The sequence below is a fragment of the Aquarana catesbeiana genome, linkage group LG09 (genome assembly GCF_042186555.1).
Source record: "Aquarana catesbeiana isolate 2022-GZ linkage group LG09, ASM4218655v1, whole genome shotgun sequence".
Lineage (NCBI taxonomy): Eukaryota > Metazoa > Chordata > Amphibia > Anura > Ranidae > Aquarana > Aquarana catesbeiana.
In genome coordinates, this window is record NC_133332.1 from 63,434,602 (window position 1) to 63,578,780 (window position 144,179).

The following is a 144,179-nucleotide window of genomic DNA, read 5'->3' on the forward strand; positions in this document are numbered from 1 at the left end:
CCCAAAGGTTCAAGAAGGACTATGGGTTTCTGCCTTGCTGCTGTTCAGGATGGGATTATCCTAGTAGTAATGATAAGAAAAAGAGAGAGAGCGCACCAGCCTAGTGCATTATCCTTGATAAATTTATTAATTAAAAACAGAGATTAAAATCTACTCACAAAGGTAGGAGAAAAAATCGCATTGTATACAGGCACAGAAGCGATTGGTCCAATGGTGGCAGTTTTTCCAGGTCCTAGGAAGAGGACGTACAGACTACTGCTGGCTAACGCTTTTCGAAGGTGTCCCTTCTTCATCAGAGCCTGAAGGCTCTGCTGGCTAATGCGTTTCAAAGGTGTCCCTTCTTCATCAGAGCCTGAAGGCTCTGATGAAGAAGGGACACCTTTGAAACGAGTTAGCCAGCAGTAGTCCGTACGTCCTCTTCCTAGGACCTGGAAAAACTGCCACCATTGGACCAATCCAGGAGGCTTTGGCCAATTATGGCTCAGTGGGTTTAGTACACGCCCCACACTATATAAGGCAGCCTGCATGTCGGCCCTGTGTAGTGTGTTCTGGCTTGAGAGAGAGATAGATAGACAGAGAGAGAGACAGTGTCATTTGATTTAAGTTAGATACAGTAGGCAGGTTGAGTCAGTTAGCTGCACTTACAGTGTATTGTGTAAAATTATATATATACTGTATTCAGTTTAGCTAGATCCTGTTCCTCTCTTCCTAAATTACTGACAGGCAGGCGTTCTTACAGTATTTCCAGTTACCCTGCACAGTTGCACCTACAGTGTAGCTACCTGCAGCCAGGTGCTTGTGTAGGCTCTTTGAAGTATTTCCAGTTACTGTACTGTGTACCCCGCACAGTTGCACCTACAGTGTAGCTACCTGCAGCCAGGTGCTTGTGTAGGCTCTTTGAAGTATTTCCAGTTACTGCACTGTGTACCCCGCACAGTTGCACCTACAGTATAGCTACCTGCAGCCAGGTGCTTGTGTAGGCTCTTGAAGTATTTCCAGTTACTGTACTGTGTACCCCACACAGTTGCACCTACAGTATAGCTACCTGCAGCCAGGTGCTTCTGTAGGCTCTTGAAGTATTTCCAGTTACTGTACTGTGTACCCCGCACAGTTGCACCTACAGTATAGCTACCTGCAGCCAGGTGCTTGTGTAGGCTCTTTGAAGTATTTCCAGTTACTGTACTGTGTACCCTGCACAGTTGCACCTGCAGTATAGCTACCTGCAGCCAGGTGCTTGTGTAGGCTCTTTGAAGTATTTCCAGTTACTGTACTGTGTACCCCACACAGTTGCACCTACAGTATAGCTACCTGCAGCCAGGTGCTTCTGTAGGCTCTTGAAGTATTTCCAGTTACTGTACTGTGTACCCCACACAGTTGCACCTACAGTATAGCTACCTGCAGTCAGGTGCTTGTATAGGCTCTTTGACGTATTTCCAGTTACTGTACTGTGTACCCTGCACAGTTGCACCTACATTATAGCTACCTGCAGCCAGGTGCTTGTGTAGGCTTTATGAAGTATTTCCAGTTACTGTACTGTGTACCCCACACAGTTGCACCTACAGTATAGCTACCTGCAGCCAGGTGCTTGTGTAGGCTCTTGAAGTATTTCCAATTACTGTACTGTGTACCCTGCACAGTTGCACCTACAGTATAGCTAGCTGAAGACAAGTGCAGGTGTTATCATACTAATAATACTATAGGCAGGCAGTTGATTCTGCTAGCTGCAGTATAATCGGTATATATATATACATCCCAGTTTTGTGCAGCTCACTGCAGGCCAATAATATGTCTAAAAGGCCAACAAGGAGAGCCAGACAGTCACAAGCCAATAAAAGAGGGCAAGCAGGCTCTGTGTCTAGGGGCAACAGTGCTGGTCGTGGTGCATCCTCATCAGCACGTGGCCGTGGGACACGCTTGGCCTTTTTTTCTGCAGCTGTCCGTGTTGAGCCGCAACATGCGGAAGACTTGGTCAAGTGGATGACCAAGCCGTCCTCATCGTCCTCATCCTCTCTCACCCAGACTCAGGGTACTTTGTCTGGCAAAGCAGCTGCGAACGCAGCCTCTTCCCTTGGCTCAATGGCATCAGTGACTCCTTTCCTAGCCCCACCATGTCCTCCTGAGGAGTCCCTTGAACTGTTTGACCACAGTGTTGGGTACATGCTCCAGGAGGATGCCCAGCATTTTGAAGGCTCCGATGATGGTACTCAGCTAGAGGAAGGCAGTAACATGAGCCCAGACAGAGGGCGTGCCCAAGAAAAACAGCAAGCTGGCAGTCATGTTCCCTCTTCTGCAGCATACTGTCAGGTTTGCTCCAGTGATGAGGAGGGAGGGGATGATAAGGTCGCTGACTCCACGTGGGTGCCTGATAGGAGAGAGGAGGAGGCACATCACCAACGAGGCAGGATGCCCTCCAGGGGCCAGCCTAAGGGCAGCACACTGACTGCATCACACCGCAGAGCTCTGCATGTGCAGGGCGCTGCTGTCTCTGCGCGTTATTCCAAAAGTTCTTTGGTGTGGGCCTTTTTCGAGATGAGTGCATCAGATCCCACCACTGCTATTTGCAACATATGTCTCAAGCGTATCTCGCCAGGCCAAAATATCTCCCACTTGGGCACCACATGCTTGACCAGACATATGTTGACCTGCCATGCAGTTCATTGGTATACCTAAAAGACCCACACCAAAGAACAAAGAGGACCTCTCCTTGCTCCTCATCAGCTGGGATCTCCAACCCCACTATACCTTCAGTCCTCTCTGAGACCTGCACTGAGAGGAATGAAGGTGTAGAATTAGGTGTGTCACAGCCAAGTACTTGCGGGCAATCTACTATCGATATACCAACGTCAGATTGTACCAGGCCAATTTCTATGCCCCAGCTGCTACTATGCAGAAAGAAGTTCGCTCCCAGCCATCCACATGCACAGCGGTTGAATGCTAGCTTGGCAAATTTGCTAGCACTTCAACTGCTTCCTTTTCAGTTGGTAGACTCTGCCCCCTTCCGTGAGTTTGTGGAATGTGTGGTTGCTCAGTGGCAGGTTCCCAAACGCCACTTTTTCTCACGGAAGGCGATTCCGGCTCTCTACCGGCATGTGGAAGGCAATATCTTGGCATCGCTGGACAGGGCGGTCAGCGGTAAGGTGCATATTACCGCTGGCTCATGGTCCAGCAGGCATGGACAGGGACGTTACCTAAGTTTCACAGCGCATTGGGTGACTCTGCTGGCAGCTGGGAAGGATGCAGGACAAGGTGCAGTAGTGTTGGAGGTTGTTCCACCACCACGCCTCCAAAATGCCAGTACTGGTGATACACATCTCCCCCCTCCTCTTCTTCTTCCTCCATGGCCTCTTCCTGTGCTTTGTCCTCAGAACCAGCGGTGCTCCGTAGGCGTTCAAGGGGCTACGCAAGTACGCAGGCCAAAAGATGCCATGCGGTGCTTGAGCATGTGTGCTTGGGGGACAGGAGCCACACTGGGGCAGAGATTCTGTCAGCTCTGCAAGGGCAGGTTCAGAGGTGGTTGACGCCACGCCAACTTAAGGCAGGAATGGTGGTTTGCGACAATGGCACATCCTCTCCGGCCTCCGACAGGGACAACTGACCCATGTGCCCTGTTTGGCTCACGTCCTTAACTTGGTGGTGAAGTGGTTCTTGGGCAGGTACCCGGGCTTACAGGATGTCCTGAGGCAGGCCAGGAAAGTCTGTGTGCATTTCCGCCGGTCATATAATGCCAGTGCTCGGCTGGCAGAACTCCAAAAGGAATTTAACATGCCCAAGAACTACCTAATCTGTGACATGCCTACCAGGTGGAACTCAACATTGGCCATGCTGCAGCGGCTGCACATGCAGCAAAGGGCCATCAATGAGTACCTGTGCGACTATGGCACCAGGACAGGGTCAGAGGAGCTTGTTTTTCCCCACGTCAGTGGGCCATGATCAGGGATGCATGCACTGTCCTGTCACCATTTGAGGAGGCCACGAGGATGGTGGGCAGTGACAGTGCATGCATCAGTGACACTTTCCCCCTTGTCCACCTGTTGGAGCACATGCTGCGTGGAATAATGGGCAGGGCACTTGAGGCAGAACAGAGGCAGGAAGAGGAGGACATCCTTAGCTCTCAAGGCCCCCTTTATCCAGACAGTGTTTCTGCGTGCCCGCCAATCACACAGGAAGAGGATGAGGAGGAGGTGGAGGATTGTGTCAGCATCAGCATCAGTCTTTAAGGGATCATTTACAGTCCCAAGAAACCCATGGACTTGTACGTGGCTGGGAGGAGGTGGCTGCAGATCATGTCGTCCTTAGTGACCCAGAGGACTCCGGACCAAATGCCTCAGCAAACCTACACTGCATGGCCTCCCTGATCCTACAAAGCCTGCGGAAGGATCCTCGTATTCGTGGTATCAAGGAGAAGGATCAATACTGGCTGTCTCCGGTAGGCTTGGGGGAAGAATTGGCACTCAACACACAGGGTCACAGCAGGTTGCGGCGTAGTCGCTTCTTAATGAGGTTGGGACCCACTGAGACTACATCATACACTGAAGTTAGAGGGAAGGGCTGCTTCTCAACCCGATAGGGGGTGCACTCCAACTTGGGTTCCAGCTCACTACCTCTTTTACTTCTAGTGTTCTTCAACAATAGGGATGAGCCGAACGCCCCCCTGCTCGGTTCGCACCAGAACATGCGAACAGGCAAAAAATGTGTTCGAACACGAAGGGGGTTTTGGGGGGCTACCCCCAAAGCACCCTCCCAATGTTGAGGGCATGTGGCCTGTTACAGTTCAGGAGGGGGGCCGCTCTCTCGTCCCCCCTCTTTTCCTGCGGCCTGCCAGGTTGCGTGCTCGGATAAGGGTCTGGTATGGATTTTTGGGGGTACCCCACACCATTTTTGTTTTAATTTTGGCGCGGGGTTCCCCTTAAAATCCATACCAGACCTGAAGGGCCTGGTATGGAATTTAGGGGGACCCCCCACATCATTTTTTTTTTAATTTTGGTTCGGGGTCCCCTGTGGGGAAATCCCATGCAGTTTTTATCAATGAACTGTTATGTGTATTGTCAGACCGGCAATTCATTAATAGTCGCGACTCGCGGCTTAATAAATTGCTGGTCCAACAATACACATACCAGTTCATTGATAAAAACTGCATGGGATTTCCCCACAGGGGAACCCAGAACCAAAATTAAAAAAAACGTGGGGGTCCCCCTAAATTCCATACCAGGCCCTTCAGGTCTGGTATGGCTATTAAGGGGAACCCCGGCCAAAATAAAAAACAAAATGGCGTGGGGTCCCCCTCAAAATCTATACCAGACCCTTCAGGTCTGGCATGGATTTTAAGGGGAACCCCGCGCCAAAATAAAAAAAATGGCGTGGGGTACCCCCAAAAATTCATAACAGACCCTTATCCGAGCACGCAACCTGGCAGGCCGCAGGAAAAGAGGGGGGAAGAGAGAGCGCCCCCCCTCCTGAACCGTACCAGGCCACTGTAGTGATCTAGTATATTAATATTATATTGGGTGTATAGATAATTAATATTTAGGTATTATTATATAATGATGATGATATAAGTACTCTTCCGCAGCAACCCAATTCTTCCAGAGAGATGCACTTTATTGACTTCCAACACAGAACAAAGTCCAAAGTCCACAGATGACAAAGAAATCCGACAGAGGAAATATAATTCAGAGACCCATATTCCTAGGCCTGTGTGTCCCCAGCCATGCACAGACAAGCCTCCCCTACACACAGACAAGCCTAACTTCCAAACCTATAGACTGAATGCCGTGTTATATTCACCAGGCATTGAATGGCTGAGCAATTTGATTGGCCTTTCAATTTAGGACTTGAACAGCCGTGAACCACCCCAATTTGCACTCCCGCTTATCAACATCAACAAGTCCCCTTTAGATATATTAATTAGATAAACAGAACACCCTTTTGAGCCCTTGGAATACCTACATTCCCGCATATCAACATCAACAAGTCCTCTTTAGATATATGTAATTAGATTAGATTAACATACCACCTGAATACCCTTTGAAATGTTCAAATAGACTTGCATATGATTAACACATCAAAGAGTCTTCAGCTTGTTCCCTTGCTATGTTAAAATTCAGTTGGACAATGCAACTGAATTTCTGGTCAGCACTCCAATACAATATTATACATAAATTGGCCAACATATTACAACATATACCCCCACTTGGGTCGGTTCTAACTACTAGAACTGACCCATAAATATCAATACGCATTATGTAATATGTACAGATGTTATGAAAATTATTTTAGGTTAAAATGCTTCTCTTTGGTTTTAAGATAAAGTTCAAGAAATAAAACATAAAGAAAATAAAAAAATGAAAAGCAAAATATATCAGGAAAAGGGAGAAAAATTAAAAATTAGGGCGTTGAAGAAAAAAGAAAAAAAAGGTCCATTGCTTGATGAATTCCGAGAGAGTCCATGAATGCTTTATAATTCCATGTAGTCTATTCAGCATTTCTTCCACAATTCTTCCACACTGGCCAGCAATTTCAGACTGTGCTTCTGCTATTCACCGTCATTTAAATGTCAATATCTGAAAGACAAAAAAACTCTCCAACAAAACTCATTAGCGAGGTCCTTAAACATTGTTTGAAGTTAAAACAAAACACTATTTACACGTTTACAGTTTGGAGCTAATTCACCCCCACTGCTAGACAAGTGTCATCTGCATTCAAAAACAGATCTGGAGAATATACATCTTGTACATTCATGACACCCTGTACCCCCTTCAACTGCTCTAATAATGTATCACGCTCCTCTCTCATCTTGTCATACTCAATTTTCAGGTGGTCATATTTCTGTTTTAACTGAGAGAATGGTATCCAAGTCTTGGACCTTTTCTTATTATTATTTTGGTCAGCTCTGTTTTTCATATTAATATCACCTATGTTTGACCCGGAGTGTCCTCTCTGGGTGTTATCATAGGATATTATCTTCTGATCTTTATGTTCAGTATTTGTCCTAAACAATGTGGCTAAATCAATTTTGACAGCCTGCTCATTTGACTTTCTCCATAAATGGTCTGCTCTCAACAATATGTCTTTTAAATCATGAGGATTTGGGGTAACTAATAAAATATTTTGTTTGATATCTTCATGCAATGCATCTAGAAACATACTCATATGTATCAAGCCACCACGCTCAAATGCAAGATTATTACCGACCAATAATTCCATAATAGTTGCTATCCTGTGTGACAATTCATAGGGAGATTCATTTTGCATTTGTTGGATCTTCCCATGAATAGTAACATCAGAACGTACACCATACAAAACACATAATAATTCCAGTAATATGTCCCTTGTCCTCAGAGGCTGAATACAGATTTGTTTAATTCTCATCCAAATACCACTTCCTACAGAATGTTGCAAAACTCTTTCTAAGTCAGATGGGTTGAGATTGTACATATCTCTGACTTGCTGCACGTCACAAAACCATTTTAAAAATCTGTTTAAATCATGGTATGGAACCATTCCTATTTCTTTAAGAATTGCGTCTAATTCTTTTGGTTTTAACGGCTTCATTACAAGCTGAACTTCACCTGTATTATTATTATTGTTATAAACTGTGGTAGTCACAGTGGGGGCAGCTGGTAATGAATTATCAGATTTAATATGAGGTTCTGTTTGCTGCAGATTGCTGAATCCAAGATTTGATGCATATCTGCATTCCTGAGATCTCTTCTCTAATTCCACAATTCTTAATTTTAATCTCTCATTTTCCTCTGATAATTCATCACAACGTTTAGATTTCTCAATTAAGGCTTCACCAATGGTAACCGCATGCAACTTTAAATTTACTGTCTCAGTGTCTGATTGGTTTTGTAACCTCTCACAAACATTGTTGCTATTATCAACTGCCTTCTGTAACTGGGTAATTTCCTCAACCTTATAATTCAAAGAACTTTCCATTGTTAGACAGCAAGATAACAAGCCCTGTATAATACAACCTTTTCTTTTACTTTCTGAAATTTTGCTATCAAAAACATTTTTCTCTAAAAATTCCTTCATCATCGTCCATGTCTGCTTACATTTTTCTGGAATTTCATAAGGACCGCCATGGCGCTTAATACATTTTAATACCCATCTGTTAACTTTATCAGAACTGATACTGGCTTCACACTGAGTAAGCATTTTGACTATATTACTAATAATTAAAAAAAAGAAAATATTTTACTCACCGCATTAGTTACTCCTTTGGCTTCCACTTCAGGTCTTCTGGTACACAACATAGTCTTTTTTTTTGTTGTTGTTTCCAGTCTCCAGAGAATAATTCTGGGGTTCCCAACTTGTTAAATTTTGTAGATTAGACTCTCTTATGTCACAACCAGACATTAGAGTCACAGCACAGCTCTTGGTTCTTCATCAGACTTCTGTCCAACTCACAGGATTGTTGTCACCACTGACTTCTGTTACTAAGTCCGAAAATGCTCTTCTGGTCACATGAATGGCACCAGTGTAGTGATCTAGTATATTAATATTATATTGGGTGTATAGATAATTAATATTTAGGTATTATTATATAATGATGATATAAGTACTCTTCCGCAGCAACCCAATTCTTCCAGAGAGATGCACTTTATTGACTTCCAACACAGAACAAAGTCCAAAGTCCACAGATGACAAAGAAATCCGACAGAGGAAATATAATTCAGAGACCCATATTCCTAGGCCTGTGTGTCCCCAGCCATGCACAGACAAGCCTCCCCTACACACAGACAAGCCTAACTTCCAAACCTATAGACTGAATGCCGTGTTATATTCACCAGGCATTGAATGGCTGAGCAATTTGATTGGCCTTTCAATTTAGGACTTGAACAGCCGTGAACCACCCCAATTTGCACTCCCGCTTATCAACATCAACAAGTCCCCTTTAGATATATTAATTAGATAAACAGAACACCCTTTTGAGCCCTTGGAATACCTACATTCCCGCATATCAACATCAACAAGTCCTCTTTAGATATATGTAATTAGATTAGATTAACATACCACCTGAATACCCTTTGAAATGTTCAAATAGACTTGCATATGATTAACACATCAAAGAGTCTTCAGCTTGTTCCCTTGCTATGTTAAAATTCAGTTGGACAATGCAACTGAATTTCTGGTCAGCACTCCAATACAATATTATACATAAATTGGCCAACATATTACAACAGCCACATGCCCTCAACATTGGGAGGATGCTTTGGGGGTAGCCCCTCAAAACACCTTGTCCCCACAACCCTTGCCCGGTGGTTGTGGGAGTCTGCGGGCGGGGGGCTTATCGGAGTCTGGAAGCTCCCTTTAACAAGGGGACCCCCAGATCCCGGCCCTCCCCCCGTGTGAAATGGTAAGGGGGTACTTGACAAAAAAATGTCAAAAATTTTAAAAATGACAAGTGACAGTTTTTGACAATTCCTTTATTTAAATGCTTCTTCTTTCTTCTATCTTCTTTCTTCTATCTTCCTTCGGTTTCTTCCTCCATCTTCTTCTTCTGGTTCTTGTTCTTCTGGTTCTTCTTGTTCTTCTGGTTCTTCATCCAGTCTTCTCGTGCAGCACCTTCCTCAGCGGCACCTTCTTCACTTCATCTTCTTTCCTCAGGCCGCTCCGCATCCACGATTGGACGGGAGGCTCCACCTGTGTGACGCTTCTCCTCTTCTGACGGTTCTTAAATAAAGAAGGGCAGGTGACCCTGCCCCCCTCTGACATCACGGGGAATGCCACAGGGAAGTGGGGTCACCCGCCCCGTGCGTCAGAGGGGGGCGAGGTCACCCGCCCTCTGTTATTTAAGAACTGTCAGAAGAGAAGAAGCGTCACACAGCGGGAGCCTCCCGTCCAATCGTGGATGCGGAGCGGGCCGAGGAAAGAAGATGAAGTAAAGAAGGTGCCGCTGAGGAAGATGCCGGACAAGAAGACCGGATGAAGAACCAGAAGAACAAGAAGAACCAGAAGAACAAGAACCAGAAGAAGAAGAAGATGGAGGAAGAAACCGAAGGAAGATAGAAGACAGAAGAAAGAAGATAGAAGATAGAAGAAAGAAGAAGCATTTAAATAAAGGAATTGTCAAAAACTGTCTCTTGTCATTTTTAACATTTTTGACATTTTTTGACTTTTTTTTGTGAAATGGTAGGGGTACTTTTGTACCCCCTTACCATTTCACACAGGGGGGAGGGCCAGGATCTGGGGGTCCCCTTGTTAAAGGGGGCTTCCAGATTCTGATAATCCCGCAGACCCCCACAATCACCGGGCAAGGGTTGTGGGGATGAGGCCCTTGTCCCCATCAACATGGGGACAAGGTTTTTTGGGGGGCTACCCCCAAAGCACCCTCCCAATGTTGAGGGCATGTGGCCTGGTACGTTTCAGGAGGAGGGGGCGGTCTCTCGTCCCCCCCGTTTTTCCTGTGGCCTGCCAGGTTGCGTGCTCGGATAAGGGTCTGGTATGGATTTTTGGAGGTACCCCACGCCATTTTTTTTTTTTTTTGGCCCGGGGTTCCCCTTAATATCCATAGGAGACCTGAAGGGCCTGGTATGGAATTTAGGGGGACCCCCACGTCATTTTTTTTTTTAAATTTTGGTTCGGGGTTCCCCTGTGGAGAATCCCCATGCCGTTTTTATCAATGAACTTCTATGTGTATTGTTGGACTGGCAATGCATTAATAGCCGCGAGTAGTTTTAAATGACTTTTTTTCCTTTGAAATGTCATTTTGCTGTCAGACTGTTCTAAACATGGGAAACATGCGCCCCTTTACAGGCATACTATAGACACCCCCCAGGTACGAAATTTAAAGGGATATTACACTTTTATTGTTTCACTTTAAGCATTATTAAAATCACTGCTCCCGAAAAAACGTCAGTTTTTAAAACTTTTTTTTGCATTGATCCATGTCCCCTGGGGCAGGACCCAGGTCCCCAAACACTTTTTATGACAATACCATGCATATAAGCCTTTAAAATTAGCACTTTTGATTTCTCCCATAGACTTTTAAAGGGTGTTCCGCGGCATTCGAATTTGCCGCAAACACTCCAAATTGTTCGCTGTTCAGCGAACTGGCTCAAACTCGAAGCTCATCCCTAGAGTAAGGTTGTGGACCTTATCTTGCCATCGCAGAGGAAGCTGAGGATGAAACATCTTTGGGAGGCCTTGCAGAAAGGTATGTGCAATGTTTTCCCAGAGACTGGGAGGTTACAAACTCCTGTTCCTGGACAACGTGTTGCTGAGGCTTCGGTCAGTCAAAGAAGTAGCAGTGGAGAAGGTGGCCGTCTGACCGATGCGTTCAGACAATTTTTTAGTTCGCAGCCCCAAGGTATGATCAGTTCCAGCAACCATCGCCAGCGTCTGTTTTACATTGTGCATTAATACCTAGGGGCGAGATCTGACTTGGACACCTTTCCCACCGAAAATCCTCTGGGTTACTGGGTCTTGAGGATGGATCACTGGCCAGAGCTTGCACAGTATGCAATTGAGCTACTGGCCTGCCCTGCATCCAGCGTTCTTTTGGAACGCACATTCAGTGCTGTTGGAGGCTTTTTTTTTTTTCAAATATAAAGTTTATTACACTCCAAACATAGGCGGGGGACCCACCAATACAAATTGTTACATTTGAGGAACAAACCATGGTACATCTATTATTCGTAGAGGAGCGGTATACAGATTGGTATAATGTAGATATGCAAGTATAACGGTTATATACATATGCAATAGCTACCATTAGGTTATATTCTATGGCAGTCCTCCGTTCAAAGTGGGAGTTCCTGTTAGTGGTGGACCCCACCTAACTTTTCACTTTCCATTAAAAAAGGGGGGGAGGAGAAAAATAAAAAATAAAAAAATAAATAAAAATAAAATACTTATAGAGTATAGAAAAGATATGTAAGGAGGCAGGTGGAGAATGAGCGAAGTAAGGGGGGGGGGGGAAGAAGAGATTTGGGGGGGGGGGGAGGAGGACACGGCGGCTGATGGTAGCTTCCATTAATTCCAGTCAGGGGGGGTCGCCGCCAAAGGGGTCAGGTCAGAAGTTGTTGACCCTCATCCGAAAATATGAACATGTTCCAAATGTCCCATGTCTGCTTAAATAACTCTTGCTTATGTTGTGCTGTCAGTATCAAGTCCTCCATCTGTTTAATTTCCTCTACTCTCCGGAGCCAGGATTTTATAAGGGGGGGGTAGGTCTGCTTCCATAAAATGGGAATGCAACCCTTCGCTGTCTTAATGGGGACCGGAGAGAGGTGAAAAAGGAAGAATGCGGGGTCGTCTGGTACTACGTAGTCGGTGAATTTTTGTGTAATTCGCCTAACCTCGCTCCAGAAGGTTTGTATCTTGGGGCAGGTCCAGAAGATATGGATCAGGGTTCCCTCTCCCTCCTCGCAACGCCAGCACAAACCAGAGGAATTCGGGTAGCATTTTCTAAGTCTAGATGGCGTCATGTACCACCTAGTGAGCAGTTTAAAGTTGGATTCCTGTACTTTAGAGCAGAGCGAGGACTTGAGGGAGAGGGAGATGATCCGGGTCCTCTGTGAGGGGGAGAAGGTGCGTTTTAAATCCTCTTCCCACCTGGTTAGGCAAGTCAAGTGAGGTTGCGTCTTTGGTGTGTTTAGTAATATGTACATTTGTGATAAGATGTGGGCCAATGGAGAGTCCTCAGCACAGAGTACCTCAAATGGCGTTAATTCTCGAGCGAAATTGTGTGGTTCTGGGAGTGAGTGGAGGAAGTGGTGTAATTGTAGGGCTTTCCAGAAAGTTAGGCAGTACGGGCCTGCCGGGTTACCTAGATCCTCTAAGGTTGGCCACCTCCCTTCACAAAGAAACTTAATTGCACAGTCTTTGCCGTTTTCTCTGAGAGGCATGAATTCCGCCGCTTGCATACCCGGCTCGAATTTGGGGTTGCCCAAGATGGGGAGGAGGGGCGATGTGGAAGTGAGAGTTGCATGTACAACTGCCTGGTGGCTATTTCTCAGAGTGGTACCTATAAGGGGGTGGGTTTTTAGAGAACTTGGAAGGTCGCCAACACACCACAGTGCTCCTCCCAGAGGCACCGCCGACTGTGATTGCTCGAGTTGTACCCACAGTTTGGAGGCACCATTTCTCCTCCAATCGAGGATGCGTCCTAGGTGCGAGGCCATATAGTATAGACGAATATCAGGCATTGCCAGTCCTCCACAGTGTTTGGGTAGAATCAGTTGTGAGCGGCGTAAACGCTGTCTTTTGTGTGCCCAAATGAATCTGGTGAAGAGTGTGTGGGTCTGCCTGAAGAAGGAGGGTGGGATGTGGATCGGTAAGGCTTGGATCAGGTATAAGAATTTTGGTAGGATACTCATTTTGAGTAGGTTGCATCTCCCGAACCAGGAGTGAAAGCCTGTGTGCCATCTGTCTAGTAAAGTTCGGGTCTTTGTCAGTAATGGGGGGGAAGTTTAGGTCAAACGTCTGTGTCACGTCGGGGGGGGATAAGCGTGCCCAAGTATTTAAGAGCTGATGAGGTCCACTTAAATTTAAAGTTTGATTGAAGCTCCATTAGGATGTTATGGGGGACCGACACTCCCATTGCCTCAGACTTAGAAAAGTTTATTTTTAGGTTCGAGATCTCTCCATATATTTTGAATTCGCGCATTAGATTGGGGAGTGAGATTCTAGGGTTCGTTAGGGAGAACAGAAGATCATCAGCGTACGCTGAGATTTTGCAGTTCGTATTGCCCACTTGGAGACCTGCTATGTCTGGGTGTGACCTAATTTTACAGAGGAAGGGTTCGAGGGAAAGGGCAAAGAGTAGGGGGGACAAAGGGCACCCCTGTCTTGTGCCATTTCTGATGGGGAAAGGGTTAGACAGTATACCATTGGCCTTTACTTGTGCTGATGGGGTCGAGTAAATGCTGCCAATCCATTTCAGCATTCTGTCTCCCAGACCGACATGACGGAGGACCGAAAACATGTAGTTCCAGTGCACCCTGTCGAAGGCCTTCTTCGCATCTGTACTAACAAAGATGCTGGGGATTTTCTTAGATTTTGCTGTATGGACAAGGTTGAGGACTTTAATGGTATTATCCCTAGCTTCTCTGGATGGGATAAACCCCACTTGATCCAGATGGATCAGGGAGTTGAGATGAGCTGCTAACCTATTCGCTATGATTTTGGAAAATATTTTAAGGTCGACATTCAAAAGGGAGATGGGACGGTAGCTACCACATGAGCATGGGTCTTTCCCCTCCTTGTGGATTAAGGAGATATGAGCTTTGAGAGTTTCAGTTGGGAATGCGGATTTTACCCCTAGTGTGTTAAAGAATGTCACAAGTCTTGGGCCTAAAGTCGTGAGGAAAATCTTATAGTACTGGATTGTGTAACCGTCCGGCCCTGGTGCTTTACCTATTTTCATGGATTTTACTGCGGTTTGTAACTCTTCCAGTGTGATTGGTTCATCTAGCAGGGTCTTAGTTTCTACCGGCAGTTTGGGGATTTGGGCTGACGATACATATTTATCAATGTCCACTAAGCTAGTGGGGGGGGTGGGTAGATTGTATAAGTCAGAGTAGAAGGTTTCGAAACCCTTTGCAATTTGTTTCGGGATGGTGGCCTTCGTGCCGTCAGGTAATGTTATCTGTGGGATGTATGAGGCTGCTTTAGTTTCCTTTACCGATCTAGCTAACAGCTTACCACATTTCTCTCCCGACTCATAAGACAGCTTGCGGCAGAACTGCAAGGCAGCCTTTGCTTTATAAAGGAGTAAATCATTAATTTGAGCTCGTATATTCCCCAGCTTCGTCTCCAGGTTCTGGGAGGGCTGCTGTTTATGTTGGGATTCTATAATAGCCAGATCAGAGAGCAACCCGGTAAGCTGTAGATTTCTCTTCTTTTTAATGGCGGCTCCGTGTTTAATAAGTATGCCTCTCAATACACATTTGTGAGCCTCCCATAAAATGCCAGGGTCACAACCCTGGGTATCATTTTCCTGAAAGTATGCATCTATGGCATTGGACACGTCTCCCAGCACCTCCGGAATCTGCAACAGGCTCTCATTTAGTCGCCAGAAGAGAGACCTAGGTGAGGGTCTCTCAGTAAGGTTGTACGTGAGGTGGATTGGCGCGTGGTCCGACCATGTGATCTGACCAATTGTGGAAGCAACCACCAGATGTAACTGGTCGTGTGGCACCAGGAAGAGGTCTATTCTGGAGTATACCTTATGAGGGGGGGAAAAGAAGGTATAGTCCCTCTCTCCAGAGTGCTGGAGCCTCCAGATATCAAGTAGATGGGCGTTATGCATGGCTTGTCTAATGCATTTTCGATGTGACTGTGACAGGGAGGAGGTGCCCGAAGACGTGTCCACCGAGGGGTCTAGTGGTGCATTAAAATCACCTCCCAGGATTAGTTGGCCTTCTCTGTACTCCATAAGCCTCCTAATTGTGCATCTGATAAAGGTCGCCTGTTGCTCATTGGGGGCATACAGGGTGGCCAATGTAAATTGGGCTTCCCCTATCTGTCCCTTTAAGAACAAGAAGCGACCCTCTGGATCTGCCAGCATTTCCTGGAAATGCCAAGGCAACCTATTGGAGACCAGGATCGAAGCACCTCTCGATTTGGCGCCGCAGTGCGTGGAGTGGTAGGCATATGGGAAGGTTCTATTCTGGAGTGCAGGAGATTTATTCGTTTTAAAATGGGTCTCTTGCACAAATGCAATGTCTGTACGTGATTTTTTAAGATCATGCAGTAGCATGCGCCTTTTTTCCGGGGTGTTGAGCCCCTTAGCGTTGAGGGATGTCACCTTAATGGTATCCCCCGCCATGTCCTCCTGGGGAGTGGGGGGAAAAGATTAGCAAAAGTTATGGGGAAAAATAATAATAAAGGGAAGGGGGAGAAGGTGGGGGAATAGAAGGAAAGGGGGAAGAAGTAGAAGGTGTAAGAGCAGCAACTACTCACACTGTTGCCGTCTCACCTAGCAAGTCTAAGTCAGTAAGACAATGCTTACTTATAATGCATAACACCCTAAAGAACTAGGTGTATGCAAAGGCCTACGTGGGGTGTGGATGGATATTGCCCGTGGGTGAGGTCCCGGGACTCCCTCCCATCCTGGTCCATTGCAGAAGCACTATTAAACAGTTATAAAATATAATCAAACAAGGAAAACAAATGAGGAAAAGATAAATGCCCCGGCTAACTCTGGGGCTCAACTCTAAAAACCATAGAGATGGGTCTCCTCCCCTCCACCGCGGCCACTCTCTGTGGTTTGTCGGTGATCCGCCGGAGGCAGACTTCCCTCAACCAGTCTCCAATCTACGCGCCTAGCGGCAGGTCTGGACTGTCTCACTGGAGATTGTGAACACCGGCGGGGAGAGGAGAGGCATCCCCTCCAGAGTACCTTAGTATAACGTAGCCTAAGTGATCCCCCCACCCCCCCACAGTCAAGCATCTCCCCCAGTAGTTCAAATATCCCCTCGAGTGTACCCCCCACTTAGTGTATGCTAGACATACGTTTAGACTGATGAGTCCCCACAAGACCTCCTCTCCCCCCAAACACAGCTATAACCAACAGGAAAAAAGGTTTTAAAACTCATAACATAGGGAGAGAAAGGCTAGTGAGTGTGGGGCAGAGGTTAACTCACGACTGGCTCACAAGCCACGGCTCAGGGTAGACCCAAAGGAAGGAAGTTCTGAGCTAGTCCGGTTGAGTCATTCTCTAGTGCAACCCTATTTCGGGCAAGTTCTTCCAGGGAGAGTTGTGTTCATCAGCTGCAGACAGTTCCGTATCTGTGGTACTGGAGGGTATCATGCACCCCTTGGAGAATGAGGAGATGCAGGGGGACCACTGTGGCTGATGAATGGGTAAAAGTACCTCCAAGGCTGAGGGTCGAGACAAGCACAATCAGCCCGTTCCGGCCCCTGAGATGGATCTTGAGTTCGTGCCAGAGCCTGAGGGATCTGTGGTGCGGGGGGTTAAGGGGAGAAAGCTTAATCAGGGCCTGGTTCCTGATGGGATGGGGGCTAAGCGCAAGGTGTCTGTGAGGGTCTCTCAAGGGGGGATGACAACAGGGGCCATGGCAAGAAGGGGTCACCTAAGAACATCCGTGAAGCCAAGAAGTAACCGTTCCTGCGGTGTGGGGGAGAGGTGACAAGCAAGAGTGTACTCACGCTTCCCGCTGGCTCCCCTGGGAGAGAGATCGAGGGCGACGTCCACTTCTCTGTGTTCTCTGTGGTCTTGGTGCCTGGTGCCTCATTGTAGTAGGCCGACCGGGTGCTCTAGGTAGGTAGTCCAGCCAGTTGGGGATCTCGATCGGATCTGTGCCTAAGAAGTCAAACACAGCAGGCAGGGATTCAGGGGAGCGTAGGAGAAAGGATCTCTGTTCCTTGATGAAGGTGACAGACAGCGGGAAGCCCCAACGGTAAGTGGCGTTGCAGCGTCGGGCCAGATCCAGCAGAGGCTTTAGAATGGCTCGACGGATGAGTGTTGATCTAGAGATGTCAGGAAGTAGTTTCACGTGCGCGCCATCGAATTCCAAATCTCCCGCTTCCCAGGCTCCACGTGCAATGATCTCCTTGTGGGTGTAGTGATGTAGGCGGCAGATCACGTCTCTGGGTCTGGTCGGATCCGATGATCTGGGGCCCAGGGCCCTGTGGACGTGATCGATTTCGACCCGCTCCAGTAGGCGGTCTCCCGCCACCCTACGGAAGATGTCCGTCACTGTGGCTTGGAGATCTGCTTGCCCCATAGCTTCTGGGAGGCCTTGGAGCCGCAGATTGTTCCTACGGCTCCTATCCTCCATTTCCTCCATTCTGAGCTGTAACTCTATCGCCGAGGTGTTGTGGTCTGTTTGGCTCGATTCTAGAGAGGTCACTCTCTGTTCCAGGGCCGCTAGGGAGGTTTCGCCTGAAGAGAGCCGCGTGGAGAGAGAGTGAACCTCCTGCTTCACTGCATTCAGCTCTTTCCTGTGTGCCGCCTCGACCTTCCCAACGAGGGCCTCGATGTCCGCTCTGGTCGGTAATGCGCGGAGGAGAGCCTTCAGCTCGGCATCCGCTCCTATCATGAAGGGCTGGCGGGGGGTCTCCTCCCGGTTCGCTTCCGATAGGAAGGGGGAGCTGGAGTGGAGCATTGGGCTGCAGGGTCCCACCAGGAAGGCCGGGGACGCCATGAGGTCTGGGGTCTGCGAGCCGGAGGCATAGGGGTCCGCCATTTTAAGGTCTGGCGAGCCGGGGAGAGATCTGCCAAAGAGTCTCTGTAAGTCTGCTAGTGCGGGCGTCCCAGGTGCCTGGCTTGGTTTCTTTTTGTTCCTTCTATATGTACGCTTCTTAGCTGAGAGCATTTTCTGAAAAAAGAGCGAAGATAGCTAAGATGGGATAGGAGAAGCCGGGAGCTCTGTGTAAACGCGTCCTCACTCGGCCATGTCCGGACCACGCCCCTGTTGGAGGCTTTTTAACCGATCATAGGGTGCGTCTGTCCACCGACTCGGTCGATCGACTGACTTTCATAAAAATTAATCAGTCTTGGATCACCATCAGCTACCAAGCACCTGATGCTGATGTAACTGAATAATTTTTTATGAAATGTCAGATCCCTTCAAGACTGCCTATGCTAATGCTGAGTGACTATCCTGTTATGCTGAGTGATTATCCTCTTCCTCCTCAATGATCATGCTGATAGCTTGTAAGAACATTTTTGGTTCTGGGCACCACCACCAGTGGCTAAGGCCCAATTTTTCAGCCCCTGTTTAACAGGGGCATGTAATTACAATTTTTGATGCAATACTTTGCAGCAGGGCTTGTTCCTGCGCTCCAACTAGAGTATCTGTGAGGGGTTGCAGTGTTGTGGCACCAGCACCAGTGCCTAAGGCCCAATTTTTCAGCCCCTGTTTAACAGGGGCGTGTAATTACAATTTTTGATGCAATACTTTGCAGCAGGGCTCATTCCTGCGCTCCAACTCGGGTATCTGTGAGGGGTTGCAGTGTTGTGGCACCAGCACCACCACCAAAGGCCCGATTTTTTTGCCCCTGTTCAACAGGTGCATGTAATTACAATTCTTGATCTAATATTTCACAGCAGGGCCCGTTTCTGCACCCACCAAGATTAACTGTGAGGACTTACAGTGTTGTGGCACCAGCACCACCACCACCAAAGGCCCGATTTTTCTGCCCCTGTTCAACAGGTGCATGTAATTACAATTCTTGATCTAATATTTCACAGCAGGTCCTGTTCCAGCACCCACCAAGAGTAACTGTGAGGACTTACAGTGTTGTGGCACCAGCACCACCACCATCACCCAAGGCCCAATTTTTCTGCCCCTGTTCAACAGGGGCATGTAATTACAATTCTTGATCTAATACTTCACAGCAGGGCCCTGTGAGGGCTTACAGTGTTGTGGCAACACCAACACCTAAGGCCACAATTTCTGCAGAGTATATAGGGCAGGCCCCTACTTTCAAACATCCAACTTACAAAGGATTTCTACTTGCAAACGGAAGGAGACAACAGGAAGTGAGATGAAATCTACCCCTAGGAAAGGAAATTCTCTCCTGTAAGAGCTGCTTTATCACCAGTGAGTGATGCTTTATCACCAATCCTTGTTTCACTAAAAACCCCAAATTTTCTAAAAACATTTGTCATTGGGACAGAAAGTCAGGTGAAATCTTCTGAAGAGGAGCACAGACAGCAAAACAAATGTCACAGGGGTGATAACCCTTCCCTATGTTTTCCAAAAATCTTAAAATACATTTTTTGGCTGGAGCTAAACACGTTAAAAATGTACCAGTTCAAAATTACAAACAGATTCTACTTAAAGCGGAGCGCCGCCGAAATTTTTTTTTTTAAAAGTCAGCCGCTACAAATACTGCAGCTGCTGACTTTTAAAACATGGACACTTACCTGTCCAGGGCGCCCGCGATGTCGGCACCCAAGGCCGAACCGTCTCTCCGTCCTCGGGTGTTGCCACCTCCATCTTCGGTAAGGGAATCAGGAAGTGAAGCCGTGCGGCTTCACTTCCCGGTTCCTTACTGCGCATGCGCGAGTCGCGCAGCGCAATACGGATGGTCCCTGCTGCCTCTGGGACCCGTGTGTTTCCCAGCAGGCAGCGGGGAGGGAGCAGGAAGTGGCGTAAATAACCGCAGATTCTGCGGCTATCTATGCCGGAAGTGAGTACAGATACCTGTAATATACAGGTATCTGTACCCCCCTCCCCCCTGAAAGGTGCCAACTGTGTCACCGTTGGGGGGGGGGAATCTGATGAGTGGAAGTTCCACTTTTGTGTGGAACTCCACTTTAACAACAAACCTACAGTCCCTGTCTTGTTTGCACCGCCTGTATACTGCTGTTCAGAGTATATAGGGCCTGGTGGCCCCACACCTTTCCTTATTTTAATTTGGGTGCGGGGTTCCCCTTAATATCCATACAAGACCCAAAGGACCTGGTAATGGACTGGGGGGTACCCATGCCGTTTGTCTCACTGATTTTCATCCATATTGCCAGGACCCGACATTACATTAAAGCCGCAAGCAGTTTTAAATGACTTTTATTCCTTTAAAAATGTCATTTTGTACAGGGACTGTTCTAAACATGGGAAACATGCGCCACTTTACAGGCATACTATAGATACCCACCAGGTACGATATTTAAAGGAATATTTCACTTTTTTTTTTTCACTTTAAGCATCATTAAAATCAATGCTCCTGAAAAAACGGCCGTTTTTAAAACTTTTTTTTGCATTGATATATGTCCCCTGGGGCAGGACCCAGGTCCCCAAACCCTTTTTAGGAAAATACCATGCAAATTAGCCTTTAAAAATAGCACTTTTGATTTCCCACGTTCTATTGTTCGTGCAAATTTTCGGTCCGTTCCCAGGTTCTGGTACGAACCGAACCGGGGGGGGGGGTGTTCAGCTCATCCCTATTCCTTACATTAGAGACTATTTTGACAGGAGACAAATAATATGCCAGCATTTCTATGGATTGTGGTGAGAAACCCACACAGGGAGAACATATAAACTGCAGCACAAGCATTAGCAAGTTGGGGAATTAAATCAGCAACCCCAGTGCTGCTAGACAGAACTGCTACCCACTTAGTCACCAGGCATCCTCACACATGTTCTCTGCATCTCTGTGGTGTGAACCAGCCCTAAGTCCATAGCCATGCTCAGTGTCACAAGCGATATACATTATATTGGCCTAAGTATTGGGACGCCTGCCTTTAAACGCACATGAACTGTAATGGCATCCCAGTATTAGTCCATAGGGTTCAAAACTCATTTGGCCCACCCTTTGCAGCTATAACAACTTGAACTATTCTGGGAAGGCTGTCCACAAGGTTTAGGGGTGTGTCTATGGGAATGTTTGACCATTCTTCCAAGTGCATTTGTGAGGTCAGGCACTGATGTTGGACAAGGAGGCCTGGCCTACAGTCTCCACTCTAATTAATCCCCAAGGTGTTCTGCTGTGTTGAGGTCAGGACTCTGTCCGCGCCAGTCAAGTTCCTCCACCACAAACTCCTTCATCCATGTCTTTATGGACCATGCTTTGTGCACTGGTCCAAATCATTTGGTGGAGGGGGGATTATGGTGTGGGGTTGTTTTTCAGGGGTTGGGCTTGGCCTCTTAGTTCCAGTGAAGGGAACTCATAAGGCATCAGCATACCAAGACATTTTGGACAATTTCATGCTCCCAACTTTGTGGGAACAGTTTGGGGATGGCCTCTTCCTGTTCCAACATGACTGTGCACCAGTGCACAAAGCAAGGTCCATAAAGACATGGATGAGCGAGATTGGGGTGGATAAACTTGACTGGCCTGCACAGAGTCCTGACCTCAACCCGATAGAACAACCTTTGGCTGAATTAGAGCAGAGACTGCAAGCCAGGCCTTCTCATCCAACATCAGTGCCTGGCCTCACAAATGCACTTCTGGAAGAATCATCAAACATTCCCATAGACACACTAAACCTTGTGGACAGCCTTCCCAGAAGCTGTTCTAGCTGTAAAGGGTTGGCCAAATCAAATTTTAACCCTACGGACTAAGACTGGGCTGCCATTAAAGTTCATGTGTGTGTGTAAAGGCAGGCAGCCCAATACTTTTGGCTAAATAGTGTATCTGGCAAGATTTACAATGGTGGTGGAACCCTCCTACACATAAATACTACATTTAGACATAGTTATAGGACCTGGGAGATGAGACAACTTCTCTACATGAAGCAGCATGTTTGGGATTCAAACCCAGACACTCAGCAGCAGGGGCGTAACTAGAAATCACAGGGCCCCATAGCAAATTGTTGTATGGGGCCCCCCCTGCAAACAGCCCCCCCCCAAAAAAAAATAACTAATTCCATTGAACAACAGATTACCACACTCATGTGGCACAGTACCCAGGCAACAGCTTATATTAATTTCGAACAACAAAACAAAAATTTAAATAACCATATAATAAATTGCAAGATTCAAAGCATTGTGTGTACTACTCTTACTCTTTTATACTTACGTTTTGTAAAGGGCAAACAACGCAAACTGCACAGGTTTAAGAGGAAAATTAACAGGATGACAACCTTGTAAGGGAAGGAAGAAATTAGGTCTTACATTCTATGCACTTTAACTTGGCATAAAATTCTTAATTTTTGAGTTTACACCTACTTGATTTAGACCTTGAGGCTTAACGTGCATATTTTCAACATGTCTTTTAAAAATAACCAAAGGAAAATAAGCCATGGTTTCAACATCCAACAGCCAAAAAAGAGCCAAATGTAGGGCAACAGAACATTAGAAAAATGTGAATCTTGATCTAAAATATGAAGATACGATGATGATAAATTAACAATATCTTACCGTATATACTCGAGTATAAGTTGAGTTTTTCAGCACATTTTTTTGTGCTGAAAGTGCCCCCCTCGACTTATACTCGAGTCAAGCACTTTTCTGCAGCAAAAAATTTCATTTTCCGAACTGAATCTAGGGCCCCGTATCTCAGGGCCACTTGGTGCTAGGAACCCTAAATTTGGTGTACAAACCCAGTGGAACTGGTATCATAACATATCCAAAGCTGGAGTTCCTAGCACCAAGTGGCCCTGAGATACGGGGCCCCAAAATCAGTTCAGAAAATGTCATTCTCTGCTGCAGAAAAGTGCTTGACATTTTCTGAACCGACTTTGGGGCCCTGTATCTCGGGGGCCACTTGGTGCTAGAAATCCCAGCTGGATTTGGATATTTTATGGTGCTAGTTCCACTGGGTTTGCACACCAAATTTGGGGTTCCTAGCACTAAGTGGCCCCGAGATACGGGGCCCCAAAGTCGGTCAACTGTGTCCATCTGCAGCAATGTCATTTCGGGACACTTTGGGTTCAAAGACCCCAAATTTTGGCTGCAGCTAGGGGGCATCTAGTAACACTTAACTACCGAGTTTGAAGTTCGGGGGACCTATGGCTGCAAATGGGCACAGTGAGGCAAGCAAATGGGCACAGTGAGGCTGCAAATGGGTATTGTTGACCCTCTTTTCCACTTACAGTAGCTGTGCATTTCTCACCCTCGTCTTATACTCGGGTCAATAAGTTTTTCCCATTTTTTTGTGGTAAATTACGGCCTCGACTTATACTCGGAACGACTTATACTCGAGTATATACGGTACTATATTTCTTTTTTTTTATTCTATCCATTTCTCTCCAAAGCTGTTTTCCAGCCAAACAGGCAGTGCAGAAGCCAAAAACTTGCCATCCTTTAATTTAATTGACTAGAAAAGTGAATTTTGTCATCAAAAAGAAAGATTTAGATGTGTAAATGGGCAAGGTCTACACACACTTTACAAAAGAGTGTATGCAGAAAACTAATTTTGACTGGATTCAAAAAAAATTTTTGATTCACATAGGATGAAATTTTGCCTGATTTGCAATGCTTAAAGGGGGCACGTGGGGCAGCTGTGGACAGGTATGTAAAAAGAAATGTATCGGTTAACAAGCCAATTCAACAACTGAGGCTAGTTAAACGAGTAAAGTGGAACTCTAGTCAACACAACAAAGTACAAAGCTGACATACATATAAGCATTCAGACAAAATATTTGCCAAATACTTATAATTCAGTTCAGCCAGTTTTCAGTTTTACACATCAAAGCGATCTTAGAAAGCCAGTCAGGTTTGCACCATTGTACCTATACTGCACACTCAAACATAAGCTGCCAATTCTACCATGTATTTATTCAAATATTTGCCTAAAGTTCCACTTTATTTGCCAAACTGGAAACAAAGGGTTCTATTTATAACATATTTCCCATGCTCCTCAGCTTCATCTAATAGTCAAAATACAATATTACATTCTAGTGGCAAAAAAGAAATGTTTTGAAATTTTCAGAGGGTGAATGGCTCTGCGAATAGGTTATAAATAGACCCCATGGTTTAACCCAAAGAACAAAGGCTATGGCTGGCAACAAAACCAAACATGAACTTTGAAAACTCTTCCAACATGTATACTCACAAAACACCATATCTTAGAAAACACGTCTGCGTGCCTTCAATTCTGCAAAAGTGTCCACAATGTGGTTTAGGTCCAGCTGTTTTGCTCTAGCATTTTCAATGCTTAGGATAGCAAGCCCATGGAAAGCCTTTGCTCAGACATAGTGCTTCTGAGATAATTCTTTATTAGTTTTAGTTTTGAGAAGGAGCTTTCTGCTGAGGCCACAGTCACAGGTAGTGTTAGGAATAAAAGCAACGCTGTGCACACATCTGGCAGATTTGATGAAAGAGCACTATTCTCAACTAAGAGCAAATGTGCAAGATCCTTCACAGAGGATAATTTCTGAATGTCCTCTTTAAGTGCTGATCTAAAACTTAGAAGCTGACCAGCGAAAGTTGATGAGAGGTTTTTTTTTTTATACTTTTGTTGCAGATTTGATGCAGCTTTAAACAAATCATCATCCGATGCTGATACTAGAACTGCAGGTTGAATTATTTCAAACCGCTGAACAACACGATTAAGTCCCTGGAACCTGTTTGACAACTGGTTTACTATTATGTCTAAGCACCTATAGAAAACATTGATTTTGAAACGTTCTTCAAGGTCTTCTAATCTCTCATCAACACACAATTCATCAAAATGCTTTCTGACAGTGCAAATTCGTTTTGCTTCAAATCTGGTGGTAATATTCAATTTTTGTGCAAGCAATACAGCATTATTTCTGGCTTCCCCAAAACTGCTTCTGAAATTGGATAGCTCATCCAAGGCTGTCTTAATTAAATGAGAAGCTTTGGACAAGTCCATGCTCTCTGACTGGAGGAGTTTAGACAGAGAATTTATGCTTGAGAATATTTTGGTTTGTAGAACAATTAGAAATATAGGGGGTCATTTACTATAGCGCTATGGCGCTAATTCGCGCAAATTGCCGCAAATTAGCGCTAATTCGCGGCAATTTAGCGCGAATTAGCGCTAATTCGCGCTAAAACGGTATTCACTATAGCGCTGGTGAGAAAATTCTCCCAAAATCGAATTTACTATAGCTCCCTGAAACTAAATAGAGCCCAAACCCTTACTCTGCTAAAACCTAGAGAATTGCACATGGAAATAATATTTAGAGCATGATATAATTGCCTAAATGGTACTGAAATATGTGGTATATTATTTAAAGATAATCTGCTTTTAAACTGTGTGAAAAAGTGATTTCTACACTGAAATATCTTTAAAAGTCTGAAAAGTGAAAAATTCCCCGTTTTGGACAACTAGGTGCCAACACAACTGAGCATGCTCAGACCTAAAAATAACTCTCATTTTAACTCAAGTGTCTTTTTTACCTGGAGGTATAGTAAATACCAAAATGAGAGCTAATTAGAGAGCATTTTTTGGGAGTTAAAATCTGCTCTAATTTAGTCCAAATGAAGTTTCAGTCACTGATTCTAATGGAACAATTCTAACTTTCACAAAAAAACCTTTTAATGTTGAGATGAAATGTATCTTTCTGTGAAATAAATTTTCCTTTGCAACATTGTTGCTTCTACTTAAAATATTTTGATTTTAAGAATGTTACAATGTGGAATGTTTTGATGTTTTGGTAACATATATTTTTCTCTGTCACTTTCACTTGTTATTCTTCATCTCACAACAATCTTTACCCCAAACTCACACAGGTGTCTTTATAATCCACAAACAATACCATTGCTGATGAAAATTTAAAATGAATCACAATTTTTTGTGCTTTTTATTATTTCCAAATATTCATAATTTGAGCCCAAAAAATGTGATATGTGTACCAACATCAGAAATCAAAATGTAATTCCCAAAAATTTGAGGGTAATATTCTACTCTCACCCACAAAAAAACACCAAATATCACAGAATAAATCAAGAAGAATAACTCTTGAGTAATGTAATTCCATCACCTGTATGTCCACAGAAATGTAGTATTTATGTGTTTTTATGTGTATTTATGTGTAGTTATGTGTAGGAGGGTCTCATATGTGGCAGCTCTGTGGCTTAGAGGTTAGAACTTCTGCTTAGTATCTCTGAGGGTCTGGGTTCAAATCCCAACCATGTTACTCCATGTAGAGAAGTTGTCTCATCTCCCAGGTCCTATAACTATGTCTAATTGTAGTAGTTATGTGTAGGAGGGTTCCACCACCATTGTAAGTCTTTTCCAGATACACTATATAGCCAAAAGTATTGGGACACCTGCCTTTACACACACATGAACTTTAATGGCAGCCCAGTCTTAGTCCGTAGGGTTAAAATTTGATTTGGCCCACCCTTCGCAGCTAGAACAGCTTCTGGGAAGGCTGTCCACAAGGTTTAGTGTGTCTATGGGAATGTTTGATCATTCTTCCAGAAGTGCATTTATGAGGCCAGGCACTGATGTTGGATGAGAAGGCCTGGCTTGCAGTCTCTACTCTAATTCAGCCAAAGGGTGTTCTATCGGGTTGAGGCCAGGACTCTGTGCAGGCCAGTCAAGTTTCTCCACCCCAAACTTGCTCATCCATGTCTTTATGGACCTTGCTTTGTGTACTGGTGTGCAGTCATGTTGGAACAGGAAGGGGCTTTCCCCAAACTGTCCCCACAAAGTTGGGAGCATGAAATTGTCCAAAATGTCTTGGTATGCTGATGCCTTAAGAGTTCCCTTATCTGAAACTAAGAGGCCAAGCCCAACCCCTGAAAAACAACCCCGCACCATAATCCCCCTCCACCAAATCATTTGGACCAGTGCACAAAGCAAGGTCCATAAAGACATGGATGAGTGATTTTGGGGTGGAGGAACTTGACTGGCCTGCACAGAGTCCTGACCTCAACACAACAGAACACCTTGGGGATAAATTAGAGAGGAGACTGTAGGTCAGGCCTTCTTGTCCATCAGTGCCTGACCTCACAAATGCACTTGGAAGAATGGTCAAACATTCCCATAGACACACTCCTAAACCTTGTGGACAAGAAGAGTTGAAGCTGTTATAGCTGCAAAGGGTGGGCCAAATGAGTTTTGAACCCAATACTAATACTGGGATGCCATTACAGTCCATGTGTGTTTAAAGGCAGGCATCCCAATACTTAGGCCAATATACTGTATATTGCTTGTGACACTGCGCATGGCTATGGACTTAGGGCTGGTTCACACACAGAGATGCAGAGAACATGTGTGGGGCTGCCTGGTGGCTTAGTGGGTAGCAGTTCTGTCTAGCAGCACCTGGGATGTTGGTTCAATTCCCCAACATGCTAATGCTTGTGTTGAAGTTTATATGTTCTCCCTGTGTGGGTTTCTCACCACAATCCAAAGACATGCTGGCATTTTATTTGTCTCCTGTCGAAATAGGTTCTAATGTAAGAAAGTTAATTTTGGACTTTATATTGGAAGCTCATTGCAGCCAGGGACTGATGTTAATGTTTATTAGCACTAATCATGCCCAGAGACTTGGACATTTCAAATTTTAGGGTTTACACTGCACAGGTACATATGCTTAGAAAACTGTTGCTTTGTTTATGTGGATGCAAATGGACTTTGATCTTTGTCCTGTAGTTGGAGATTTGATGCACATAGCCTATGGCTAACACAGTTGCAAATACTATTATGTGTTCCTGCTCATCAGGTGCAATCACTTTAGACATACATGAAGAGACAGATTGAAAGATACTGGTGGGCGTGTACTTCTATTGGGTGTGTCAGTGTTCTAACAATAAAACCTCTCTTATATAAAGGCCTGCAGTAGGGGGGTTTGTTTGGCCTGAGAAGGTCAGGTTTTTTGTTGTGATGGAGAAGGAATGATATTGGGAGATTTGATGAAATTCTTGTGCATTTTTTTCAATCAAAAGTGGGTTTATGTGGCCATGCTGTCGATGTTGTGTGTGTATTGTTCCTGTCTGATCATGCAAACATCGTTTGGAAGCATCCGCTGACCTACTCTTTTTGATCTCGTTTAATCGTGTACACCGAAATGCAGCTTCCAGCAGAACATGGTCACCAATGTATGTATGTGTGGATTGTGGGCTGGTGGTGGGTGTTTTGAATAAGTCTTTTGCAATATTATGTTGGAATGCTTTGTAAGAATGACTGTTAAGTATGTTTCTATAATCTTTCAGATAATGTGATGTGTTGCCCATTATACACTGAAATTAAAGCTGTATCCACTCTAAGGTTTTGTCTAATTTTAGATTGCAAGCTCCTATGAGCAGGGCCCTTAAAATTCCGTTGCTAAATGTAGTACCATATATCCTGTCCAAATTTTTTTGAAGCTAGTAAATGTAAATTTATTTTTTTTCTGCTGGTAAAATAAAAGTACATTAAGCTTTTGTTGTGGTGTGTGTGGTGTTTTTTTGTTTTTTTTTTTCTTCTACTTTTCTTTCTTTTTAGTTTTTGTGGGTGGTGGTTTTGGGAAAGTGCAATATCTTTTATATTTTATTTCAATATGTATTTGTGCACCAAAAAACTAATCTCTTTGCCCTGGTTCACATGCTACTTTGAAATTGCGCTACTTCACTTGAAGTAGCACGATTTCAAAGTAGCAAGGTCAGCGTGATTTCAGGTGGTTTCATACACAAATGTCTATTGAAGTCGCACCTGAAATCGGCAAAAGTAGTGCAGGAACTAATTTAGCAAATTGATGCGGTGCCACAAAAAAAATGTTGCATCGATTGGAACAGTGCCATTGCCAATAGTCATGTGATTTGATATCTCAAATCGCATGACCAATCGCTCCAATGTAAACCTAGGCTTCTGCACAACTGCAAGTTCTATATAAAGATTCCACCTTTATCATTAACAGCTGTGGAGAATTGCAGGTAATAAATTCAGCTGGTGGATAGGCAGTGTTTGAATGTGTCAGCTCTGGTTCACATTGGTGTGATTTGACATGTCAAATCTGTGGCATTTGTATTGATATTGGTGCAGAAACCTGCACCGATGTCTCTGATGTTGCCCCCCACAGTCGGGACTGACATGCAGGAATTAAATTGTGGGAGTTCAGCTGAACGCTTTCCTCCCGCTGTCCGTGTGAACCAGGGCTCAAACTGGGCCTTTTGCCTTTGTAATTCACCTGCTGCTAACCCAGGGACACCATTTCTTATCAAACTCCCTTAAGTTTACCTTCAAATATATGTATAAATACAGATTTGCATATCTGAAAATAAAAAATACTAATCATGGTTGAGATCAAATATTCGCAGCTGCAATCAAAAGTGTGGTTTCACCTTCTGACCTGGAAATTAGTCATTGTATGCACCCGGAAGTTCCTGTGCTGGTCAGGATCTCCATCTAGGTGGACATGGCGAGGTCTCTTTAGCAGAGAGGAGGTGCTGCTCATTGGCCGGGGAAGTGTAGGATATGTACTTAATCAATGTGGGAGTAGATGTCATAGTTAGATTTGGTGTGGGTGGGGTTCATTGATTTGTTTGGCATCACCACACATTTGCTTCCGTCCCATGTGCACACATCACTTCCTGCATTTGTTCTGCTGATGTAAATCAGTAAGGACTATGCAAGTATAAATGAGAGCTCCTTTTATTAAAATATGACTTTTTTCACAGCTGGGCAAATTTTCCAGCAAATTTGGACCTCTGAGTTGCATGACAAGTTGTACCCCATGATTCTCAATGATAACCATTCATATCTGTGCTACTTTAAGTCGCACCAACTTCAAAGTAGTCCCTGTACTACTTTGGTGTGACTTGAGGTATATCGGGTACAATATTACACAGGCATTCCCAGAAGTTGGGGCCAAGTTGCAGCGGCAAAGTGGCAGCAAATAGTGTGACTTTCAGGTTGCAGCAGTGTGAATGAGATTCAAGGATAACACCTTTGAATTTGGCCCTATTGTCACTTGTGCATCCTGAAGGTGTAGCAAATTCGTCCCTGCACTACCTTGGTTTGACTTTGATGCAATTTGAGGTCCATACACCACAAGATTACACAGACATTACTTCAAGTCATGACAAAGCTGTGCAATTTTAAGGTCGCACAAGTGCAAATGGGGCCTTATTCAAAGGTGTTATCAATTAATCTCATTAGGTTACTTTCACACTTGGGTGACTTTTCATGGAGCTTTGGACCTCAGAGTCACATGAAAAGTTGTCCCCCTTGATTTCCATGCATATTTATTAGAGCTGCACGATTAATCGTCATTGTGATTTTTTTCCCCTTTACGATCTTGAAAAAAGAGTTTCACAATTCTTGCTATGTAAAGAACTCTCTCTGCTCTTCTGAAGCCACAGCCGAAAAACCAGGAAGTCTGCCAAGAATTAGAACATTCTTTATCAGTGAACTTAACTAGAAACCTTGTAACAATTTGTCAATGAAATAGAATTCTGTGTAAGTAAGGAAAGTTTAACCACTTAAACACTAAACGTTTTTCTGACATTTGTTGGTTTCAGGTTAAAATCATTTTTTTTTTGCTAGAAAATTACTTAAAACCTCCCAACATTATATATATATTTTTAGTAGAGACCCTAGAGAATAAAATGGTGGTTGTTACAATATTTTATGTCACACTGTATTTGCGCCTTTCAAATGCATTTTTTTTTGGAAAAAAGTACTTTAATGAATTAAAAAAAAAAAAAAGAAAAGTTAGCACAATTTTTTGTGGGATAATGTGAAAGTTTTTACGTCGCGAGAATCGTGATCTTTTTATTTTAAGCAAAAAAATTGTGATTCTCATTTTGGCCAGAACCGTGCAGCTCTAATATCTATGCAACTTCACCCATGTTCACATAGGTCTAAATTGACATGTCAAATTGTAGGCCAAATCGGCGCCTATTGATGGCCATTTGAACTGTCCGAATTGGTGCGACGCCACAATGATTCCCAAAAGTAGTTCCTGCACTACTTTGGGTGACTTCAGGGGACGATTTCTTACCTCCCAACTTTTTGAGATGGGAATAAGGGACACCTATTAGCAAAAGTAGGTAGGCATAGGACACCTTCTTAAAGGAGAACAGTTGGGACCTATGTGATTTCACTAGACATCTGTGCAGGAAAGTGCACTGATGTCTCTGAAATCGCTGACAAAGTCGGGCTGAGTCACACTTGTGCGACTTTGGACATCAGAGTCGTATGACAAGTCATACCCCATGATTTTTAATGTGTACCATTCATATCTGTGCAACTTCAAGTAACACTGACTTCAACGTAGTCCCTGTACTACTTTGGTCTGACTTTGATGCGAGTTGAGGTCCATAGACCTCAAGTTTACACAGGCATTCCCTGGAATTGTGGCAAAATTGCTGATGCAAAATCATGGGAAAGTTGCGTGTCTTTCCCTGCGACAAGTGTGAAAGGTGCCTAAGTCACTGTGCTGAGTACTATTTTATACCTAGAATATAAAGTAGTCCCACCATCAAACACTAGTAAACATATGTTCTCAATATAATTGTGCTCAAATGGCTGAAAATCACACAGATGGTATCGCCTACTGAAAGCTTGCATTGTACTCAGCAGCATATGCTGAAAAGAGGCAAATGCCTATTAGCCAATGCCACATCGGCACGAGCATGGTTGTTACTATAATATTAATGCCTGAAATGCAAAACATTATTGTATTGAATCAAACATTAGTAAATGTATTTTCTCTGTAGGTAAGTGCTCAGCTCTGTAGCATAGCCGTATACCCTGCTGCCCCCAAAAGTTCAAGCCATGAATTCAAATCCCACTGACAGCATCACCTCCTGGAAGTGTGCATTGTACTCAGAAGCATATTTAGCCAAAGCACATCAGCTTGCTTTATTCCATATTTTAACTCTTCAAATGCATGCAATGGTATGCACTTATTCAATAATATGGTATGGAATTCCAAAATTCAAGGAAAAAAATGTCGTAGGGTCCCCCCAGTACATACCAGGCCCTTCGGTATGGACTTTAAGGGGAACCCCACACCAAAATGTAAAATAAATTTGATGTGGGGCCCCCAAAATCCATACCAGACCCTTATCCAAGCATGCAGCCTGGAGGTCAGGATAGGGGGGGACGAGTGAGCACCCTCCCCTTCTGAACCTTACCAGGCCACATGCCCCAAAGCACCTTTTCCCCATGTTGATGGGGACAAGGGCCTCTTCCCGACAACACTGGTCGGTGGTTGTCGGTCTGCAGGCAGGGGGTTTATCAGAATCTGGAAGCCCCCTTTAACAAGGGGGCTCCCAGATCCTGCCCCCTATGTGAATAGGTATGGGGTACATTTTACCCCTACCCATTCACCAAAAAAAGCAGTGAAATGTAAAAAAATTAATAGCCGGTTTTTGACAAGTCCTTTATTGTAGAATAGCTCCGAGCTGTCTTCTTCCCTGAGCCATCTTCTTCAGATGCTGTCTCTCCCTCCTCCATCTTCTCCCCGAGCTGTATTCTCCCAGAGCCGTCTCTCCTGCCGCCGCCATCTGCTGTGTTCTTCCGCACCGCTGGTTACCCGCTAATAAAAAAAAGCTGCTCTTTTTCCATGGTGGTCTTCCTCCGCTGTGTTGTCACCCGCTGTGTGGCGTCTCTTACATAGCCATGGAGCGGACTCTCCGGGTGACATTATCGGTTGGCCACAGAAGACTGCCACAAGAAGAGTGGATTTTTTTTTATTAGTGGGTAACCGGCTGCGCTGAAGAACACATCAGCGGGAGAAGATGGTGGCAGCAGGAGAGACAGCTCGGGGAGAAGAAACATCAAACACTAGTGAATGTATTTTCTATGTATGACTGTGCTACACCCAATAGGCTAGCGGTCAGCACTTCTACCTTGAAGAACTCATGGGTTCAAATCCCACAGAGAAATACTAAAAGCTTGAATTGGTGAAAAAAAAGCAAATGACTTTTAGCCAATTAGCCAAAGCAGCATATGCTGAAAATAGGTGAATGCCAATTAGCCAATGCACTTTAAATTTGGCTGATTCTATTATATTAACTCTTCAAATGCATGCAATGATATGTAAGTATTCAATACTATTATGGTGTGAAATTCCAAACACCATACACTAACTAATGGGCAGATTATATTTTTTTGTTTGTTCATTTTAATTCTCTTGTGCACTGAAAAAATAAACACAGCTAGGGGATGGTAGGTTGGCTGGTATTTGAACTTGTACCATGAGTGCTGTGGAGACATCTGAGCAGACTACTAAGCCATTGTGCTAAGTATGAGACCTGCATAATAGTGTAGTATGATTAAAGAATGAATATAAATAATTACCGCTTTATAGTCACCTAGATTAAAAAATAAAAAACAACATACAACAAATAAGTAACCTAAATGTTTAATACATGTAACTTTACAGAATAGCAGACATTACTATGTAATAATCATTCATAACTGCATTAGTTAGCAAAAGAAGGAAAAAACTAGGAATACTTATTGCAACATACATCAATAGATGCACACGAGGTAGAGCACATCTCACATAAAATGTTTCTTTCACATACATGAATCATGATTACAGTGCAGTACTATATAACAACTTGGTAGGAATTGGCATTTGCATATACGCGGAAGCGCTAATTAGCGCCAGCTTAGAATTTACTAACATGTGTTTCTCACTAATAGCGCTAGTTTTTCATTCGCACATTCGCCTGTTGAAATTTTATTTGGCTAAAATGGGAGCTATTATTTGCCATAGTGCCCAGTACTTCCTGGCACTATAGTAAATGACTCCCATAGACTTTAACGGTGTTCGCGTGCTCGAACAAACTTTTTTCCTGTTCACATGTTCTGGTGCGAACCGAACAGGGGGGGTGGGTCTGCTCATCCCTACCTAGCAGTAAAAAGGGTCGCTGGTTCGTATTCCCAACCACACCACAAGACTACCTGCCTGGAGTTTGCATGTTTTCCCTGTGCCTGCGTGGGTTTCCTCTGGGTACTCCGGTTTCCTCCCACACTCCAAAGACATGCTGGCAGGTTAATTGGCTTCTGTCTAAATTGGCCCTAGTATATGAATGTGAGTTAGGGACCTTAGATTGTAAGCTCCTTGAGGGTAGGGGCCCATATTAGTGTATAATGTATATGTAAAGCACTGCGTAAATTGACGGCACTATAGAAGTACCTTAAATAAAAATAAATAAGCCTTCACTAATATTATGGTGTGAATCTCCAAAACACCATACACTAGCTAACAAGTAGTTTACATTTGATAAACTTTATTGTATGGTATATAAACCATCAAACACTAGTAAAAGTATTTTGTATATATAATTGTGCTCAGCCCAATAGGCTAGCAGTTGGCTCCTCTACCTTCAAATATTCAGGTATTGATAGACTCATGGGTTCAAATCCCACAGAAGAGTCCTAAAAGATTACTATTGGTGGAGTAAAGGAGAATTACAATTAGCCAAAGCAGCATACAGTGAATGCCAAGTAGCCAATACACTTTAATGTGGTTGATATTATTGTATTAAATCTTCAAATGCTTGCAATGGTATGTAAGTATTCACTAATATTATGGTGTGAATCTCCAAACACCACACACTAGCTAACAAGCAGTTTACATTTGATAAACTTTATTGTATAGTATATAACACATCAAACACTAGTAAAAGTATTTTGTACATATAATTGAGCTCAGCCCAATAGGATAGCGGTTAGCACCTCTACCTTCAAACATTCAGGTATTGAAAGACTCATGGGTTCAAATCCCACAGAAATATCCTAAAAGATTGCATTGGTGGGAAAAGGAGAATGCCAATTAGCCGAAGCAACACAAATATACGTGTATATATATATTTACTGAAAATAGGTGATTGCCAAGTAGCCAATGCATTTTAATGTGAAAGTTTTTATTGTATTAACTCTTTAAATGCATGCAATGGTATGTAAGTATTCAATTATATTATGATGTGACATTCCAAACACCACACACTAGCTAAAGGGCAGTTTACATTTCTTTGTTTGTTTATTTTAATTCACTTGTGCACTGAAAAAATAAACACAGCTGGTGGATGGTAGGTTGGCTGTTGTTTGAACTCATACCATGAGTGGTGTGGAGATATCCAAGCAGACCACTAAGCCATTGTGCTAAGTACAAGACCTGCATAATAGTGTAGTATTATTGAAGAATGAACATAAGTAATTACTGCTTTATAGTCAACTAAATTAATAAATAATAAATCAAAAACATGAAAAAAACAACATACAACAAATAGGTAACCTAAATGATTAATACATGTAACTTTACAGAATAGCAGACATTACTATGTAATAATCATTCAGAACTGCATTTCTTAGCAAAAGAAGGAAAAAAAACTAGGAATAATAATTGCAATATAAATCAATAGATGCACGGGAACTAGAGCATATCTCTGATAAAAAATGTTTCTTTCACATACATGGATCATGGCTACAGTACAGTGCTATATAACAACTTGATAAGAATTGGCATTTGTATATACGCGGAAGCACTAATTAGCGGCAATTTAGAATTTACAAACGTTTGTTCTCTGCTTATATCGCTGATTTTCATGCGCAAATTCGCCGTTTTGTTTCCATTTGGCTAAAATGGGCTCTATTATTTGCCATAGTGCCCAGTACTTCCTGGAGTTATAGTAAATGACCCCCATAGTTTGGAAGGACTCTATTTTTTTTTTCAGCCCCATTGCCTCTTCTCTTTCACTTTTTTTGGTAGCTACAAGGCTTATTTTTGATAGCGCTTTAAGTACATCTACAAAACGAAAACGCAAGGCAAGCTGCGACTCATAGCGAGATGACCAGCGTGTGGGACACAATTTCTTCAGTGTAACAGAGGATTCACTGGTAAATGAAGACAGGATCTCCCATCGCTTTCCACTGCAAAAAATTGTGTAAATGTTGAACCACACCCATGAAGTTTGAGATCTCTGTAATCTCTGCCACAGCATCTTGGAGGACCAAATTAAGATTGTGTGCTGCACAATGAACATAAAGTGTATTTTCCTCTCTCTGCAAAATTCGAGTCTGCACACCAGAATAGATTCCACTCATTGTGGCAGCACCATCATAGCCCTGACCATGGCACTTATCCAGAGAAATTCCTTTATCATCAATAAATGCAAGTATTTCTTTTTCTATACCTGCAGCACTTTGGTCATGAATAGCATTATATCCAAGAAATGCCTCATGTATGTTAATTTGTTTTGCTCTCATATTTGTATCTCTTTCAATAGAAACATATCAGAGCACCTGGCTTATTTGATCACATTTAGAGATATCCTGAGTAGTATCTATAATCAACGAGTAAAACTGTGCGTTTTGCACTTCAGACAAAATGTCATTCAGAACTTGCTTTGACAAAATATCTATGACTTCATTTTGAATTTTTGGACTAAGGTATTTGACTTTTCCCTGTGGTAACTGTAGCAATTGCTTTAATATGGGATCATACTCAGCTAGCAGTTCAATTATTGCTAGGAAGTTTCCACTGTTGACTTCTCCTATTTTTTCTCTGTGGCCACGGAAGGCCATGTTATTCATAGCCATAGTCAAGGTGACATTCACTATTCTATTTAAAACATCTCTCCAAAAGTTTTTTTTTTTTCTTAATTTTTTTTCGCTTTCCTCATCAATTGTTCCTTTTTACGCCACTGATCATAGATTATGCAAGAATCTATATGAGTTTGAGATGTTTCATGAACCTGTATTTTTGTTGACAAGCCTTTCTATTTTTGTATCCCCTTTGCCCATGCTGGTTCAGAGCCTAGTTTTTTACGGTCACCAAATAACCAGCATGGTTCACAGTATGCAACATTCAATTTAGGAGAATAACAGAGCCAGGTAATGGGGAGTTTAAGTCCTGTTTTTGTTGTTTTTTCATAATATTTTATTGAAAAACACCTCTGTTCCTCATCATTGTCTCTCTTAAAGGGCCCTGTAGGTCTGCAAGGACCATTTGTGATTATAAATCTCTTCACATGTGCATCTGTAATTGTAATTGGAAAGTTTGCCCTGTCTGTGACATATTTTGTAGATGCAATATCAGTTAACACAGCTATGTCACTACCAGTCAAGAGAACATCGGCTGCTGCAAATGGCTCAATTTCAGGATTATCTTTTTCAATATTGCCCTCAGTAACACCACCTAACTCCTGGCTTGTACTTGGTTCATTCAGGGGAAACTGGCTAAGTAGCAATTGCTCCTGTACTGGCATGTCAGTAATTGTGGGGTCAAGGCTTTCTGGGCTTGCCTCAGCAACTTTTTCAGCATCATGGTCTGCTGCAGAGCTCTGACCAACATTGGGCACATTTAAAAAATGTGTGCTTTTTGGAAGTTTCTCCGTTTTGTAGGTGTCTTCCCTTTTCTTTTTACGCTTGTGAGCGCCACTTTAATGATGGTAACTGGACATTATGGTTGAAACTGAAAAATACAGTACAAGGAAAGACCCTTATACTCCTCAATTACATAGATAACAACAAAACAAAAACACTGCCAATAAAATTTATTCATCAGTGACCGTGACCAGTAACATCATTCCTCAGTGACCGTGACCAGTAACATCATTCCTCAGTGACCGTGACCAGTAACATTATTCATCAGTGACCGTGACCAGTAACATCATTCATCAGTGACTGTGACTAGTGGCAGTACATTAATACAGCAGTTACTATGACCAGTACAGCCTGCAGGACATTAATACATCAGTTACTATGACCAGTGCAAGACATTTACCCCCCTCCCCCCGCCATGCTGCATATTAGAAAAATCACAGTCACAGTTCATAATCATCACCATCAGTGACCATGATCAGCAGTGGCAGTACAGTAATTCATCAAAGACCGAGACCAGTACATTCATTCATCAGTGACCGTTAGGGCTGGGGAAAAAAATCGATTTAAATCTTGAATTGAGTTGAGAGGTCAAATCGATTCAAAATTTAAGCAAATCGATTTTTTTTAGATTTTTATTTTTTTCACAGCACCGGTCCTGAGGAGCTGCGGGCAGGAGTTTTTAGGCGAGGCCGCGGCTTTGGCCTAGTCCGCGAGGCCGGATGCTGCGGACTAGGCCGAAGCAGCGGCCTTGCCTAAAAACTCCTGCCCGCAGCACCTCAGGACCGGTGCGGTGTCCAAAAAAATAAATAAATACATTTGAATCGTGAATCGAGTTTTATTTTTTTAAATCGCAGTTTTTGTTTTTTTTAGAAAATTGCCCAGCCCTAGTGACCGTGACCAGTAAATGCATTCATCAGTGACTGTGACCAGTAAAATCATTCCTCAGTGACCCTGAGGGGACCAGTACAATCATTCATCAGTGACCGTGAGGTGACCAGTACAATCATTCATCAGTGACCATGAGGTGACCAGTAAATCATTCATCAGTGACCATGAGGTGACCAGTAAATCATTCATCAGTGACCGTGAGATGACTGGTAAATCATTCATCAGTGACCGTGAGGTGACCAGTAAATCATTCATCAGTGACCATGAGGTGACCAATAAGTCATTCATCAGTGACCGTGAGGTGACCAGTAAATCATTCATCAGTGACCGTGAAATGACCAGTAAATCATTCATCAGTGACCATGAGGTGACCAGGAAATCATTCGTCAGTGACCATGAGGTGACCAGTACAATCATTCATCAGTGACTGTGACGTGACCAGTAAATCATTCATCAGTGACCGTGAGATGACCAGTAAATCATTCATCAGTGACCATGAGGTGACCAGTAAATCATTCATCAGTGACCATGAGGTGACCAGTAAATCATTCATCAGTGACCGTGAGGTGACCAGTAAATCATTCATCAGTGACCGTGAGATGACCAGTAAATCATTCATCAGTGACCATGAGATGACCAGTAAATCATTCATCAGTGACCGTGACCAGTAAAATCATTTCTCAGTGACCCTGAGGGGACCAGTAAATCATTCATCAGTGACCGTGAACAGTAAAATCATTCCTCAGTGACCCTGAGGGGACCAGTAAAGCATTCATCAGTGACCGTGACCAGTAAAATCATTCCTCAGTGACCCTGAGGGGACCAGTACAATCATTCATCAGTGACCCTGAGGGGACCAGTACAATCATTCATCAGTGACCAGGAGGTGACCAGTACAATCATTTCTCAGTGACCATGAGGTGACCAGTACAATCATTTCTCAGTGACCATGAGGTGACCAGTACAATCATTCATCAGTGACCGTGACGTGACCAGTACAATCATTTCTCAGTGACCATGAGGTGACCAGTACAATCATTTCTTCTGTGATCGTGAGGTGACCAGTACAATCATTTCTCAGTGACCATGAGGTGACCAGTGCAATCATTTCTCAGTGACCATGAGGTGACCAGTGCAGCCTGCAGGACATTAATACAGCAGTTACTTGACTCCAGTGTAGGACATTTACCCCCCCTCCCCCCGCCATGCTGCATATTAGAGAACAGACAGTTTATATTCCTCCGGCCGTATGGCATCACCACTGAATGCATCAGATTAATTTAGCTGTGTGTGGATGGTAGTGTACTGCTTGCTGCTTACTTACCTGTGAAATGTGAATGATCTCTCAGTCTGAATCTGTCTCTGGTGCTCTGCAATACAGTAGGTTCCACCTCCTCAGCGGCGCTGCCTGGCTCGGCTCCTCTTGGTTGCAGGCTCTGCAGTAGCTCTCGACGCTTCTCCCTCCTCCGGCCGAGTGACGTCACGCCGCTGGGATGGGGATGGCGTCGGGCCGGTGTTCTATCTTCTGTGCAGCAGCAGGACAGTCACAGAAGCTTGCCGATGCCACTCGGCAGCGGGCCCCCGGCTGAGGGCCCCACTCGGCAGCATGCCGGGGCCCCATAGCGACCGCGGGCCCCATAGCGACTGCATGTGTCGCTATGGCGGTAGTTCTGCCACTGCTCAGAAGAAGTTCTAACCTCTAAGCCACGGAGCTGACACGTGTGGAAACCTCCTACACATAAATACTGCATTTCTTTGGACATACAGGTGGTGGAATTACATTACTCAAGAGTTATTCTTCTTGACTTATGATATTTGGTGTTTTTTGTGGGTGAGTGTAGAATAGTGATATTACCCTCAAATTTTTGGGAATTACATTTTGATTTCGGATATTGGTACACATATCAAATTTTTTGGGCTCAAATTATGATTATTTGGAAATGATTAAAAGCACAAAAAATTGTGATTCATTTTAAATTTGCATCAGCAATGGTATTGTTTGTGCTTTGTAAAGACACCTGTGTAAATTTTGGGTTACAATTGTTGTGAGATGGAGAGTAACAAGTGAAAGTGACAGAGAAAAATATATTTTACCAAAAGTTCAAAACATTCCACATTCTAGCATTCTTAAAAACAACATACTTTATGTAGTAGCAACAATGTTGCAAAGGAAAATTTATTTCAGAATCAATGGCTAAAACTTGCATTGGACTATAATAGCGCCGATTTTCACTTCCAAAAAATGCTCTCTAATTTATTTATTTTTTTCAAAAAGTTTTTATTGTTTTCATACAAGTAAGTTTACAACAGGTTTTGAACATAAATATTGAATATGAACAGTATGAACATGAACAGGGAGAACAAGCATTCAAACATACAATTGTACATTGTTTTCACATATAATTGTATTTGTATTGTGTAATTTTAACCGACAGTTTGTTTATTCTAATTATTGGTTTACCAAGACTGTATGTCTGTAAGGGTTCCCATGTTATGTTTGTCCCATGGAAAGATCCTTAATTGGGGGTTTAGTAGGTTTGGATTAAGGTATGTATCTATGTATAACCCTTTAGGAATCATCAGTCGTCCTTTATCTTAATGCCCTGTACACACGACTGGTTTTCCCGTCGGAATAAACTCTGAAGGTTTTTCAGTCGGAAAAATTTAAAACATGTTCTCTATCTAAGCCCGTCTGAACTTCTGATGGAAAAAGTCCAATGGGGCATACACACGGTCGGAATATACGATGAAAAGCTCACATCTGACTCTTTCCATCCGAAATTCCTACCGTGTGTACAGAGCATAAGAGGGAGGTGCTATGATGTTCAGTCTGCATAGTAATAAGGACTTAGGATATGCTGTATGTGGGTTGTGTTGTCGGTGGCAACCTGTTCAGGTCATTAAACAAAAGGTTATTTATTTATCAAGGGGCGGCGGTGGGTTGGGAGGAAATGGGATAAGTTGTGGGGAGTGAGTATGGTATGAATGTATGTGAGGATGGGGGGGCTGATGCCATGAGTTTATGTAAGTGGGGAGTATGGTAGGGGAAGTAAGAGGTTGAGGGGGGGAGGAGGAATGATATCGGGAAGATTAAGATTTGGGGAGTACTCAGTGATGTGGGAGTAGCTGTGTATCTTTCTTGCTTCCCTCCCCAGTAGGGGGCTCTCATCAGACCCATGCCAGTTGATCAATGTCATGGGTATCTGGCAAGCCTATTTACATAGTCGTTTCGGAGTTTGAGTTAAAAGATAGTGAAGTTACGTGTTTATTTTCACTGGTGAGTGTTTGGATATTTGACTTCAATCTTTACTGGTTTGAAGAGAAAAGGAGGGAGTATTCTGGCGTTGATCGAAAATGTGTCCAACATGCCCATTTGATATTAACCCTTTCATGACTAAGTCTATTTCTGACATTTGGTGTTTACAAGTTAAAATCCGTATTTTTTGCTAGAAAATTACTTAGAACCCCCAAACATATATATTTTTTAGCAGAGAATCTAGAGAATAAAAGGGTGATTGTTGCAATATTTTCTATCACACGTTATTTGTGCAGCAGCGTTTTAAACTCAACTTTTTGGGAAAAAAGACACTTTCATGAATTTAAAAAAGATTTTAAAAAAAGTTAGCCCAATGTTTTTGTATAATGTGAAAGATGATGTTACGCCGAGTTAATAGATACCAAACATGTCATGCTTTATAATTGCACGCACTAGTGGAATTGCGACAAACTATGGTACCTAAAAATCTCCATCGGTGACGCTTTCAAATTGTTTTACAGTTACCAGGAAGGAGTTACAGAGGAGGTCTAGTGCTAGAATTATTGCTCTCGCTCTGACAATTGCGGCGATATCTCACATGTGTGATTTGAACATCGTTTACATATGCGGGCGTGACTTCCGTATGTGTTTCCTTTGCTGCGTGAGCTCGCGGGGACGGGGGCACTTTAAAAAAAAAATTTCCTTATTTATTTTATTTATTTTTACATTAATAAATTGTGTTTTTGAAAAAAAAAATGTGATCACTTTTATTGCTGTCACAAGGAATGTAAACATCCCTTGTGACAATAATAGGTGGTGACAGGTACTCTTTATGGAGGGATCGGGGGTCTAAAAGACCCCAAATCCCTTCTTTACACTTCAAAGTATTCAGATCGCTGAAAACGGTGATTCTGAATACTGTATATTTTTTTAAAATCCGGCGCCATTGGCAGCCGAGTAACCCGGAAGTGACGTTGTGACGTCGCTTCCGTGTTTACATTCAGAAGACTGGAAAAAAGCCATTTACAGCTTTGTTCCAGTCTGTTACTAGGGGCCGGAAATGCCAGATAGCGGATCGGGTCTCCCGGTGGGACGGGAGGCCCAGTCAGAGCGGTGTGAGGCGGCGGGAGGGGGGTGTCCCCTCCCGCTCCACCGGGATAACAATCGAGCGGCTTTTAGCTGCATCAGTTGTTTTGCCTGGAAAGCCAATCACCCGCTATAAAAAACGGTACTGGGATGATGCCTGCAGCTGCGGGCATCATCCCAGTATAGCCCCTGAAAGCCGAGGCAGCATATCATCGTACGCTTGGCGGGAAGGGGTTAAATTTGTGCGGGGAGTCTCTTGCTATATGTATCAATTCTTCCATTTCAGCAATTCTGTTGATTTTGTTGAACCATTCTTTGATGGAAGGGGGTGTTTGGGATTTCCAGTGTGTAGGAATGCAATGTTTTGCTGCGTTGATCATGTGCATCGCAAGCGATTTGTGATATGTCCGGTGTGGTAAGCTTAAGTGATGTAATAGAAATTGAGCGGTGGTTCTTTCCAGATTGTAGGTGGTGACATGTGTGATTATCCTGTGTACTTCTGTCCAGAACGTTTGGATATAGAGACAGTCCCAATATGTGAAGTAGGGTTCCTGGTTGGCCCATACATCTCCAGCATTCCTCTGAGATTGCAGGATTGATTTTATGTAGTAAGGCGGTTGTGCGGTACCAATGAGTTTGAATTTTGAATCCATCCTCTTGAGTAGTCACGTTGATAGATCCTTTATGGATGTTGAGGTAAATTTTCCCCCATTCTTCCGGCGAAAGGGATGTAGACAGATCTCTTTCCCAAGCGGTGCACATTGTTGAATTATTAGGTTTACAATCTATGAAGAGAAGGCAGTGTGTGACTGATATCAACCGTGTTTGCAGTGTTTTCTGGGAGCAGAGGTGCTCAAAGGGAGTCAATTGTCTGGAACAGGAAGATTTCCTGTCTAGGTTTCGTAAGAAATGAGTGATCATGAGATATGTCCATTCTGGTATATGAGGTTTGTCATGTCTAGAAGAGAGTTGAGATGCTGAAAGAATTTTCTCTTGGTTATAAAAGTTGTGTGCTAGGATCTTTCTGTCAGTCCAGTGTTGCGTTAAGAAGTTGGCGTGCATGCCTGGGGGAAAATCCGGGTTCAGTCTGAGTGAGGAAATTGGGCCTTGAATTGTCGAGATGGATGAGCGTTTGCAAGTCATGTGAAAGCTCTGTATTGTTGGTGTTATTAGAGGATGGAGCTTCAGTTTGGTGGGAAAGTGGCGTTCTAGGATCCAAGGCAACAATGCTAGTGAGAGATTCATGAAGGAGTCCTCCAGTCTAACCCAGTCTTTTAAGGATCCGTGGTGGTTCCAATCTAAGATTCTGGTCATATGTACAGCTTTGTAGTAGTTGGTAGGGTCAGGTAAACCTATGCCTCCTAGGTGTTTGGGTAAGGCTAATTGTGCATATTTAATCCTAGGTTTGTGCCCCCCCCAAAGAAAGGTGGAGCTGATGTGTCTGTAGGATTTGAAGAAGGTCAGTGGCACGTGGACCAGGACGGTCTGCATTATATAGAGGATTTGTGGTAGAGCATTCATTTTTAAAATTGCAGCCCTCCCGAACCACGAGAACTTTGGTCTGTTCCAATTTTTTAGGTCTTCTGTAAGTTTGTTTAGCATTGGCAGGTCATTTTTTGTATATAAGTTGGATAGTTTTGCGGGTAGTTGTATTCCTAAATAGGTGATCGCCTCTGGCTGCCACTGAAAGTGGAAGTTTGTTTTGCAGTGGTCCACAAGAGAGGAGGGCAAGGAGACATTAAGAGCAAAGGATTTAGCAAAGTTAATTTTGAGGTTGGATATCAGACCAAATTTTCGTAATTCTTCGAGTAGGATTGGGATTGTGATATTTGGATGGGTGAGAGATAGAAGAATATCGTCCATGTAGGTGGCTAATTTGTATTCTGTTTGGCCAGTGTATACTCCTCTTATGTCTAGGTTTTGATGTATGGAGCATAGGAGAGGTTCAAGCGTGAGGACAAAGAGGATGGGGGAAAGGGGACATCCTAGTCTCGTTCCGTTGTGGATGGGGAAGGCATTCGACAGGGTGTTATTTACTCTAAATCTGGCTGAAGGTTGGACATATAAAGAAAATATAAGATCGAGCATGTGCGGGCCTAATCCTAAGATTTTTAGGACAGCGGCCATATAATCCCAAGACACTGTTGAATGCCTTCTCCGCGATGAGAGAAAAAAAACCTGCCTGTTTTGAAGAGGTCATGAGGTGGTGTAGGTTGACAGCTTTTATAGTGTTGTCCCTGGCTTCTTTTCCAGGGACAAAACCAACTTGGTCTCGGGAAATGATTGATGGGAGTAGCGGAAGAAGTCTATTGGCTAAAATTTTGGAAAAGATCTTAACCACTTGCCGACCGCCTCACACCTATATACGTGAGCAGAATGGCACGGGCAGGCAAAATCACGTACCCATACGTGATCTGCCTCCCGCGGCTTGTGGCTTGTGGCTGGGAGCGATGAGAGGCGAGGGGGAGACCATCCGATCATGGACCCCCCCTCGTGATCGCTCCCAGCCAATGGGAAACATCCCCTGCCTGTGTATAGTACACACAGGCAGAGGATGTGATGTCATCTCTCCTCGGCTCGGCAGTTTCCGTTCCGGCGCCGAGGAGAGAAGACATGTAAGTGCACAACACACACACAGTAGAACATGCCAGGCACACAAAACCCCCCCGATCCCCCCCCGATCGCCCCCCGATCCCCCCTCCCTGTCACACTGACACCAAGCAGTATTTTTTTTCTGATTACTGCATGGTGTCAGTTTGTGACAGTTAGAAGTGGTAGGGCAGTGAGTGTTAGCCCCCTGTAGGTCTAGGATACCCCCCTAACCCCCCCTAATAAAGTTTTAACCCCTTGATCACCCCCCGTCACCAGTGTCGCTAAGCGATCATTTTTCTGATCGCTGTATTAGTGTCGCTGGTGACGCTAGTTAGGGATGTAAATATTTAGGTTCGCCGTCAGCGTTTTATAGCGACAGGGACCCCCATATACTATCTAATAAATGTTTTAACCCCTTGATTGCCCCCTAGTTAACCCTTTCACCACTGATCACCGTATAACCGTTACGGGTGACGCTGGTTAGTTCGTTTATTTTTTTATAGTGTCAGGGCACCCGCCGTTTATTACCGAATAAAGGTTTAGCCCCCTGATCGCCCGGCGGTAATATGCGTCGCCCCAGGCAGCGTCAGATTAGCGCCAGTACCGCTAACACCCACGCACGCAGCATACGCCTCCCTTAGTGGTATAGTATAGTATCCGATCTGATCTGATCCGATCAGATCTATACTAGCGTCCCCAGAAGTTTAGGGTTCCCAAAAACGCAGTGTTAGCGGGATCAGTCCAGATACCTGCTAGCACCTGCATTTTTCCCCTCCGCCCGGCCCAGCCCACCCAAGTGCAGTATCGATCGATCACTGTCACTTACAAAACACTAAACGCATAACTGCAGCGTTCGCAGAGTCAGGCCTGATCCCTGCGATCGCTAACAGTTTTCTTGGTAGCGTTTTGGTGAACTGGCAAGCACCAGCCCCAGGCAGTGTCAGGTTAGTGGCAGTACCGCTAACACCCACGCACGCACCGTACACCTCCCTTAGTGGTATAGTATCTGATTGGATCAATATCTGATCCGATCAGATCTATACTAGCGTCCCCAGCAGTTTAGGGTTCCCAAAAACGCAGTGTTAGCGGGATCAGCCCAGATACCTGCTAGCACCTGCGTTTTGCCCCTCCGCCTGGCCCAGCCCAGCCCACCCAAGTATCGATCGATCACTGACACTAATGCCCCGTACACACGGTCAGATTTTCCGATGGACAATGTCCGATCGGAGCGTGTTGTCGGAATTTCCGACCGTGTGTGGGCTCCATCGGACATTTTCCATCGTATTTTCCAACATACAAAGTTGGACATCAGGAGATAAAATTTTCCGACAACAAAATCCGATCGCGTCAATTCCGACCGTGTGTGGCCTGTTCCGACGCACAAAGTGCCATGCATGCTCAGAAGAAATTCCGACACGGGACAGCTCGTTCTGGTAAACTTAGCGTTCGCAATGGATACAGCACTTTCGTCACGCTGCAATGTTCAAAATGGTTTAATACAGCGCACTCTCTTCTTTATAATGTGACAAGAATTAAGTAGTTTTGCTGCTCATATTCACACACACTTCTCACAAACTTCTTTCGTTACTATTTATCGGGATTCCCTCAATATATTTTGATTTCTTACATCTGACAACATTTTTTTTTTTTTACTTTAATGTAGAATCTTTTTTTGTGTTTCTCTTTTTTAATTTTTTTTTTTTGGTGATTTTGATTTGTACTCCCAAAAATGTTTGTGTGTTTTTTGTGACAAGTTCCCACAACACCATTGATATGTTGTTCTATTTAATCTGTAGGAGATTGTTTGGTGTTGTTGTCCCTTGTTAATTTCACATTTTATGTTTTTAGAAATGTACCTGAATCGTCACCAACAAACGGTCCTTTTTGGATGAAAACACACACAGGAGAGTAGAATTTACCTAAAAAAAATTTATTAAGGGGTCACAACTATAAACAAAGAGGGAGGCAACGCTGGAGAAACTGCAGAAGTGGGCGAAGCCTGGGACCCCCGGGCAGACATCAATTATTTAAAAGCAAAATTGGTGGCCTGAGGAGTCCATATCTAAGGGAGGGCAGTCTGGTCCAGAAGTCCCAGAGATCCGGAAAGCAGCAGATGACATCTGTGTCCCCAGGCTGTGGTCATACGAGAGACTGCATCTTCTGTCAGACCAGACTGAACCCAGGGTCATCACTCTTTGGTCTTCCTTCCACGCTTCCTTCCAGCCTTTGGCTGTGGTGGTGGAGTTGTGACAGCAGGAGGAGGAGGAGGATCGTCCATCTCAATGACATCCGTCTTGTGTGTCAGTTCCCCACTCTCCCCCTTACGTAGGACTTTATAAATCAGGTCCTCAGAGATCTTGCGTTGGCCCTCCTGCATGCCCAGCAATTTGGTGGCAGCCATGCAGGCAAAGGCCTCTTCAGGGCTGGGGAAGGCTCTCAGGGACGCCGAAGCCTCCTGGATCAGCCTGTATGCTGAATCCTGCACAGGACTGGGAGTCGTCTTCCTGGCTCGTTTATGTGGCAGGCGGAGGGGAGGAACCTGAGACTCAGTCAGGCTGCGACTTGTCCCAGGCTTCTCTTGGCTGACACTTAGCCCCGCCTCCTCCTGGCTGCCACTAATCCCCGCATCCTCCTGGCTGACACTAATCCCCGCCCCCTCCTGACTGCCACATTCCACAGCCTCCTCCTGGCTGAGGTCTTCCTGTGTATGAAAAAGGGACATAGTTTTAGTATTTTTTACATCAATCACACACAATTTTCACCTCCTGACTGCTGCAAATTGAATGTTAACAAATATAACAGACTATCCTTCTGAGCCCAGCATTTTGCATTCTTGTCCCAATTTTGTGTGCCCACTACTGTCTATTGATATGTAAAACACTTTTTTTAATCAGCAATTAATGATCAATAATAACATCTAGTAAACATCATTTATTTATTGCCCAGAAATCAGTAGAACAATGCTATACCTGACTCCAGCTGGGCTCCTCCACTTCTTCCTGGCTGGAAGGCCCAGGTTGGACATCGGAAGCCTCAGCTGGTATGGAAGGAAGAGTGGAAGGAAGAGTAGAGAGGGATTCCCTGACTTCAGTGTGGTCTGACAGAAACCGCAGTCTCTCGTAGTACCACAGCCTGGGGACATAAACATCATCTGCTGCAGCTCCGGATCTCTGGGAATCTGTGACCTTCTTGCGCTCCCTAAGATACGTGCTCCTCAGGCCACCAATTTTAGCTTTTAAATAAGGGATGGTTGCTGTGGGGACCACCGGCTTCACCAACTCCAGCAGTTTCTCCAGCGCTGCCTGCCTCTTCTGTTTGTGATTATAGTGGGGGTGTCTCACTTGCCACAGACAGGGCAGCTCCCTGTACTTGTCAATAAACAGGGGCAGGAAATTGTGGTCGTTGAACCCATCCATTTTCTCTGCAAGACACAACACAAGACAAACCCTAATGTCAGGCCAAACTCCCCTAATCTTGTTACAATATAGGCTTCCATTTCGAAGCAGTATAGGCCCAAGTTTAGATCCTACCTTCGTTAGCACGATTGGCGTCTCCGATGCTCCTTCCTCCGCTCACAGATCGTACGTAAGACTCGCGCGTTACGATTTATACACACTGCGCATGCGTATAACTCCGCCCGCCCCTGACGTTCTTTCTATTCTATTCCCCGCCCCTTTTCGTTCGGCGCAGTGGAGGAAGAGCACATGGCGGATAGACAGCAGGATCGTGCTAATTACAGCAACGAGGAGGAGGAGGAGGAAAGGCCGGAGCCTGAAACGTCCCGATCGAGAAGGAGATTACAGGACTCAAATATGTCCTTTGGGGAGATGGTGGACATCCTGAAGAAGGCCGACTATGATGGAAAGTATGGGCCTTACCCCAACCACAATGTCCGAAAGGCCAAGATCATGGCGAAAGTGGTCAGGAGTCTGCACCGGAAATTCGGGGTATGACGATCGAAAGATCAGCTCAGGAAGCGGTGGTCGGACCTAAAATTACGAGAACATGAGCAGTACAGAAAGATCCGGAGAGTGCTGCAAAAAAGTAAGTAGTTGTGCTGTGTTCCTATTGTTCTTGTGTTTATTACGTTCGTGCTGCTCCATGTGCTTTTAGGAACTGTTGTACAGTTTAAAATGGCAACTTTCATGTTCATGGGCACATTATTCGTTCGGATCACACATTTTTTATTTCGGACGATAAAATACAATTGTTTAGGCCATATGCATTTGGCCACCATTTTGAGGCCCTATACTTGTCTTCAAAGAATTTGGTTGTGTAGATAGCTTTGTTACTAGAATGAAATGCCAACTAGATTCTGTGTAAGGAGAGGACACCGAGCAGCTGTTTTCACATCTGGACACTGGAGCACTAGTGTGGGACCCCAGAACACCATTTTTATTAGGGGGGCCACACAGGTGCTCCAGTGTATACTATAGGGGGGGGCTATATCTGTGAAGCTTGTACTAAACAGGTAAAGTATTGAAGCTTGACAAAGGACACTAAAAAAGCTACATCTTGGAACTCGGCTAAAATAGACAATTGTACCCCACTTCCAAGCAATGTTTCATCTTTATAGTTCTGACATTAAATATCTGTTTGCTAATTATACCATTTTTGTTTTACATAGGGGAGAAAAGACTCGGAGGACACCCCTCATCCGTGGAGACCAGAGCCCCCCCCTCTGGAAGAAGGGGAAATCCCCCCAACACAAGATGAGCAGGAGGAAGAAGACGTGGTGGAACTAGTCACCACAACAGGTGAGTGTCTGCAACCACAGGCTCAGATAAGAGATGGATGGCGGCATATTTTTTAGACCTAATTTATTTTTGTGTTTCCTCTCTTTTTAGGTGATCGTGAGGTTGTGTCCTTTCACATCCGAAAGTGCCCAGATCCTGATCGGGGAGATCATAGGGTGTAATTTACAATTGGAAAACATCAAGCAAAACATCAATGATGTTATTCCAAAATATAAAAACATCATTGATGTTTTGGGGCGAGTTTAAAACCCCTCCAAATCACTTTCTTCTTTTGTGTGCTACAATGTGCGAAATGTTTTTGTGATTTTTCCCAAAGCCAAATTTGGAGGATGCACACAGTGTGCCAACATGTGCTATCTGCCATCACGGGAGATCAATGGACGCGTTTTGGGGGTGCAACCCCTTCCTCAATAATAAAGTAGCGGTGAGGAAGGGCTTGCTCCCCCAAAACACGTCCCTTGATCCCCCGTGATGGCAGATAGCACATGTTGACATTGTGAAATTTGTGTGCATCTTCCAAATTTGGCTTTTCCTGGGGTGATTTCCCCCCATCTGAACGCAATATCAAACACAGTTCCTAAATACTCATGTCTGATATTGCCTTCCAGTTCTACCAAATGTGAACTTTGTAAGATCAAGATTTGTGTCTGTCTTGTGGGTTTTACACAGGCCTGTTTTCTATAAAATGCACATTTTGATTTTGGATAATGACACCACAAAAATTGTTATACAACAAACATGTTGGTTTGTCAGAAAAAACTTTGGTAAATGCACATGTGATTGTGCAGGTATTAAAAAGATTGCTCATCAAGAATGTGTGGATTATTGTCTCAACGCTACAACACTTTTGGGGTGATGTAATTGTTGTTTTAGGAGAAAATGGGGGTAATTTCCTAAGGGCAAATCCACTTTGCACTACAAGTGCAGTTTCAGTGCAGTTGCAAGTGCACTTGTAGTGAAAAGTGTCTTTGCATTTAGTAAATAACAGCCAACAGTGCTTTGTAAGGTTACACAATCACGACATTTTCTGCACTCCACACATTTCTGTCAGGGTCAGCTCAAATAAACACAAGCAGTAAATGTCCACAAAGAAGAGCCTGGGGGGAGATGCCTGTCGAGAACTTGAGGTCCTGCAGACTTCTCCCTGTGGCCAAATACCGCAAGGTAGCGACCAACCTCTGCTCCGGAGTGATGACTTGCCTCATGTAGGTATCCTGCCTGCTGATATAGGGGGTCAGCGAAGCCAACAAACGGTGAAACACGGGGTCCGTCATCCTGAGAAAGTTCCTGAAATCATCAGGATTATTATCACGGATCTCACAAGGCAAAGGCATATGACAGAACTGGTCACGCTGAAGCAACCAATTCTTGGTCCATGAACTCCTCCCCACCCTGTTCATGGACTGGACTTGTGTCAAGGTCAGGACCCCAACACCAAGCCCCCACACAGCACGAACTGTACGAGGAGTACGCATACGAAACATGGCTAGAAAACGGTCGGCTGTAGAAGTAACAGAACGCACTGAAGAACAGCAAGGCCTGTGAAGAGCGACCTGAAAAACAGCAACGAGCAGACAAGATCACACAGAAAACTCCGATACAAACTGACTGCACGCACTGAAGAGCAGATACAAACCCACAAGCACAAACTGAACGGCAGAAAACGATCTGAAAGCCACGAGTCTGAAAAAGCGCAAATCGTCTCTCACCAAACTTTTACTAACACGAGATTAGCAAAAGGAGCCCAAAGGGTGCCGCGCTTGGTTCTGAACCGGCCTTTTCTAGTCTCGTCATACGTGGTGTACGTGACCGCGTGGTTGTCGATCGGAAATTCCGACAACTTTGTGCGACCGTGTGTAGGCAAAACAAGTTTGAGCCAAAATCCTAGGATTTTGTTGTCGGAATGTCCGAACAAAGTCCGACCGTGTGTACGGGGCATTACAAAACACTAAACGCATAACTGCAGCGTTCGCAGAGTCAGGCCTGATCCCTGCGATCGCTAACAGTTTTTTTGGTAACGTTTTGGTGAACTGGCAAGCGCCAGCGGCCTAGTACACCCCGGTCGTAGTCAAACCAGCACTGCAGTAACACTTGGTGACATGGCGAGTCCCATAAGTGCAGTTCAAGCTGGCGAGGTGGCAAGCACAAGTAGTGTCCCGCTGCCACCAAAAAGACAAACAAAGGCCCGTCGTGCCCATAGTGCCCTTCCTGCTGCATTCGCCAATCCTAATTGGGAACCCACCGCTTCTGCAGCACCCGTACTTCCCCCATTCACATCCCCAACCAAATGCAGTCGGCTGCATGAGAGGCATTTTCTTTATGTCCTCCCGAGTACCCCTACCCAACAAACCCCCCCCCAAAAAAGATGTTGTGTCTGCAGCAAGCGCGGATATAAGCGTGACACCCGCTATTATTGTCCCTCCTGTCCAGACAATCCTGGTCTTTGCATTGGTGAATGTTTTGAACGCTACCATACACTAGTTGAGTATTAGCGTAGGGTACAGCATTGCACAGACTAGGCACACTTTCACAGGGTCTCCCAAGATGCCATCGCATTTTGAGAGACCCGAACCTGGAACCGGTTACAGTTATAAAAGTTAGTTACAAAAAAAGTGTAAAAAAAAAAAAAACACAAACAAAAATATAAAATAAAAAAAAATAGTTGTCGTTTTATTGTTCTCTCTCTCTCTATTCTCTCTCTATTGTTCTGCTCTTTTTTACTGTATTCTATTCTGCAATGTTTTATTGTTATTATGTTTTATTATGTTTGCTTTTCAGGTATGCAATTTTTTATACTTTACCGTTTACTGTGCTTTATTGTTAACCATTTTTTTGTCTTCAGGTACGCCATTCACGACTTTGAGTGGTTATACCAGAATGATGCCTGCAGGTTTAGGTATCATCTTGGTATCATTCTTTTCAGCCAGCGGTCGGCTTTCATGTAAAAGCAATCCTAGCGGCTAATTAGCCTCTAGACTGCTTTTACAAGCCGTGGGAGGGAATACCCCCCCACCATCTTCCGTGTTTTTCTCTGGCTCTCCTGTCTCAACAGGGAACCTGAGAATGCAGCCGGTGATTCAGCCAGCTGACCATAGAGCTGATCAGAGACCAGAGTGGCTCCAAACATCTCTATGGCCTAAGAAACCGGAAGCTACGAGCATTTTATGACTTTGATTTTGCCGGATGTAAACAGCGCCATTGGGAAATTGGGAAAGCATTTTATCACACCGATCTTGGTGTGGTCAGATGCTTTGAGGGCAGAGGAGAAATCTAGGGTCTAAAAGACCCCAATTTTTTCAAAAAAGAGTACCTGTCACTACCAATTGCTATGATAGGGGATATTTACATTCCCTGAGATAACAATAAAAATGATTTAAAAAAAAAAATTAAAGGAACAGTTTAAAAATAAGATAGAAAAGCAAAAAAAAATAAAGAAAAAAAAAAAGCACCCCTGTCCCCCCTGCTCTCGCGCTAAGGCGAACGCAAGCGTCGGTCTGGCGTCAAATGTAAACAGCAATTGCACCATGCATGTGAGGTATCACCGCGAAGGTCAGATCGAGGGCAGTAATTTTAGCAGTAGACCTCCTCTGTAAATCTAAAGTGGTAACCTGTAAAGGCTTTTAAAGGCTTTTAAAAATGTATTTAGTTTGTCACCACTGCACGTTTGTGCGCAATTTTAAAGCATGTCATGTTTGGTATCCATGTACTCAGCCTAAGATCATCTTTTTTATTTCATCAAACATTTGGGCAATATAGTGTGTTTTAGTGCATTAAAATTTAAAAAAGTGTGTTTTTTCCCCAAAAAATGTGTTTGAAAAATCGCTGCGCAAATACTGTGTGGAAAAAAAAATTAAACACCCACCATTTTAATCTGTAGGGCATTTGCTTTAAAAAAATATATAATGTGTGGTGGTTCAAAGTAATTTTCTTGCAAAAAAAAATATTTTTTTTATGTAATCAAAAAGTGTCAGAAAGGGCTTTGTCTTCAAGTGGTTAGAAGAGTGGGTGATGTGTGACATAAGCTTCTAAATGTTGTGCATAAAATGCCAGGACAGTTCAAAACCCTCCCAAATGACCCCATTTTGGAAAGCAGACACCCCAAGCTATTTGCTGAGAGGCATGTCGAGTCCATGGAATATTTTATATTGTGACACAAGTTGCGGGAAAGAGACAATTTTTTTTTTTTTTTTTTTTGCACAAAGTTGTCACTAAATGATATATTGCTCAAACATGCCATGGGAATATGTGAAATTACACCCCAAATTACATTCTGTTGCTTCTCCTGAGTACGGGGATACCACATGTATGGGACTTTTTGGGAGCCTAGCCGCGCACGGGACCCCGAAACCAAGCACCGCCTTCCAGATTTCTAAGGGCGTGAATTTTTGATTTCACTCTTCACTGCCTATCACAGTTTCGGAGGCCATGGAGTGCCCAGGTGGCAAACCCCCCACAAATGACCCCATTTTGGAAAGTAGACATCCCAAGCTATTTGCTGAGAGGTATAGTGAGTATTTTGCAGACCTCACTTTTTGTCACAAAGTTTTGAAAATTGAAAAAAGAAAAAAAAAAATTTTTTTCTTGTCTTTCTTTATTTTCAAAAACAAATGAGAGCTGCAAAATACTCACCGTGCCTCTCAGCAAATAGCTTGGGGTGTCTACTTTCCAAAATTTGGTCATTTGAGGGGGTTTTGTGCCACCTGGGCATTCCATGGCCTCCTAAACTGTGATAGGCAGTGAAGAGTGAAATCAAAAATTTACACCCTTAGAAATCCTGAAGGCAGTGATTGGTTCCCGTAACTTGTGTCAAAATATAAAACATTCCATGGACTCAACATGCCTCAAAGCAAATAGCTTGGGGTGTCTACTTTCCAAAATGGGGTGATTTGGGGGGGGTTTATGCCATCTGGGCATTTTATGGCCTTTAAAACTGTGATAGGTAATGAGGAGTAAAATCAAAAATGTACGCCCTTAGAAATCCTGAAGGCAGTGATTGGTTTTCGGGGCCCCGTACGCGGCTAGGCTCCCAAAAAGTCCCACACATGTGGTATCCCCATACTCAGGAGAAGCAGCTAAATGTATTTTGGGGTGCAATTCCACATATGCCCATGGCCTGTGTGAGCAATATATCATTTAGTGACAACTTTTTGTAATTTTTTTTTTTTTGTCATTATTGAATCACTTGGGACAAAAAAAATGAATATTCAATGGGCTCAACATGCCTCTCAGCAATTTCCTTGGGGTGTCTACTTTCCAAAATGGGGTCATTTGTGGGGGTTTTGTACTGCCCTGCCATTTTAGCACCTCAAGAAACGACATAGGCAGTCATAAATTAAAGGCTGTGTAAATTCCAGAAAATGTACCCTAGTTTGTAGGCGCTATAACTTTTGCGCAAACCAATAAATATACACTTATTGACATTTTTTTTACCAAAGACATGTGGCCGAATACATTTTGGCCTAAATGTATGACTAAAATTGAGTTTATTGGATTTTTTTTAGAACAAAAAGTAGAAAATATCATTTTTTTTCAAAATTTTCGGTCTGTATAGCGCAAAAAATAAAAACGGCAGAGGTGATCAAATACCATCAAAAGAAAGCTCTATTTGTGGGAAGAAAAGGACGCAAATTTCGTTTGGGTACAGCATTGCATGACCGCGCAATCAGCAGTTAAAGCGACGCAGTGCCAAATTGTAAAAAGTGCTCTGGTCAGGAAGGGGGTAAATCCTTCCGGGGCTGAAGTAGTTAATGTCCACATTAAGTAATGAAATAGGCCTATGGTTTGCCGGTTGTGTTGGATCTTTGTTGTCCTTAGGTATGACTGTAATGTGTGCTTGTATCATTCCTGGTGTGAGTGGTCTGGATGCTGAGCCTTTAAGAAGGGAGTACTAAGCGTGTCTACGAATGTTTTAAAAAAGACAGCAGTTAGGCCGTCAGGGCCTGGGCTTTTGCCGGTCTTCAGGCTTTTAACGGCTTCTTTAAGTTCCTGTGGAGTAATCAGGCTTTCTAATATGTTGGAGGATTCTGGAGAAATCCCTTTGGGGCAGTGCTGTTCTAAGAACTTTTTTATTTCAGTTTGGCGTTCCGCAGTGGAGGGTGTGGGTTTATTAGACTTATCGATATTGTACAGTTTTGTGTAAAATTTCTCAAATTCCTGGGCTATAGCAGTATTGCTTGTGTGTATTTGACCTGTTGGAGAGTGTATCTTATGTATCGTCGTCTTAGCTCTCTTCGATTGCAATGCTTGGGCAAGAAAGTGCCCACTCTTGTTTCCTGACTCGTAAAAAAGCTTGTGAGAAAGCATAAATTTTTTTTGACGTTGCAATTCATTTCTTCCTGTATTAGTTTGCGTGTGTCTGTGAGATCCTGGTAAGATTTTTGAGCCAAGGTCTGTTTGTGGAGGGTCTCTAATGTCTTGAGTTTACGGTATAGGTCTGCGAGATATCGTTGTCTTTCTTTTTTAATTGTCGCCGCCATTGAGATAAGTCTGCCTCTTATCACACATTTGTGTGCTTCCCATTGGGTTAGACTGGAGGTTTCTGGTGTGTAATTTTCTCAAAAGTATTTATCTAGACATTTGGTAAGTGTTGAGACTCTGGTTTTGTCTGTCAGTATCATAGGGTCTAGTCTCCAGATATTGGTATGTGTGATTTTGTCAGGGAAGGTCAGGGTTATCGTAATCGGGTGGTGGTCCGATATGGTCATGGGTTGTATCGTCACCTTAGATAAGAGAGGGAGATCTCTCTGAGTGAGAAACAAATAGTCCAGTCTGAAATATTTTTTGTGTGGTGCTGAAAAAAGGTAAAGCCTTTTTCCTGTGGTCTGAGGGTGCGCCATGTATCATGGAGAAGAAGCGACTGTATACTCAATTTTATTTGGCGTAGTTCCCTATAAGGTAGGCAGGATTTCCCTGTAGATGTGTCTAGGAGAGGATTGAGGGGGCATTGAGGTTTCCTCCTAGTATGAGTATGCCATTTTGGAAAGAGACGAGGGCCTGCAATGTTTTATGAATGAATGAGTCTTGGGAAACATTGGGGCAGTAGATATTTGCTAGCGTGATTGGTTTGTTTTGGATAGTCCCTTTTAGGAAGACAAATCTCCCCTGGTCATCTATTAGTGTGTCGGTTATTTTGAGAGAGGAGTTAATAGAAATGAGGATTGTGACTCCTTTAGTTTTGGAGTTTGGTGTAGAAGTGTGGTAGCTTGTCAGAAAGTCTTGGTTAGAGAATTTAGGGGTTGCTACTGAGGAGAAGTGAGTCTCCTGTAAGAACACATCTGCCTTGTTACTTCTCATGTATGTTAGTACCTGAGATCGTTTTTGGGGTATGTTGAGATCTTTGACATTAAGTGAGACTACTTTGAGGGAGACCTTTTCGGTTGTGGTTTTGGTGTCTGCCATAATGTCTCAGGGGGCCAGTTCACTAGGGGTAGGTCTTCTAGAGGAGAGAAGCAAGAGAGAGGCCAGGGTGGGGATGGAAAGTAGTGTGGGGGGGGTGGGAGGGAAGGTAATGGGCAGAGAAGGTGGAGGGAGGTGGAGGACTGTTTGAGAGCTGTTGGTAAAAGGTGTGAGTAGGGAGTAGGAAAAGATTTGTGGTCTTAAGCTGACTGGTGGTGATTAGGAACTTTTTCTCTAATCACTTTTATAGTGAATCCAGTAGAGGTCAGTCGGTACTCTTAGAGCCCGCTGTGAGTGGGTGTGGTTGGGTGAGGTTCCTAGATAGAGAGGCACTCTGGTTCCGGTGAGGTCATGGTGTTCAGTGTGGTTATCGCTTGGTCTGTGAGGGCAAATGATCCAGCGTATAAGCGGATTTGTTCTAAGTAATAAATGCATGTAGGGGGAATGTGGGGAGTGAACTTTTGTATGATAAGTTTGGTTTGAGATCTCAGGCTGAGTAGCTTTAAGCTGTGCATGTGCCATCTGGTGTGACATCTTTGGTGTTTTTGTGAGAAATACAGTGGCTTGCGAAAGTATTCGGCCCCCTTGAACTTTTCAACCTTTTGCCACATTTCAGGCTTCAAACATAAAGATATAAAATTTTTATTTTTTGTGAAGAATCACAAACAAGTGGGACACAATTGTGAAGTGGAACGAAATCTTTTGGAATTTTGAAACTTTAACTAAAAAAAAAATGAAAAGTGGGGCGTGCAAAATTATTCAGGCCCCCTAGCTTTAATACTTTGTAGAGCCACCTTTTGCTGCGATTACAGCTGCAAGTCGCTTGGGGTATGTCTCTATCAGTTTTGCACATCGAGAAACTGAAATTCTTGCCCATTCTTCCTTGTAAAACAGCTCGAGCTCAGTGAGGTTGGATGGAGAGCGTTTGTGAACAGCAGTTTTCAGCTCTTTCCACAGATTCTCGATTGGATTCAGGTCTGGACTTTGACTTGGCCATTCTAACACCTGGATACGGTTATTTGTGAACAATTCCTTTGTAGATTTTGCTGTATGTTTGGGATCATTGTCTTGTTGGAAGATAAATCTCCGTCCCAGTTTCAGGTCTTTTGCAGACTCCAACAGGTTTTCATCCAGAATGGTCCTGTATTTGGCTGCATCCATCTTCCCCTCAATTTTAACCATCTTCCCTGTCCCTGCTGAAGAAAAGCAGGCCCAAACCATGATGCTGCCACCACCATGTTTGACAGTGGGGATGGTGTGTTGAGTGTGATGAGCTTTGTTGCTTTTATGCCAAACGTTTTGCATTGTGGCCAAAAAGTTCGATTTTGGTTTCATCGGACCAGAGCACCTTCTTCCACATGTTTGGTGTGTCTCCCAGGTGGCTTGTGGCAAACTTTAGACGAGACTTTTTATGGATATCTTTGAGAAATGGCTTTCTTCTTGCCACTCTTCCATAAAGGCCAGATTTGTGCAGTGTATGACTGATTGTTGTCCTATGGACAGACTCTCCCACCTCAGCTGTAGTTCTCTGCAGTTCATTCAGGGTGATCATGGGCCTCTTGGCTGCATCTCTGATCAGTCTTCTCCTTGTCTGAGCTGAAAGTTTAGAGGGACAGCCAGGTCTTGGTAGATTTGCAGTGGTCTGATACTCCTTCCATTTCAAAATGATCGCTTGCACAGTGCTCCTTGGGATGTTTAAAGCTTGGGAAATCTTTTTGTATCCAAATCCGGCTTTAAACTTCTCCACAACAGTATTACGGACCTGCATGGTGTGTTCTTTGGTCTTCATGATGCTCTCAGCGCTTTCAACAGAACCCTGAGACTATCACAGAGCAGGTGCATTTATACAGAGACTTAATTACACACAGGTGGATTCTATTTATCACCATCAGTCATTTAGGACAACATTGGATCATTCAGAGATTCTCGCTGAACTTCTGGAGTGAGTTTGCTGCACTGAAAGTAAAGGGGCCGAATAATTTTGTACGCACCACTTCAGTTTTTTAATTGCTAAAAAAGTTTAAAATATCCAATAGATTTCGTTCCACTTCACAATTGTGTCCCACTTGTTGGTGATTCTTCACAAAAAATAAAAATTTTATATCTTTATGTTTGAAGCCTGAAATGTGGCAAAAGGTTGAAAAGTTCAAGGGGGCCGAATACTTTCGCAAGCCACTGTAAGTGTGTTCAACATTGTACACTAAAAAAAAAAAAAGTCATAAACGTATACATCAACATAGAATTATTACAGTATAATGGATGCATTAAACTTACAAAACCAATGCTCTCTAATTAGCTCTCATTTCGGTAGTTACTATAGCGCCAGGTAAAAAAGACACTTGAGTTAAAATGAGAGCTATTTGCAGGTCTGAGCATGCTCAGTTGTGCTGGCACCTAGTTGTCCAAAAACAGGGAATTTTTCACTTCTGAGACTTTTAAAGATATTTCAGTGTAGAAATCACTTTTTCACACAGTTTAAAAGCAGATTATCTTTAAATAATATACTGCATATTTCAGTACCATTTAGGCAATTATATCATGCTCTAAACATTATTTTCATGTGCAATTCTCCAGCTTTTAGCAGAGTAAGGATTTTGGGCGCTATTTGGATTCTGGGAATTAAAGTAAATTTGATTTTGGGAGTATTTTCTCTCCAGCACTATAGTGAATACCGTTTTAGCTCTAATCAGCGCTAATTCGCAGCAATTAGCGCTAATTAGCTCCGCGGTGCTATAGTAAATGACCGCCATTTTGTCCCACTGACAGCAAGAATGGGTCTAATTTTATCCCACTGATACAAATAATGGAACCAATTTTATCCTACTCTAATGCTATACTCCAAATGCACACGTTCCTGCACAAACGGCTGTATCTTAGATTGGGTGCTGAAATGACCAACGGCTGGTACCGACTGCAATCATGAGAAGGAAGTGCCACCAGCACACCAGGATCTCCAAAAACCAAGAGCGACATTTTGGAGCCACGCAGGACTCTTTCATTAGGCATGTGACAATTTTATCCTACTGACACCAATGATGGGGCTAATTTTAGTCCACTCACATCAACAAATGGGGCTAAATTCATCCCACTTACATTAACGATGGGGCTAATTGTATCCTTCTGACATTAACTATGGAACTTATTTTATACCTATTGCCAACAATAGGATTTATTTTACTCTCACTGACATGAAGCTCTTCTTACAAATGTGCAAGTCCACATCAGGATAACAATAAATAGGAAGTGGTTCTGGACAGCCGCACTCTGAAGAAATTGCCTTTTTGTTCAAAAATCAAATCAAAATCAAAGATACATGCCACAGCAGACAAAGAGCTGACGCGTTTCGCACTAACAGTAGTGCTTACTCATAGCCTGAGTAAGCACTACTGTTAGTGCGAAACGCATCAGATCTTTGTCTGCTGTGGCATGTATCTTTGATTTTGATTTGATTTTTGAATAAAAAGGCAATTTCTTCAGAGTGCGGCTTTCCAGAACCACTTCCTATTTATTGCTACCAGCAATTACCAGCACCTGGGGCTTCTAGGCTGGTGAAGAGGTTATCTACTTGTTTGTCCTCCTGGAGCGGTGACATCTTTCCTTCCCTATTCTGATTTCTGGACTTTGTCCACATCAGGATAACTTGTGCCAAGAAAAGAGCGAGGGAGAGACCTATGGGAAAGGTGATACTGTAATGATCACACAGTCAAATTTCCACTGAGCAGGTTTAGCCATGGACCATCAGCCATTTCTTGATCCAACTATAAAAGGCTGGAATGTAAAACACTCTCTAAAGTCTGAAGGTAATTTTAGGCTTTAAAGTTCTGGTAGAATCCATATGACAATGTGACAGATTCCTTATATCTGGTACATAAAGGGATGTCCATCATGAAATCATAAAGATCTTCACACCAAACCACATATTAATTTTTTTTTTTTTAATTTATCCAAGTCAGTTTTTCACTTTGATGTCTCAGACAAAATATATTTTCAGAAGGAAAGGCCAGCAAGGGTGGACATACCATCTGTGAATACTTTACAGCTAAACAAAGCACTTTGGGAGTTAGGCCCCTTTCACATGGTCAGTCACTGTCAGTTTTTTTGGCAGACCTGTTCAGATCATCTATTACCCTCTATGGAGGGGCAGAAGTAAATGGACATTTATCCGTTCACACCCAACGACAGCCGATCCTGTCTGCTATTAACAGACATATGGGGTTCTGTTCCACATCGATTTGGGTATCAGATCGGATGACAGTCAGAACTGCCCATAGAGGAAAGCGGGCTGTGTCCATGTCTACTCTGCATGGACACGGACCTGTCATCCGCCTGCTCAGTGAGAACAGCGGACAGATTCCCGACAGATTCCCCGCTGAGCAGGTGGATCCACTGGCGGAGTCTGTCAGTGTGAAAGAGCCCTTAGCAATCTACAGTATTTATATTTAATTTGGGTCTGGAAGATACTGAAACTCCTTTTGCAGCCACTTAGACTTGGACAGACTAGTTTGAAATAGTTAGATGGAGTCACTCGCACAGCATTTGTCATCTGATCGCCCTTGAGAAATACAGATTTCTTCTCACATTTCCTTATGAATCCATAGGGTGTTTGTCTATTCTATTATTTAGCTATCTGCTATTTATACACATTGAATACGTTTTTGTATTTGGGCAACAGTTGATTAAGGGACCAAAAAAATAGATCTTGCACAGGGACCCTTTGGTGATCTGTCCCCTTGTTTAAAAGATTATCTTGATGAAATATCATTTAGCATTCAGCACACTTAAGGTGTGTTAGGTGCATGTTTACGGATAGTGCAAGAATAGTCTGTTAGAGGTACATTTGCAAATATAACAAAGACATTTATGTTCCTTTATCTCTGAAGGTTTAACAGTATTTTACAAAGTTATCAGAAAGTCATATCTAGATAACAATAATCATGCAATTTATCTATTTACTCATCACATTCTATACATTTTTATAACCTTGTTGTCATTTACAGATTTTCACATCCTACTTTTTTAATGAATAACATTGGGAAATAAGGGGCGGATGTGTTCCTCTAGGTATATATAATGGGACAGCAGAAACTCATCAGTACAGAAGACCAGAGAGGCACCATGTCCACCTTCTTCATTCTTCTGCTCACCATCTGGCAGACTCAAGCAGTCACATTGGTAAGTCTTATCAGAGATTAAAGATTATTAACCACTGCTATTTTTTTAGGGAAAGGTTTGTTCTTTTATCTTTTGGAAATAAAAACCACAGTTCATATGCAGATAAAATAATTTGCAGACAATGGGGGTCATTTACTATAGCGCTATGGCGCTAATTCGCGCAAATTGCCGCAAATTAGCGCTAATTCGCTGCAATTTAGCGCGAATTAGCGCTAATAGCGCTAATTCGCGCTAAAACGGTATTCACTATAGCGCTGGTGAGAAAATACTCCCAAAATCGAATTTACTATAGCTCCCTGAAACTAAATAGAGCCCAAACCCTTACTCTGCTAAAACCTAGAGAATTGCACATGGAAATAATGTTTAGAGCATGATATAATTGCCTAAATGGTACTGAAATATGTGGTATATTATTTAAAGATTATCTGCTTTTAAACTGTGTGAAAAAGTGATTTCTACACTGAAATATCTTTAAAAGTCTGAAAAGTGAAAAATTCCCCGTTTTGGACAACTAGGTGCCAACACAACTGAGCATGCTCAGACCTGAAAATAACTCTCATTTTAACTCAAGTGTCTTTTTTACCTGGAGCTATAGTAAATACCAAAATGAGAGCTAATTAGAGAACACTTTTTGGGAGTTAAAATCTGCTCTAATTTAGTCCAAATGAAGTTTCAGTCATTGATTCTAATGGATCAATTCTAACTTTCACAAAAAAAACCTTTTAATGTTGAGATGAAATGTATCTTCTGTGAAATAAATTTTCCTTTGCAACATTGTTGCTTCTACTTAAAATATTTTGATTTTAAGAATGCTACAATGTGGAATGTTTTGATGTTTTGGTAAAATATATTTTTCTCTGTCACTTTCACTTTTTACTCTCCATCTCACAACCATCTTTACCCCAAACTCACACAGGAGTCTTTACAATCCACACACAATACCATTGCTGATGAAAATTTAAAATGAATCACAATTTTTTGTGCTTTTTATTATTTCCAAATATTCATAATTTGAGCCCCAAAAATGTGATATGTGTACCAACATCAGAAAACAAAATGTAATTCCACAAATTTGAGGGCAATTTTCTACTCTTACCCACAAAAAAACACCAAATATCACAGAATAAATCAAGAAGAATAACTCTTGAGTAATGTAATTTGCATCACCTGTATGTCCATAGAAATGCAGTATTTATGTGTAGTTATGTGTAGGAGGGTTTCACACGTGGCAGCTCCGTGGCTTAGAGGTTAGAACTTCTGCTTAGTATCTCTGAGGGTCTGGGTTCCAATCCCAACCATGTTACTTCATGCAGAGAAGTTGTTTCATCTCTTAGGTCCTATAACTATGTCTAAATGTAGTAGTTATGTGTAGGAGGGTTCCACCACCATTGTAAGTCTTTTCCAGATACACTATATAGCCAAAAGTATTGGGACGCCTGCCTTTACACACACATGAACTTTAATGGCAGCCCAGTCTTAGTCCTTAGGGTTAAAATTTGATTTGGCCCACCCTTTGCAGCTAGAACAGCTTCTGGGAAGGCTGTCCACAAAGTTTAGTGTGCCTATGGGAATGTTTGATCATTCTTCCAGAAGTGCATTTGTGAGGCCAGGCACTGATGTTGGACGAGAAGGCCTGGCTCGCAGTCTCTACTCTAATTCAGCCAAAGGGTGTTCTATCGGGTTGAGGCCAGGACTCTGTGCAGGCCAGTCAAGTTTCTCCACCCCAAACTTGCTCATCCATGTCTTTATGGACCTTGCTTTGTGTACTGGTGTGCAGTCATGTTGGAACAGGAAGGGGCCATCCCCAAACTGTTCCCACAAAGTTGGAAGCATGAAATTGTCCAAAATGTCTTGGTATGCTGACGCCTTAAGAGTTCCCTTATCTGAAACTAAGAGGCCAAGCCTAACCCCTGAAAAACAACTCGCACCATAATCCCCCTCCACCAAATCATTTGGACCAGTGCACAAAGCAAGGTCCATAAAGACATGGATGAGTGATTTTGGGGTGGAGGAACTTGACTGGCCTGCACAGAGTCCTGACCTCAACACAACAGAACACCTTGGGGATGAATTAGAGAGGAGACTGTAGATCAGGCCTTCTCGTCCAACATCAGTGCCTGACCTCACAAATGCATTTGGAAGAATGGTCAAACATTCCCATAGACACACTCCTAAACCTTGTGGACAAGAAGAGTTGAAGCTGTTATAGCTGCAAAGGGTAGGCCAAATGAGTTTTGAACCCAATACTAATATTGGGATGCCATTACAGTTCATGTGTGTTTAAAGGCAGGCATCCCAATACTTACGCCACTATACTGTATATTGCTTGTGACACTGAGCATGGCTATGGACTTAGGGTGGTTCACACCACAGAGATTCAGAGAACCTGCGTGGGACTGCCTGATGGCTAAGTGGGTAGCAGTTTTGTCTAGCAACACCTGGGATGTTGGTTCAATTCCCCAACATGCTAATGCTTGTGTTGAAGTTTATATGTTCTCCCTGTGTGGGTTTCTCACCACAATCCAAAGACATGCTGGCATCTTATTTGTCTCCTGTCGAAATAGCTTCTAATGTAAGAAAGTTAATTTTGGACTTTATATTGGAAGCTCATTGCAGCCAGGGACTGATGTTAATGTTTATTAGCACTAATCATGCCCAGAGACTTGGACATTTCAAATTGTAGGGTTTACACTGCACAGGTACATATGCTTAGAAAACTGTTGCTTTGTTTATGTGGATGCAAATGGACTTTGATCTTTGGCCTGTAGTTGGAGATTTGATGCACATAGCCAAGGCTAACACAGTTGTGAATACTATTATGTGTTCCTGCCCATCAGGTGCAATCACTTTAGACATACATGAAGAGACAGATTGAAAGGTACTGGTGGGCGTGTACTTCTATTGGGTGTGTCAGTGTGCTAACAATACAACCTTTCTTATATAAAGGCCTGCAGTAGGGGGGTTTCGTTTGGCCTGAGAAGGTCAGGTTTTTTGTTGTGAGGGAGAAGGAATGATATTGGGAGATTTGATGAAATTCTTGTGCATTTTTTCAATCAAAAGTGGGTTTATGTGGCCATGCTGTCAATGTTGTGTGTGTATTGTTCCTGTCTGATCATGCAAACATCATTTGGAAGCATCTGCTGACCTACTCTTTTTGATCTCGTTTATTCGTGTACACCGAAATGCAGCTTCCAGCAGAACATGGTCATCAATGTATGTATGTGTGGATTGTGGGCTGGTGGTGGGTGTTTTGAATAAGTCTTTTGCAATATTATGTTGGAATGCTTTGTAAGAATGACTGTTAAGTATGTTTCTATAATATTGCAGATAGTAATGTGATGTGTTGCCCATTATACACTGAAATTAAAGCTGTGTCCACTCTAAGGTTTTGTCTAATTTTAGATTGTAAGCTCCTATGAGCAGGGCTCTTAAAATTTCGTTGCTAAATGTAGTACCATATATCCTGTCCAAATTTTTTTGAAGCTAGTAAATGTAAATTTATTTTTTTTCTGCTGGTAAAATAAAAGTACATTATCGAGCCTTTGTTGTGGTGTGTGGGTTTTTTTTTTTTTTCTCCTATTTTTCTTTCTCTTTAGTTTTTGTGGGTGGTGGTTTTGGGAAAGTGCAATATGTATTTGTGCACCAAAAAACTAATCTCTTTGCCCTGGTTCACATGCTACTTTGAAATTGCGCTACTTCACTTGAAGTAGCACGATTTCAAAGTAGCAAGGTCAGCGTGATTTCAGGTGGCTTCATACACACATGTCTATTGAAGGCGCACCTGAAATCAGCAAAAGTAGTGCAGGAACTACTTTAGCAAATTGGTGCGGTGCCACAAAAAAAATGTTGCATCGATTGGAACAGTGCCATTGCCAATAGTAATGCGATTTGATCTCTCGAATCGCATGACCAATCGCTCCAATGTAAACCTAGGCTTCTGCACAACTGCAAGTTGTTATAAAGATTCCACCTTTATCATTAACAGCTGTGGAGAATTGCAGGTAATGAATTCGGCTGGTGGATAGGCAGTGTTTGAATGTGTCAGCTCTGGTTCACATTGGTGTGATTTGACATGTCAAATCTGTGGCAATTGCACTGTTCTAATTGGTGCGATTTGTATTGATATTGGTGCAGAAACCTGCACTGATGTCTCTGATGTTGCCCCCACAGTCAGGACTGACATGCAGGAATGAAATTGTGGAAGTTCAGCTGAACGATTTCCTCCTGCTGTCAGTGTGAACCAGGGCCCAAACTGGGACTTTTGCCTTTGTAATTCACCTGCAGGGACACCATTTCTTATCAAACTCCCTTAAGTTTACCTTCAAATATATGTAGAAATACAGATTTGCATATCTGAAAAAAAAAATGCTAATCATGGTTGAGATCAAATATTCGCAGCTGCAATCAAAAGCGTGGTTTCACCTTCTGACCCGGAAAGTATTCATTGTATGCACCCGGAAGTTCCTGTGCTGGTCAGGATCTCCATCTAGGTGGACATGGCGAGGTCTCTTTAGCAGAGAGGAGGTGCTGCTCATTGGCCGGGTAAGTGTAGGATATGTACTTGTACTTAATCAATGCGGAGGTGGATGTCATATTTAGATTTGGTGTGGGTGGGGTTCATTGATTTGTTTGGCATCACCACACATTTGCTTCCGTCCCATGTGCACACATCACTTCCTGCATTTGTTCTGCTGATGTAAATCAGTAAGGACTATGCAAGTATAAATGAGAGCTCCTTTTATTAAAATATATATGACTTGTTTCACAGCTGGGCGAATTTTCCAGCAAATTTGGACCTCTAAGTTGCATGACAAGTTGTACCCCATGATTCTCAATGACAACCATTCATATCTGTGCTACTTTAAGTCGCACCAACTTCAAAGTAGTCCCTGTACTACTTTGGTGTGACTTGAGGTATATCGGGTACAATATTACACAGGCATTCCCAGAAGTTGGGGCCAAGTTGCAGCGGCAAAGTGGCAGCAAAATAGTGTGGCTTTCAGGTCGCAGCAGTGTGAATGAGATTCAAGGATAACACCTTTGAATTTGGCCCTGCACTACCTTGGTTTGACTTTAATGCAATTTGAGGTCCATACACCACAAGATTACACAGACATTGCTTCAAGTCATGACAAAGCTGTGCAATTTTAAGGTCGCACAAGTGCAAATGGGGCCTTATTCAAAGGTGTTATCAATTAATCTCATTAGGTTACTTTCACACTTGGGTGACTTTTCATGGAGCTTTGGACCTCAAAGTCACATGAAAAGTTGTCCCCCTTGATTTCCATGCATATTTATTAGAGCTGCACGATTAATCGTCATCGTGATTTTTTTCCCCTTTACGATCTTGAAAAAAGAGTTTCACGATTCTTGCTATGCAAAGAATTCTCTCTGCTCTTCTGAAGCCACAGCCGAAAAACCAGGAAGTCTGCCAAGAATTAGAACATTCTTTATCAGTGAACTTAACTAGAAACCTTGTAACAATTTGTCAATTAAATAGAATTCTGTGTAAGTGAGGAAAGTTTAACTACTTAAACACTAAACATATTTCTGACATTTGTTGGTTTCAGGTTAAAATCATTTTTTTTTTTTTTGCTAGAAAATTACTTAAACCCCCCCAACATTATATATATTTTTTTAGTAGAGACCCTAGAGAATAAAATGGTGGTTGTTACAATATTTTATGTCACACTGTATTTGCGCCTTTCAAATGCAATTTTTTTGGAAAAAAGTACTTTAATGAATTAAAAAAAAAAAAAAAAGAAAAGTTAGCCCAATTTTTTGTGGGATAATGTGAAAGATTTTACGTCGCGAGAATCGTGATCTTTTTATTCTAAGCAAAAAAATTGTGATTCTCATTTTGGCTAGAACCGTGCAGGTCTAATATCTATGCAACTTCACCCATGTTCATTGTAGGCCAAATCGGCACCTATTGATGGCAATGGAACTGTCCGAATTGGTGCGACGCCACAACGATTCCCAAAAGTAGTTCCTGCACTACTTTGGGCGACTTGAGGGGGCGATTTCTTACCTCCCAACTTTTTGAGATGGGTATAAGGGACACCTATTAGCAAAAGTAGCTAGGCATAGGACACCTTCTTAAAGGAGAACAGTTGGGACCTATGTGATTTCACTAGACATCTGTGCAGGAAAGTGTGCGTCACACTTGTGCGACTTTGGACATCAGAGTCGTATGACAAGTCATACCCCATGATTTTCAATGTGTACCATTCATATCTTTGCGACTTCAAGTAATGCTGACTTCAACGTAGTCCCTGTACTACTTTGGTCTGACTTTGATGCGAGTTGAGGTCCATAGACCTCAAGTTTACACAGGCATTCCCTGGAATTGCGGCAAAATTGCTGATGCAAAATCATGGGAAAGTTGTGTGTCTTTCCCTGCGACTCCTGCGTCCATAGACCTCAAGATTACACAGGCATTGCTTAAAATCGCATTAAAATCTCGCAACTTTCAGGTCGCACAAGTGTGAAAGGTGCCTAAGTCACTGTGCTGAGTACTATTTTATACCTAGAATATAAAGTAGTCCCACCATCAAACACTAGTAAACATATGTTCTCAATATAATTGTGCTCAAATGGCTGAAAATCACACAGATGGTATCACCTACTGAAAGCTTGCATTGTACTCAGCAGCATATGCTGAAAAGAGGCAAATGCCTATCAGCCAATGTCACATTGGCACGAGCATGGTTGTTACTATAATATTAATGCCTGAAATGCAAAACATTATTGTATTGAATCAAACATTAGTAAATGTATTTTCTCTGTACGTAAGTGCTCAGCTCTGTAGCATAGCGGTATACCCTGCTGCCCCCAAAAGTTCAAGCCATGAATTCAAATCCCACTGACAGCATCACCTCCTGGAAGTGTGCATATTGTACTCAGAAGCATAATTAGCCAAAGCACATCAGCTTGCTTTATTCCATATTTTAACTCTTCAAATGCATGCAATGGTATGTACTTATTCAATAATATGGTATGGAATTCCAAATTTCAAGGAAAAAAACGTTGTAGGGTCCCCCCAGTACATACCAGGCCCTTCGGTATGGACTTTAAGGGGAACCCCACACCAAAATGTAAAATAAATTTGATGTGGGGCCCCCAAAATCCATACCAGACCCTTATCCGAGCATGCAGCTTGGAGGTTAGGATAGGGGGGGACGAGTGAGCACCCTCCCCTTCTGAACCTTACCAGGTCACATGCCCCAAAGCACCTTTTCCCCATGTTGATGGGGACAAGGGCCTCTTCCCGACAACACTGGTCGGTGGTTGTCGGTCTGCAGGCAGGGGGTTTATCAGAATCTGGAAGCCCCCTTTAACAAGGGGCTCCCAGATCCTGCCCCCTATGTGAATAGGTATGGGGTACATTATACCCCTACCCATTCACCAAAAAAAGCAGTGAAATGTAAAAAAAATTAGTAGCCGGTTTTTGACAAGTCCTTTATTGTAGAATAGCTCCGAGCTGTCTTCTTCCCTGAGCCATCTTCTCCAGACGCTGTCTCTCCCTCCTCCATCTTCTCCCCGAGCTGTATTCTCCCAGAGCCGTCTCTCCTGCTGCCGCCATCTGCTGTGTTCTTCCGCACCGCTGGTTACCCGCTAATAAAAAAAAAGCTGCTCTTCTTCCATGGTGGTCTTCCTCCGCTGTGTTGTCACCCACTGTGTGGCGTCTCTTACATAGCCATGGAGCGGACTCTCCGGGTGACATTATCGGATGGCCACAGAAGACCGCCACAAGAAGAGCGGCTTTTTTTTTTATTTGTGGGTAACCGGCTGCGCTGAAGAACACATCAGCGGGAGAAAATGGTGGCAGCAGGAGAGACAGCTCGGGGAGAAGAAACATCAAACACTAGTGAATGTATTTTCTATGTATGATTGAGCTACACCCAATAGGCTAGCGGTCAGCACTTCTACCTTGAAGAACTCATGGGTTCAAATCCCACGGAGAAATACTAAAAGATTGAATTGGTGAAAAAAAAGCAAATGACTATTAGCCAATTAGCCAAAGCAGCATATGCTGAAAATAGGTGAATGCCAATTAGCCAATGCACTTTAAATTTGGCTGATTCTATTATATTAACTCTTCAAATGCATGCAATGATATGTAAGTATTCAATACTATTATGGTGTAAAATTCCAAACACCACACACTAACTAATGGGCAGATTACATTTTTTTGTTTGTTCATTTTAATTCGCTTGTGCACTGAAAAAATAAACACAGCTGGGGGATGGTAGGTTGGCTGGTATTTGAACTTGTACCATGAGTGCTGTGGAGACATCTGAGCAGACTACTAAGCCATTGTGCTAAGTACAAGACCTGCATAGTGTAGTATGATTAAAGAATGAATATAAATAATTACCGCTTTATAGTCACCTAAATTAAAAAATAAAAAACAACATACAACAAATAGGTAACCTAAATGTTAAATACATGTAACTTTACAGAATAGCAGACATTACTATGTAATAATCATTCATAACTGCATTAGTTAGCAAAAGAAGGAAAAAACTAGGAATAATAATTGCAACATACATCAATAGATGCACACGAGGTAGAGCACATCTCACATAAAAAATGTTTCTTTCACATACATGGATCATGATTACAGTGCAGTACTATATAACAACTTGGTAGGAATTGGCATTTGCATATACGCGGAAGCGCTAATTAGCGCCAGCTTAGAATTTACTAACATGTGTTTCTCACTAATAGCGCTAGTTTTTCATTCGCACATTCGCCTGTTGAAAATTTTATTTGGCTAAAATGGGAGCTATTATTTGCCATAGTGCCCAGTACTTCCTGGCGCTATAGTAAATGACCCCCATAGACTTTAACGGTGTTCGTGTGCTCGAACAAACTTTTTTCCTGTTCACATGTTCTGGTGCGAACCGAACAGGGGGGGGGGGGTCTGCTCATCCCTATCTAGCAGTAAAAAGGGTCGCTGGTTCGTATTCCCAACCACACCACAAGACTACCTGCCTGGAGTTTGCATGTTCTCCCTGTGCCTGCGTGGGTTTCCTCCGGATACTCCGGTTTCCTCCCACACTCCAAAGACATGCTGGTAGGTTAATTGGCTTCTGTCTAAATTGGCCCTAGTATATGAATGTGAGTTAGGGACCTTAGATTGTAAGCTCCTTCAGGGTAGGGGCCCATATTAGTGTATAATGTATATGTAAAGCACTGCGTAAATTGATGGCACTATAGAAGTACCTTAAATAAAAATAAATAAGTCTTCACTGATATTATGGTGTGAATCTCCAAAACACCATACACTAGCTAACAAGCAGTTTACATTTGATAAACTTGATTGTATGGTATATAAATCATCAAACACTAGTAAAAGTATTTTGTATATATAATTGCACTCATGCCCAATAGGCTAGCAGTTAGCACCTCTACCTTCAAAATTCAGGTATTGAAAGACTCATGGGTTCAAATCCCACAGAAGAATCCTAAAAGATTACTATTGGTGGAGAAAAGGAGAATTACTGTTAGCCAATTAGCCAAAGCAGCATACAGTGAATGCCAAGTAGCCAATACACTTTAATGTGGTTGATATTATTGTATTAACTCTTCAAATGCTTGCAATGGTATGTAAGTATTCACTAATATTATGGCATGAATCTCCAAACACCACACACTAGCTAACAAGCAGTTTACATTTGATAAACTATATTGTATAGTATATAACACATCAAACACTAGTAAAAGTATTTTGTATGTCTAATTGTGCTCAGCCCAATAGGCTAGCAGTTAGCACCTCTACCTTCAAACATTCAGGTATTGAAAGACTCATGGGTTCAAATCCCACAGAAAAATCCTAAAAGATTGCATTGGTAGGAAAAGGAGAATGCCGATTAGCCAAAGCAACACAGATATACGTGTATATATATTTACTGAAAATAGGTGATTGCCAAGTAGCCAATGCAGTTTAATGTGAAAGTTTTTATTGTATTAACTCTTTAAATGCATGCAATGGTATGTAAGTATTCAATTATATTATGATGTGACATTCCAAACACCACACACTAGCTAAAGGGCAGTTTACATTTATTTGTTTATTTTAATTCACTTGTGTACTGAAAAAATAAACACAGCTGGTGGATGGTAGGTTGGCTGTTGTTTGAACTCATACCATGTGTGGTGTGAAGATATCCAAGCAGACCACTAAGCCATTGTGCTAAGTACAAGACCTGTATAATAGTGTAGTATTATTAAAGAATTAACATAAATAATTACTGCTTTATAGTCAACTAAATTAATAAATAATAAATCAAAAACATGAAAAAAACAACATACAACAAATAGGTAACCTAAATGATTAATACATGTAACTACAGAATAGCAGACATTACTATGTAATAATCATTCAGAACTGCATTTCTTAGCAAAAGAAGGAAAAAAAACTAGGAATACTAATTGCAATATAAATTAATAGATGCACGGAAACTAGAGCACATCTCTGATAAAAAAAATGTTTCTTTCACATACATGGATCATGGCTACAATACAGTGCTATATAACAACTTGATAAGAACTGGCATTTGTATATACGCGGAAGCGCTAATTAGCAGCAATTTAGAATTTACAAACGTTTATTCTCCGCTTATATCGCTGATTTTTCATGCGCAAATTCGCCGGTTTTGTTTCCATTTGGCTAAAATGGGCTCTATTATTTGCCATAGTGCCCAGTACTTCCTGGAGTTATAGTAAATGACCCCCAATGTCATTTAGTTTCATCTGTTGTTACTTTGTCAGTAAATATATTTAAAGCAGAATTATAGCCTTGCACTAAAAATGCTGCAATACTTAAAGCTGAACTCCAGGCAAACAGCTAAATGCAAAAATGGATTGACTTGGGTAAAATCAGTTTGCCTATACATGGACTGAATCTCAGCCGGTCCCTGCTGAACTGGCCGAGATTCGACCAACTATGGCTGGCTTGAGTCTAAACTCCCTTGCTACCAGATACATTCACTAATTATTGCAATAAAAAATATTTTATATTGACAGCATTAGAATGTCTTTCAAGATTAATTAAATAGGCCTTTGGTTTTGGCTATACTATCCAGCTGGTAACATACATTCTGTATCAGAACGTATGCAGCGTTTTCAGGTATTTTTCTCTTTAATGTCTTGTGTCATAATACGTTAAGGTTTTACCTGATTTTCACTTGGTAAGCCTTAGTACAAAGTCTATCTGTCTGTATATCTATTTCTGAGAATTTAGGTGGGTTTAAAATGCAGCACATTAACTTTTTAAGTTGAAACTCAGGGAAAATAAAGAAAACATCCTTGCAACGGGGCTCCTTCCATACGCTACAAGGGTTACGTTTTCTTAAAATATATGCCTGGGATACCAGTAAAAACTACTTTTACTTACCTTATCTATTGGTCCCTTGGCAGCTGTGATTTTTACAGGTATCCTAGGCAAAAATGAGCATTTAATCCTTGCAGTGAGAGGGGATAAGTATATTTTTCTTACTTCTCTAGAGTTCACCTTTAGCTTTAGTTGGAACAGGCTTTACTAAAACACATGGATTCTCTCATGTTTATTTTTTTGCGTTCACTGAAAATTTCAGTAAATACATGACAAAACATCAAGCATGAACTAAAAGGTAGTACCAGTGTATGCAACTTATTGTTGCAGAATATTTAGAGATACTTGTAATGATATTATTATATTTTATTACTTTATGTGTTTATCTGTTAGAACAATGTATAGGTTAGTAATGTGTAATGTTTTGTCTTGTATAAGACGCAGAGTTTGATCTCTGAATCTGGATCTGGATTCCTGGATGAAAATGGAGTCTGTTACTGCACCATCAACCTCCCAGATACCACCTTCCCGGCTGACCGCTTTGAGAAGCTAGAGATATCAAACCGCAACCTGACAATCACTGTGGAGAAGGAAATCACCAAGGTATAAATACTATATTACTTATATATAAGGAGGGAATATAGATTAACATATCTCCCAACTTTCTGAGATGCAAAAGAGGGACACATTTTTATTATAGGGTATGTAGGCAAAGGACGTACCGTTGCAATGCACCATGCCATGAAGACTTGATATGCCAAATATAATTGGTTAAAGCACAAGTGAATTTCCTATATATAAGTAGGGGTTATAACAAACATACCTCTCAACTTTTAGCATAGGGTATGTAGATAAAGGACAAACCCTTGCGATGCAAGATGTTATGTAGGTCATAAAGATTTGATATGTATAATGATTCAAAAGAGAATGTAGCACTAAAAAAGTCCATTCAAAGATAAAGTCCGCAATTCCCAGGGAGCACCTAAGGTGTGCAACGGAGATAAACCTGCAGGTGAAATAATAGTCCTTCACCAACACCACAACAAACCAGGCCTCTTACCCTTGGGTTTGGACACTCTCACTGTCAGAAAGTAATGTGAATTCCCTTTTTTTTTAGAAGAGATGTAAAGTCCTTGACAGTGAGAGCATCCGATCCGGGGTCTAGAGGTGTCTGCCCATTGTGTAGGGGACAACAGGAGTTGAATCATTTTTATGCAGTCTATGGTGAACAGGATCAAGGCTGAGTGTTTGAGTGCTACTAGACCACCTATAATTTAGTGGTCCACTCCCAAGGGTAAGAGGCCCGGTTTGCTGTGGTGTTGGTGGAGGACTATCATTTCATCTGCAGGTTTATCTCTGTTGCACACCTTAGGTGCTCTCTGGGATTTGAGGACTTTAACTTTGAATGGACATTTTTATCACTGCATTCTCTTTTAAATATTTTTGATTGTTACTGTTAATACAGGCTAGCTGCTGTCCTTTGTTACAAAAGCCCAAGCACAGTTAAGTTTTGTTTATATTATGCAAAAATGATTTGTTAAACACCCAAGTGATTTTCTTTACCACTACTTTTTCATTAAACAAACAAATAAACTTTGCACCTCAAAGATAACCCTTGTTCCATGAAAACTATTATAAATTCAGATCAACTGCCGTCACCTTAAAAAAATGCAAAAAGTGCCCTTATATCAAACTAGTATTTAAATACCAATTTGAGGAGGCACTGTGATCATTCAAAAACAAGTAAAATTGACCAACATTTATTAATATTGATAATATAAATCACCCAATGTCATCAAACTTGATAAAGCGATCCAATATAAAAAAAAGTCCCTAAATAATGTCCACGTTATTCACTTATTTAATCTCCACTTACACCAAGTGACATTTCAACTCTTCAGGTGTCTACTGTGCACATCCACACCCTTCTGGTAAGGCACTCACCAACTCAACATGCCTCTCATAACGATGTAATAAAACCACAAGATCTTATAAAACGCACCCCAAAATGGGACACTGCGCCACGGATAAAGCGATAATTCAAAGATGGAGAATTGGAATAAGCAGCCACTTACAAATGATAAAGTATACAAACAGGCTACCAAATTTATATGAGAACAGGTAAACAGTAGCGCTTAAAGGTAAATAATTACCAGCTAAAAATGTTGGAATAACAGACCAATAAGTGATAATGTGCATATTAAAAGTCCATTAATCACACTTGATAGGGTCAGACTATCTGTCGACAGTTGATAACTTCATCCAACACCACACCATGTGACCAAAACATGTCTCCACCCCCCAGTTTGGATGTAAACTCACCAGAAAGATTTGCCTCACACACCCGTGTTTTCGATCAATCAAGCAGTTAACCACCATAAGGTTCAGATGAGTTCCGTCAGTGCACGTTCCCCAGCTGGCAATATAGGAGAAATAAGACTCCAAATAGTGTGATATCATCAAATTAAATAAAACATTTAATAAAAAACATAGCCCGATGGTAATATACTCACAAACTGGCAAGGTAAAATCGCGTGCATATGATGGAGATGCCAAAGATACACTGACAAATGGGGATGGTGCTGCGCTAATCCTATAATAAATTATACTATCTAGGTGTACTGGGTATCAACTCTTGTCTTTACTGAGGTATAGGATGGTGATCTAAACCACCATGGGGAATATAGCACTATGTGGACGTGCAGGCAGTATGTGCATAATAGAAAAAAATATTAATAAATAAAGGGTGGAGCCCACCAAAAAAACTATACATATGTATCTCTCAGCTTAAATAAAAATAAAACCATGGTGAAATCTACAATAAAATTAAAAAAATTGAAAAATAATAAAATATTCTTTTTCAATAAGATAGTGATTGCCGCTGAGACATTAAATGGCAGTACAAAGTGTTGTGAATTAATATCTGGAAATTATTATAGTTCAGTGAACCATGATTCATATAAATAAATGGATGGCTAAAAACTAAATAACATAAAAGCAAAAATTGACAAATGATACAATGTTACATTGAATGTCCAAAGTGATCTTCATAGTTGTGCATCATGCAATATAGTGTCCAGCAGGGGGTGCTCAAACTTAAAATAATACAATCCAATAAAGGTGACTCAGTGCAACAAAAAACAGCTTCAATGCTTCCTTAGTGATGCCAGACAATTAAGTCGTGTGGATAGCAGCTGAGTTTAAAAATCATTTGTTCAGAAGAGTGGTGAATGTGAAGTGTGCAGCAGGATCTCCTCCATGCAACAATCCTCTAGTGGTAGATAATGGCCCAGGAAATTATTATAGTTCAATGAACCATGATTCATATAAATAAATAGATGGCTAAAAACTCAATAAAATAAAAGCATAAATTGCCAAATGATACAATGTTACATTGAATGTCCAGAGTGATCTTCATAGTTGTGCATGATGCAATATAGTGTCCAGCACCAACAGGGGGTGCTCAAACTTGAAATAATACAATCCAATAAAGGTGACTTAGTGCAACAAAAAACAGCTTCAATGCTTCCTTAGTGATAACAGACAATTAAGTCGTGTAGATAGCAGCTGAGTTTAAAAATCATTTGTTCAGAAGAGTGGTGAATGTGAAGTGTGCAGCAGGATCTCCTCTATGCAACAATCTTCTAGTGGTAGATAATGGCCCCTTACCTCACTATACTGAGGATACAGCATAGAGCTCCTGTGCAGGGGGGTCCTAGGTAATGGACTGTCATTTATCAGACCTCAGATCCATGGGGAGCATCATAGTAAATGGAGAGATGAAGATATCATATAGTGTAGTATTTCAAGCATGTATCACACTTTATTCAACATTAGCAGCATACAGGGTACTCGCACAGTAAAAAACGAAAGGTACAGTGTTTTCAGACGAGCGGCGAGCTCATACACTGCTGACAGTGGGCGGTGCCTGTCCCTACATGTGGCGTCACGTGGCTTCATCAGGGGATGAAGATCCAAAGATACACTGTCACCGTGGACATGAGGTATAGGTCATTCCTCCCCTGATCTGATCATTCAAAACACTCGGATTGTCACTTCCGGTGGTGCGTGAATGTCACTTCCGGTTGCCGTACAGCCACGTCCCGACACATTTCGTTGTTTTGAACCGAACCAGAACCGTTCGGTACTTTTGTTTCTGTCCCCCTGGCCAAATTAACCTTCAATGTAAAAGTTTGCACACTTGAAGCAAATTACTGACACATACACGAGTTCAGTAGATTGATACTTCTGCTTTTATTACTTCCTGGACCCCGGCTAATATACAGTGAGCCGGATATTTTGTTATCAAATCAAATATCAAATAAGACAAGCGTATGCAGACCACAAGATATACATATTCATTATTGTGACAAAGTATAAGCTTTTAGCTGGGTTATATCTATATAAGGGAATAGCAGACTATCATAGTTAAATAGGGTGTCTTGTTTCCAGTTCTTGAAAACAGACGCAATCTTCTTTTAACTTGTTCTTAACTCTTGCAATTCTGTTCCACAAAATGGAGGGGGGGGTAAGCTGGCATACATCTAATTGAATATGGTTAAGGCTGATAACTGAAAGAGAGAGATAAGCACTTATATCTATATGGTTATATTTGAAATAGGCATTTCACCATAACACTCATAATCACATCCATTACATCGTCATACCCGACTTCGTCCTGGGATTGGCTGTAAATACACCCACTTATGCAAATGACAGGAAATTGCTTATCCGTCCTCACAGTGTCCCCATGGCAATGATATCTCTAGCATCCACCGCAAACATAACACATTACAATCCATATAACTTAAAAGCGTCATCACAATCAGTTCACAATTAAATACTTTTCAAATAATCAACATACAATCAATATAGATGGACCGTATATAATATGTATCAGTTAAAACGATAATGTAAAGAATCTTGAGCAAACACTTATATAACGTCCAGAATTAAAATCATGTAATGATGTTAATTGGACACTTACTAAAAATTTCCAAATATGAAATCCATCAACATTGATTAACCCATAAATTACCTATTTAATTAAAAAATATTTATAAAACAATTTAGATCAAGTTCTATATTCATCCCATTAGGTGCTAGACACTTCATTAAAAATATTTAGTCTCCTGCTGGGAGAGGTCCCTCATCTGTTTAGAACCCCTCCAAGAGGGAAACACAGTCGATTCCACAAAATTGTAGCAATGTGGGGTCTCTGTTATGTTTCTCCCTAATATGTAAAGATATGCTATATTTTTTTAAACCGTTCTTTATATTAGTCCGATGTTCCGCTATACGTATCTTCAACAATCTTTTTGTCCTCCCTATATAGAATAGGCCACATGGACACCATAACAGATATACAACAGATATACAACATATGGCGTATTACATGTAACAAATTCATCTATTTGGATTTATTACATGTAATACTCCATATGTTGTATATCTGTTAAGGTGTCCATGTGGCCTATTCTATATAGGGAGGAAAAACGATTGTTGAAGATACGTATAGCGGAACATCGGACTAATATAAAGAACAGTTTTAAAAAACATAGCGTATCTTTACATTTTAAGGAGAAACAAAACAGAGACCCCACATTGCTACAATTTTGTGGAATCGACTGTGTGTTTTCCTCTTGGAGGGGTTCTAATCGGGTGAGTGACCTCTCCCAGTGGGAGAATAAATGGATATTTTTAATGAAGGGTCTAGCACCTAATGGGATGAATATAGAACTTGATCTAAATTGTTTTATAAATAATTTTTAAATAAATAGGTCATTTATGGGTTAATTAATGTTGATGGATTTCATATTTGGAATATTTAGTAAGAGTCCAAATAATATACATGATTTTAATTCTGGACTTTATATCCCAATCCCAGGATGAAGTCGGTATGATGAAACGCGTCGGGACATGGCTGTACGGCAACTGGAAGTGACATTCACGCATCACTGGAAGTGATCATCCGAGTGTTTTGAACGATCAGATCAGGGGAGGAATGACCTACCTATACCTCATGTCCGCCGTGACAGGGTATCTTTGGCATCTCCATTATATGAACGCGATTTTATCTTGCCTGCTTGTGAGTATATTACCATCGGGCTATGATTTTTAATAAATGCTTCTTTTAATTTGACAATATTACACTATTTGGAGTCTTATTTCTCCTATATTACCTTCTGGGGAACATGCACTGACTGACTCATCTGAACCCTATGGTGGTAAACTGCTTGATTGCCAAAACACAAGCACAAGAGTATCAAGTAAATAAGTGTAAATAATAATCATAATTGGGCTGTTGTCCTCACAGATAATCATTCTGTCAGGCTTTGCCCAGTAATGCACAATTAAGATTTAGCGCTACACTTATTTACTTGATACTTTTATCACAATTAGTCTGATTGTTGTGTTGGCAGCTCTTTTTAGTTCATTTCGGTTGGCGCATTATTATTTTCATTTCCTTACAAGCACAAGAGTGTAAGGCAAATCTTTCTGGTGAGTTTACATCCAAACTGGGGAGTGGAGACACGTTTTGGTCACATGGTGTGGTGTTGGATGAAGTTATCAACTGTCGACACATAGTCTGACCCTATTAAGTGTGATTTATGGACTTTTAATATTCTTTGCACATTATCACTCTCATAACGATGATAGGCATCCAGCGCTTTTGTTACTTTTGGATCCCCCAGTTTGCTTTAGATGCACAAACCTCCAATTCCTCTCCTCCTCTTATCGCTTTCCAGGACGACTCCCATTAGCGCCGGAGTCACTGAGATCATGGTTGCTCACAATACTACTTTTATCTCAAAGATCTTTAGTCCAGAAAGATTCAGTCATTTAAATGCAAAAGTCCCATTCCAGAGCAGACAAGATGCCTGATATGACATTGGCTTGTCAGTATTCCCTCCTCTTAAGCACTCTTTATTGTACAGGGGGAAACTGAAATCAAGTAAACTTAGCTTCCTAGAAGAGTTGATCTCTAAATTTAGGCTGTGTCCTGTTCCGACTGAATTTGATGCATTTCGATGTTCTGAACAGAATTCAAATTGTAGGAAAAATGTAGAAGGCTAGAGTGTCAGTGATTTACAGCAGTGGCCTACAGTGAGAAGTAGCACAGGCTAGGTTTGAAATTAGAAGTGGCTCATATTATTTCTTATGCTTATACTGCTTTTACTTATACTGCTTTGGGACGAAATAAAATTGGCATACGTTATTTTCAGGAATGCTATGAGCTGTTTTTTTTTTCATTTTTCAATTTCTGAACAATTTAGCATCATTTGCTACTCTGTATTGCACACTTTTGAAATCTGGTTCAAATGCCTAATGATTTCAATGCAACTTCTGCCTTCAAAATTTCAAATTTTACGAGCTTGCACGTTTTTTTTTTATTTCTCCTATATTACCTTCTGGGGAACATGCACTGACGGACTCATCTGAACCCTATGGTGGTAAACTGCTTGATTGCCAAAACACAAGCACAAGAGTATCAAGTAAATAAGTGTAGCGCTAAATCTTAATTGTGCATTACTGGGCAAAGCCTGACAGAATGATTATCTGTGAGGACAACAGCCCAATAATAATCATTATTGGGCTGTTGTCCTCACAGATAATCATTCTGTCAGGCTTTGCCCAGTAATGCACAATTAAGATTTAGCGCTACACTTATTTACTTGATACTTTTATCACAATTAGTCTGATTGTTGTGTTGGCAGCTCTTTTTAGTTCATTTCGGTTGGCGCATTATTATTTTCATTTCCTTACAAGCACAAGAGTGTAAGGCAAATCTTTCTGGTGAGTTTACATCCAAACTGGGGAGTGGAGACACGTTTTGGTCACATGGTGTGGTGTTGGATGAAGTTATCAACTGTCGACACATAGTCTGACCCTATTAAGTGTGATTTATGGACTTTTAATATTCTTTGCACATTATCACTCTCATAACGATGATAGGCATCCAGCGCTTTTGTTACTTTTGGATCCCCCAGTTTGCTTTAGATGCACAAACCTCCAATTCCTCTCCTCCTCTTATCGCTTTCCAGGACGACTCCCATTAGCGCCGGAGTCACTGAGATCATGGTTCCTCACAATACTACTTTTATCTCAAAGATCTTTAGTCCGGAAAGATTCAGTCATTTAAATGCAAAAGTCCCATTCCAGAGCAGACAAGATGCCTGATATGACATTGGCTTGTCAGTATTCCCTCCTCTTAAGCACTCTTTATTGTACAGGGGGAAACTGAAATCAAGTAAACTTAGCTTCCTAGAAGAGTTGATCTCTAAATTTAGGCTGTGTCCTGTTCCGACTGAATTTGATGCATTTCGATGTTCTGAACAGAATTCAAATTGTAGGAAAAATGTAGAAGGCTAGAGTGTCAGTGATTTACAGCAGTGGCCTACAGTGAGAAGTAGCACAGGCTAGGTTTGAAATTAGAAGTGGCTCATATTATTTCTTATGCTTATACTGCTTTTACTTATACTGCTTTGGGACGAAATAAAATTGGCATACGTTATTTTCAGGAATGCTATGAGCTGTTTTTTTTTTTCATTTTTCAATTTCTGAACAATTTAGCATCATTTGCTACTCTGTATTGCACACTTTTGAAATCTGGTTCAAATGCCTAATGATTTCAATGCAACTTCTGCCTTCAAAATTTCAAATTTTACGAGCTTGCACGTTTTTTTTTTATTTCTCCTATATTACCTTCTGGGGAACATGCACTGACGGACTCATCTGAACCCTATGGTGGTAAACTGCTTGATTGCCAAAACACAAGCACAAGAGTATCAAGTAAATAAGTGTAGCGCTAAATCTTAATTGTGCATTACTGGGCAAAGCCTGACAGAATGATTATCTGTGAGGACAACAGCCCAATAATAATCATTATTGGGCTGTTGTCCTCACAGATAATCATTCTGTCAGGCTTTGCCCAGTAATGCACAATTAAGATTTAGCGCTACACTTATTTACTTGATACTTTTATCACAATTAGTCTGATTGTTGTGTTGGCAGCTCTTTTTAGTTCATTTCGGTTGGCGCATTATTATTTTCATTTCCTTACAAGCACAAGAGTGTAAGGCAAATCTTTCTGGTGAGTTTACATCCAAACTGGGGAGTGGAGACACGTTTTGGTCACATGGTGTGGTGTTGGATGAAGTTATCAACTGTCGACACATAGTCTGACCCTATTAAGTGTGATTTATGGACTTTTAATATTCTTTGCACATTATCACTCTCATAACGATGATAGGCATCCAGCGCTTTTGTTACTTTTGGATCCCCCAGTTTGCTTTAGATGCACAAACCTCCAATTCCTCTCCTCCTCTTATCGCTTTCCAGGACGACTCCCATTAGCGCCGGAGTCACTGAGATCATGGTTCCTCACAATACTACTTTTATCTCAAAGATCTTTAGTCCGGAAAGATTCAGTCATTTAAATGCAAAAGTCCCATTCCAGAGCAGACAAGATGCCTGATATGACATTGGCTTGTCAGTATTCCCTCCTCTTAAGCACTCTTTATTGTACAGGGGGAAACTGAAATCAAGTAAACTTAGCTTCCTAGAAGAGTTGATCTCTAAATTTAGGCTGTGTCCTGTTCCGACTGAATTTGATGCATTTCGATGTTCTGAACAGAATTCAAATTGTAGGAAAAATGTAGAAGGCTAGAGTGTCAGTGATTTACAGCAGTGGCCTACAGTGAGAAGTAGCACAGGCTAGGTTTGAAATTAGAAGTGGCTCATATTATTTCTTATGCTTATACTGCTTTTACTTATACTGCTTTGGGACGAAATAAAATTGGCATACGTTATTTTCAGGAATGCTATGAGCTGTTTTTTTTTTTCATTTTTCAATTTCTGAACAATTTAGCATCATTTGCTACTCTGTATTGCACACTTTTGAAATCTGGTTCAAATGCCTAATGATTTCAATGCAACTTCTGCCTTCAAAATTTCAAATTTTACGAGCTTGCACGTTTTTAAAAAATTTGACCAAACCAAAAATTACCATAGTTCACTTATCTTTTTTCTAACCAAGGGAAAGAAGTTTCAGAGGCATACAGATGAGGGTTCACTTTACAACTTTTTAAAGTCATACATAGCAAAATGTAATTTATATTTATTGCTTTTTTATTTACTATACTGAATAAGTGAGAAGAATTCGATAAATAAGGTTTTACTGATTATAGAGACTTTTGTAAATATTAGGCAACAACAAAGTACAAAAATAAGATGGTCTCGCCATCTGGTAGGAACATTTTAATTACAATTTTGCACATTTCTCTGTTGGGTATGATTTAAAATAAGCAGGGGAGTTCTGGGCTGGGGAACAGGGAGAATTTGCTCCCGAGTTACTACTAACAAGATAAATTGTCTTGAGTAGAGATACTTTACTATTCAGTCAGAGTGGGACCTACAGTTGGACATTATTTACAGTAGCTACTTGTTCCCTGTTCAGAACTGTAATCACAGCATGTGTCAGAGGGAATTCTACCAACATTGAGGCTTTGAGATGTCATGTAACCAATTTCCCAAAATCGAGGAGGAAGCTGATCCTAAAAGATGTAGAAAGGTGGGTCAATAAAACTTTAGGAACATTAACCTTTCACCATGCCCACCATTCACTGATTCATACATTTTGACAGTCTTTATGATAAACTTTCTTTAGTCCACATTATTTTTAGCATGAAAGGGCCAGTTGGTCAAAGTAGCCTCCCATGCCAAATGTTCTCCTACTCTGAAAATAACACAGGATAGTAATCATCGTCATGGCTGAACTCTGACTTTATTACCTACAAATAATCACATAATCACATTAAACAACTAAATCATAATGTTATTGACAAGCCCGCAATAGGATAAACGAGACCTCTTCAACTAGAAGACCACATACTAATTCTAGAAATGATGTGTAAAGTGCATCACGCAATATTTTTAATATTGTTCTAGTTAGAGTGAGAAAGGTTTAAATCTGTCAGATTTTTATTGCCGTGTGTTCTTTTTTGGGAGATTTCCCATAATCTCATATTGAAAGGGATTATAGAAAACAACCTGACATAAATTTAACCCTTCCCCACTCTATCCAAATTTAAAAAAATATCTAGTGTTGGACTTTAAATATATTTTTAGGTGTTCAACATACTGTTGCCCATATCTCTATAATGGGATGCAGATGGCAAAAAATCCTGATAGGACTACTAATTATTTCCTACCTTAATAAAGATAAAAAAAATAAAGGTTTTGATTAAAAATATATTTTCAGCAGAATCCATTGTATATTGGCAGTAATAACTACAGGTGTGAATTCACTTTACAGATCTACATCTATCAGAGCACATTGACCGTGTACATAGAGCAGATGAAGAACCTGACCAAACGTGTGGAGATCATGGAGAATGGAGGTCTTTCCTACACTGAGCTGGACTTTGAGCTCATCAAGTTGGAGATCAAAGAGATGGAGATCCTCATAGTGCAGCTGAAAGAGTCATTTAATGGCTCCAGTGTCATAATAGAAACTCTCTACCAGGAGGTAAGACAAAACTTTATATTCTCACAGTAGTGTAGTGATCTTCTTACTTTTTTTTAAATTGTGCAATTCGCTAAGAGCAATGCTACCTTAATGCTTAAAGAGAACATGTCCTCAGACCTTTTATTTCAACAAGAATCTTCCTAATCATGTGCATTTAACATAGTTTATGTTATTTTAAAGTCTCCCTTGTGTTGATATCCAAAAGCCCTGAGACTGCTGCTGGGCACCGCCATCTTGTGATCTTAGCAGCCCCAGTTGACTCAGAACTGTTACTCTGGGTAAGCACAGAAATTAATTAGACACTCCGAGAGCAGGAGAGTGCTATAATGTGTAAGAAGAGAATGTGCAAGGAAGACTTGCAAGGAAAGTGGCAAAAAAAAAAAGTTTAGAGGCACATTGCAAGTTAATAGAAAATCATTGCAATATAGAAAAGAAAGATACTGTAAGTCAGCATTTAATATACTTGATGTTTTCATCTGCAATTTTAAAAGAGGAATTTCCTTTTGTAACTGTCACTCATCAGATAATGTTCCTAAGCATGACCAGGAGGCTGAATGGAAAAAAAATCTACAAAAGTTTTCCAGCATGTCCCTTTGTCAGAATTTTATCAAACAATCGACTTCTGTCGAGCAGGGACAGCTATGTACTGATAGGAATTTCGATTAGTGTATGGGAAGCTTTTAAGAAAAGACATTTCCACCAATTGCTTAATTGAGAAGGAAAGGGTCGTGACCAATTTGAAAGAAGTCACAAGTATAATTTTCAGTTTTAAAATTGTTCTACTGGTTTGTCTGTATTTTCTTTGTTAGATTCGCAACATTTCCATCATGGTGAACCAGTTAGAAATCTATGATAGAAACAATGTGGTGGTGATCAGACGGGAGATTGAGGCTCTGAAGAAACGCCTGGAAGAGTGTGAGAAGAACCATACAAAACCAGAATATCCTTCCCTTCCTTCACCAGATATTGGTAGGTTAGAGGAGAGATTGAATTTCAGTGAATAAAAGTTATTTAGCTTGTAAGCTCTAACAAGCAGGGCCATCTGCACTGCCTTCCATTTTGTAAAATGCTGATCAAACTTTTGGCGCTTTACAAATATATAATATTCAACATTTTTAAGCAATACACAACAGTCTTGGGCCCCTTCTAACATTTTGAATTTGCATTTTTGGTGCACTTTAAAAGAACCTTTAATGAGGGAGACCTTGAAACTGCCTTTGCTGTTCTCTCCAGCTAAACAAAATCTAAGTGCCTGGCTGTCATGCTGAACCTCTGCCTTCCTTTTCTTGAGTCACTGTCCTGCAGCAAGTATAAATATAACAAGTTCAGATTTTTCTAATCTGAATACTTGTACTGGGTTGATTACTTAAAAAAATGATTAAATTGGGTGAGCATAATATACAGTCAACTAGCATTTTAGTTATATTTGTTATAAACACAAGATTACTTTTTAGCCAGATCAAGTCAGGGGACAATACAAGACCAGAGTATAATGTCTATGGTAGTTCTCGGGGAGAGCACAACTATGTAGGATAGAAAAGTTCCCTAAATGCATGTGGGTGGGTGCAGTGTGGCACGGTGGCAGTGAACACACTGAGTTGCAATTAACAATACTTGTAATAAAGGAATGGCTCAAAGATACAAACAGCCCTGCAGGATGGTACCCAACTAGGAACAGTGACAGTTCTGTACAATAATGTAGAGTCGAGCAGGTTCTGATGCGTCTGTCTCCAAGGGCGGATTGCAGCCTGGCCAGACTGAGCCCAATGGGTAGGATTCTTAGAAAGGATAGTATGTCCCTATCCTGTCTCTACTCGTCTGAATCCTTTCCCTACCGCTATTCACTTCCCCTGGCAGACGCATAATCTGTCCCTACACTGTCCACACGCAAATATGCGTGTCAATTTTGGGAACCAGGGTCTTAAATAGACTCTGCCTGACCCAAGATAGGTGCAAGAGCAATGTGGGACAGCTCCATCTGATTGGATCACTTCCCAGTTACCCAGAAAACCATAAAGGACTAAGTTCCGCCTGACTTCCTCTCCTTCTGCATTGCCACTGCAGTTTGAGCACCACTTGCAGTGGAGAAAAGAGGCTGTGCTTGCCTACATGCGGTTCTCCCTTGAGATCAATGTGGTATCACAATCCACTTGTGCTGCTCTTACTTTCTGTTTCCTGTCTGCAGTGCTGGAAGGTTTTTGCACACATTGAGCATTATGTTCTCCAAAAGCATAAACCACCGTAACCACCACCCTCTCTGCCCTGTGGTGGAACCTTCCCCTGGCTCTATACTGCAGGCTGTATGTTCTTATACTCACTGTTCCACTCTTCTACTGTGAATAGTCCTCCACTTTCATCCATGCCCAGTTCTTTTCTTTTCTCTGTGATCATTTTCCTCTACTCTCCTCTATGATAATCCTCCATTGTATCCATGTCCATTCTCTTTTCCTTAGTTTCCTTTCATTTTTTATTACTCTCCTTCAGTTTCATCCATGCACTTATACTGATTATTTTTCTCCACTCCCATCCTAGATGGACCAGTTAATGAATAAGTGCACAAAATAAACAATTGTTGCCTTCAAGCTGAACCCTAGGGAAAAACAATATCCCAGCAGTGGGGCTCCCCACCGAACTGCAAGATTGCTTATTTTTGCCCTGTGTACCCATAAAAAGGACTTTTGTTTACCTTAAATCTTGCTCATCTAGCAGCTGGCACTGACCTCCTCTATTCGATATTCCGGTTTGTGGGTGGTCACTCACTGCACTCAAGTACAATGCAGAACTATTGCTTCTGCATTGAACTTGATGATATCAGCATGTCATTGTCAGCCAGGAGAACCTTAGAAAAGAGGCTTCGGGGCCAGTTGCATATCTTTGAAGGGAGCTTGTGCAAGTGAGGGATTAAGGGATTGGGTAAGTAAAAGCCCCTTTTTCTGTCACCCTAAGCAAAAACTAGCATTTAGCCTTTGTAGTAGGGGGGTTACCTTAAGAGTATTTCTTTCTTTTCCCCAGAGATTAACTTTAAAAAACGTGGACAAATTGTGGTTGTATTGTATGTCTCACCAACAATGTGCTTAGTAAATGGATAGCAAACCAATAAGTTTACTTAAATGCCCTTCCCCAGCAGTATATACTTACCTTCTTGTTGCTCTCTCACGGTTCCATTCATCAGAAGGCCTTGTGTAAGCTCTAGGCATACCTCAAGCTGTAACAAGACCATCGTGATGTGGCAAGAGAAGATGGTGAGCAAGTCCTCCATACCCAGAAGTAATGTGCATTCACTAAGGATGAGCTTTCTGTTAAGGGTCGAACATGAGTTTGACTCAAACATTGGCTGTTCCCCGTTCGTCGAAAACCGAACATTATGGGCCGTTCGCGCCAAATTCGAGCAGCGCGTAATAGCTCATAATGTACTGCGGGAGCACAGTGGATTGCTGTATGATGATTGGGCAGAGCATGCACCATGACCTGTGTGCTTTGGCCAATCACAGCACCCTCAGCTAAGAGAGCCATAATTGGCCAAAGGCAGGGTGCCTTTCGCCAATCATGGCTCAAGGGGACTAAATCCACGCCCCACACTATATAAGGCTGCCTGCACGTCGGCCTTGTGTAGTGTGTTGTTGGCGTGGACAGAGAGAGAGTCTCATTTAGATTGAGCAGGCAGGCAGGTTATTCAGTTAGCTGCAGTGTATTTAATATATATATATATATTATATATATATATATATATATATATATATATATATATATATATCCACCGCATACAGGTAGGTTAGCTATATCTCATTGCAGGCCGTTCCTGGTGTACTGTTTCTAATATACTTCTGGCAGGCAGGTGATTCAGTTAGCTGCAGTATATTTAATATATATATATATATATATATATATATATATATATATATATATATATATATATATATATATACACAACTCTTGTGTGTGTATATATATATATATATATATATATATATTATACCACTGTATCCAGTTTGGCTATATCTGACTGCAGGCCGTTCCTGGTGTACTGTTTTTAATATACTTCAGGCGGTGTACACAGTATACAGTGCTGTAGTCCATAGTCCAGTTGCTCATACTTTTCTGGTACTCAATACAGTACACCCATAGTTGTTATTACACTTATGTTGGTGTATACAGTACCGTGCACCCCTAGTGCAGTTGCTACTACTTTCCTGGTGGTGTACACAATACATACAGTGCACCCATAGTTCTTATTAAACTTCTGTTGGTGTACACAGTACCATGCACCCCTATTGCAGTTGCTAGTGCTACTACTTTTCTGGTGGTGTACACAGTATACAATACATACAGTACACCCATAGTTGTTATTACACTTCTGTTGGTGTACATATTACCGTGCACCCCTAGTGCAGTTGCTACTACTTTCCTGGTGGTGTACACAGTACACAATACAGTGTAGTGTTTTTTGCTAAACAAAATTTACAGCATGTCCGTAAAGCCAAGGAGAGGCAGACGTTCACAGGCAACTAAAAGAGGGCAAGCAGGCTCTGTGTCTACAGTCGACAGTGCTGGTCGTGGACACGGTGCATCCTCAGCACGTGGCCGTGGGGCACGCTTGTCCTTTTTTCCTGCAGCTGGCCATGTTATTGAACCACAACATGCAAAAGAGTTGGTGGAATGGATAACAAAGCCATCCTCATCCTCCTCATCCTCTGTCACCCAGGCTCAGAGTAGTTTGCCTGCCAATGCAGCTGCCAAAGCGGCCTATTCCATCAGCTCCATGTCAACAGTCACTCCTTCCCTAGCCCCACCATCATGCACGGAGGAGCCCCCTGAACTATTCGACCACAGTGTCGGGTACATGCTGCAGGAGGATGCTCAGCAATTTGAAGGCTCTGATGATGGTATCCAGGTTGAGGAAGGGAGTAACGTCAGCCTAGAGAGAGGGGGTGCCCAAGAAGGTCAAGAAACTGGCAGTCATGTTCCCCCAGCTGCAGCATACTGCCAAGTTTGCTCCAGTGACGAGGAGGGAGGGGATGATGAGGTCACTGACTCAACTTGGGTGCCTGATAGAAGAGAGGAGGAGGAAGAGGCACATCTCCAACGAGGTAGGATGCCCTCCAGGGGGCAGCTTAAGGGTAGCCACTCTATTGCATCATATCGCAGAGCTAAGCAGGTGCAGGGCACTGCTGACTCCCCACATATTTTGAAAAGTTCTTTGGTGTGGCCCTTTTTTGACACGTGTGCAGCAGATCGCACCGTTGCTGTTTGCAACATATGTCTGAAGCGTATCAAGTGTGGCCAAAACAGCAGCAGCTTGGGCACCACATGCTTGACCAGACATATGATGAACTCCCATGCAGTCCGTTGGCAATAGCACTTAAAAGACACACATCAAAGAACAAGGCGGACCTCTCCTTGCTCCTCATCAGCTAGGATCTCCAACCCCACTTTACCTCCACTCCTCTCAGAAACCTGCACTGAGAGGAATGAAGGTAGAGAAATAGGTGTCCCAAGTACTTGCGGCTGATCTGCTAGCAGTACACCAACATTGTAATTTAGCAGGCAAATTTTCCTACCCCAGATGCTAAACCGTCAAAAGAAATTCGGTCCCGACCATCCACATGCTCAGCTACTGAATGCTAGCTTGGCCAAATTGCTAGCACTGCAACTGCTGCCTTTTCAGCTGGTAGACTCTGCCCCCTTTCATGAATTTGTGGAACGTGTGATACCTGGTAGGTTCCCAAATGCCATTTCTTTTCACAGAAGGCCATTCTGGCTCTCTACCAGCATGTGGAAGGCATTGTCTTGGCCTCGTTGGACAGGACGGTCAGCAGTAAGGTGCATATTACTGCTGACTCATGGTCCAGCAGGCATGGACAGCGATGTTACCTTTCTTTCACGGCGCACTAGGTAACTCTCAAAATGCTAGTGGTGATTCTGCCACAGCTCTCTCCTCCACCCTCTTCTCTTCTTTTTCCTCTATGGCCTCTTCCTCTGCAGATTTCTCCTCTGAATCAGCGGTGCTCCGTAGGCGTTCAAGGGGCTACGCAAGCACTCAGGCAAAAAGATGCCATGCGTTGCTTGAGTTGGTCTGCTTAGGGGACAGGAGCCACACTGGGGCAGAGATTCTGTCAGCTCTGCAGGGGCAGGCTCATAGGTGGTTGACGCCATGCCAGCTTCAGCCAGGAATGGTTGCATGCAACAATGGCACCAACCTCCTCTCCGCCCTCCGACAGGTAGCCGGGCTTACAGAATCTCCTGAAGCAGGCCAGGAAAGTCTGTGGTCATTTCCGCCAGTCATATAATGCCAGTGCTCGGCTGGCTGACATTCAAAGAGAATGCAACCTGCCCAAGAACTCATTTGTGACATGCCCACCAGGTGGAACTCAATGTTGGCAATGCTGCAGTGGCTGCACACACAGCAGAGGGGCATCAATGAGTACCTGTGTGAGTATGGCACCAGGACGGGGTCAGGGGAGCTTGGCTTCTTTTCGTCATGCCAGTGGCTCATGATCAAGGATGCATGCACTGTCCTGTCACCATTTGAGGAGGCCACGAGGATGGTGAGTAGGGACAGTGCATGCATCAGTGACACTGTCCCTCTTGTCTTCCTGTTGGAGCACACGCTTCATGGAACAATGGACAGGGCACTTGAAGCAGAACAGCGAGGGAAGAGGAGGACTTCCTTACCTCTCAAGGCCCCCTTTATCCAGATACTAGTATTTCTGCATGCCTGCCGATCACACAGGAAGAAGAAGAAGAGGAGGAGGATTGTGTCAGCATGGAGGTGGAGGATAACACTCAGCATCAGCAGCAGTCTTCAAGGAATCGTTTCCATGGAGTTGTACGTGGCTGGGAGGAGGTCATTGAGGATCATGTGATCCTTAGTGACCCAGAGGACTCTGGATCGAATGCCTCTGCAAACCTACACTGCATGGCCTCCCTGCTCCTGCAAAGCCTGCAAAAGGACCCTAGGATTCGTGGTATCAAGGAGAGGGATCATTACTGGCTGGCAACCCTTCTTGATCCACGTTACAAGGGTAAGGTTGCAGAATTTATCCAGCCTTCGCAGAGGGAGCAGATGATGAAACATCTTCGGGGGGCCTTGCAGAAATGTTTTGCAACGCATTTCCAGAGCCTGTGAGGTTACAATTTCCTGGTGCTGGACAACGTGTTGCTGAGGCTTTATTCAGTCACAGAAAGAGCCGTGGAGAAGGTGGCCGGCTGACCGATGCCTTCAGGCAATTCTTTAGTCCTCAGCGCCCAGGTCTGATCAGTTCCAGCAACCATTGCCAGCATCTGAATTCCATGGTGCAGGAATATCTAGGGGCAAGATCAGACTTGGAGGCCTTTCCACCAGAACATCCACTGGGTTACTGGGTCTTGAGGATGGACCACTGGCCATAGCTTGCTCAATATGCAATTGAGCTACTGGCCTGTCCTGCATCCAGCATTCTTTCTTTTTTTTTAACAGAAAAAGGTTTTTTATTTTGACAGAAATCATAAGAATACAAAACAGCAGTAGCATGAGGAGTACAGTGTTTGCAATCAGGTTACAGCATTTCATAAAGTATTCATTTTCAGGCTGCATTGAGGTCAGGATACCCAAGGGTGGAAGACAGCCTGTGATGTGAACTACGTCTATAGTTAGTTACAGGTAAGCAATAGAACGGTACAAACAAAAAGAGGGGTGTGTGTATACTATGGAGCGGACAGTAGTCCCGGACGGCTCCAAGATCGGTCCCACCATTCCGCCTCCAGAAGAATGGAGAGTGGAAGGTATTTTCAGTCTGGGGGAAAGGAAGAGGGGGGGCGAGGAGGGGGGAGGGGGGGGCAAAAAATCCCCCGGCACCCCCATAGCCGCCCCTAGCTCCCCACCAAACAATGCACACGATACAATCATATTCACATAAACCAGGAGTTCAGTCAGACATCTGACCACTGTGACCATATTTTCTCAAATTTTTCAGGGCAATTCCTGCTCTCATATGTGATCTTATATAAAGGAAGGACTTTATTAATCGCACTTTTCCAGGAGGCTACTGTAGGGAGATCAGTACCCTTCCATCTCAGGAGGATTTCTCTCCTAGCATAATAGAGGGCAAAGGTTAAGCCTAGTTTAGTGTGACGGTCTCCCTCCACATCCCCCAGGTAGCTAAGTAGAAAGACAAGAGGGTCCAGTGTCAACGGGGCACCGCAAAAGTCTGTCAATACGTCCGCCACCCCTCTCCAATAGGGCTGGATCTTGTTGCAAGTCCAGACCATATGGAAGAAGGAGCCCCTCTCAATGGAGCATCTTGTGCAGAGTGGGCTGAGAGAGGGATAGATGGAGGCCAACTTCTGTGGGGTGTAGTATGCCCTGTGCAGAAATTTCAGTTGGACAAAACGGTCTCTAGAGGCTATCATAGAGGAAATAAATGTAGAGACACACTCCTCCCACATGTCTTCGTCCAGGTCAGGGATATCCAACCTCCATTTTCCCATCAGGTGTGAGGTGTCCGTGTCAAGAGCTACTGTGAAATACATGTATAGGGTGGAGAGAGGTTTGTGGAGGAGCTCTGAAGTGAGAAGTCGCTCTATAGAATCTGAATCTAGAGTAATTGGAGAAGGAAACTGGGCGGCTAGAGCATGCCGGAGCTGCCAGTACCTAAATAGGAAGGATCGGGGGAGTTTAAATGTTTGTCTTAGTTCTAGGAATGTTAGAATCTTCCCCCTCGGCATTACGTGCCTAAGGGTGACAACCCCCCTCACCGCCCACGCCGCCGGATCAGGCACCGTATTTAGATGGGGAAGAAGGGGATTGCCCCACAGGGGAGTGTGAGGGGAGACCACCAGGGGATCCCGGAGAGCCACCCGTGAACACTGCCAGACCCGGATCATGGTTTTCATAGGAGTCGTGACGCCCGGATGTGCCTTACATCCCCTAAAGGCTAGGTTAGAAAGGGCTGCATATGAACCAACTATCGCTGCTTCCAGGGTGACTGCTGGATTCTGTCTGGGCTGGGAGAACCACCAGCGGACGGTAACCAAGACCGCAGCCCAATAGTAAATAAGGAAGTTCGGAAGGGCCAGACCTCCACCAGAGAGGGGAAGATAAAGGGTCCGTCTGGCCACTCTCGGAGGTCTCCCCGCCCAGACAAACTCGCTCACAGTACTGTCGAGTCTCCGGAACACCGACCGGGGAATATGGACAGGGGTGTGACGAAAGAAGTATAACAGTTTGGGTAAGTACACCATTTTGATTAAGTTCCCCCTACCTACTGGCGTAAGCGGAAGTCTACGCCAGGTTGTGCACTGCTTGGTAAGTTTGTCCAACACTGGAATTAGATTACGGTCGAGGTATTTGTCCAGGGTCGAGGCTACCCTTACGCCCAAGTATGTGAACTCCTCGACCCATTGAAGGGGTGTTCGTGTGTCGATACGGGGCATGGCAGGGTGAAGTGGGAAGAGGACCGACTTGTCCCAGTTGACACGAACTCCTGAAAAACGGCTGAAGGTATCAAACTGAGACAAGGCAGCCCTCAAGGAGTCAGATGCATCCGCCAAATAAAGGAGGGAGTCATCGGCATAAAGGGACAGTTTCTCCTCTAATGGACCTACTCTGATGCCTCTAATAGACTTGTCCTTCCTAATGTGGGCCGCCAGGGGCTCCAAGGCCAAGGCAAACAGTGCCGGGGATAGGGGGCATCCCTGCCGGGTTCCCCTCTCCAAAAGAAAGGGCTCCGACAGGGTACTGCCCGTGCGTATGCGAGCCTTAGGCTGCATGTACAACATTTGAATCCATGTGAGGAAGACCGGGCCAAAGCCAAATCTAGAGAGGACCCTCCACAGGTAGCCCCACTCGACCGAGTCAAAGGCCTTCTCCGCGTCGAGTGAGGCCACCACCCCAGGGCTCCCCTGATCAGCCACTGCGATGTGAGTGTGTAGTCTACGTATATTTATGTCTGTGCCTCTTCCGGGCATGAATCCCGTTTGATCTGGGTGTACTAGGGCAGTGATAATTTTGTTTAAACGAATGGCTAATATCTTGGCCAGGATTTTTGCGTCAACATTTAGGAGAGAAATAGGGCGGTAGGATGCGCAGAGGGTAGGATCCTTCCCCGGTTTAGGGATGAGAACTATGACCGCCTCGCTCATCGAGGCCGGGAGGGTCCCAATTTTTAAGGCTGAGGCAAAAACCGTCTGGAGTCTAGGGGTTATCTCCTCCATGTATGTCTTATAGAATTCCACCGGGAATCCGTCCGGACCCGGGGTCTTCCCTGCCTGCATCATTTTGAGAGCCTTTTGTATCTCCTCTAGTTGAATAGGGGCGTCTAGTGTGTTAGCTGCGGATTGTGTGAGAACTGGGATGTCAATTTCGTCCAAGTATTCAGTAAGGTCTTGTTGGTCATATATTACTCGTGAGCTATATAAATGCTGGTAGAAGGTAGTGAAACATTTGTTAATTTCCGCTGGGGAAGAATGAAGCGACCCATCCATGTCACGAATCTGTGCTATAGCTGTGACCCCTGATTGTTCCCTGGATAGCCAGGCCAAGAGACGGCCTGTCTTCTCCCCCTGCTCGAATATTCGCTGAGATTGGTATAACAACTTCTTTTGTGTCAGGGAGGTCTGTAGCAGAAGGGATTGTTGGGTAAGAGATTGGAGTACTATGTAGTCTCGCGGGTCACGGGAACGGACATATTGGGCTTCCTGTCTGATCGCTTCCGCCTCTAGTCTAGTAAGCTCTGCTCTACGTAGTCTCATCACCTTAGCAATAATAGATTGGTAGTGCCCCCTCGATGAGGCTTTAAAGGCCTCCCAAACCATATTGTCAGAGGCGGACCCCGGATTGACCTCCCAAAATTGCTGCACCGTGCTCCGGAACTGAGAGTCAACATCTGTGTCGGATATCCAGAACCTGGACAGCCGCCAGAGTCTATCTGCTGGGTCTAATGACAGTTCCAGGGATAACAGCAACGGGGCGTGGTCCGAGATCCCCCGTGGGAGTATGCTTATGTCCCGAACCCTGGGGAGGACAGGCGCCGCGACATAGGCCAGGTCTATGCGAGAGAGGGACCTATGAGAGGCAGAATGACAAGTAAAGGCCATGGTCTGAGGGTTCCTCCACCGCCACACATCCACCAGGCCATACGTGTCAGCCCAGTCCGCCAAGTCACGGCGTGTAGTGTCTCCCCTTGAGCTCCTGTCCAACCCAGAGTCCGGGACAAGGTTAAAGTCACCCATCAATACAACATTATCTGAGGGGAAGCGGGCCAGCTCCCCCGAGATCAAATTAAGGAGTCTGAATGAGGCCGGGGGGGGCAGATATACCCCCACCAACACCCAGGGCGTGTCACATATCAAGGCATGTATCAATACGTATCTCCCATCAGGATCCAAGACTAAGTCAAGGAGCTTAAAAGGGAGAGTTTTCAGAACCAGTACACTAACACCCCTTGCAAAATTGGAATAGGTAGAGTGGTAGTGATGACCCACCCACGGTTTTTTCAGACTGAGGGTCTTGCTACCAATCAGATGCGTCTCCTGTAACACACAGATATGGGGACTATGCCTCTTTATAAATTGAAATACCAAAGAGCGTTTTAGTGGAGAATTTAAGCCTCGTGTGTTCCAGGAGAGAATGTTTAGATTAGGCATATATACATCTTAGTTATAAGAAAAGCAGGATACAACTTATATATTCTTCCTGACTCGGCACAGGTCCTCCCAGAGGATGCCCGAGGCGAATCAGAGTCTGACATTACTTTAGGCCCAGAGAGCAAACACAGCACTGCCAAAAAATATGAAATAAAAACAAAATCAAAGATAAAAAACTGGGAGCCAGGAACGCGGCTCAACATCCCCAAACCCCCCCCCACCCCACCCGACCCCCAGAACAGGAGGCAGGTCTGTATCCCCAAACTTGCTTCAGCCCGACGGCTGCTCATGGAGGCAGTGAACTAGAGGCAACCGACCTCTGTGAGTCAAAGAAGAGTAGGTGTGCTTTAAGTTCCGGTAAGGATAAGATGGTGTGAATCACCCGGAGCCCCGGGGGTACAAAACTTGTAGTGGTCCGAATAAACCCCCCGACCCCAGCCGGGGTCAAGGTGATGCTGGAGAAGTTGACAGAGAAAGTGCACGGTAGGGGGAGATGCAACAACAGGAGTGACTGTAGTTAGCGGGACCGGTCTCCTCAAGGATAGAGTAACATGACCGCAGTGCCCTCTCGGGAAGGAGATTGGGGTTTAGCATTTCTCCCTTACAGGACCGCAGTGGTGAGGGAGGTCTGTTCGGAGGTGATGTTCAGAGATCCGCTCCGGTGTCCTGCTTGCTTCCGGGTTGGGAGTTGAATGGGTATGCTCGCAAGGAAGGGAAAGCCTGGCTCAGTCTCAAATGCATGGAACCCAAGAAGTGAGGAACATCTAGTCCACGCCAGCCGACTATGACATGAGAGGGGTCCGCAGAAATATACAAAGGGTCAGGCTCTCCCCCCAATAACAAAAAAAAGCCCGCAACCTCTCCAGCAGTGTACTCACAGTTTCCCCAGTAGGATCATCTGTGGATGGTGTCAGCCCACGCGGCAGCTTCTCTGGGGGAGGTGAAGAAGTGCACTTTTTCGCCGTCTTGTACTCTGAGCTTGGCGGGAAAGAGCATGTTGTACTTGATCCCTTTTTGTCTGAGCATGGCGCGGACATGGTCGAAAGATTTTCGTTGTCTCTGTGTCTCCACAGAGTAATCTGGGAAGATGAGAAGTTTCGTGTTCTCATAATGCAATTCTCCTTGCATACGAGCAGAGCGGAGGACAGTGTCCCTGTCTCTGTAGTGAAGAAGTTTGAAAATGAAAGTGCGCGGCGGCGCTCCCTGTGGGCCCCGGGTGGCAGGCATTCGATGGGCGCGTTCGATGGAGAAATGTGAGGAGAATTGCGCCTTCGGTAGTAGGGTTGGGAGTAATTTCTCCATGAAGGCAACCGGATCCGTTCCCTCCGCGCCTTCCGGGAGGCCGAGAACTCGGAGATTATTCCTCCGATTCCGGTTCTCGGCGTCCTCGGCCCTGAATTCAAGTGCTTTAACCTTTGATTTGAGGATCTGAATGTCCTCATGATGTGCTCTTTGTACATCTTCCGTGGTGGAGATCCGCCGCTCCGCCTCCCCCACACGCTCTCTAAATCGATCCATGTCGCGACGGATGAGGGCCGTCTCCTCCTGGACATGGTCTATCTTGATAGTGAGGGTGGACTGGCAGGTGGAGATGGCATGCATCAGAGCCTCAAACGCCTGGGATCCAGCCTGGATCACGCCATCCGGCGGGGCAGAGGTCTGCGTCTCCATGTTGCAGGCCTTAGGAGGGGAAGGCCCAAATTTCGGCGGCGTTCTTGTATGCTCCGGAACTCGCGATTTCTGGGTTCCTTTTTTGTATCTGCGCATTCCCTGAGCCACCGGGCGTTTCTAATGATAAATGGCAGGGATTTAAATGCAATATCCACACCAGGATGTAGGAAGGAAAAAGTCCGGAGTGGGAGCTCTGGTACTAAACGTCCGCTCCCAGCGCCATCTTGGACACGCCCCTCCAGCATTCTTTCTGAGCGCACATTCAGTGCTGCTGGAGGCTTTGTAATCGATCACAGAGTGCGCCTGTCCACAGACTCTGTTGATGAATTAGTCTTGGATCACCAGCTACCAAGCACCTGATGCTGATGTAACCGATTGATTTTTCTATGGATGTGGGATCCCTTGAAGACTGCCTATGCTTAATGACTATCCTATTATGCTGAGTGACTATCCTATTCCTCCCCAATTTTCATGATGATAGTTTCTAAGAATATTTTTGGTTCAGGGCGCCACCACCACTACCTAAGGCCCAATTTTTCTGCCCCTGTTTTACAGGGGCACGTAATTAAAATTTTTGATCACATATTTAACAGCAGGGCTCCTTCCTGCGCTCAACAAGAGTATCTGTGAGGGGTTGCAGTGTTGTGGCACCACCACCACTTCCTAAGGCCCTAAGGCCCAATTTTTCTGCCCCTGTTTAACAGTGGCATGTAATTACATTTTTTGATCAAATATTTAACAGTAGGGCTCGTTCCTGCACTCAACAAGAGTATCTGTGAGGGCTTGCAGTGTTGTGGCACCACCACCACTGCCTAAGGCCCAATTTTTCTGCCCCTGTTGAACAGGGGCACTTAATTACAATTTTTAATCTAATATTTCACAGCAGGGCCTGTTCCTGCGCTCAACAAAAGTATCTGTAAGGCTTTACAGTGTTGTGCCTCCACCACCACCCCCACCACTGCCTAAGGCCCAAATTTTCTGCCCCTGTTTAACAGGGGTGCGTAATTACAAATTTTTGATCTAATATTTCACAGCAGGGCCTGTTCCTGCGCTCAACAAAAGTATCTGTGAGGCTTTACAGTGTTGTGCCACCACCACCACCACCACCACCACCGCCTAAGGCCCAATTTTTCTGCCCCTGTTTAACAGGGGCACGTAATTACAATTTTTGATCTAATATTTCACAGCAGGGCCTGTTCCTGCGCTCAACAAAAGTATTTGTGAGGCTTTACAGTGTTGTGCCACCACCACCGCCTAAGGTCCATTTTTTCTGCCCCTGTTTAACAGGGGCATGTAATTACAATTCTTAATATAATATTTCACAGCAGGGCCCATGCCAGCACCCACCAAGAGTAACTGTGAGGGCTTACAGTGTTCTGGTACCACCAACACCTAAGGCCCAATTTTCCGCAGAGTGTATAGGGCAGGCCGTATAGTATATACAGGCGGTCCCCTATTTTCAAACATCCAACTTACAAACGACTCCTACTTACAAACGGAGGGAGACAACAGGAAGTGAGAGGAAATCTACTCCTAGAAAGGGAAATTCTCTCCTGTAAGAGTTAATATGGGAAAAAGGTGTCTCCACTGATGCTTTATCACCAATCCTTGTTTCCCTAATAACCCAAAATGTTCAAAATTCTATTGTCATTGGGACAGAAAGTGAGGTGAAATCTTCTGAACAGGGGCACAGACAGCAAAACAAATGTTACAGGGGTGATGATAACCCTTCTCTATGTTACCCAAAAGGCTTAAAAATAGATTTTTTGGCTGGAGCTACACTTACAAAATGTACCTGTTCCAAATTACAAACAGATTCAACTTAAGAACAAACCTACAGTCCCTATCTTGTTTGTAACCCGGGGACCGCCTGTATACTGCTGCTGTGTATATAGGGCCTGGGGGCCCCACACTTTTTTTTTTTTAAATTTGGGTGCGGGTTCACCTTAATTACCCATACCAGACCCAAAGGGCCTGGTAATGGGCTGGGGGGGGGGCAACATTACATTACAGCCGCAAGCAGTTTTAAATGACTTTTATTCCTTTAGAAATGTCATTTTGTGAATGGTCTGTTTTAAACATGGGGAAAATGCGCCACTTTACAGGCATACTATAGACACCCCCCCCAGGCAAGATATTTAAAGGAATATTTCACTTTTATTGTATCAAAAAATATGTTAAAAAAACAAAGTCTTTTAAAGTGGTTTAAACACTTACAGAAATGTGTGTGTCACTGGCGCAAAACCTGTTCTATCAATCAATATAAAAGTGATATCTATAGCTGCTGCATCCAAAAAATTCTCAAAAGAAAAAAATAAAAGTGCTATGTGTGTGGATGCGCTGCTCTCATTTATACTCTCTTACCTATCTATGTATATCCTATCTGTTAGACATAATCTTATTCACCATCCACCTGTTTAAATATGTCACATTAAACAACAATCATATGCAAATTGTGTAAATCATATAAAAGTCCAGTGACATGTATCACATGATAATAAAGTCCCTTCATATATGCTTGCAAATCTTCCGTTAGTTTGCCGTGATCGGCGTGCTCTTGTGTTTAATCAATTTAAAGTGACTTAGTGCTTCACCACCACCTGTGAGATTGGCCACTCACCAGATATTTCTTTAAAACTGCGCCTTTGGTTCATTCATAGGGATAACCACTCCACTCAAAGGGAACTTCTCCAATAGCTATACTAGGACCTTAGTGTTCCTCATAAAAATGGATGAAAACGATCATCGCACAATAACGTTTAAAACCTTTATTTCATAAAACACAAAAAAACTATGCACTCACATTTCCAAGTGCCATTATGCCGGCACAGAGCTTTTCCAGCAGTTAGGGACAGGGTGGGCGCTGCAGCCCGGTTCGCCTGGTGTATGCTATGCTGTCTCCGTGTGCCGCTTGCGTTCCCCCCTTGTGTTCGTTCGCGTCCTCACCAATCACGCTCGTTCCCGGTCACGTGGGTGAAATTCTTGCACCCACGTGACCGGGAACGAGCGTGATTGGTGAGGACGCGAACGAACACAAGGGGGAACGCAAGCGGCACACGGAGACAGCATAGCATACACCAGGCGAACCGGGCTGCAGCGCCCACCCTGTCCCTAACTGCTGGAAAAGCTCTGTGCCGGCATAATGGCACTTGGAAATGTGAGTGCATTGTGTTTTATGAAATAAAGGTTTTAAACGTTATTGTGCGATGATCGTTTTCATCCATTTTTATGAGGAACACTAAGGTCCTAGTATAGCTATTGGAGAAGTTCCCTTTGAGTGGAGTGGTTATCCCTATGAATGAACCAAAGGTGCAGTTTTAAAGAAATATCTGGTGAGTGGCCAATCTCACAGGTGGTGGTGAAGCACTAAGTCACTTTAAATTGATTAAACACAAGAGCACGCCGATCACGGCAAACTAACGGAAGATTTGCAAGCATATATGAAGGGACTTTATTATCATGTGATACATGTCACTGGACTTTTATATGATTTACACAATTTGCATATGATTGTTGTTTAATGTGACATATTTAAACAGGTGGATGGTGAATAAGATTATGTCTAACAGATAGGATATACATAGATAGGTAAGAGAGTATAAATGAGAGCAGCGCATCCACACACATAGCACTTTTAAACACTTACAGACCACTTTCACCTACAGGTAAGCCTAGATTAAGGCTTACCTGTAGGTACTTGAAATATTGAAATATTGAGATATTTACTATTTCCCCGAACGATTCTGTCTTCTGTGCTTGCACCAATGTATTCGGCGCATGCACACTCTTGAAAGGGCACGCTGTGCCGTTTCATGCTGAGGTCAAGCCGTGACTGGCGGCACCCGCACGCATGCGCGGGAGTGACATCATGCGACTCCGGCCAGTCACAGAGCCAGAGTTCACGGCTCCGGAAGGAAGAGCGGTGAAAAATGGATGCTCGCTGCCCGTGAGGAAATCGGGGACATCGCAGGCTCCTGTGTCAGGTAAGTGACACATATGCGATGCATAGTAGCCCATTATGCTTTACCTTTGCAGGGAAACAATGAGGAAGTAAAACCCATCAGGGTTTAATTCCTCTTTAAACATTAGCAGCGCTTAAGAAGTTCATATGTGAAATAAAATACAAATAAGGAAATAAGTTCCACTTGTGTCCTAATTGTGTACAGCAGGGTGTGGGGTGGTAGCTGATCCGTTTATAAAAAATGTTGAACACCAACTCTCTGCTGATCAGAATCCCAGATAAATCCTTCACCACATTGCTTTCATGGGAATCCCCTATAGGTAATTCACTTACCAGAAGGTGATGGGTTAACAGCGTGCCTTTCACTGCTTTAATGTCGATAGTTCACTCAAATAGGATTGGATCCGTGAATGGATATTTGGATAGCTGTCAGCGCACTCTGCATACTTCCATCTAAATTAAGCTCATAACGAGCGAAGAAATAGAAGTGCCCATAGCGTAATCCAGTGAATTAAAATACTTTTATTTAAAAACAAAGTGATCCCATATAGATGTACACTTACATTGTATCAAAATAATATAAGCTTGTATCATAGATCGTTGAGTTCCGATATACCTTATTACCGCTGAGAGTGGTATACCCGGGTAAGGTATCACAGAAGATCAACGGCGTGGGTAGCTGTATGGGCATGACCATACAGCTATGGTCAGTTATGAGCTTAATTTAGATGGAAGTATGCAGAGTGCGCTGACAGCTATCCAAATATCCATTCACGGATCCAGTCCTATTTGAGTGAACTAAGTCCGTCGACATTAAACCAGTGAAAGGCACGCTGTTAACCCATCACCTTCTGTAAGTGAATTACCTATAGGGGATTCCCATGAAAGCAATGTGGTGAAGGATTTATCTGGGATTCTGATCAGCAGAGAGTTTGTGTTCAACATTCTTTATAAATGGATCAGCTACCACCCCACATCCTGCTGTACACAATTAAGACACAAGTGGAACTTTTTATCTTTATTTGTATTTTATTTCACATATGAACTTCTTAAGCGCTGCTAATGTTTAAAATACTTTGTGTTTAAAAAATATTTTTTGATACAGTTTACATTTTTATAGTAGCAGCTATATATTTTTATTTATCATATTTTTTTTTTTTTTTTTGCATGAGCGCTGAGGGAGAAATACTTTGTATCTGTTTATTTCTCATCGTTTGTGAAAATTTCACTTTAATGCCCTGTACACACGGTCGGACATTGATCGGACATTCCGACAACAAAATCCTGGGATTTTTTCAGACGGATGTTGGCTCAAACTTGTCTTGCATACACACGGTCACACAAAGTTGTCGGAAAATCCGATCGTTCTAAACGCGGTGATGTAAAACACGTACGTCGGGACTATAAACGGGGCAGTAGCCAATAGCTTTCATCTCTTTATTTATTCTGAGCATGCGTGGCACTTTGTGCATCGGATTTGTGTACACGCAATCGGAAATTCCGACAATGGATTTTGTTGTCGGAAAATTTTATAGCCTGCTCTCAAACTTTGTGTGTCGGAAAATCCGATGGAAAATGTGTGATGGAGCCTACACACGGTTGAAATTTCCGACAACAAGGTCCTATCACACATTTTCCGTCGGAAAATCCGAACGTGTGTACGGGGCATTGTTGTTTCACTTTAAGCATAATTAAAATCATTGCTCCCGAAAAAACTGCCATTTGTAAAACTTTTTTTTGCATTAATTCATGTCCCCTGGGGCAGGACCCGGGTCCCCAAACACTTTTTATGACAATAACTTGCATATTAGCCTTTAAAATTAGCACTTTTGATTTTTCACATTCGAGTCCCATAGACTTTAACGGGGTTCGCGTGTTCGAACAAATTTTTGGTCTGTTCGCATGTTCTGCCGCAAACCGAACCAGGGGGTGTTCGGCTCATCCCTAGTATTTACTTTCTGCACCCCCCTCCCAGCTAAATAAAGTGGTGAGGGAGCAAAAGAAAAGTCTGTATATTCTGCTGGAGTACCAAGATTTAAAGATGGCCTCTTGTAGCGTTACTTGCAGCCTTTTTATCATCTGGTTTGTTACTTTATTTTTTGGGTACCAGAAAATAGGGTTTGCCATTTTTGCCACATGTTTATGTTAAAGCGGTAGAAAACTTAGTAAAGGAAAAAAATAAAACATAATTTCTCCTGCAGGGCAATGTTATAATGTGCTAGTATGCATTGCATACTAGCACATTATGTGAAAATTATCTTAAAATGAAGCCCTCCAGCTTTCACCACTAACAGGACTTCCATCTAGCGGGCTCCAATCCTTTGATTGGACGAGTCGCGATGACGTCACTCCTGCACATGCACACGGGAGTCGCTGTTCACATCACAGGGCTTTGAATGCCATTCCTTCAGAATCAGAGCGCATGCGCTGGTGGCTTCACAAGTAAATATCTCCTAAACGGTGCACGATTAGGAGATATTTTCTATACCTATAGACAAGATCTATTATAGGCTTACCTATAGGTAAAAATCAACCAAGGGAGTTTACTCCCGCTTTAATGATATTCACTTTCTTTTTGTATGTCTGCATGATCTCGTCTTTCACAAATCCTGTGGTTGAGTCATTTTCAATCTGATATTGCTTTAAAAATGTACATAAAATGAAAAAAATGCTCTTAAATTTTATTTTTTTTTTAAATGAAAGGATTTGCATGAGCCCACTTGGGTTTGAGGCTGAAATCTTGTATTAAGATGCTTTTTCAAAACAATTTGAAGCTTTCCTTTTTTCACAAATTAACACTTATAACATTCATACAAAAATGACAGAAGACTTACAATGACACTCCATAACCCTTTTTTACTCCTCTGCATCACTGTTCATAGCCATTAGCCAACCAAGATAAATCCATAAAATATCTGTATTTTATCAGACTGATTTGAGACTGACACAGATGTTAAATTTTGCTGCATTTATATTTTATTTTCCTGTTAGAACATTTATATGAATCTGTTACTTTTGCAGGTACTTGTGAAGATGGGCAAATCATCAACGACATCAGTGAACCATTTCTAATCCAACTAAACTTGTTGGGAGCCAACAATTTGTGTGGAGGATGGGGGAGAGATTCACTACTAGGCGCTGATCAGAATCTTCAGTGGGTGGCTCCTCTTAGTACTGATGGAAGGATTATGAATTATCTGTACACCTACCCTTCATTTAATGATCTGAGAGTCTATAGAAGTCACACACTGAAGCACTTTTCACTTACATCTGAATATGGTCAAGGTGGTGGAATGATCCTGTACAACAACATGTTGTACTATAATTGCTACAACACCTTGAACATCTGTAAATATGATCGGGCACACAATTTGATCACCCGAGCGGCTCTCCCTGGTGCCACATACACAAACAAATTCTCCTACTCATATGCAGCTTGGCAGGACATTGACTTCTCAGCTGATGAAGAGGGTCTTTGGGTCATTTATTCAAATGAGCAGAATCATGGAAATATTGTTATCAGCAAACTTAATGCTACTAGTCTTGCAGTACTGCAGACCTGGAACACCAACCAGTACAAACCTGGCGTCAGCAATGCTTTCATGGTGTGCGGGGTCTTGTATGCCACTCGAGGCATCAGCACAAAGCAAGAGGAGATCTTCTACATGTATGATACCAAAACTAATGAGGAAGGGAAGTTGAGTGTCATTTTTGATAAGCCAACTGAGAAAGTGCAAAGTCTGTCCTACAATCCTAATGATCACAGGCTCTACATGTATAATGATGGCTTCATGGTCTATTATGACATTTCTTTCACTTTACAACCCAAACTCAAATCTAAAACTATGCATTCCAAAATAAACCCTGTCCAAATCAAATAGATGAACCAATATAAAATGAATACAAGATATTACAAACCTTCTTTCATCAACCATGATCACCCAAAACAAACAATAACAAAAATGTACAAATGTGTGAAGATTTCCAGATTCTGACAGTCCTGAGAAAACTAAATTACATGGGAATGCTTGTTGAATAACACTAGTAGTTATACAGGGGAATATACTGTATAATCTTAATTTGTAAACGTCTATTCTGAATCAAAGGCATTAAATGATATATGAATTCTATGTAATGTCTTACTCAATAATAGTAATTAAATAAACACTTGAGCATGGCATATGGTGTCAGTGAATTTTTGTTTTCCCTTCTTTCTGATGAAATTTTTTTTTGCCTGAAACTAAACTGCTCTGTAACTACTTTACAAAGAGTGAAATAGGGTTAGAACCTCTGTCAGGTTATTAGTGCTGTCTGTGTTCCCCATTAGGGGGATTTTGTCTTATTTCCTGTCCTGGAGGCACAACAGCAAGTGAGGGGAAATTCCACCTTTATTAGCTGAATAAGTGTCCCCAATGGTTAATTTCCATTCTACTCCCATTCTGGGGACAGTTGTTAGATTCCCCATCACTTCCTGTCACAGTGACAATAATTAGCAGACAGAAACTGGGAGTGAATGTTTACTTTATTTTTTGTGCACCAGATAATGTAACTTGCTATTACTGCCACATGTGTTTGTGTTAATTAAGTTCACTTTCCTTTTGTGTGTCTGCATGACCTCGTCTTTCACAAATCCTGTGGTTAAGTCATTTCAAATTGATGTTTCTTTAAAAATGTAAAAAAGTATACATATATTTCTCTTAGAGCTGCACGACTCTGGCCAAAATGTGAATCACAATTTTTTGTTTAGAATAAAAGGATCACGATTCTCGCGATGTAAAATCTTTCACATTATACAAAAAAAAATTGGGCTAACTTTACTGGTTAGTTTTTGTTTTTTTTTTTAATTATTAAAGTAATTTTTTCCAAAAAAATTGCATTTGAAAGACCGCTGCGCAAATACAGTGTGACATAAAATGTTGCAACAACCACCATTTTATTCTCTAGGGTCTATATTAAAAAAATATATATAATGTTTGGGGGTTCTAAGTAATTTTCTACCAAAAAAAAAAAAAGATTTTAACTTGAAAGCAACAAATGTCAGAAAAAGGTTTAGTGTTTAACCACGTCAATACAGGGCACTTATACACCTTCCTGCCCAGACCAATTTTCAGCTTTCAGCGCTGTTGCATTTTGAATGACAATTGCGTGGTCATGCTACACTATACCCAAACTACATTTTTATCATTTTGTTCCCACAAATAGAGCTTTCTTTTGGTGGTATTTGATCACCTCTGCGATTTTTATTTTTTGCTAAACAAATAAAAAAAGACCGAAAAGTTTGGAAAAAAAAGTTTTGCTTTTGTTTCTGTTAAAGTTTTTTGTAAATAAGTACGTTTTCTCTTTCACTGATGGGCACTGATAAGGCGGCACTGACAGGCACTGATAAAGCGGCACCGATGAGGTGGCACCAATGAGCGGGCACTGACGGGCACTGACGATGGGCACTGATATGCGACACTGATGGGCACTGGCAGGCGGCACTGATGGGTGGCACTGATATGCAACACTGATGGGCATTGATAGGAGGCACTGATGGGCACTCATGGGTGGCACTGGGTAGCACTGGTGGGCACTGATAGGCAACACTGATGGGCACTGAAAGGCTGCAAAGATGGGTTCTGGGTGGCACTAATGGGCACTGATAGGCAGCACTGCTGGGCACTAATGGGCACTGATAGGCGGCACTGCTGGGCCCTGATACGTGGCATTGATGGGCACTGATACGCGGCACTGATATGAGGCACTGATAGGCATCCCTGGTGGCACTGGCAGTGATAGGCATTGTGAGTGGGCACTGATTGGCAGCTGCCTAGGCATTGATTTGCAGCTGCCTGGGCACAGATTAGTATTTCCCTGGGGGTCTAGGGGGCATACCTGGTGGTCCAGTGTGGATGGCCATCCTGGTGGTCCTGGGCAGCTTCCCTGGTGGTCCTGGGCGGCTTCCCTGGTGGTCCTGGGTGGGATCTGAGGGGGGGCTGTGCTGATAAACAATCAGCACAGACCCCCCCTGTCAGGAGAGCAGTCGATCGGCTCTCCTCTACTCGCGTATGTCAGACGCGAGTGAGGAAAAGCCGATCACCGGCTCTTCCTATTTACATCGTGATCAGCCGTGATTGAACACGGCTGATCACGCGGTAAAGAGTCTCCAACAGAGACTCTTTACCTAGATCGGTGTTGCGGGGTGTCAGACTGACACCCTGCAACAACGATCGCCGCGATGCGCGCCTCCGGGGGCACGCAGCGGCTCAATATCCTGAGGATGTCATATGACGCCCAGTCAGGATATTGAAACCACTTTGTCGCCGTCATTCTGATATATGGCTGGGGGGCAAGTGGTTAAGTGGTTAAACTTTCATCATTTACACACAAAGTCTATTCCATTGACACATTGTTACAATGTTTATAGTGCTAAAGAATGTTGTGATTCTTGGCAGACTGCCCAGTTTTTATCTTCCTTTCTTTTGACAGCTTTGGTTTCAGAAGAGCAGAGAGAATTCTTTGCATAGACAGAATCGTGAAACACTTTTGTCAAGATCGCAACGGGGAAAAAAATTGCGATAACGATTCTTGACGATTAATTGTGCAGCTCTAATTTCTCTATAAAAAAAAACATATTGGTAGATCTTGCAAGAGCCCACTTGAGTTTGAGGCTGAAATCTTGTATCAAAGAATATTTATGGTCAAAATGTAAAATTATATAATCATTTCCACATTGAATTTTAATTACCTCTAGCCTACTCCTATTATTCTGAGCAAAATTTAACAATTTGGCTGCCAGAGCTGTTTTTGCGTTTTTTGCACACGTTTAAAAAATAATTTTAGGCCTGAAGATTACACAAAAACCCCAAACATTATATATTTTCTGAAAACAGACACCTTAGAGACTAAAATAGTGGTAGTCCCAACTTTTTATGTCATAGGTTATTAACGCAAAGGCCTAGGAAACCCAAATTTCAGTAAAAAACACATTAAAGTGAATCTTAGGGCAAACTAACAAAATAAACTACCCACATTTTTTGTAAAGTATAAAAGATGAATTTGCACCAAGTAAATAGATACCTAACATGTCAAACCTTAAACTTGTGTGTGCCCGTGAAAAAACTTCAGTACCTTATATTTTCCATAGCTGGCGCTTCAAAATCCCCTTATAGGTATTAATTTAGTGTTATGGAGGAGGTCTTGTGTAAGAATTATTGCTCTCACTCTAGTGTGTGCAACGATATGTGTATCACAATCAACGTTTTCATGCGTAGGCGCCCCCCCCCGCTGCATGCGTTTACGTTCCTATGTGAGTATATGTGGGGGTGGGGGCCTAAAAAAAAAACATTTTTGGGGTGGAGGGATTGTATGTGCTGGGGTGTAACTTTATTTTTTGCAAAAAAAAATAGTTTTTTTACTTAGCTTTTTTTTTGATCACATAAGGGTCAAAAAGTCCCCAGTGTGATATTTTTTAGGTGACAGGTCCTCTTTAATGAGACATGCAGCGTCTACAAGATACTTCATGTCTCCTCTGGGCTCCACTGAATGTTTTGCAATGCAGATCACATTGCAAAACATTACTTCCCGGCTAAGCTAGCTAGGGACACAGGGAGGTTGACCTGGAAGTGACGTCACAGACATCGCTTTCCAGGTCGCAACAAGAAGAAGAGGAGAGCTGACTTGTGTCTGCTCTTCTCCTTCCCCCCCAAACCTGCCGTGTCAGTCCCAGGCTTGCAGATAGGAAAGTGAAGCCCGGAAAGAATGGTGGGCGCGGCTGAGCGGTAGGGGCGCCAGTACCAGGGGGTGTGTGAGCAATCGAGTGGCAGCGCTGCCGCCTTAATGCTTTCACCTGACAGGCAGGAGTCTGCATTTCATTTTCACACACAATCCCTGTGTCTGCAGCCACCGGATTGTGTGTGAAACCACCATTGTACGATGTACGGACTTGGGAGCGACTTGCAGACCAACTTATGTATATTTACGTCACCAGTTCGCAAGCTTATACTGGGCTGATACCTGCAGCAGCTCCCTTTCCAGGCTCTGCATCCTGCCAGCTTACTATAAAGCTGATCGGGGACTAGAACGCTCCCAATCATCTCTATGGTATACAAAGCCGGAAGCAACAAGAATTTTTGTCACTTCCAGTTTCTGTATTTTGTTTACCGGCCATTACCAACTATTACCGGAAGGGTAAGCTTCAGATTGAATCAATCTGGGTTTGATCCAAAGCTTTCAAGGTTTCAAGGGCAGAGGAGAGATCTAGGGTCTATTAACCCCAGATGTCTCAGTAAAGAGGACCTGTCACTGCCTATTGCTATCACAAGGGACGTTTACATTCCTTGTGGTAACAATAAAAGTGATAAAAAAAAATTAAAGGGACAATGTAAAAAAAACATTTTTTTATAATAATTTTTTTTTTTTTTAAATGTTAAAGTGTCCCCCACCCCCCAATGCTTGCACGCAAAGGTGGACACATATGTAGGTCGCGTGCACATGTGAGGTATCATTGCAAACGAGAGAGAGAGAGATCAATAATTCTAGCATGAGTCCTCCTGTGTAACTCTAAACTGGCAACCTGTAAAGGCTTTTAAAGTGTCGCCTATGGAGATTATAAAAGTACTGTAATTTGGCGCCGTGTATGTAATTCAGTTCTTCCGGGTATAGGATGTGCATGTGTCCCCCCCCCCGTCCCATCTGTGCTGTGACTGGTTACAGCAGAGATTTGGCAGCAGGGCCCGGCCAATGATTTTTGGTCTGGACCAGCTGATCGGCTGTAGCAAATCACATAAAGCCAGGAATATGTAAGTAGAAACAGCATATATACACTTTCAAACACCTAGTTAGTCACATAACTCTTTGATTGCCCTGCAGTTAACCCTTTCACAGCCCTTCACCAGTGTCTTTAGTACAGTGTATTTTTATTAATCACTGTATTAGTGTCACTAGCGACACCAGATAGCATCAGCGTCAGTTAGAGTCCCTCCCAGATAGTGTCAGATTGTCCGCCACACAATCGATACCCACATTTAACCCTTTGATTGCCTTCAACGCTATCACAGTCGCACTATAACCACCATTACTAGTATAATGTGTAAACAGATCAGTAATTTGATTTTGTTCTTTCTCTATGTCTGGTCTGAATGGTAGGGAAAAAGGGGGATACCTTTTTTCAGAACAGCTTCCCACATGGGACTGTGGCAGCAGCAGGTTTCCCTGTACTTCCTCTGAGGGGAAAACATGAGGGAAAGGTTAGGTTACCTCTGAGAAAATTCTAAAAGGGTCTGGTGACCAAACAGTCATGGCCAAAAATATTGGCACCCCTGCATTTCTGTCGGATAATGCACCACTTCGCCCAGAGAATTGTTGCTAATACAAGTGTTTACGAATTCTCATGTTTATTTCTTTTGTTTGTATTGGTATGACACAAAAAGTGGAGAAACAAAAAGCCAAATCTGACACATTTCATTCAAAATTCCAAAACTGGACTGGATAAATTAATGGAACCTTTTTAAAATTGTAAGAAATAATTGCATTCCAAGTTTGTGATGCTCCTGTAATTTGTAATTAAACTCACCTGTATCAATTAACAAGTGCTGACAATATTGAAAACACACCAGCAATTAGTTAAAATGGTGAAAAATTGACTCAACCTTTCAGTTGTGTGCCTGTGTGCCACATGGAGCTTGGAATAGAGAAAGAGCAGCAAATAATTGTCTGAAGATTTGAGAACAAAAATTGTGGAAAAGTATGGACAATCTCAAGATTATAATTTCATCTCCAGAGATTTTAATGCTCCCGTGTCCACTGTGCGCAACATTGTCAAGAAGTTTGCAGCCCATGGCACTGTAGCTAATCTCCCTGGAGGTGGACAAAAGAAAAAAATTGATCAAAGATTGCAACGAAGGGTCGTTCGAATGGTGGATAAAGAATGTCAATCAACTTCCAGACAAATTCAAGCTGACCTTTAGGCAAAGGGTACAACTGTGTCAGCTCCAGTGGCGGCTGGTGAAGTTTTAGGAAGGGGGGGCTTTCCTTTTTGACCCCTCCCACTTGGTGAAAATGGGTGTGGTGTCAGCAAAATAGTAGGTGTGGCTTAAAGGGTGTGGCTCTAACGGGGAGTCCCTCCTTACATCAGGTGTCCCCAGCAGAGTCCCTCCTTACATCAGGTGCCCCCAGCAGAGTCCCTCCTTACATCAGGAGCCCCAAGGAGAGTTCCTCCTTACATCAGGTGCCCCCAGCAGGGTCCCTCCCTACATCAGGTGCCCCCAGCAGAGCCCCTCCTTACATCAGGTGCCCCCAGCTGAGTCCCTCCTTACATCAGTTGCCCCCAGCAGAGCCCCTCCTTACATCAGGTGCCCCTAGCAGAGTCCCTCCTTACATCAGGTGCCCCCAGCAGAGTCCCTCCTTACATCAGGTACCCCCTGCAGAGTCCCTCCTTACATTAGGTGCCCCCAGTAGTGGAGTCCCTCCTTACATCAGGTGCCCCAGTAGCGGAGTCCCTCCTTACATCTGTGTCCCCATCAGCGGAGTCCCTCCTTACATCTCTGTCCCCATCAGCGGAGTCCCTCCTTACATTTGTGTCCCCATCAGCGGAGTCCCTCCTTACATCTGTGTCCCCGTCAGTGGAGTCCCTCCTTACATCTGTGTCCCCATCAGCAGAGCCCCTCCTTACATCTGTGTCCCCGTCAGCGCAGCCCCTCCTTACATCTGTGACCCCGTCAGCAGAGCCCGTCCTTACATCTGTGTCCCATCAGCGGAGCCCCTCCTTACATTTGTGTCTCCGTCAGCGGAGCCCCTTCTTACATCTGTGTCCCCGTCAGCGCAGCCCCTCCTTACATCTGTGTCCTGTCAATGGAGCCCCTCCTTACATTTGTGTCTCTGTCAGCGGAGTCCCTTCTTACATCCGTGTCCCTATCAGCAGAGCAGAGTCCTCCTCACATCCGTGTCCCCATCAGCAGAGCAGAGTCCTCCTCACATCCGTGTCCCCATCAGCAGAGCAGTGTCCTCCTTACATCTGTGTCCCCATCAGCAGAGCAGAGTCCTCCACACACCTGTGTCCCCATTAGGGATGAGCCAAACACCCCCCTGTTTGGTTCGCAGCAGAATATGCGAACAGGCAAAAAATTTGTTCAAACACGCAAACACCGTTAAAGTCTGTGGGACACGAACATGAATAATGATAAATATAAATAATTGTGTCTGCGCTCAAAACTAAAATAAAATATAAAATGTGCTGAATAAAAAATATACCAATATTATAAAACCTAAAAGTGTCAATACAAAACATACATATAATAAACAATATTAAATACAATCCTTTTGTGAAATTATGCTCAAAAGTGCAACATGCAAAAAGAAAAACGATATATGCATATACTATAAATATAAAATCCAGGTGCTGGTTGTGTAGCAATCAAGTGTCCACATCCAAAAAAAAAAATCAACTCATAACTAGCAAAACGTAAAGTGCAAATACGTCATGTCCATAAAAATGAGTGTCCATCATGCTCCTCCTTAATAGTGTCCACAATAAAACATGCTTCAATGCTCTCCTGTGACACTCATGCTTGCGCTCACCTCTAGGCGTGTGACACGGTAATTAAACAGTGTCTAATCACGCATTGGAGCCACTCCTGGGCTCATTCAGGGTATACTGAAGTAAACTCCAAGCCTCTCAGATGACATCAATAGTTTCACATAAAAGAAAGAAAAAGCTCCATAGTGTAATATAGCCAAGGATTTATTAAAAGTAAATTAAAATTCCCATCAGGAGGGTACTCACAATATACAGGTGCGTGAGTGCACCAACCTATCCAGATATACAAACAAATGCTCGTATGGCGTGCAGTGTGGTGTGCTCTCCTCTGCTCCTCCGTGCTGTCAGCTCCATCCTACCCCTCCCCTACGCGTATTCGGCACAGGGATCACGTGCCTTCATCTGGGGGATCTATATCTATATAATCAAAAGTGCTAATTTTAAAGGCTTATATGCAAGTTATTGTCATAAAAAGTCATTTTAATAATGCTTAAAGTGAAACAATAAAAGTGAAATATTCCTTTAAAGTTTCGCATGTTTCCAATGTTTAGAACAGTCCAAGAGCAAAATGACATTTCTAAAGAAAAAAAGTCATTTAAAAGTACTCGCGGCTATAATGAATTGCTGGCAATACACATAAAAGTCATTTATAAAAACGGCATGGGATTCCCCCACAGTCCATTACCAGGCCCTTTGGGTCTGGTATGAATATTAAGGGGAACCCCGAACCAAAATTAAAAAAAAAATTGCGTGGGGGTCCCCCCAAATTCCATATCAGGCCCTTCAGGTCTGTACTGTTTTCAGGGTTTTGGGGTTGCTTTGCTGCTTCAGGCACTGAATGTCTTGACCAAGTGCAAATGTGGGGTGCAATGTGGGGCACAGTGTCAGGAAGTTGGATCTCCATCAGAGGTCATGGGTCTTACAGCAGGACAATGATGCAAAGCACACATCAAAAAGCAACCAGAAATGGTTTAAGACTAAACGCTAGAGAGTACTGAACTGGCCAGCAATGAGTCCAGATCTAAATCCCATAGAGCACCTGTGCAGAGATCTCAAAACAGCAGTTGGGAAAAGGAACCCTTCCAATCTGAAGAACTGGAGCAGTTGGTGAAAGAAGCGCGATCCAAAATTCCAGTAGAGAGGTGTAATAAACTCACTGATTTATTTCAGTTATTTCTTCCAAGGGGCGTGCTACCAAATATTAAATATTAAATTAAGGGTGCCAATAATTTTGTCCAGTCCATTTTTGGGGGTTTTGCGTGGAATGTGTCAGATTTGGCTTTTTGTTTCTCCACTTTTTTGTGTCATACCAATACAAACAAAAGAAATAAACATGAGAATGCCTAAACATTTGTAATTGCAACAATTTTCTGGGCAAAGTGGTGCATTATCTGACTAAAATACAGGGGTGCCAATATTTTTAGCCATGACTGTATATATGCAGTGCAGTGAGCTCTCAGAGGTGCTGGCTGTCAGGAAAATGCCACCTGTGAGCTCCCCACCCTTCGTGTCACAGCATTATTATGTGGGTCACCGTGTAAACAACCAGGGCCATCTTTTACACGGGGCAAAAGGGGCAGCTGCCCAGGGCCCTGTCATTGTTGAGGGGCCCAAAGCAGCTGCCCCTTGAGCCCCTTGGCATGGGTAGTCCTGGACCGGGAGCAAGGAGAAGTGAGAGCCTGGGAGGCAAAAGAGCTCCATGACCACCAGAAGGTGAGAAGCGGCAGGCGCAACCCCGAAATCCACCCAGAGGCTGGATTCCTCCAAGCTCCGACAGCTGCCTGGAGGACAGGTGGATTGAGCCCCCCCACCCGGGGACTGGCGGGATGGGGCATGCAGACAGGGACTGCTACCCTGCTCTCCAAGCTCCAACAGCGGCCCAGAGGACAGGCAGATCACCCCCCGAGGACCGGCGGGAGGTGAATGCAGCCAGGGACTGCTACCCTGCTCTCCCCTCCTCTGCAAGCTTCGACAGCGGCCTGGAGGACAGGCAGATCGCCCCCCCATGACCAGTGTTGTGCCAAGATCCCGGTGGGGGTGCATGCAGCCAGGGACTGCTACCCTGCTCTCCAAACTCTGACAGTGGCCCGGAGGACAGGCAGATCGACCCCCCCAGGACCGACGGGAGGTGCATGCAGCCAGGGACTGCTACCCTGCTCTCCCCACCTCTCCAAGCTCCAACAACGGCCAGGAGGACAGGTGGATCTTCCCCCCCTGAGGACCGGCGGGGGGTAAATGCAGCCAGGGACTGCTAGTGCTACCCGGGACAGTCCCCTGTGTAGAAAGTATCCGCCGGAAGGAGCAGAGCACCCCCATCCTTACCACCCAGAAGGAGAAGGGCCCTGCCTGCTGCTGACCAGCGTGAACGTCCTATGAAAGGAGGTACCAGGAATCATACACACCAATACACAGAATGTGAAAGGGGGTGCACAGAAGGCACTGCAGCCAGGGCTAAGGCCCCCTCTCTCTCATCCTTCCCTCTCATTCTCAATCCCCCCTCTCTCTCTCATCCCCAATCCCCTCTTTCTCATCCCCAATCCCCTCTTTCTCATCCCCAATCCCCCTCTCTAATCCCCAATCCCATCTCTCTAATCCCCAATCCCCTCTCTTTCTCTCTCATCCCCAATCCCCCCTCTCTCTCCCTCTTTTTACCAACCCCCCTCTCTCGTCCCCAAACCCCCCTCTCTCATCCCCAATCCCCCCCTCTCTCTCATCCCCAATCCCCTCCCTCTCTCATCCCCAATCCCCTCCCTCTCTCATCCCCAATCCCCTCCCTCTCTCATCCCCAATCCCCTCTCTCTCTCTCATCCCCAATCCCCCCTCTCTCTCATCCCCCAATCACCCCTCTCTCTCATCCCCAATCACCCCTCTCTCATCCCCAATCCCCCCTCTCTCTCATACCCAATTCCCTCTCTCTCATCCCCAATCCCCTCTCTCTCATCCCCAACCCCCCTCTCTCGTCCCCAATCCCCCTCTCTCTGTCATCCCCAATCCCCCTCTCTCTCTCATCCCCAACCCCCCCTCTCTCATCCCCAATCACCCCCCTCTCTCTCATCCTCAATCACCCCTCTCTTATCCCCAATCCCCCCTCTCTCTCTCATCCCCAATCCCCTCCCTCTCTCATCCCCAATCCCCCCTCTCTCATCCCCAATCCCCCCTCCCTCTCTCATCCCCAATCCCCTCCCTCTCTCATCCCCAATCCCCTCTCTCTTGTCCCCAACCCCCCTCTCTCTCTCATCCCCAATCCCCTCTCTCTCATCCCCAACACCCCTCTCTCTCCCTTCCCCAATCCGCCCTCTTTCTCTCTCATTCCCAATCCCCCTTTCTCTCTCTCTCATCCCCAATCCCCTCTCTCTCATCCCCAACCCCCCTCTCTCATCCCCAAACCCCCCTCTCTCATCCCATATCCCCCCTCTCTCATCCCCTATCCCCCTCTCTCTCTCTAATCCCCAACCCCCCTCTCTCATCCCCAATCCCCCCTCTCTCTCATCCCCAATCACCCCTCTCTCCCATCCCCAATCACCCCTCTCTCATCCCCAATCCCCCCTCTCTCACTCTCATCCCCAATCCCCTCCCTCTCTCATCCCCAATCCCCCCTCTCATCCCCAATCCCCCCTCTCTCTCATCCCCAATCACCCCTTTCTCATCCCGAATCACCCCTCTCTCATCCCCAATACCCCTCTCTCTCTCTCTCATCCCCAATCCCTCCTCTCACTCATTCACAATCACCCCTTTCTCATCCCTAATCACCCCTCTCTCATCCCCAATCCCCTCCCTCTCTCATCCCCAATCCCCCCTCTCTCATCCTCAATCCCCTCCCTCTCTCATCCCCAATCCCCTCTCTCTCATCCCCAACCCCCCCTCTCTCTCTCTCTCTCTCTCTCTTTCATCCCCCTCTCTCTCCCTTCCCCAATCCCCCCTCTTTCTCTCTCATCCCCAACCCCCCCTTTCTCCCTCTCTCATCCCTAATACCCTCTCTTTCATCCCCAACCCCCCCTCTCTCATCCCCAAACCCCCCTCTCTCATCCCCTATCCCCCCTCTCTCATCCCCTATCCCCCTCTCTCATCCCCTATCCCCCCTCTCTCTTTCTCTAATCCCCAATCCCCCTCTCTCATCCCCAATACCCCCTCTCTCTCATACCTAATCACCCCTCTCTCTCATCCCCAATCACGCCTCTCTCATCCTCAATCCCCCCTTTCTCTCTCTCATCCCCAATCCCCTCCCTCTCTCATCATCCCCAATCCCCTCCCTCTCTCATCCCCAATCCCCTCCCTCTCATCCCCAATCCCCTCTCTCTCATCCCCAACCCCCCTCTCTCTCCCTTCCCCAATCCGCCCTCTTTCTCTCTCATTCCCAATCCCCCTTTCTCTCTTTCTCATCCCCAATCCCCTCTCTCTCATCCCCAACCCCCCTCTCTCATCCCCAAACCCCTCTCTCTCATCCCATATCCCCCCTCTCTCATCCCCTATCCCCCTCTCTCTCTCTAATCCCCAACCCCCCTCTCTCATCCCCAATCCCCCCTCTCTCTCATCCCCAATCACCCCTCTCTCTCATCCCCAATAACCCCTCTCTCATTCCCAATCCCCCTCTCTCACTCTCATCCCCAATCCCCTCCCTCTCTCATCCCCAATCCCCCCTCTCATCCCCAATCCCCCCTCTCTCTCATCCCCAATCACCCCTTTCTCATCCCGAATCACCCCTCTCTCATCCCCAATCCCCCTCTCTCTCATCCACAATCCCTCCTCTCACTCATTCCCAATCACCCCTTTCTCATCCCTAATCACCCCTCTCTCATCCCCAATCTCCCCTCTCTCTCTCATCCCCAATCCCCTCCCTCTCTCATCCCCAATCCCCCCTCTCATCCCCAATCACCCCTTTCTCATCCCGAATCACCCCTCTCTCATCCCCAATACCCCTCTCTCTCTCTCTCATCCCCAATCCCTCCTCTCACTCATTCCCAATCACCCCTTTCTCATCCCTAATCACCCCTCTCTCACCCCCAATCCCCCCTCTCTCACCCCCAATCCCCCCTCTCTCTCATACCCAATTCCCTCTCTCTCATCCCCAATCCCCTCTCTCTCATCCCCAACCCCCCTCTCTCGTCCCCAATCCCCCTCTCTCTGTCGTCCCCAATCCCCCTCTCTCTCTCATCCCCACCCCCCCCTCTCATCCCCAATCACCCCTCTCTCATCCCCAATCACCCCTATCTCATCCCCAATCCCCCCTCTCATCCCCAATCACCCCTTTCTCATCCCTAATCACTCCTCTCTCATCCTCAATCCCCTCTCTCTCTCTTTCATCCTCAATCCCCTCTCTTATACTCTCTACCTCCTCTGGTGTTCATTACCTTTGACTCTGTCTAGCAGGTAGCCCCTCATTGATTGAGAAAACCCATCTTTGACGCAATTGATCTCGTCCACACACAGAGGTACCAGATATTATTCAAATATTCGATTTCTAGAAATCACTATATATACAACTGATATTATCCGGCCTCATAGTAGACTTAGTGTCTACAGTTAATGGATTGGCAAGCAGGTTCTTGTTAATCACCGGTTTTTCACTTACATTATTATACACTCATTGTGTAACCCTTTATTCCCATTCTATAAACTGTGCATTTATTGACTCCCTGTCCCTTTTGTCTCACCCCATATTCTTTTGTTTTATTTTCATTAAACCTCCTTCCTTATACCTTATATAGTTACCTTTTTTTCCTATTCCTTATCCTACCCCTCCATCAACTCCTGAATACTCTAACAAACAAATTACCTGGTTTTTGACATAATATTACTACACAAAATGGACCTATCATGTCCTAAGACAATCTTATCCACTATAAAAATCATCTCCTTAAATATTAATGGTCTTAACATCCCTGAAAAATGTTCACAACTACTTTCCTCAATGCATAAAAACAGGGCAAATATAATCTTTTTACAAGAAACGCACTTCAAAACAGATTCCATCCCAAAACTTTCTAATACACGATACCCGACCTCCATACATGCCACAAACCCGACCTCGAAATCTAAAGGAGTATCAATTCCCACACCACACCACGCTGCCCACCAGCTGTGAGCTGGCTATTGGAGCGCTGACAGCTCCTGTGTTTATAACTGTTTTTAACTATTTTTACCATACTCTTATGGATTTTTATTAATAAACTCCATTTTTTTCGGATTCACGCTATGAAGTTTTTTCTTTCCTTACTTCATATGGATGTTTATCATTGGGGATACTACAATATCAGAGAAGGATAAAACACCCCCGGACGGAGGATCGCTTCCTGGATTCGCCATCGCAGGATTTTCTACATATGCCTTTTACCCCTGCAGGGGTTAGGCAGTCCGGTGAGTGTAAGCACGAGTGGGGGTGCAGTGAAGGACGGGGGCAACACCAGTTAATGCTGAGACCACATTTTCTTCACCAGAAGGATATACTTTAGGACTTTGATTTTGGACACTTACTGCTTTTTATAGATTTTTGTTTTTTTCTACACACATTTTTTTCACTTTTCATAATTTGTTTTTGGACTTTTTATGCACACATGCTGGGGATTTTTTATTGCTAAAACTGTTTGTTTCTTATTGCTAAAACTGTTTTTATTTGCAATAACTGTTTGTATTTTGTATTTCCTTTTTTTTTTTTTGCCCTTTTTCATTTTTTCAACCTTTGGGCACATTCCTATATACATATAGGTATTTGGTGTATATATTGAGATATTGGCACATATACATATATTTTAGGAGCACGTTGCACTTTATTATATTACATTTGCTGGGTGCGTTGTTTGCACTTTGATATACCTCAGCCCCTGCAACACATTGGTTACACGCATAATAGCTTTTTTCTATTTCATTTTATTTTATTTATTTATTCTTTTTACACGTATGTTTTTTACACTTGTATGAATCACCATTTAATGCACATATAGCCGGACAGCGCCAATTCCCCTGTTTAAAGCATAATGCCCATTTCAAATTTCAGACACGTGTATGGATCTGAATGGTCGTTACCTCTTTTTGAAAGGTTCCCTTCATGGAAAACCAATAACTTTTGCAAATATATATGTACCTAACTCTAAACAAGATCAGTTCTTTAGATCAACATTACGAATACTCTCCAATTTTCAAGAAGGTATCCTGATTTTAGGTGGTGATTTCAACGTTCCCCTTAATCCCCTTCAAGATACTTCTACGGGTACCTCTTCTATACAATACAAAGCATTACGCTCTATTAAAATTCAACTTCAGAACTTATCACTACATGATACCTGGCGTACACTTTACCCCAGAATGAAAGATTATACATTCTATTCTGCCCCACATAAACGTTATTCCGGACTTGATTACCTTTTTATTTCACAAAGAGACCTGACTTTTCTCAATTCTGCTACCATAGATCCCATGTTTTTGTTGGATCATCATCCTATCTCTATTTCCCTTGCATTTCCTGACGTCACACCACACGCTCCTCAATAAAGTGCTGAGATCCTTCCCTTCTTGCAGGTAACAATATAGCACCCAAAATTAACAAGCGATTAAGCCAGTACTTCATTGAAAATGCTTCACAAGACATATCACCAATGATGTGCTGGGAAGTGCACAAATGCACAATTAGAGGATACTTAATTGCTATCTCCATAAAACGTACAAAGAGAAAGACAGTCCTACATTACTAAACTGACAACTCGTATTCAAACTTTGGAAAGGGTACATAAATCTACACAAGCAATATTATCCTTACATGAACTTGTTCAAGCTAGAAAAGAACTACTAGAAGAAATAGACAAAAAATCTAAACGGAATTATGTTTTATCTCAAAAACTTTTTATGAGTATGGGAATAAAGCAGGGAAATTATTAGCCAATGCTCTTTGTTCAAAGAAAGCACGTACAATTATCCATTCTAAAAACGACTCAACAGGACGCAAATTGGTTACTAATGATGATATTGCTAACAGAATTGTGGCCTATTACACCCATCTTTATAATTTAGCACCTTCCAATACTCAATCTGGGAAAAGGGCCTGCATTCAACTGATCAATGAATTCTTATCAAAACACACCCCTAAACGACTTTCTGATCAGGAAGCAAATGAACTGGCTCATCCTATATCTCCTGAAGAGGTTGATATTGCTCTAAAACAATTGAAACCCGGTAAAGGTCCTGGTCCTGATGGCTTAACATCTGGCTATTATAAATCCTTTCAGGAAATACTTCGCCTTGTAATGGAAATTTGTAAGTTCTGTATATAATTGTATTGTATTTTGTATGTATTGCACACTGCCCTCACTGTGCACACGGCACTAATAATATTTTCAGTAAAATGTTTACATTCTTTTGAGTCCTGATTAGAATTAGCCTGCCTATGTAACGCCCCTTGTTACCATGAACGTACAATTGTAATATTAATGTGATACCTACGTAATCATGTGCATAAAAACCTTCAATTGCGTCATAATAAAGCAGAACAGTTATTTGGAAAGATGCTGAGCGTATCTCTTGTGTCTGTTCCCTACTGCAGTAGTTATTATTAATTTGGAACCACTAATCAATATGAGGATAGGAGTTGCCTATCATCAATTTAACCGAGTCAGCATGGCGAGCTTTGCCTTAGGAGGGGATTCCAGGTGACCCTGAGTACCTGAAACGAGGAGCTTGAGACGATCCGGGAATTTCTGATAATCAGCCGGCTGAGGTAAGCCTTTTGCTTACATTTGAGTTATCAGACTTCCTTGATCGGTAAGGCATATTCGGGACAAAGGGTACCTATTTTACTCCCCTTAATCGAATTGTATTGATTGGTGGTTATATGTTATGTTGTCCCTGTCTATTGTCCATTGGAGTGTTATAGATAAGAAAGGGAAGAATAGTGCTGTTCACAGGTATATGTAGTATATCTGCTAGATAAAGTAGTTTAGAGGCAAGAGGGTATAGGCACAAGTAGAGAAGAGAGAAGACTGGCCAGTCATTATGGGCATTGAATTGAGTAAGGGAATGAAGGGTAAGAGACCCTCAAAAATGCCCAGCGCAAGAGGAGCGCTATATATGAACCAAAGGTGCGGTTCCGCCTATACTGAGCCCCTAGATTAATGGTTAGAGTAGACAGGGATCCACAATGGGTAACTGGGTTACCAAAGGCCATAGGGACTAAGAATCATGCAGAGTAAACAGCTAGAGAAACAGCTATCTATGTGAGCAGGATAGATCAAGGGTGACATTAACACTAGACAGAAAGGGACATTTTCATGTTAAGTTGTGGGATGAATTTGGGGTCAGGCACTACAACTAGTAAAATCAGAAACAGAGAAATGAGAGTTAAAACAGAATATTTTATATGTTGTCAGAGAGGGAAGATGGGATGAGCACTCTGGCTCCCCGTCTGATCATAGAAGCTAGATATAAAAGTTATTTGAACAAAATAAGGAAAGCAGAATTTAGGCAGGGAAATATTAATGAGAGTTAAAAGAAATTGAGAGAATGATATGCATGTGTTATGTACAAATGGGAAAAATGTAAGCGATTTTAGAGAGATATTGGTGTATGTGTGTGCGAATGCTGGGACCTTTAGTTCTATTGCTTGTGTGTGTCATGTAGACAGATGTGACCCCCTCCTTTGTGTTCTCCTGAAAGAATGTCCCTGAGAGGTCAGTGATAAGCTGGAAGGACACCATGCCAATTCCAGTTTTTTAGACAAAACATGTGCTGGGTTAACGAATCTAATGGTAAACAATGTGATCACAATTATTTTGAATCTGTTTTCCAAACATGGTAAAATGAAGGTTACATTTAACCGTGTATTACACAAATTGAATATCCTTTGATAGTGGAAACAGTGCATTTTAAAAAGGGAAATTAAGTAAAATTAAGTAATAATGAGTATTAATTTCTAATATGAGTTTAACAATTTTATTAATAATATAGATATATTGAAACTGGTTTAGACAACCTTTGGTTGGAAATGAAATTCAGGTTAATGGGGAAATTTGTAATGAATGAGATTAGTTTAGATTAAGATAACAATTTTGTAATTTTACATTTATACAATAAGCCCTTATTGAGAGAAAAAACGATTAAGATGAGGTTGTTATTTGGAATAAAGCTGCCATAATATTTAACAAAGCCAAGATGGATGGGATACATAAGAAGTTCTTCTACAAAAATGAAATTTTAAGGTTTTTGATAATAACTTGATGTGCGGTCCATGATGTGAGAGTAATAATAAATAAAATTTAAATATAAAAGACCCATCACATCAAATCCACACACCCTGTTAGGATAGATGCCACCTGCAGCCAGTTGTTTTATAGTTTTTGATGCTTTCTGGTCCATCATACAGATTGTTGATCCTTTTGGTTTTATTTATTTTTATTTTTGAAATCCAAAGCAGAATGTGTGGATTGTGAAATGACGTGCCCCTTTTTCTTGTAAGTACAGTGGTATAAGCAGAAGAATATTTTGGATTTATGGGCATCTCTGCATGACCGCAGGGTATTGTTATCATTTATTATAATATTGCCAGGAAGAAGTTGTCTTTTGAAACATGAAACTGGAGTTCTTACACAAATAGCGTGATAGAACACAAGCCATTGTAATATATTTATGGAAGCTGGACCCAGTAATGAAGGGTTCACCCCGATATATCAGAGCTGTAGCTTTTATGCAAAGGTGCTATTAGACAAAGTTAGATATTGTTTTGGTCAAACATTTAATTTTTAATGGTCCGACATTCTGTGCAGCAAATATACAGATAACTAAATGTTTGTCTAATGAAAGGTTTAGAATATGAGTTTGTTTATGTACAAATCTAACAATGAAAAATGCGTACATTTGAATCCAGCCACCTTATTGCCTCTATTGGAGGAGGCTGGAGACAAAGGAAGACGTGTGTTAAATTGATGTGGGAATCAGCTGCTGTGAGCCCAGTGCAGGACACACTCCCTGAAGACCCAGATATTACATTTTTTGTAGATTTGAGTATGCAGTTTATCACCCAGAAGGATACTCTGTATTCAAAGTCATTGGATCCTTTTTCCCCAGCTCAAGAAGCAGAGCTCCATGTTTTAGCAAAGCCTGTGAGCTATAAAAAGAGTGTATATTTATATAGATAGTCGAGATATAGAGAGCTTTTGGTTTCATTTGAAGGGCCAGAAGTTTGTTTTTACTTCGGCAGGTAAACAAATAAAGCATGCCAAGTTAATTTGATTGGCTGTTTTCAGCCTTCCAGGTTCTTGCTGAGGTAGCCATATTAACTTTCACACATGGAAGCAGACCAGGTGACTAAGGATGCTGCATTTACAGCCCCGGACACTTGATGGGTCTGTGCAACTCACAGATTCCACCCTAGTTCTGGCCCAGTATAGCTGGGATTAATAATTCAACTTTAAGGACCCCAGAACGAGAAGAACAAGTGGTCCACAGGGGGCGACTTCTTATGAAACAGGACTTTGGAAAAGGTGATCATTTATGTCTGCCAGCCACTCTTTTCCCTCCAGCTCGACACATGGACCGTGTCATCAGTCACAAGCAGTTATGGCTGCCTTAGTAAATGAGCGTGGGATAGAGCCAGGGTTCTCCACAGTTGTTTTTATAACATACCACTTCTTGTTTTACCTGTTACCAAAGGTGTTACCAAAAGCTGAACATCCCTTCCAGATATTACAAAAAGATATATCCAGATGCCCAAGTCAGGATCTTACGAGTATGCATTTTGTCTGTATGGACATGTTTTTTGGATGTCCAGTGGCAAATTCTACTGCAAAGGCCACAGTAAAAAGTGTTATCAGAAGAAGTTTGTAAGTACAGAGTGCCAGAAAGTACAGAGAGTAACAGAGGAAGTCATTTTTTATAGGAGAGTCCTTAATGGAAGTTTTGAGGTTTTATTTTTACACCCCCTACTGTCTACAATGTAGCGGACAAAGTAGAGTAAGAAACTAGAAAACTTTTGCCTGAATGTTTTCTTATATTTTATGAAGCCCCTAAGGGGAATGTTGGACTCTCTCCCTATGGGATTTGGTTTGGGAGTGTGTTACTCACTTGCCTATATTTTGTCTCAGCAGCTGAAGTCCTTCATTTGGATCTCACAGAGAATGTTGCTGATCTTTTAAGGTTTTTTGACAAACTCATTTATGTGTTTTCTCCCCAATTCCAGATCCTAAAAGTTTGGAAGGATCTAAAACTAAAGCCAGGTGACTTTAGTTTTAGAATCAATCAATCATTTGTTTTTCACAATGAAAAGTCATTTTGTAATGAAAAAGTTGCTCAGCTATTATTTTCTCCACAATGGAGTTTTTTTTGCCTCTTTGGCCAGGACTACCTCCACCTAAGCGTGTGGAGGTTCCAGGTTAAAGGTGATAGCAGGTATGGTTAGTGATCAAAATATTGATCAAAAGAGGGGAGACTGTAATGGAAATTTGTAAGTTCTGTATATAATTGTATTGTATTTTGTATGTATTGCACACTGCCCTCACTGTGCACACGGCACTAATAATATTTTCAGTAAAATGTTTACATTCTTTTGAGTCCTGATTAGAATTAGCCTGCCTATGTAACGCCCCTTGTTACCATGAACGTACAATTGTAATATTAATGTGATACCTACGTAATCATGTGCATAAAAACCTTCAATTGCGTCATAATAAAGCAGAACAGTTATTTGGAAAGATGCTGAGCGTATCTTTTGTGTCTGTTCCCTACTGCAGTAGTTATTATTAATTTGGAACCACTAATCAATATGAGGATAGGAGTTGCCTATCATCAATTTAACCGAGTCAGCCTACATTTTCTAACGGCTTTTAACTCATTATCACCAGATAACCCTCTGCCCCAAGATCTCCTTACAGCTCATATAATGGTTATTCCAAAACCCAACAAAGATTCTTCCTTGGTAACTCATTTTCGACCAATCTCTTTACTAAATGTGGACCTTAAACTTTATGCCAAAATTTTAGCTAATCATCTTTTATCCCTTTTACCCAAATTAATTTCAAAGGATCAGGTGGGTTGCATACCTGGAAGGGAAGCGAAAGACAATACCACTAAGGCTATTAATCTACATAGATGGTTGACATCCACCCACCAATGCGTTTTTTTTCTATCCCTAGATGCGGAGAAGGCATTCAATAGAGTGGCCTGGGACTATATGCTGGAATCCCTTAAAATGATCGGCTTGCCAGACCGTATGTTACATTTCATCCTGGCTTCCCCAACGGCAAGGGTCGGAATCAATGACCTCCTATCGAACTACTTCCCAATCTCAAATGGTACTCATCAGGGATGCCCCCTATCTCCTCTAATTTTTGTTCTCACCCTTGAACCCTTACTTCAACATCTAAGATCTAACCCTGACATCAAGGGTATCACCATTAATCAACACACCTACAAACTTGCGGCCTTTGCCGATGACATTCTATTATTTCTCTCAGAACCTCACATTACTATTCCAAATATACTCAACAATTTTGATATGTTCAGGAATTTAGCCAATCTTCAAATTAATTTTAACAAATCAGAGGCACTGAATGTTTCCCTAGAACTAGATGAGATTTCTCGCTACCAGTCTAATTTCCCTTTCAAATGGAGTAACGAATCAATCACTTATCTAGGTATCCAATTACTCATTTATTTATCTAAACTCTATTCAATAAACTACATCCCCATTCTTCATAACATCCAAAAAGATTTGAAGTCATGGTCTACAGGTATCTTCTCCTGGTTTGGTAGAGCATCTATAATCACAATAAATATCCTCCCAAGAATTCTATATATCCTACAAACAGTTCCCATCAAAATACCTCAAGCCTTTTTTACTTTGATTCGTACAGCTTGCTCTACATTTATGTGGGGCAAGGCGAAACCTAGATTGAGCCATGAAAGACTGACCTTACCCAAAATGAAAGGGGGTATAGGTTTTCCAGATCTCACCAAATATTACTGGGCTTGCCAGTTGGCAAGAATTATTGATTGGAATGTTCATTTCTCTACCAAACACAGGGTAAGCATTGAACATTCCTTTTCTCCCATACCTCTACACCAACTACCTTGGATTACTCCTACTCACATTCTGCAAAATTGTAAACAACATCCTCTAATTGGTATTACTTTACAAATATTTCGTAAGTCCTGTCAAAAATTTCAAATTTCCTCTACCCCAGGACCTCTTACACCTATTCGTAACAACCCAGATTTCCCACCAGGCCTTTCAGAAACATTGCTTGCAAAATATTGGCCTCATACCAATATGAGAGCTGCCCAATTTTTTCGAATTCCTTTATGAATTTGACTGATTTATCTTCACTGAACTCAGACCAACCCTTTCCATTTTGGTCTTACTTCCAAATTAGGCATTTCTTGAATAATCCTAATAATGAGAAGCTCATGCTAGACAATACTTCTTTCGAATTGATATGTACAAGAACGGAACTACAGAGACATATTATGTCTGAACTTTACTCCCTTCTCTTCTCATGCCACAGTCCTAAATCCAATATTGCGAATTAGTGTTGGGAAAGAGATCTTTCTATTAACCTAACGGAGGGGGATTGGAGTAGAGTTTACTCTCACATTCATAAAGGTTCTATTAATGTGTCCGTACAAGAGAATGGTTTCAAAATTTTTTCAAGATGGTATAAAACTCCACTCCGATTACATAAATTTTCCCCCTCAATACCACCTAACTGTTGGAGATGCGGAGATGCAGACAGTTCTTTACTACATATAATGTGGTCTTACCCTCGTATTCAACCCTTCTGGAAGGAAATTCATCGTTTAACTACTCGCATCTCTGCAATTCCAATAGACTTCAGCCCAGCACAAATGCTTTTACACCATTCTCACATCCCAAAATACCGGTACCATAAGTCATTGGCTTTGCATTAATCAATGCAGCTAAAATGTGTATTCCAGCTCTTTGGAAAAATTTTACTCCCCCCACTATTGGAGATTGGTTTCGTCACATAAATAGAGTGGCAGATATGGAAGAATTGATTAATCAAGCCAGGGATACGTCTCATATATTCCAGAAAACATGGGTGTGTTGGCGCCTCTTCCAAACTTCATCTGAATTCAAACAATTAATCTCCAGGTAATCCTTCAACTTACTTTTAGATCAGGTAGATGGAGGAAGAAGAAGTAATTCCCTCTCTTCATTTTTCTCTCATTACCCTTACTTATCCTTCACTAAAATATAGTTATATTCATTATAAGGTCGTTATTGCAGGACACCCTTAAATGCTTCTATCATCCCCTCTCTATCCCCCTTAGATATAGATATTTCTTCTTACGCTTTGATCTCCCCCCTATTATACCCTTTACTTATAATTTCTCTTTTCTTTTCTTGATATCTCCTTAATCATAGAAGTAATTTTACCAATTTGGAGTTGAGACACATATAATCTTTCAGGTTAGTAAGGATTCGCTAGAGGTCCGGAGACCGCAATCCTTTGAGTTCTCTACAATATTTATCATATGTGTCCCTTCATTGTTAAGATTACTTCTAAGCCGACCTATCCTAAGCTTTCATATCATTCATTTATAGTTATTTGGTTTGTTCTATTACACACAAAATTACTTTATTTCATTTACCAGATTTAAGGTATTTAATATAATGTACCTGTGTACGATTTTCGCAGCTCATTTAGATTGCGTGAATTGTTATATAAAAGGTATAGGTGAAATTACAAATTTTGCTTTCACTTTTATTATCTTAACGTTATTATCCATAATCTTATTTCTTGTGTCGCGTGCATGCGACCGGACTTTTCGGCAGAAGAGGTCCAACGGAATCATTCCGTCGGACATTCCGATCGTGTGTGGGCTTCATCTGACCTTTTCTGTTGAAAATTCTGACGGACCTAGGAAATAAAACATGTTTCTAATCTTTCCGACGGACTCAATACCTATCGAGAAAACCGTTCGTCTGTATGCTAGTCCGACGACCATAAATGACACAAGGGCAGCTATTGGCTACTGGCTATTGAACCTCCCTTTAACTAGTCCCGTCATACGTCATCGCTTTCTAAACGATCGGACTTTGGTGTGATCGTGTGTAGGCAAGTCTGTTTCAGCAGAACTCCGTCGAAAAGTCCTTCGGAGTTCATTCTGACGGGGGGGGGGGGGGTCTGGTCGTGTGCACACGGCATAATAAGCTTTTTATTTTGTTTTCAAACGTTTTTATTGTAAGAAAATATAACATCTGGGTGTACAGGCACTGTAGTGACATGAATTACAATGGCTAGAAAGCCCATAGCAGAGAAGTGATATATCACACACAGTGCGAACCATAATACTCATAATCGTATAAAATAAGCCCATAAATCAGAGGTAGTAAAACAAAAAGGAAATAAAAAGACAGACAAATAAAGAAAAAACAAGAAAACAGGAAGCATACAGTTGTGATAAATGTGCACTTCTAATAAATTGAGTTTGAGTTTACTGTCAGGGAACAAAAAATGATGTGTCTATTATTGTAAGGATCAAATATGCTGTGAAGGCCCGGGAGTGTCCCCTCTGCATGTTCTAACAAGTAGAATTAAGATTTGCATTAATGGGGGTCAGCCGTGGGTATCGAGGGGTCCTCCAGTCTGTTACTAAGTAGATGAGCTGTCCAGATGTTCCACTTTCGGTCAAATATATGCATGGAGTCTAGGAGAGTATGGTGTATTCTCTCCATAGACCTGATGGACTCCATACGTGAAATATCCTGTGACCAGGATACTTGAGGGCGCTTCCAGTTCAATGCTATTGCCCATTGAATCGCACTGAAGAGTGTGTGGATTAATTTTTGTAGGGGGAGGGGAACATCTGGAAGCTCCGCAAACAGCAGACACATTTGACATGTTAGTGTAAGCGATATTCCGGAGAGAAGCCTTATGAGGGATGTAGTCTTGTGCCAAACGGTGTCTAAGGCCTTACAGCTCCAGAACGTGTGCAGCAACGTACCCCTGTCCTGGCATCCTCTAAAACATGTGCCAGAGACCAGGGGATATATTCTATGAAGACATCCCGTTTGTAGTACCATCCAGTGTGAAGTTTGAGTACCGTTTCCTTAATTGACACAGAACGTGTGCATTTGTGCATGTTATCTATCATGTCCTGCCACTCTCCATCAGGGACCTCTTGGGCCATCTCTACCTCCCAAGCCACCATTGCTAAGGATTTTTGAGGGGAGTTATAATCATTAAGGTATCAATAAAGTACGGAGATGGTCCCCTTATCCCTCGCCGCTTCTCCACATAGAAGTTCAAATGGGGTTTTCGAAATCTCCACCCCGCCCTTCATAAGAGTCGAGTAGAAGTGTCGAATTTGCAAATATTGGTGGAACTCGGATCTGCCCATATCATAAGCCTGCTGCAGGTGGGTGTAGGAACAAAAGGATGCATTCTGCAGCAGAGACGCGAGGTTCACCAAGCCTAGTGCAATCCATTTAAGATATGGCAAACTGGAGGAAAAGGCTGGGGGGAATGAGGGTTCTCCCAAAAAAGAGGATAAAAGGGGGACGTCTGATTGTAACTTGATTTTTTTACGGTAGAGAGACCATAGATAAAGTGATTGGCCTACAATATTGTTTAATGGGGTGATATCTTTGGGGGAGATTGAGCGGGACCAAAGAAGACCGGGGAGGTAGTATGGAGTCACCGAGACCCGTTCAAATTGTAGCCATGGTATAGAGGCAGGGATGGTATGCCACTGTGCCAATTGGATAAGCCAAGATGCCAGGAAGTACTTCCATAGACCCGGGTATCCCAAACCTCCCCTTCTCTGGGCTCCATACATCAGTACACGTCCCATTCGTGGCTTTTTGTTTTGCCATATAAACATAAGCAGGTCCATCTGAACCTTCTGAAGGACTGATCGAGAAACATATAGGAGTAGGGATCTGAAAAGGAATAGGAGTTTGGGGAGGATGTTCATTTTCACTGCCTGAATTCTCCCTAGAAATGATATGTGATAGGAGGACCATTGATTTAAGAGGTATTTGACATTGGAAAAAGCTGGAGGATAATTCAATGAGTATAGCTGTTTCAAAGATGGGGCTAGTTTAACACCTAGATTTTGTAGGGAGATATGGTTCCATGAGAATTTAAATTTATCTGTAAGAGTGGTCAATAGAAGTTGCGGGAGGTGAATTGGTAGAGCCGAACATTTGGAGGGGTTGACGCCCAGGCTCGATAATTTATAGAAGGAGTCAAGGGAGGACATGAGATTAGGGAGGGAGAGTAGGGGGTCTGAAATGAATAGCAATATGTCGTCTGCGTAGAGGCTAAGTTTAAATTCCTGATCACCCTTTCTGTAGCCCTTGATGTTTGGGTCATTAGAGATGGATCCAGACAGGGGCTCCATAGCCAGCGCAAACAGAAGTGGGGATAAAGGACACCCCTGTCTAGTACCACACCTCAGAGAAAAATAATCTGAGTAACATCCTGGAAGCTTAATTCGGGTTTTCGGGTTATGGTAAAGGGCTTTGAAGCCATGTATAAATGCCCCACTAAAACCAAATTTAGATAAGACTGTATCTTTTTTTTTTATAATTGTATTTTTATTAGGTTTTTAACATTGTAGAATGAACAAGTACAGCAGTAATCTTGTACAATATAAAGTATAAAATATAAAGTTTTGATAATATCTTTATAGCAAAACAAAATAAGTACGTAAGAACAGAGTTCACAATTACAGAGCACAAACCGCTCTGTACTTTTGTCCAGGATACAGAAAAATATAATTCCTAAAATAGAAGTGCAGGATCAGGAGTGTAAAATTAGTTACATAAGAGAGATGAACATAGATTCTATGAAGGACATGTGGTATGTGATAATAAGTTCTAAGTAATACATGTGAAAATGGGGCAGGTGAGGGGGAATGGGATATCATGATCATATGGGACGCCCATGCCAGTATAAAACAAAAAAAAAAAAACACTTAAAGAACGGTGTTTGGCATAGGAGTCCCAAATTCCGACTCATCCCAGGGTTTCCACAATTTTTCAAATTGGGGGATAGTATCATGTACTGAGGCCGTTAGATATTCCATCCTTCGGATATCAGTTACTAATTGTAAAAATTTGGGCCAAGGGGGGGGAACACCGGACAGCCAACACAGGGGGATAAGTCGCTTGGCAGCCAATAGTATATAAGAAAGGAGCCGGTTAGCTCTTTTGGTTAAGCCAGGGAAAGGAAGGCCCAACAAATAGTGTATTGGGTCTAATGGGAGAGATTTATCCAGCACTTTCTGTATCAGGAGCCCCACCTCCCCCCAGAAAGGTTGTATCTTTGAACACTGCCAAAATATATGGAATAAAGAACCCGTGTCAATCCCACAACGCCAACAGCGCAGCGGGACCGAGGGGTCGTATTTATGAATAACATCAGGGGTTCTATACCAAAACATAAGAATCTTCATAGAAGTCTCCCGTTGGGTCACACACTTAGAGGATTTGGAGACAGAAGACCAGATCTTGTCCCATAGCTGAATTGAGATAGCTCTGCCTAACAAATGGGACCATTTTCCCATATAATGATGTGTGGTCTCAGTCAGAGGTGTCGACTCATGAAGGATACGATGAATGGAAGATATTAAGGGTAACTGGTGGGGTCCCTGAGCACATATGTATTCGAAATTAGTTGGGCTTTCGAGGGATAATGATGAAGATTTAGAGTGGAAAAAGTGTCTGACCTACAGGTAGAAGTAAAAAAGTTGGTTGGGGATATTAAATTTCTCACGTAGGGTGTCAAAGGGATGTAGCTTTCGCGTAACCGGGTTTACTAAATTTCGAAGTTGAAAAAGGGAGGTGTTAAGCCATGGAAAGATCCTGCTCAAGGACAAGCTGTCTGGTATGAGTGGGTTTAACAATACATTGATGAGCGGGGAGCAGGGTGAGACGAGTTGGTATTTTTTTAAACATTTACGCCAAATAGTTATAGTAAAGTTCATTGGGCCAGTGCACTGGTGTCTGAAAGTGGGATCTATAGGAAAGGAATCATCCCAAACCAAGGTACATGGGTGAACCGGGTATATCACACCCTTCTCAATAGCGGACCATTGATTTGGAGCAAAGAGGGATGTCCAAGAAATAATAGGCCTTAAATGTGAGGCATAATAATATTTGAAAATGTCCGGTGCACCCATTCCACCCCTGGACCTCAGAGCAAACACCACCGAACTGGCTATACGGTGGGCCCCTTCGCCCCATATGAACTTTAGAAAGTTACGTTGAAGTGTCTTTAATTGGGATGAGGGTAAAGCAATTGGTAACGTTTCAAAATAGTATAACAGTCTAGGTAAAATAGACATTTTTAAAACGTTTATCCTGCCCAATAAGGATAACGGGTACTTAGTCCAAGACCTCAAGGATTTATTAATTTCCAGAACTAAGGGAGGGAAGTTAGCAGAGTATAGAGAAGAGTAGGATGGGGTGAGAAGGATACCTAAATATTTGAGAGAGGTTTTACACCATTTATAGGGATAGGACTCTTTGAGCTGTGATAGTATGGGCAATGGGATATGTATGGGCAGAGCTTCAGTTTTAGACGTGTTAACTTTATAGCCCGAAATGGCCCCAAAGGAAGACAACAATTTGTGTAGGGAGGGGAGGGAAATCATTGGATTAGTGATCGTGTGCAAGATGTCATCTGCGAAGAGTGATAGTTTATATTCCCCTTGACGCATTACCACCCCCCGAATATCCGGATGAGTGCGGATGGACTCGGCCAGGGGTTCCAGGCAGAGAATAAAAAGCAATGGCGACAAAGGACACTCCTGTCGAGTACCATTAGTCATGGGGAAGCTTGGCGACATGAAGGATGACATCTGTACTTGAGCTGTGATTGTTGAATATATAGCCTTCAAAGCCTTCAGATAAGGACCCCCAAAGCCATACATCTCTAAAACATTGAACATATAGGGCCAGCTTAACCTGTCAAAGGCCTTTTGTGCATCTAGACTCAGGATCAACGCCTGTCTGGAGGTTCTATCTAGAAGGTCTATTAAGTTTATTGTACGATGGGTGTTGTCCCCCGCGTGTCTGCCAGGCACAAAACCCACCTGGTCCCCATGGATCAATTTGGGGATAATCCTAGACAATCTGGATGCAAGATTTTTTGTAAAAATCTTATAATCTGAATTTAGAAGAGCTATCGGCCTATAATTATCTGGGATAGAGGGATCCTTACCTGGCTCTGGAATGACAGAGATAAATGAATGAGAGAATTGTGAGATAGGGGATATACCTTTGAGCAGGGATTCATAGAGGGTTAGCATATGTGGAGATAGAATATCAAAAAAAGATTTGTAATAAGAGTAGGGTAAACCATCAGGGCCGGGCGATTTATGTAGTGGGAGTTTCTTAACTATGGACAAAAGTTCTTCAGTCGTTATATCTATATTCAAACTGTCTAAGTCTGCAGAAGTCAGCTTCGGGAGTTTTATATTAGAAAAAAAATTTTTTAATTTTTCTTGAGTAAAGTTAAAACCATGCTCAGGAGTGAGGCAATTGTATAATTTATGGTAGAATTTGCCGAAGACGCTAGACATTCCACGGGGGCAGTAAACTCTAGATCCATCTGTCTGCTGAAGGAAATCAGGGAATGAGTTGAAAGGGCGTGGACGGAGTTTATTAACTAGTATTCTATGCGGTTTGTTTGAGTACTCGTAAAACTTCTGTTTTGTCCATAGCAAAGATCTGACTGCCTTACCCAGATGAAGTGATTTGATTTGCTCCCTAAGAGAGGTTACCCTTCATAATTTTGATACTGTAGGGTCTCTCAACAATCTCTGCTCTGCAGCAACCAAAGCAGCGGTAAGAGATTGTAAAAGACTGTTTCTATCTTTCTTTATCCTGGAGCTTTCGGATATGCAGGCACCGCGAAAAACAGTTTTATGTGCTTCCCAAAGTGTGGAGAAGTCTGAAACTGATCCTATGTTGTGTTGAAAAAATTCTTCTAAATTTTTTGCCAGTATATTGCGTGAAACCTCAGATTGTAGTAGATGGTCATTTAGACGCCAATGACATGACTTGGGGTGGGCCTGGAAAAGCACAAGATGTAACATGATAGGAGCATGGTCCGACCATGTAATAGGTGATATATCAACCTCAGCCACATATGATATGAGTGGGGCCGATATAAAAAAATGGTCAAGGCGTGAGTACATTTTGTGGGCCGGGGAATAGAAGGTGAACTGTTTAGAGGAGGGATGTCTGATCCTCCATGAGTCGAATAACCTATGAGATCTAATGCATTTGCGAAAAGAGTTAGCTTGGGATGAAATCTTTTTAGAAGGCACAGTATTAAAAAGGGTTTGTCTGTCTCTATTGGGGGACATAACCAGATTGAAATCCCCTCCTATAATCATGAAAGGTTGCGATGGGTAGTGAGGAGAATCAAATAATGTGTTAAGGAATTCAATCTGGCCAGTATTAGGAGCGTATACATTAATGAGAGAAAACGATGTAGTCACATAATCACAATCCAGAATGAGATATCTACCAAGAGGGTCAGCATAAGATCTTTTTACCTTAATGGGACATGGCTTCCTAATCAAAATCGCCACTCCCGCCCTGCCCGAGTGATCCGAGGCAAGGAAGGAAGTGGGGAAATACCTTGAGGCAAATTTAAGTGTACCAGTAGACTTAAAATGGGTCTCTTGAACCATTAAAAATTAGAAGGAATTGCGTAGGAATTGAACCATTACCACATCTGCGTCAGAGGCCCTGAAATCCTTCAGGGCCGTCCAGCGCTTACGGACGGAACCCAGACCTTTGACATAATACGACATAATTTTCAAAGCCATATATATAGACCCAATAGATTCGCTTTTGTAAGGTTGCAGACATTAAGGGATAAAGAAACACACTCACATGTCAGCAGACATAACCTATAATAAAACTGCATTTGGTTAGAAAGGTAAGAACAAAACATTTGTATCCTTAGCACCAGAGTGATATCCTTGAACATGAAAAAAAAAAGAAAAAAAACAAGAACCAACTGGAAAAACAGTAAAAACAAAAACAAAGATTTTCTCAGGCCTGAGAGGAAATTGCGTCTCAGGAGGCCCTGAACAGATGTCAAGGCCAGGTAGGGGCGTATACGGACTTCCATCAGGAGACTCCAGGTAGAGAACTGGGAAGTACCCGCCGCTCACCTTATGAGTTTGTTAGCATAAAAATAGATTCTGCCATTACTAAAATGATTAGCAAATCAACGAGGTGTATTAAACGGAATGTTAACTGAGTTACTCATGACCAGAAAGAAGAATGGGCATTAGCTATAAGACTATGCAAATTAAGAAAAACCAAAACCAAAAGGAGCAGGGTGAGTGAAAAAAAAAAAAAAAGTCATAACAGATCAGATTATTAATTTCTACCACTCTAAAAACATGTAAAATGTTCCGAGTAGTGCAATGGGTATGGATCCATGGAAAACAGGTGTTGTGCTTTCAAGGAGGTTGCTTGGAGTTACGAAGACGCTGAGGTGTGGAGAAGCGTTTCCTGGATCTGTCTCTCACTGGGGTCCAGATGTGGCTAGGTGTATTGGGAGGAGTACGGGCTTGATTATTTGGGGGGATTAAGTCCTCTTCCGGGAGCGGTGGCAGATCCAGACTTTTCAAAAATGCCTCACCTTCCAATAACTCACGTAGAGTATGCTGTACTCCATCTTTAGATACGGTGAGGCGGAATGGAAAGCCCCAATAATATGGGATCTTGTGATGTTGTAGGTGGAGTGTGATTGGGCGTAGGCTCCTACGTTTGGCAAGGGTAATGGGAGACAGATCGCTAAAAATTTGAAGTTTTGCCCCCTTGTATGTAAGTTGGGGTTTGTTGCGGGTGGCAGTAATGAGTGTTTCTTTGCTTTCGAAATAATGAAATTTCACTATGACATCTCTGGGTCTGGCTCCTGCCGGAGGCCTGGGGGCCAGGGACCGATGTGCCCTATCAAGGCGCCAATCAATATCCACCACTGTAGGGGCCAGAGTATTAAAGAGACCCAGAAGGTAGGTACGTAGATCTGAGTCCCCCACCGTCTCCGGGATAGCACGAAAGCGTAAGTTTTGTCTCCTTTCTCTATTTTCCAAATCCTCCTGCTGTAACTGCAATTGAGAAACTGATAGGCGCAAATTGTGGTTTTCCTCTTCAATTGCTTGCACATAATTTATCATCTCATCAAATTTATTTTCGAGTGTATCAGTGCGTTCACCGATTTGATCGATCTCTCCTCTTAGTTCCGTAGCTAACTTATTTACTTCTAACGAGACATTATTTGTAATTTGTTGTAATAGGAGCTGTAACTTGGCATCAAGCTTGGCGTCTAGTATGTCTGGGGTAAGAATCTCACGTGGGGTAGAAGAGTCGAGATTTGGACCTTGAGCAACAGTAGATACGTTTACAGTGTTTTCTGCCTCCATGGATGTGTCCATCCCCACAAAGGGGTCTGAGGGGGTGTTTGAGGTCATGAGTTGTGGTCTGGTGACATAGCGTTCCATATTTGAACCTTCACGTGACCCGAATAGGGGTTTATATGTTCGCTGTTGTTGGCCGACTTTGCCCATGTAATAAACAGGAATTGTGGCAGGAAATCTAGCTTACCTCCGAATCTATAGGTGCTTAATATGGCGTAGCAGAGGTCTCGGCGAGCAAACGGGTCTCCAAGCTCATTTGATGCACATAGTTCATTCTCAGCGGAACTGCCATCATTCGTTCCTTAATTACATCTGCTTGAGACACTGTAGGGTGGGGTGTTTGAGGTACTGTGGTGTAAGATGTGCTCAGATCACCATTTAAATAGTGTTGGGGTATATTGCGGGCAGAGCAAGACATGTAAGGTGTGTATAAAATCTCGTCCCCACACGGGCCTCTAAGATATTGCAAGTATCCAGATTTAGATTAACAACAAAGCTGTATGTGTAGAGGATCTTGCTGTAGGATGAGTGCAGTGAGAGAGATTTAATGGATCAGTGAAGCAGAGAGGCTGGAGGAGTACCTGGAGTACCAAGATGGCCGCCGACCTCCAGAGGTAGGCCGAAGCCGGGGACTTTCCTAACGGCTCTAACCGGCCGGGTGAGCTCCGCTGTTATTAGAGGATGTGGAGTGAGCAAGGGGGGGAACTGTTACTCACTGCGGCCCAAAGAGATGCAGATCCACTGTGTGCCGGCTCCCGAAATTCAGATGGAGGCTTCTGACAGTCAGCAGGCCGCGGGATGGAACTAGGCCTCCGTGGAGCCGGACAGAGGGGCCGGGATCGCTGGCGCTTTCTCCCCCAATTATCCCGGGGGGGCGGAGGGTTGCCCGACCGGGACGTTCGATCACACAGTGCCCGGTTTATAGGGGAGGCTTGCCAGGGGCAGCAATCGGGTCATAGGCCCCAAGATGGAGGCGGGCCTCTCTGGCGCGGAGCAATCTGCAGGCCCGGGAGATTGAGAACCAGCAATCCAGGAAATAGTTCTCCAGCCGTGCAGCAGAGTGGCCCAGGATGCCGCCCAGGTGCAAGACTAGGCTCCCACGAAGGATTGGAGCCTGGATGGTGCTGGATTGACCAGGCCTTGGCGGAGCTCAGCCGAGACACGTCTTCTCCTGTGTACGTCCAGACACGCCCCCGATAAGACTGTATCTAAATATGTCCAGAGGACACTATCAAATGCTTTGTTTATGTCTAAACTCAAAAGCAATACTGAGTTTGAGTTCATATGGGCGTCTTGTAAGATATTAGTGGCTAAACGGATATTATCTGTGATCTGCCTCGAAGGGATAAATCCGGTTTGATCGGGTGATATCAAGGTTATAATAACTTTGGCCAATCTATCAGCTAGGATCCTCCCGAATATTTTAAGATAATTATTTATAACCGAAATGGGGCGAAAATTTTGGGGGAGGGTATGATCTTTGCCTGGTTTGGGAATAAGGGACATGTTGGCTAGCAGCATTTCTTCAGGGAAACACTGTCCTTTGAGTATAATAAGCTTTTTATAAGCATACTTTGACTGTTTACACTTATCTTTTGAAAAATTGTATATTCATTGTATTATTATATGACCTTGTAATACTGTATACTTTCTGCAAACTCTATTGAAACAATAAAGGGCCATGGCCAATTTTTATGCCATATTTGAGCTTTGTGTTTATTTATATATATATAGTGACAAGTTCCACATTTTGTAGTGCCAAATAGTGAGTTTACTCCACGCCAGAAATACGTTCTAAGCCTTTTTCTGCCAAATTTTATTGAAAAGTAACAAAAATGTTAACATGGAAGTCCTCAAACGCAGGAGGTTCTCACCATCAATAAGATTTACGGAAAAGTAACATTCAGCCTTGTGGCTCTTTATGCAGATTTACTGCTCAACTTAGTAGCTTTGGTCTTCTTGACCATCAAACACATCAAGTGCTCGTGCACACACACTGTACCTCAGCTCTGGGCCTTTTCTTGCAGCGTCCCAGCTGCTCCATCTATCCCAGACTTTTTCTCTTTCAGGCTCATGCCTCAAACTGTCCTGTCTTGGACAATATGGTGCAACATGCACCTCTCACAGATGCCTTGCAATCACTGACCCCCTAGGGAGGGTGGGGCACTGCCACTAATTCTGGCTCTAACATGAATGCAACACACATCTGCATCATTAGTGTGCTTGCTTCCCAGAAAACCTGGCCCAGACTGCCATTTTAAACAGTGCCACTGGCTCACCCTGCCACTATATATATATATACAGTATTGTGCAAAAGTTATAGGCAGGTGTGATGAAATGCTGTAAAGTAAGAATGCCTTCAAAAATCTATATTTTAATAGTTTTTTTATCAATTTACAAAATTCAAAGTGAGCGAATAGAAGAAAAATTTAAATCAAATCAATATCAGTATTTGGTGTATATATTGAGATATTGGCACATATACATATATTTTAGGAGCACGTTGCACTTTATTATATTACATTTGCTGGGTGCGTTGTTTGCACTTTGATATACCTCAGCCCCCGCAACACATTGGTTACACGCATAATAGCTTTTTTCTATTTCATTTTATTTTATTTATTTATTCTTTTTACACGTATGTTTTTTACACTTGTATGAATCACCATTTAATGCACATATAGCCGGACAGCGCCAATTCCCCTGTTTAAAGCATAATGCCCATTTCAAATTTCAGACACGTGTATGGATCTGAATGGTCGTTACCTCTTTTTGAAAGGTTCCCTTCATGGAAAACCAATAACTTTTGCAAATATATATGTACCTAACTCTAAACAAGATCAGTTCTTTAGATCAACATTACGAATACTCTCCAATTTTCAAGAAGGTATCCTGATTTTAGGTGGTGATTTCAACGTTCCCCTTAATCCCCTTCAAGATACTTCTACGGGTACCTCTTCTATACAATACAAAGCATTACGCTCTATTAAAATTCAACTTCAGAACTTATCACTACATGATACCTGGCGTACACTTTACCCCAGAATGAAAGATTATACATTCTATTCTGCCCCACATAAACGTTATTCCGGACTTGATTACCTTTTTATTTCACAAAGAGACCTGACTTTTCTCAATTCTGCTACCATAGATCCCATGTTTTTGTTGGATCATCATCCTATCTCTATTTCCCTTGCATTTCCTGACGTCACACCACACGCTCCTCAATAAAGTGCTGAGATCCTTCCCTTCTTGCAGGTAACAATATAGCACCCAAAATTAACAAGCGATTAAGCCAGTACTTCATTGAAAATGCTTCACAAGACATATCACCAATGATGTGCTGGGAAGTGCACAAATGCACAATTAGAGGATACTTAATTGCTATCTCCATAAAACGTACAAAGAGAAAGACAGTCCTACATTACTAAACTGACAACTCGTATTCAAACTTTGGAAAGGGTACATAAATCTACACAAGCAATATTATCCTTACATGAACTTGTTCAAGCTAGAAAAGAACTACTAGAAGAAATAGACAAAAAATCTAAACGGAATTATGTTTTATCTCAAAAACTTTTTATGAGTATGGGAATAAAGCAGGGAAATTATTAGCCAATGCTCTTTGTTCAAAGAAAGCACGTACAATTATCCATTCTAAAAACGACTCAACAGGACGCAAATTGGTTACTAATGATGATATTGCTAACAGAATTGTGGCCTATTACACCCATCTTTATAATTTAGCACCTTCCAATACTCAATCTGGGAAAAGGGCCTGCATTCAACTGATCAATGAATTCTTATCAAAACACACCCCTAAACGACTTTCTGATCAGGAAGCAAATGAACTGGCTCATCCTATATCTCCTGAAGAGGTTGATATTGCTCTAAAACAATTGAAACCCGGTAAAGGTCCTGGTCCTGATGGCTTAACATCTGGCTATTATAAATCCTTTCAGGAAATACTTCGCCTTGTAATGGAAATTTGTAAGTTCTGTATATAATTGTATTGTATTTTGTATGTATTGCACACTGCCCTCACTGTGCACACGGCACTAATAATATTTTCAGTAAAATGTTTACATTCTTTTGAGTCCTGATTAGAATTAGCCTGCCTATGTAACGCCCCTTGTTACCATGAACGTACAATTGTAATATTAATGTGATACCTACGTAATCATGTGCATAAAAACCTTCAATTGCGTCATAATAAAGCAGAACAGTTATTTGGAAAGATGCTGAGCGTATCTCTTGTGTCTGTTCCCTACTGCAGTAGTTATTATTAATTTGGAACCACTAATCAATATGAGGATAGGAGTTGCCTATCATCAATTTAACCGAGTCAGCATGGCGAGCTTTGCCTTAGGAGGGGATTCCAGGTGACCCTGAGTACCTGAAACGAGGAGCTTGAGACGATCCGGGAATTTCTGATAATCAGCCGGCTGAGGTAAGCCTTTTGCTTACATTTGAGTTATCAGACTTCCTTGATCGGTAAGGCATATTCGGGACAAAGGGTACCTATTTTACTCCCCTTAATCGAATTGTATTGATTGGTGGTTATATGTTATGTTGTCCCTGTCTATTGTCCATTGGAGTGTTATAGATAAGAAAGGGAAGAATAGTGCTGTTCACAGGTATATGTAGTATATCTGCTAGATAAAGTAGTTTAGAGGCAAGAGGGTATAGGCACAAGTAGAGAAGAGAGAAGACTGGCCAGTCATTATGGGCATTGAATTGAGTAAGGGAATGAAGGGTAAGAGACCCTCAAAAATGCCCAGCGCAAGAGGAGCGCTATATATGAACCAAAGGTGCGGTTCCGCCTATACTGAGCCCCTAGATTAATGGTTAGAGTAGACAGGGATCCACAATGGGTAACTGGGTTACCAAAGGCCATAGGGACTAAGAATCATGCAGAGTAAACAGCTAGAGAAACAGCTATCTATGTGAGCAGGATAGATCAAGGGTGACATTAACACTAGACAGAAAGGGACATTTTCATGTTAAGTTGTGGGATGAATTTGGGGTCAGGCACTACAACTAGTAAAATCAGAAACAGAGAAATGAGAGTTAAAACAGAATATTTTATATGTTGTCAGAGAGGGAAGATGGGATGAGCACTCTGGCTCCCCGTCTGATCATAGAAGCTAGATATAAAAGTTATTTGAACAAAATAAGGAAAGCAGAATTTAGGCAGGGAAATATTAATGAGAGTTAAAAGAAATTGAGAGAATGATATGCATGTGTTATGTACAAATGGGAAAAATGTAAGCGATTTTAGAGAGATATTGGTGTATGTGTGTGCGAATGCTGGGACCTTTAGTTCTATTGCTTGTGTGTGTCATGTAGACAGATGTGACCCCCTCCTTTGTGTTCTCCTGAAAGAATGTCCCTGAGA

The 144,179-nt window shown here is 42.8% G+C and overlaps 1 protein-coding gene across 1 annotated transcript; it reads left to right on the forward strand.

The window, feature by feature from the left end:
* Positions 1-62,670: 62,670 nt before the first annotated feature.
* On the forward strand, positions 62,671-106,781 carry LOC141107166 (olfactomedin-4-like). Its single transcript, XM_073597911.1, has 5 exons — positions 62,671-62,748; positions 74,528-74,692; positions 85,407-85,619; positions 86,429-86,588; positions 105,895-106,781. The coding sequence occupies exons 1-5, from the start codon at positions 62,692-62,694 to the stop codon at positions 106,752-106,754; spliced, it is 1,455 nt and encodes a 484-aa protein (XP_073454012.1). The 5' UTR covers positions 62,671-62,691; the 3' UTR covers positions 106,755-106,781.
* Positions 106,782-144,179: the final 37,398 nt, after the last annotated feature.

Bases quoted from the DNA above. Each gene is read 5' to 3' on its own strand.
- LOC141107166 (XM_073597911.1), top strand. From the start codon at position 62,692: ATGTCCACCTTCTTCATTCTTCTGCTCACCATCTGGCAGACTCAAGCA. The intron at 74,693-85,406 runs GTATAAATACTA...TTCACTTTACAG, and splicing joins TGGAGAAGGAAATCACCAAG to ATCTACATCTATCAGAGCAC. The intron at 86,589-105,894 runs GTAGGTTAGAGG...TTACTTTTGCAG, and splicing joins CCTTCCTTCACCAGATATTG to GTACTTGTGAAGATGGGCAA.